The sequence below is a fragment of the Hemiscyllium ocellatum genome, chromosome 7, assembly GCF_020745735.1.
Source record: "Hemiscyllium ocellatum isolate sHemOce1 chromosome 7, sHemOce1.pat.X.cur, whole genome shotgun sequence".
Lineage (NCBI taxonomy): Eukaryota > Metazoa > Chordata > Chondrichthyes > Orectolobiformes > Hemiscylliidae > Hemiscyllium > Hemiscyllium ocellatum.
In genome coordinates this window covers 73,935,887-74,080,065 of record NC_083407.1, presented here as the reverse complement: position 1 = coordinate 74,080,065, position 144,179 = coordinate 73,935,887, and the positions used below count along the sequence as shown (strand labels likewise).

Here is a 144,179-nt window from a genome sequence, read left to right as displayed (position 1 = left end):
ATACTTGATTACTCAGAAAGGTATTAGTTTGCTCTTGGTTTAATGTTTACCTCCTGTCATAAACCCTACAGTATAATCAAACAACCTTGCATTACCATTCCAGGGAGTTTGCACTTTTCTGCTGTCTGACATATATTGTGTTAGGTTTTGGTTTCAGTAGGGATGCCTCTCCAGTCAGTTCTTCTATAACGTAATGGTTGTGTTCCTGTGTAACCCTGCGTTATAGAAAAATAGTGCTTTAGAAACAGTGTTTTAAAAGTTCGCACTTATGGAAACAGTTTCCCCAATTGTCAGTTGCATTACAGCAAATTCACATTGATGAACCTGCTTTATAACAGAACAACCTGTAGTTTGAAATCCAAACTCCAGAAGTGATATATCACACGCCTTTCATCGCACTGCTGATAGTAGAAAGGATCTGACAGTTGACATTCAGTCATTGAATTAATGTAATTAATTTCTTGGAACAATAGTAGAAATTGCACTATTCAGAGACAGGAATCACTTCCGCTAGTCATAGAACTGTGTCAGAGACAGGAATTCTATGATTTCCTGTTTGCTCATAAGATGCCACCAAGATGGACCAGTGACAACATTAGTACTGCTTCCTCTCTCGTCTGGGATTGGAACAGTTAATTAATTTTGCTGTTAATTTCCATGCTTCTCTTCTTCACCTTGTCCATCTTGAACTCTCCCTTTCCCTTTCTTGACTCTGCTATCTCCATACCGAGGAGTACACGGCCCAGTAATATATATTATAAACCCCATCAATTCCCACAGTCGCCTTGATTACACTTCCTTACTTCCTGCTTCTTGTAAAGTTTCCACTCCATTTTCCTAGTTCCTCCATCTTTGTCACATTGGTTCTAGTGCTCACCCTTTATAGAGGTGCTTCTGACATGTCTTCACTTTTCCTCAACTGAGGAATCTACACACCCTCACTGTGGGTGGTAGGGTTTCCAGGCAATTTCCCATACTTTAGTCTTCACACTTCCTGCTCCTGCCTAGAACAATGATAGGGTTTTGATAAGTGTTTTAAACTTTTATTTTTGTGTTAAATGCCTGGAATGGAATCTGAATCTTCTGACATAGAGGCAAAAGTGCTACCAGTTGTGCTAATGTTTGTAACTGGTATTCCCACACTGCAGTTCAGTTTAGCGCTAAATTATGGCAGCTTTGCTCAGTGAAATAAAATGATCAAATCTGGAACAGAGCCAGCAAGTCAGGAGCGCTGCATGTTAACTCATGACTTGCTTTGGTTTTGTCATTAAGTTACCTCATTGACATTGGAGAAAGGTTGAGTCTTGAGATAACATACAGCATTCTCAACTGTGCTGGCTTAATTGTGAGTGTGAGCATCTTATAATGTACTATTTGCATGCAACTGGGGTGATTTCCAAAGATAATACTGTTCACAACAGCACAGAGGTATCAAGAATCATGGGGATTCCTGATTTGGAGTTAGGAACCTTTTGACAGTAAGTTCAAAAGTTACCATCAATTTCACATGTCTTAATCTAATATACTAGGATTTTAAGTATGTTTTAATGCAATGATTTATGACAGGCCTTTGTTCTTAAAAAGCTGATTTATCATTACATTAACTATAATGTGAGAGTGGAAATATATCAATTGCCCTGATACAATATTTTAATTGAATAATCAATTCAATGTCTGTTTTCCTGCACTGAAAGGTAAACAGATGGCTGAGCTCTTTCAATACCTTCAGAATTTTTAATGCCCTCTGGAGGCTTTGCTAAATGTTGGTGCAATGAAATCCCATGAGGAAAGTTTGTCTGAGCTCTAAACCACATTAATGAATTCAGCAATTCAGCTCTTTAAGGGCACTGTGAGTTTATTTACATTCACAGTTTTATGTCCACTCGAGAGGTGTGGTTTTTGAATGGTTGTTTGCAGAGTTGGAAATATTGTGAGGTCCAACAATAATTTGATGCCAGCATTCCAATTTTAAAACTCAATTCTGCAGCTTAAGCCTTCTTTTTAACAGAGCCAGCAGAATGTGTTGTCAACAGCATAAAGGGGCCCTTTCCCACAGCGCCGTTTAAAAATTCAATAACTACTTGAGGATTAGTTTTTGTTTCTTCTTTCTGTGAATATGTGCTTGGCATCAAGTTTTGTAAAGTTACTAAACTTAAAAAGGAGTGGTGTAGTGTAAGCTGAAGGACTTTGTGTCTCTGATATTACATGTAGCAGCATGTACTCCTCTTGAATTTCATGAGAAAGAAAATAAGAAAATATGACACAGAATAGGAAAATCTGCTCTAAGAGGGAGGAGAAATTAGAATTAAGTTTGATTGTCACATGTACTCAATTTCAGGGGTACATCTATACAGTGAAAATCATACAAAATCACCATTTCTGGCACCTTAGATACATAGATGCTTGGGTACAAAAGTTTAGGCATAAATTAGAAAAATAAAGAAATAAAGTTAAGAGTTCAGTGTCAATGTCCTTCTAAAGCAGAATTGGTGAAAGTCATTCAACAAGAGGTGGTATTTATTCAATGTGTTCAGAGAGTAGTTTGGTAACACGAATATCAATGAGGAGCAGAGTGTCAGAACTTTATGCTTCTTTGTGTTTTGACTGAAATTTGTCACCTGCTGCAACTATAAGTGCAGGATGATATTGGTAATATCTATGAAGTGAGTTATGTACTGGCTGTGTTACGACTAGACCTGGATGAGGTTCCCCAATTCATCTTTGTTTCCAGATGGGATATTCCATGGTTCCCTAGCTTAGATTGTATTATGATTCTAAAAATTGTTAGGACCAGTCCTCAGCCAGGTTACACTTCCAGCTACTGTGACGATGCAGCTCCTTTTAACAAGGTTAGGTTGCCCTATTTTTTCAGAGAGATCATAAAGATAGAAATTCCATTTTGTCTGTGTTAATCTATTTGAAGAAGCTTTTACGTTTACAAAAAAAAACTCTTGTACAATGAAAGGGAAGTGGCCAGTTTTCCCAGCTCAGCTTTTCTCTGGTTTGGTTTTTTTTAAGGCTGTTGGTCAGTTATTAGTAGGGAATCCAAAACAAACATCACCGTAGAAGAAGGTGTTCCATGCTGAATCCCTCTGTCATCTCTCTTTCCTGTAAGACCCCGAGTATGAATTTACCTTGTTTTGCCAAAGCGTGTTTATGGGGATTGTTGCAGGAATTTGAACAGCATCCTTATGTTGGGATAGTCTGTTAGGTTTTCAGATAGGTTAAGTTATTCTGCATTCTGTTCTCTTTTGTTTGTGTTCCATATGGTACTCTGGAAATAAATTCTGTTTTGTTTGAAACCGAGGGCTTTTGACTAGCTGCATCACTCCTGAAATATCCATTCTAAACTTGCTCAAAACAAATAGAAAAGTTAGGGTCTAGGTTCCCTTCTTGAAATGTCTGAGGGGGTCTGGCCTGGTCCATAACAATAGGGTACCCCAAATAATTGAGTTTCTGGGTAAAAAGTTGGGGGTGGGGGGGTGGTGAACTGGCTCCCCTTCTTTACTCACCAATCCTCTTGATTGATGGCAACAAGTTTAATATAAACAGGATCTTTTCCCTTATGGATGCCTTTCTCTCAGATCAAAACAACTTCTTTTTCAAAAGAACCAATTTAACAAGACTTTCTTGAGCTAATGAGAAGAGTGAGTCTTTACACATTCTGGGACCAGAGTCCCGGCAAATTACGTAAGTAGGGCTGTGGACAGAGATTTATAATAAATGTGGGGTGGGGGGAATGTCCAAGTATGGAAAATTATGAAAAACATTAATAGGCAGGGAGTATTCAGCAAAGGGTATTAACATTTCCAGAGCAATAATAGGACAGAGAGTTTGGAAAGGCTTAGGAATCTATCTTCAGGCACTGCAGATAAGAGGTCAACTTTAAGAGAGGGGTAGTCAACAGAGAACTGAGGGTGTTGTACCTAAATGCACGCAGTGTACAGAACAAGGTAAATGAGCTACAGCGCAGATTGAAATTGGTACGATTTGAAGGTATTACAAAGACACGGCTGCAAGGAGATCAGGGCTGGGCACTAAACATCCAAATATACAGACCCTATCAAAAAGACAGTCAGATAGGCAGAGAGGGTGGGTTGCCTTGTTATAAGTAATTAAATTACATTGATAGCAAGAAGTAATATGGAGTTGGAAGGTGCAGAATCTGTGTGTGTCGAGTTAAGAAGCCACAAAGCAAGGAAGGCCCTGATGGAATTGGCGTACAGGCCTCCTAGCAGTAGTCAGGATGTGGGGAAGAAAATAAAGCAGGAGATAGAAAAGGCATGTAAGAAAGGCACTATTACAATAATCATGGTGAATTTCAATATGTAGATGGACTGGTTAGTGGATCTCAGGAGAAGGAATTCTTGCAATGTCTACATGATGGTTTCTTGGAGCTGATTGTGATAGAGGGAAAAATTGAGGACTACAGATGCTGGAGATCAGAGTTGAGAGTGTGGTGCTAGAAAAGCACAGCAGGTCAGGCAGCATCCGAGGAGCAAGATAATTGATGTTTCAGGCATAAGCCCTTCATCAGGAATTCCTTATGATAGGGCCCACAAGGGAACAGGCAATTCTAGATTTGGAAATGAGACCACCTTGATTCGGGAGCTGAAAGTGAAGGAATCACTTGGAAGCAGTGACTTCAATATTGTAGAATTCTTTCTGCAGTTTGAGATGGAGAAGCTGGAATTGGATGTAACAGTATTACAAATAAGGGATAGGCTGGCCAGAATTGATTGGAAGGGGAGCATAGCAGGAAAGACTGGAACAACAACGGCAGGAGTTTCTGCGGGTAATTCAGGAGGCACAGCAGAAATCAATCTCAAAGAAGTAACATGATAAGGGGAGGATGAGGCAACTATGGCTGACTAGAGAAGTTGGGGACAACATAAAAGCAAAAGAAAAAGCATACAGTGTGGTGAAAATTTGTGGGAAACCAGTGTAATAGGAAGCATTTAAAATTAGCAGAGGATAACTAAAAAGGCAATAAAGGAGAAGACATGAAATTTGAGAGTAAGCTAGCTAGCAATATAAAAGAAATTTGCAAGGATTTTTTCAGGTGAAATAAGGGTAATCATGGATATTGGACCTTTAGAAAATGAGGCTGGAGAAGTAGTAATGGGGAACAAAGAAATGGTGGAGGAGCTGAATAGGCACTTTGTATTGGTCTTCTTGGTGGAAGAGCTGAAAATGTGTTGCTGGTTAAAGCACAGCAGGTCAGGCAGCATCCAAGGAACAGGAAATTTGATGTTTCAGGCCAGAGCCCTTCATCAGGAATCAACTTCTTGGTGGAAGATGCCAGCAACATCCCAGAACTTCAAGAGAGCCAGGGGAAATCGTGAGTGTTGTAGCTATTACTAAGGCAAAAGTGCTGAGAAAGTAGAAAGGTCTCGAGGTGAATAAATTGCCCAGACCTGATAGACTAGATCCCAGAGTTCTGAAGGAGTTGGCTGAGGAAATTGTAGAGGCATTGGTGGTGATCATTAAAGAATTACTGGAGTTAAGGAGGGTGCCAGAGGACTGGAAAATGGCTAATGTAACATCCCTGTTTGAAAAGACAGGAAACTGTAGGCCAATTAGGGTGACCTTGGTCATTGGCCAGAATGTAGAGCCTATTACGAAGGATAAGATTGCAGAATATTTGGAAGTGCTTCGTAGAATATGCGAAGTCAGCATCTGCTTGAATGCTTTGAGGAGGTAATGAGCAAGTTAGACAAAGGAGAGCCAGTGGACATGATCTATTTGGAATTCCAGAAGGCCTTCAACAAGGAGCTGTACAGGAGGCTGCTAAATAAGATTACAGATCATTGTGTTAGTGGCAAGGTAATGGCATGGATGGAGGATTGGCTGACTGGCAGAAGGCAGAGAGTAGGGAGGTCCAGAGGAGGTTTGTAAGAATGATTCCTGGATGAAGGGCTTGTCAAATGAGGAGTGGTTAAGAACTCTGAATCTATACTTAATGGGGTTTAGAAGGTTGAAGAGGGATCTGATTGAAACTTCAAAGCCTGGACAGAGTGGATGTAGAGAAGATGCTTCTACTAGTAAGGCAGACTGGGATTCGAGGGCCCAGCCTCAATGTGCAGGAATGACAATTTAGTATGAGATGAGGAGGGGGTTTCTTCAGCCAGAGAGTGGTTAATCTGTGGCACTCATTGCTGCTGAGAGCTATGGAGGCCAAGTCATTGTGTGTACTTTAGACAGAGATAGATAGGTTCTTGATTAGTAAAGGGATCAAGTGTTACAAGAGAAGGCCGGAAATTGAAGTGTATCTGCCATGATTGAATGCCAGGTCAGATTCAATAGGCCAAATGGCTTATATTCTGCTCCTACACCTGATGGTCTTTGACCTTATTATCTACTACATGTGAGAATACTAAAGCAACACACATACACACAAATTAAAAATAAGAGTGAGTTTAAAAACATATAAATAAAAGAAAATGTATGCAGATAATCTCTGTAATGTTCATGAAGAATGAATAGTTGAACTTGATCACCATTTCAGTTAGTAATTGAGCTGACACTAGGAGTTGGGATATCTAGTCGGCATGGAGGGATTGGACCGAAGGGTCCGTTTCCGTGCTGTACGTCTCCAAGACTGTATGAGTTGAACAGACAGTTTCATAATCCTTAATTTTGCAGATTCTCTGGTTCTGAAAGTTTTTCAACCAAGATTGAATTCCAATATTCAGGGGGTGTATGAGAGACAGAGAGCTCTTTGTTGAGCTTTTTCTTTCTGTCTAGTTTGCAGCAGATAGGGAAATTCTTCCTTCATCAGCAACACAGTCGTGGCTAGGGGATGGTTCTTCGAGTGTAACCTTCATAGGATGCTAATTCCTGAATCCAGGCTGGTCCACATCAGAACATTCAGTTCCATTAGTACACTCCAGTAGAGTTGAAATGGACTTTGTAACCCCTGTCCTTGTGTAATCTTCAGAACAAAAAAAAACAGCTGGAGCTGGGACATGATCTGCCAACTCTTGTATTCAATATCTCATCCAATGAAGGAAAGCATGCTAAAAGCCTTCTTGACCACTCTGTTGACCAGTGTTGCCACCTTCAGGGTACAATGGACCTGAACACCCAGATCTCTTTGTACATCAATTTTGCCCAGGGCTTTTCCATTTACCACTTCACCTGACAAAGGGATAGTGCTCTGAAAGCTTATGATTTTAAATAAACCTATTGGACTATAACCTCGTGTTATATGAGTCTGACCTTGTCCACACTAGTCCAGCACTGGCACTTCCACATCTGTAGGTTTGACATTCCTTGGGTTTCTCTGTCCAGACACTATTTCATATCTGCAGCTATTGGATCAGCACTGTTTTGAAAAAAAAACACATTTTGGGATTACAATATCCGCAGTGCTTTGGAATTCTGATCTGTCACTTTTAACAGCTGGAAAAGGGAACACATATAACATTGTCAAAGTTATCATGCATTAGATAGAGAAGATTACTAGTATCTATATTCCATGAAAGATAAATACATTTATTGCTCTCTTTCAAAAGAGAAGCTGGTGGGTTAAGCTTTGTGAGGAATATAGGCTATAGGGTACCAAATTACTGCGTGCATATTCATGTACAGGTACAGATTGTTTGAGGTGTACTATAATACAAATGTATTACACTCTCATAAAGTTCAGATAAGAACCATATGCAATAAATCATGTAGGTCAATGCCTGGTATCCTGGCAACATCCGTAAGATTCCATTCTGCAGTCACGCTGTGACAACTGCATCTGAGCCAAACGACAAATCAGAGATTGGCTACTAAGCAACAAGGCTTATTCTTTAACGTGTATCTGAAAACGAAGAAGACCTGAAAATCAAAGGTATTCACAGTGTTCTTATTGTTCAGAGTGCAGTGAAGGTGTATCAAATTGATTCCTGAGGTTGGCAGGACTGACAGATGAGGAGAGATTGGGTCAGTTAGGATTGTATTCACTACTGTTCAGAAGAATTAAGGAGGACCTCACAGAAACCTATATAACTCCAAAAGGTCTAGACAAGCTAGATGCAGGGAGCATGTTCCCAATGGTGTGGGGAGTCTAGAACCAGGGGTCATAGTTTAAGCAGAAGGGATAAACCTTTTAGGACTAAGATGATTTGGAATTTTTTCACCCAGAGAGTGGTGAGCCTGTGGAATTCATTACCGCAAAAAGTGGTTGAAGCCAAAACATTACGTGCTTTATAGAAGGACGTAACTGTAGTTCCTGTGGCTAAAGGGATATGATGCCAGGAAAATGGCAGCAGTGGCGGTGGTGAGGATGGGTTTACGGTATTGAACTCTATGATCAATCAAGGATCGTATTGCTGGTGGAGCAGTCTCAAAGGGCTGAATGGCCTTCTCCTCCTGCTCCTCCTATTTCCAATGGTTTCTATGTTTCTATGAAAACAGACCCGATCAGACCTGTCGAAATGCTGAGGTCAGGCCCTTTAGAAAAAAAATTTGTTATGGGTGGCATGGTGGCTCAGTGGTTAGCACTGCTGCCTCACAGCGCCAGAGACAGGGGTTCAATTCCCGCCTCGGACAACTGTCTGTATGGAGTTTGCACATTCTCCCTGTGTCTGTGTGGGTTTCCTCCGAGTGCTCTGGTTTCCTCCCACAGTCCAAAAATGTGCAGGTCAGGTGAATTGATGCTAAATCACCTGTAGTGTTAGGTGAAGGGGTAAATATAGGGGAATGGGTCTGGGTGGGTTGCTCTTCGGAGTGTTGGTGTGGACTTGTTGGGCTGAAGGGCTTGTTTCCACACTGTAAGTAATCTAATCTTCATGGATATAAAAGTGAAGTTTATTTACTAAAGGGCCCAAACTCACAATATCTTCGAGTCTTTTTGGGCTCTTTTGAGGGAAACTTTTTTTCGCTTTTACATCCCATTAAGGTCAAACAAAGTACATTTTCCAGAGGACCCAGACATACCCAAACAGACCTAATAACATATGTGAAGACCAAAAATATTCTTTATCCAAAAGACGCTTCGACCTGAGGTTTTCCAATAGAAAAAATTCATGACCTGTCTCAACAAAGTGCCAAGATTTCTGGTGGTCTGCTGCATCCTCCACAATCTCTCAATCATGAGGACTCTCGCCTTGCCAACAACAATGTTCGAACCAGCTGAGGAGCAGGATGTTTGTTTGCATAGCTACCATGACAAAATAAAAGCCATTACAAAATAAACATTTCAGAAACGTTGATGAAGCAAATCATGTCATACATCATGCAAACATTATCTTTGTGTATTTCCTTTGTGCTTACATTCTCCAGATTTCTGCCTGTCCTGTTTGCCCTGCAGTGTACCAGCCTAGTGGTTGCAGTGTGTCTATTATGGGCTGATGGCTTTCTGGACAGGAGCTTGCAGCTGGCTTTGGAGGATGAACTCTTGCAGTGCTGGGCTTAAAAGGGCCCGGCATCAGGCTGCGTAGTCTTGGCCTGTGTATCAGCAGGTTGGCTTGGTTTGCTGACAGGTAGAAGCAAAGTCACAGACTGAAAAGCAGGGATGGATGCTGTCTTTCTGAGAGATAACTGCAGGTTTCTCTGCTGGGGTGCCACTGCAACTCACCTGGGGCAGCTGCAGAGCAATCCTCATTGTGGCGCTGGTCTAAGACCTTTGAAGGCTGGTACTTGCAGCCTAGATGGGAGCAGTGCCAACATACATGGCAAAAGGCAGCACAAGGCCGAGAACAGTCATAAAGTTCATTGCAGGAAGCTGACCTTGCCCATCAAGTTTAGAACATACACACTAGAAAGCCCTCTGTAAAATTCTTCCATGCTCTTTACTTTGAATGCATGCTTTTTGGCAAGTCATGGTGCAGCAAGCATATCACTTTACATATTGATCAACATTCCTCTGCAGATTATCCCACTGAAATGTAAAAGAGCTATCCTTTTCCAAACTGCCTTTGCTGCAGGCCACTTACAGCAGTCATCTCATCAAATGCAGAACCCACCTCGAATGTTTTCTCTCACCGAGTCCATATCTGGTAACAGTGAGTGTGAAAGCCAGTGTTTCTTCCTATTCCCCTGTCTCTGCCAAGTTGCAGTTCTTGAGTCCCTGAAAAAAAAAGGTATCTGATGAACTTATGGTGACGAGATGGAGAAGGCAAGAGGATCATGCTTCCACCGTCAGTAAATCAGGAACGACTGTGGGTCTAGTGAAGACGGATTAGGTATCAAAATATTGTTAGCTTTGATGGTTTCAGTTGCACCACTTGTCATGACCTCAGTGATGACCGTTCCAATGCTGTTGACCACTGTCTCCTCCATTAGGGTGAGCACATGTCTGGCCAACTGCTTTTGATTATTCACCTCCTTCTCCTGATGGACAAGAAGGGGAGAGTGTGTTGATGATTGCGGTACAATCTGTATTAGTCATTTGGCAGTCATGGTTGAATCACTGGCAGGAAATGTGTGGACGCTGGAAGATGTGGATGTGAGCCTTGCAATGCATTTAAATCTTCACTGAAACTTCCATCTGTGTTCCTGAAAATATTAAATTAAATAAAATTAGCAAATTCAATTTTTCCATTTATCACCAAAGTAGAAATTAATATTTAGGTTTTGAAGGACCGTTCTCACCAAAAAAACATTAACCATCATACCCTGTAAATTGAAATGGTTTGCTTTATGAATTCCTGTAGTGCTGAATTAAACTTTTTGGATTGAAGAAAAATAAACAATAAAATGCAAACAAAAGATTTTAATCCTTCTACTAAACTCCTGCTTTCTGCTTCTCTTGCTTCCTGACCTTTGTAGTCAACACCAATCCTTTTATTGCCATTCCTCTCACTCCCTCATAGCCTGCTCCCTGACCCTACTCCACACCGGCCCTGTTCCTATTCCCCATCTTTGAAACATCTTTGTGACTGAGCCCTATGTTGGGGAGTGATGGAAGACAAGAATAGTAGCTCATAACTGCAGGAGTTAATCGACAAGCTGCAGAATCTGTGGGTGGGAGGATCGGCAACAAGCGGGAAGGTCGGTGGCCGGGAAAATCAGGGAACAGGAAGGCAGGACAGAGGGAGCAGGAGGGTCAAGGAAAGAGAAAGCTGTTTTGGCAGAGAGGGTCACAGAGTGAGAGACTTGGTGTGAGAGAGAGGGTCAGTGAGCTGGAAGGTCAGTGAGTGGGAGAGTTAGTGTGAGTGGGAGGATCAGTGAGCTGAAGGATCAGGGAGTGGGAGAGTTAGTGTGAAAGAGAGGATCAGTGAGCTGGAGGGTCAGGGAGTGGCAGAGTTAGTGTGAAAGAGAGGATCAGTGAGCTGGAAGGTCAGGGAGTAGGATGGTTAGTGAGAGAAAGAGGGTCAGTGAGCTGGAGGGTCAGGGAGTGGGAGGGTTACAGCTGAAAATGTGTTGCTGGTTAAAGCACAGCAGGTTAGGCAGCATCTCAGGAACAGGGAATTCAACGTTTCGAGCATAAGCCCTTCATCAGGAATGAGAGAGAGTAGCCAAGCAGGCTAAGATAAAAGGTAGGGAGGAGGGACTGGGGGAGGGGCGATGGAGGTGGGATAGGTGGAAGGAGGTCAAGGTGAGGGTGATAGGCCAGAGTGGGGTGGGGGCGGAGAGGTCAGTAAGGAGATTGCAGGTTAGGAGGGCGGTGCTGAGTTGAGGGAACCGACTGAGACAAGGTGGGGGGAGGGGAAATGAGGAAACTGGAGAAATCTGAATTCATACCTTGTGGTTGGAGGGTTCCCAGGCAGAAGATGAGGCGCTCCTCCTCCAGCCGTCGTGTTGTTATGTTCTGCCGGTGGAGGAGTCCAAGGACCTGCATGTCCTTGGTGGAGTGGGAGGGAGAGTTAAAGTGTTGAGCCACGGGGTGGTTGGGTTGGTTGGTCCGGGCAGCCCAGAGGTGTTCTCTGAAGCGTTCCGCAAGTAAGCGGCCTGTCTCCCCAATATAGAGGAGGCCACATCGGGTGCAGCGGATGCAATAGATGATGTGTGTGGAGGTACAGGTGAACTTGTGGCGGATATGCAAGGATCTCTTGGGGCCTTGGAGGGAAGTGAGTGTGGAGGTGTGGGCGCAAGTTTTACATTTCCTGCGGTTGCAGGGGAAGGTGCCGGGGTTGGAGGTTGGGTTGGTGGAGGGTGTGGATCTGACGAGGGAGTGACGAAGGGAGTGGTCCTTGCGGAACGCTGATAGGGGAGGGGAGGGAAATATATCCTTGGTGGTGGGGTCCGTTTGGAGGTGGCGGAAATGATGGCGGATGATACGTTGTATGCGGAGGTTGGTGGGGTGGTAGGTGAGAACCAGTGGGGTTTTGTCTTGGTGGCGGTTGGAGGAGCGGGGCTCAAGGGCGGAGGAGCGGGAAGTGGAGGAGATGTGGTGGAGGGCATCGTCGATCACGTCTGGGGGGAATCTGCGGTCCTTGAAGAAGGAGGCCATCTGGGCTGTGCGGTGTTGGAACTGGTCCTCCTGGGAGCAGATGCGGCGGAGACGAAGGAATTGGGAATATGGGATGGAGTTTTTGCAGGGGGCAGGGTGGGAGGAGGTGTAGTCCAGTGGGAGGGTTGGTGTGAGTGAGAGGGTCAGTGAGCTGGAGGATCAGGGAATAGGAGGGTTAGTGTGAAAGAGGGTCAGTGAGCTGGAGGGTCAGGGAATGGGAGGGTAGTGTGAGAGAGGGTCAGTGAACTGAAGGGTCAGGGAGTGGGAGAGTAAGTGTGAGAGAGAGGGTCAATGAGCTGGAGGGTCAGGGATTGGGAGGGTTAGTGTGAGAGAGAGGGTCAGTGAGCTGGAGGGTCAGGGAGCTGAAGGGTCAGGGAGTGGGAGAGTAAGTGTGAGAGAGAGGGTCAATGAGCTGGAGGGTCAGGGATTGGGAGGGTTAGTGTGAGAGAGAGGGTCAGTGAGCAGGTGGGTCAGGGAGTGGGAGGGTTAGCGTGAGAGAGAGGGTCAGTGAGCTGGAGGGTCAGGGAGTGGGAGGGTTAGCGTGAGAGAGAGGGTCAGTGAGCTGGAGGGTCAGGGAGCTGAAGGGTCAGGGAATAGGAGGGTTAGTGTGAGTGAGAGGGTCAGTGAGCTGGAGGGTCAGGGAGTGGGAGAGTTGGTGTGAGAGAAAGGGTCAGTGAGCTGGAGGGTAAGGGAGTGGGAGGGTTAGTGTGAGTGAGAGGGTCAGTGAGCTGGAGGGTCAGGGAGTGGGAGAGTTGGTGTGAGAGAGAGGATCAGTGAGCAGGTGGGTCAGGGAGTGGGAGGGTTAGTGTGAGAGAGAGGGTCAGCGAGCTGAAGGGTCAGGCAATAGGAGGGTTAGTGTGAGAGTGAGGGTCAGTGAGCTGGAGGGTGAGGGAGTGGGAGAGTTGGTGTGAGAGAAAGGGTCAGTGAGCTGAAGGGTCAGGGAATAAGAGGCTTAGTGTGAGAGAGAGGGTCAGTGAACTGGAGGGTCAGGGAGTGGGAGAGTTAGTGTGTGAGAGACGGTCAGTGAGCTGGAGGGTCAAGGAGTGGGAGAGTTAGTGTGAGAGAGAGTCAGTGAGCTGGAGGGTCAGGGAGTGGGAGGGTTAGTGTGAGAGAGAGGATCAGTGAGCTGGAGGGTCAAGGAGTGGGAGAGTTAGTGTGAGAGAGAGTCAGTGAGCTGGAGGGTCAGGGAGTGGGAGGGTTAGTGTGAGAGAGAGGATCAGTGAGCTGGAGGGTAAGGGAGTGGGAGAGTTAGTGTGAGTGAGAAGGTCAGTGAGCAGGTGGGTCAGGGAGTGGGAGGGTTAGTGTGAGTGAGAGGATCAGTGAGCAGGTGGGTCAGGGAGTGGGAGGGTTAGTGTGAGAGAGGGTCAGTGAGCTGGAGGGTCAGGGAGTGTGAGAGTTAGTGTGAGAGAGAGAGTCAGGGAGCTGGAGGGTCAGGGAGTGGGAGAGTTAGTGTGAGAGAGAGGATCAGTGAGCTGGAGGGTCAGGGAGTGGGCGGGTTAGTGTGAGAGAGAGGATCAGTGAGCTGGAGGGTCAGGGAGTGGGCGGGTTAGTGTGAGAGAGAGGATCAGTGAGCAGGTGGGTCAGGGAGTGGGAGAGGTAGTGTGAGAGAAAGGGTCAGTGAGCTGAAGGGTCAGGGAATAGGAGGGTTAGTGTGAGTGAGAGGATCAGTGAGCTGGAGGGTCAAGGAGTGGGAGAGTTAGTGTGAGAGAGGGTCAGTGAGCTGGAGGGTCAGGGAGTGTGAGAGTTAGTGTGAGAGAGAGAGTCAGGGAGCTGGAGGGTCAGGGAATAGGAGGGTTAGTGTGAGAGAGAGGATCAGTGAGCTGGAGGGTCAGGGAGTGGGCGGGTTAGTGTGAGAGAGAGGATCAGTGAGCAGGTGGGTCAGGGAGTGGGAGAGGTAGTGTGAGAGAAAGGGTCAGTGAGCTGAAGGGTCAGGGAATAGGAGGGTTAGTGTGAGTGAGAGGATCAGTGGGCTGGAGGGTCAGGGAATAGGAGGGTTAGTGTGAGTGAGAGGATCAGTGAGCAGGTGGGTCAGGGAGTGGGAGAGGTAGTGTGAGAGAAAGGGTCAGTGAGCTGAAGGGTCAGGGAATAGGAGGGTTAGTGTGAGTGAGAGGGTCAGTGGGCTGGAGGGTCAGGGAGTGGGAGGGTTAGTGTGAGAGAGCAGGTCGGGGAGCAGGAGGTCAGGGAGCAGAATGCCCACAAACCAACGGATTAGTGAGACGGAGGTCAGAGAGTGGCAGGACCAGGGGTGTGGTAAAGGTCGTGAGCTAAAAGGTTGATATGAGGGAGGTCAGGGTTTAGGAGTATTGGCTTCAGAATGATTTCAATCATGTCATGCAACCTTACATGAAACCTGGTATAAAATAATTTCTAAACAAAACTCTCAATGGCTAAACATGAAAACGGCCTCATTAACTGCCTAATGTGAAAGCGGAATGATTTAAAACAGCGAAACAGAAAACAGGTGTTTGTTGTCATGATAATTTTGTGTGGGTTGGGTGAAACTATAAATATTAAGTCTGACTCCTGGTTAACGGAAAGTATTGATTGGTAAATGGTGCACTGTGAATGAATGTCTGATACATGAAGTAATGTGCAAGGCTAAAAGTGTCGTTGGAGAGAAGCAACATTAGAAAGTACACTCACTCTGACCTTGACCACTTGAATGAGGTATGCGGCCATTGAAGTTTTGCAGCACTGCATTCTTAACATTGATTACCACAACTATTCAGTTCTACTATCTTGACAGATTTTGTTGAGTCCTCATCCCACCATCAAGGCAACTTGTGCTTTGTCAAAGGACTTCAGAGATTGCACTATAATTAATTCTTCTCCCTGCTCAAACTCTCTCTTTTACAACAGTTCCAGCACCTGGTCCAGCCCGCCGACTCCTTTAAAGGATGTAGGCTGGATTTCAGTGATGCTAGCTTTGTACAAACTCTTGGCCTTTACTCAGACCTGCAGCTGCTCAATACTGTGTTTAACTCTGGCAATCATTGAAATTAACAGATAACGCAAGATGGGTGTCAGTTACTTATGTACCATAAGGTATAGGAGCCATTAAAATTAGGCCATTCAGCCCATTGAATCTGTTCTTCCATTCGATCATGTCTGATGTGTTTCTCGTCCCCATTCTCCTGTCTGCTCCATGTAACCCTTGATCCTTTTACTAATAAAGAACCTATCTATCTCCATCCTAATATACTCAATGACTTGGCTTCCACAGTTCTCTACAGCAATGAATTCCACAGATTCACAATGTCCTGGCTGAAGACATTCCTCCTCATCAGGTGTATTCCACAACCACCTGATGAAAGAGCGGCACTCCAAAAGCTAGTGCTTCCAAATAAATCTATTGGACTATAACCCGGTGTTGTGTGATTTTTAACTTTGTTCACCTCAGTCCAACACCGGCATCTCCAAATCATGATCTCCTCATCTCCATTCTGAAGGGTCATCCTTTCACCCTGAGACTATGCCCTTGGGTACCGATCTCTCCTACTAGTGGAAACATCATCTCCATGTGCATTCCATCCAGTCCTGTCAGTGTTCTTTAAGTTTCAATCAGATCCCCCCTCATCCTTCTAAACTTAATCAAGTTCAGAGCCAAAGTCCTCAATCACTCCTCATTTAACAAGCCTGGGATCATTCTTGTAAATTTCCTATGGACCGTCTCCAATGCAAGCACATCTTACCTTAGATATGGGGCCCAAAAATGCTCATAGTATTCCAAATGTGATTTGACCAGAGTCAGCAGTACATGTCTGCTCTTGTATTCTAGCCCTCCCAAAATGAAGCCCAACCATTTTGGGGACTGTTGAATTTTGTTCCCACGATCAGAAACAAGATTCCACAAATAGTCGGTAACAGGTAGTGAATGTCTTCACACCCAAACACACCACGTAGGTGGTAATCCAGCGTAATTAGAAATTTGCAACTCAAAGAACCCTATTTTAGAAAGCACTTTACCTTACCCTCCAGATTTCCCTCAGGACCTCACACCTAATTAATGACTTTTAAAGCAAAACCATCTAATGCTTTGCAGCAAATACAATGGTAAATCTGCTCACAGCAAGATCCTACTAACAGTATGAGAGATGAGTGACTAGTTAATCTGATTTTGATGGCAGGGGTGGGGGTTGGTGCTGAGGAATGGCTGAGGTAAGATGTAACACTGGAAAAGCTTTCCATACTTAAAGAAGGATTACAGAACTTTTGATAGGTCATCAAAAGAAACAGAAAGATTTGTAGTGATTGATGCAAAAGATGGCACCCTGAACAATATGGTTCTCTTTTTACACGAAGTGGGTTTTGTGTGAATTTCTAACTCAGTGAACGTAGAACAGTATACCACAGGAATGGCCCTTTGGCCCACGTTGTTGTGCCGTACATGACACCAAATTAAAGTAATCCTGTCTGCCAGCCCTTGGGTCCATATCTCTCCATTCCTTGCTTATCTAGATGCCCCTTAAATGCCCCTACCTTAGCTACCCCCACCACCACACCTGGCAGCATGTTCCAGTCTCCTACCACTCTCTGCCCCTCACATCTCCTTTGAACGTTCTCCCTCTCAACTTAAATGCATGCCCCTACTATTAAGCACTTCAAACCTGGGAAAAAAAAGATTCTGACCATCAACCCTTTCAGTGCAGTGGTACAGACTAAGATCAGTTAACATTGTAATCCTAGGTACAGAAGGTCATACCAACTAAATATAAATCCTGAGCATAGGAATAAAGATAATAGTTTGCATTTTCTTCACCACAGTAAATTTTGATTAAAAATACAGATGAACACGACTTTTTCATTGAAAAAATTATGTCAACATTTAAAATATATTTTCTTCTCTTACCTTCTCATACCTTGTCTGCTACAGAAGGTAAGACACTGTAGGTTCTCACTGGTCTAACATATAGCCTGCCTTAGCTAATGTTTGTTAAGTCTGGCTTTAGGCAATAAGTTATTTGGAGGAATTATCCTGATGTTGGTCTTGCTTTAGCCTGACATCCACGAATTCACATTTTTCAGTGAGAGTGCAGTTGGCAACAAGAGGAGAAATTGCCAGCTTCTCTTCTTAGCCCAGAGTCATTAAGGCAAATTGTGTCACCCAACCACTGCCCCAACTAAAATAATACTCCCTGAGAAACACCACTAATAGGGTATTGAAATGTTCATGCATTCAGAACACTTAATACTAACAGATTACTCAGCTATGTGAATCATACCCATGCAAACATATTGCAAAAGAACATTTGCCAGTAAACTTGGATTTGGACTATATTAATTCTTGTTTACTTTTACAATTGGGTCACAATCACGCATTTGTGCTATGTTATGTCTAGAATTTTTTTTGTAATATAATGAGAAGATATTTGTTACATTGGAATTTTTGTTTGGAGAAAGGCTTCTACTTGAGCCAGTATTTGTCATGAGATAAACAGTGTTTGAAGACAGTATTGTGACACTTGACTTCCTTTAAACGCCAGTTACATTTGCAGTGTCGTTATATCTAAACAAACCACAGACCTAATCCTTAACACTGAAAGGGTTCAGACTCTCTACCATCTGCAACCAATTAATTTCCATCCCAGGAGCCATTTTGCAACATGATAACTACAATTAGACACAGTACATCATTTGTTAAGCATTTTATAAATACTGTATCAATAATGATTAAGTTTGTGTATTTTAAACAGTATCTGTTTACTGTTACCTGCATATTTTTAGTGTGACTGCTGACTCTTCAGTCCATGATTTATTTTTAAAATAATTCCTCTCATCTTTAATAAAGTAAAATGCTCATCTTCCCTAATGGCACAAATGAAAATAGTTAAATGTGAAATAGTTAATATATTGCAGATTTTCAGAGCCTGAATTTATTTTTTAGATAAAACAAAGAATGACAGAGCTTACTGCAAAACTAATCAGTGTCTCAGTGTCCAGTGCAGTACCTGATACCTGAGTTATATATCCCAAATATATCCCAAAAATCCCAATTGGTCAATCAAATTAAACAGCATGTTCTTTAGTTGTTCATGCCAAGCAAAGTACCAACTGTGCTCAACCAGTCTATGCTTGAAAAACCCAAAGCAACATATCTACTGTTTAATGAGATTTTGCAATGGGCAATACTTGCTGAACAATCTTGAGTGTTTTAATAGGTGGACTAACACCAATTTAAGAAAACCAGTTAAGCTCTTAACATAAATCATTTACATTTACTAGAAGTCATATTGTTATGCAGGGACCTTTTTTGAAAACGAAAGAAACAAGTTCAAGCCTTGTGCCGATTTTGAATAGCCTGGGAATCTACAGTTCCACGTTGCTTTCTCCATGGCTAATCAAGGACAGTTTTTCATCCAATCAGCATCTTTTTCACTTCTAGTACAAATCCTTCCATTTATTAGAAATTCAGCATTCTCGCATTTGTCTTGCTGAGTGTGAGGCAAAATGCTTCAATAATATTCAGGTTCTATGCTGCTAAGTGACTGTCTGAATACTCTAGAGGCTAGACACCATCCAAGATCAAAGTAATCCATTTGATCAGCATCCCATCTATCAAATTAGACATTCACTTCTTTCAGGTTCAGCAGTATGTACTAAATACAGGAAGTACTGCAAAAACCCATCGGGTGACCTTTGATAACACTTTCCAAAACCAGATCTTTGCTACATGGAAGGACAAAGATGACAGATCCATGAAAACACCACTACCTGCAAGTTTCCTTCCAACATCTACATCATCCTGACTTCAAACTATATTGCCAATGCTTTGCTGTCACTGGGTCAAACTTTAAAAGTCTCTTCCTAACAGTACTGTGGGTATCTGTACCTTAGAGAGATGTGTTGGTTCATGCAGGTGGTTCACCACCACGTTTTCAAGGATGCTTAAGGATGAGCAACAAAAGTTGACCTTAGCACCAAGGCTATGTCGCAGGAAAGGATATAAAAGGAAGTGAGCATGTGATGTAACGGCCTCCAAGGGTGGACCCTTCAGCCTGAAGAGAATGAATTTTCATGGAATTATTGTAAGAATGGAACTACTCAAACCTGTATTTGCTTGTGGTTGTGGTTTCACATTCAGAACAAAATGAGTCCCAGCGAACTCAGTCCTGCTGAATGAGTCACACTCAGATGAAATGAATCAAAATCAGATTGTCACTAATGTCCATGCCATCCTAATGACACTTCTAGACTTGAGGTATTTCTGGAAAAGTGCAGCAGGTCAGGCAGCATCCAAGGTGCAGGAGAATCGACGTTTCGGGCATGAGCCCTTCTTCAGGCCTGAAGAAGGGCTCATGCCCAAAATGTCGATTCTCCTGCTCCTTGGATGCTGCCTGACCTGCTGTGCTTTTCCAGCAACACCTATTCAGCTCTGATCTCCAGCATCTGCAGTGCTCACTTTCTCTTTGAGGTATTTCTGGCAACCTCACTACACAGTGCAAACCCCAGTCTTGTTCAGTATTGTCTTTTTCCTCCTCTGAAGAAGAGCTGTGTTATTCCAGGGCTTCACCCACTTCACCCACTTGGAGGGCCGTCTTATGAGAACACAGCAGACCACTACAACAAAAAATAAGCTTTCAAGCATATATTATGGAGTGCCACTTGATAAGTTAAGACATTGTAACCATATTTTCTTATGAGCAGAAGACTTTGCTTAAGACATGTCTGCAGCTCCATTGCAGTGTCACGCAAAAGTATTGTTAACGGTCCTATTCAAGGGGTGTCCCTTATTGATGGGAATCTCAGTAGTGCCACTAAGGGAAACAATATCCTCAATTGCTTGATGCATTGTAAATCAAAGTATGATACCAAGCCATAACAGGAGAATTAGGTCAGATGAATGCACAAATTGTGAATACACAAGAAACCTGTACTCTAGGAATTCACGTTTCTCAGAGGGTTGTAGGACTAATGGAGATTACCGAGATAAGGAAAGACCGTTTTTGTATTTGCAAGTTATGGTGACAGTTTTAAAATCACAATTTTGCCAGTTAAAGTCAGTCAGCTGAGTGATGGTAGGGGGAATAGAACCTGGTGGGAGTTCTTTTTAAATCATTGATAGGATGTAGGCATTGTTGGCTTGGTCATCATTTATCAGCCAGCCTTAATCCAGTTAAAAGTCGATCACATTATTGTGCGTCTAGAGTTACCCGGTGGGTGGTCCAGGCAAGGATGGCAGATCTTCTTCTCTAATGAGCATTACTGAACCAAATGGGTTTTAATGACAATTGACAAAGTTGTCATTAGGCTAGTAGATTATTCCAGATTTTTATTGAATTCAAATTTCACCCTGGGTTTGAAATCATGCCTTTGGAACATTAGCCTGAGGTTCTGGATTGTTTGCTCACTGATATTGCCACCATGCCATTGTCTCCCAACACAGGCAGTACAGCTTTGGATGACTTCAATTTACAGAGTGCGGAATATAAGAAACTAGTCAGAAATATGTTGGAATATTCTGATAGACACATATAGGCATCAATGATGGTTTCAGTTGGCTTCTACTCTGCTTTTTCTGCATTTGCTCCTGTGGATGTCGATCCTCATCACTTACACGTCCCCACCTTTGTGTAACTCTATTTGCTGTCCTGCGATTGCCTTTCCTGGGATCAGCTGCCCTAATAATGCTCCCTAGAAGTACCCTCACCCCGCCACCATTTAGATGATCCCTACTGGTACACTTCTCCTCAAATTGGCCCAGTGCTCCTTGATAGTTTACTCTCAGAGCATTTCCACACCACAGGCTTTAAAGGAGAAATACCTGCTAGGGATATTCCACCATTTCATGAGCCCGTTTTGTTGACTGTCAGTCTTCTCCAGCACTACCACCTCCAAATTGCAGACATAGCTGAGATACAGAAAGATGCAGATGTTTTCCTTCAAAAACTGCACATTAATGAATTTGAGGTGAACTATCTGGAAATGACTTGTCAATTTTATGTCATTGAAAATTTCTATTAATTTAAACTCTATTCATGTGATAATAACATATTGATTGAAAGACTTACGTTTCATTGATGTGGTCACAGGCTGATAGTCACTTTGAGTATTTCAGCTAGGAACAGGGCTGTAGCAACTACTTTGCTAATCCTAAAAAGCCCCTCAGTAAGGTTTTTGTCCCAAGCTGTGGGCGAAAGCAGACACTAGAGAATTTGTATGGAAGACTCTAAGCTATTTTCCATGCAGCCTTTGCATAGATATTCAAGAAATAAAATGATTACAAAAATACTCACATGATATAACACTTAATAATGGAATAATAGAAACTGTTTGTAAGTAGGCCAGACCTATTTGTTTCAGTAACCATTTGATTTTGGTTGTAATCTTGCTGAAAGGGTTAAAAGAACCATTATTTATAATGAATGATTACTCACCACATGCAACCAAAGATTATTTATATATGGGAAACTATCCAAGACCAACTTACTTTTCATTTTGATTACAATCAACAAACTATGCAAACTTTCTAAATCTTCCCAAGGCATTTCTTCTCAATTATAAGCAGCCAAAATAAACTGATAACTAAGGGATTTTTGAAGGCTTCCCAATTAGTTACTTCTCAATTGCAACAAGTTCAAGATCTTGCACTTCTTTTAATACTCAAAACTTTGATCCTGACCTTCCAGTGTCCAGGTTGTCTGAGACCAGACATAGTACCCAAGGTATATTTTAGTACCATTTGGAAGACCTGATGGACTGATTCTACAGGAATTATCTGAGAAGTCTGAACTTCTGACATCTGATTAACTTACCTGTACATACCCAGGCTATGTTAGACAGATGAAACTCATGTCTAACTCCTACGTAGCAACAGAATTCATGCCCTCTGACACCTCACAATCCTCCAACATTCCTCCCTACTCTCTGATTTCCCCAGATTCCCAGCTTATCCTGACACTGCATCATGACCTTACCCAGCTTCACCACTGGACTTTCCTCAAACATCATAACCCACTCTAGCCTCTTACCCACTTCTCTTATCCACTCATAGCCTTCCCTGCTATGAAGATACCCTGCACTGCGTTATCTCAAATATAACTATTCATTGATCCATATCCCTTAGTGCACTCCCTCTTCCAGAGACCATTTTAACATATTTTCGCAAGCAACCAATGTGGATTTTAACAATAATAGAAATATTTAAAAGTTAAGGAAGAATATTGAAACATACACTGAAATTCTTACAGGTGTCCAGGAAACTCTGCCTCTTCTTTCTGGACTTGGGTTCAATTTGGAGCTCAATTGGCTGTATAAAGCAAACAGAGTGTGCAGTGTCAGTGTCATGCCAACTTTATCATTTCCAACTCTGCATGAGGTCTAAGCTGTTGCTGCTTTTCTCCTTTTAATTACATAACTTCCGAATTTACATGCTTAGGAATTGAAACTTTACCTAACATCTCCCCCAAGTCCTTTGCCAATACAATATGCCTTTGTACTGTCTCCCTCCAAAAGCTCTGTTTTACAGAACAGTTTCTGTGATGGTTTCACTAAACATTATGTTCTGATGCAGAGTTCTGTTTGAAGCTGTTGAGGATCTCCATTCAAGTCAGAGAATCATAGAGTCACTGAGGTCTATAGCTCAGTAAGAGGCCCTTCATCCCATTCAGCCTGTGCTGGACAAAAACAATCACTAAACTTTTCTAATCACATTTCTTAACACTTGACCATAGCCTTGAATTTATTTCTTTACTTAGATTCCTCTTTCCATTTATATTCTCCTTTCTCCATTCTCCCATTCATGGGATTGAAAGTTTGTATTCTTCAGAGTTAATTTTTTTCTTTCTCTTCCTTGCTAGTGTATTGAAGTATTTAATAGGGATATAAAAGCTTCAAGTTCTTCAATGAAGTCTGTGTCTTCCTGTCATGGATAATCAACAGGTCTCCTGAAAAGGAGGTTAACATTTTCAGTGAATGTATTCAACAATGGTGCCATATTAAATTAACATAAATCTGAATTGTTTGATCTCATGCGGCATCTTAGTGATTTGTATTATAACAAATAGTATTTGGCCATTTTCAATCTCAAAATATAACCTGAGAACAAAGATTGCTTCCCATGTGAGTGTAATAGCCTCTTCTATGACTATACATCTCTATTCCATTTCTGTTACTGGTGGTGATGTATAATAGTCTCATCGTCTAATGCTATCTTTATGAATGTGGAACTGCAGTAATCTAAGTCTGATTGATTGTGTATCGGTTGCCACAATGTTTGGTTGTTCAAGATCATCCAGAGCTAAATACGTACAAGATATCTTCTAAAAGAGCATTGTTGATGATGATAGCAACACCATGCCTTCTCTTGTTTTAAGAGTTACTTTAAATATTCTATAATCTGAGCTACGTGTGGCAGGAACCTTGCCCACTTGGTTGACCATTTTGCTGAGTTTCTGTAATTCTGTCACATTCCTGGGTAGTGCAAAGTCTTTTAGGGCTTTTATTTTTGGTGTGTCTACCATGAATGCTGCTGCTTGCACAATGTGTCCTAAAAGCTGTTTTGTAGACAGAGACATATACTTGTCATTTAGTGTTAATCCTACCTCTTATAAAGTATTAAGCATTTTGGATTCTCTCATTGTGCTGTTTTTGCTGAACCATGAATCAAGATGTTGTCCATGTAGTGCATTCCATTCCTTCCAACATATTTGACATTGTCCTCTGGAATACTTCCGGTGCAGACATGATCCCCAAGGATAGGCAGTTAAAGCAGGAATTACAAATAGCAGAATGAAGGTTGTTAAAAGCTTCAACTCTTCGTTTATTCATAAGTGCTAAAATCCACTGATATATCCAGTCTGTGAATGTGGTATTCTTCACAAGTTTTACCAAGCTTTTATCACTGATGTCATGGGATGTTTTTCATGTTTGACAGTTTTGTTCAACTGCATAAGATAAATTATGATGGAAAGTTTTGGTTTTGGAACAGGTAGCATATCAAAACATTCACCTACGTCATGGGTCCATTTACTAGCAAAATAAACTGTTGCTGAAGCATTCTCTCCATTTCATTCTCACTTTTTTCCGAAGTGGGTGTGAGACTTCTCAAAGCGTAACCAGACAAATGGATTTCACATCTGTTTTGAGTGTGATGTGTTATGCAGTTTCCAGTTTGCCCAAACCTTTGAGTAATTCCAGGAATTTATTTCTGAATTAATTGTTTGTTCCTTTTCAATGAGTTTGTCCCTATGTAATTTAATATCAGAACCATATAGGGCTTTGTTTCATCATGAGCATACTTGGCTTTGGATAATACATGGTGTTTCAAAACTTCATCTGTCTTTGTAGCTTTGTGGTTAGCTGGCCTTTAATCCTCAGTTTGATACTTCCTGGACCTTGTAGACGAATTGACAAAAGTTATTTGTTTGAGACATTCTGCTTGATCAGAAATTATTGAGACTGTTGTTCCTCTGTCTGGTTTAAAATTGATAAGGTTTTCATTGACTGCTTTGTAATATTCCAGTATTTGCTTTCTAATTCTTTGATTTCCCCAAGGAAGGTGACTTCACATTCTGATTCTTTGATCTCTTGTATGGCTCTCTTCTTTGGATGCCTCTCCCTCTGTTTGAGGATAAAACATCAAGACCAACATACCAATCTGTAATGACCAATTCTCCTGCAGGAATTGGCAGTCTGCCATTCTGGTATACACTCTTTGCAACTGTTGACCTTGTTCCCACCATAGTAGGAACATGACAAGATGGTGCTTTGAAATCTTTCTCCACACTTGCCTGTCACAACACACTTTCAGATTTATACCCAATACTTTGAAAGGACTTAAACCATTCCTTCCAAGAGCTTTCTCTCTGTTTTAATGACGGCTTGATCCTGTTTTCATTTCTCAGCCACCAAGCCAGCTAACATATTCCTCCATGGACTGTAAGAAATCTGAAAGTGTTTAGTCTAAAACTTTGACTGTTATATTCAATCTCTGATCAAATTGTCCATCAGTTTTACATAATCAAAATTGTCTGCCAAATGGCAAAAGGTTGTTAATAAGATGTAAATGCATTCTCCTGCCCTTTGTTTCCAATTTTGTTTACCCCATTGCCAACATGCTAATCTCTGCTGTTCATCTTTTGGGTTTTCCCCTGTGTTGTGGGATCATTGGGTGGTTGTCATAAGTTTTCACCTGTGGCACCAACTCTACTGCTGGATGGGTCTTCAGGTCTCTTCACCATTGTCACTATCAGCAACAATAATTTATCTGTCTCAGATTTAAATCTAACAACTGACCAAACATCTACTGCCATTTGTGGAAGAGGGTTCCAAACATTTACTCCCCTTTGTGTGAAGAAGTGTTTCCTAACATCTTTGCTGAATTGTCTGATCATAATTTTTAAACTATACCCCCTAGTTCCCCAACCAATGGAAATAGTTTACCTTTACCTACTGTGTCTTTTTCAGTTAATATCTTGCAGACTTCAATCAGGTCACCTATCAACCTTCTAACTTCATGGGAAAACACATCTAATTTGTATCATCTCTCCTCATAAATTGGCCCCTGAAGTTCAGACATCCTTCTTGTAACTCTCCATCTCCCTTCTGAAGGTGCTGAGATCTGCTTGCAGTACTCCAAGTGGGATCTGTCTAGAGTTTTGTATAACTTCTGCAATGTTACACTGCAATCCTCTGGATATAAAGGCCAGTATTCAATTATCCTCCTAGTTATTATCTGCACCTAGTCGTGACATTTTAAAGATCAATGCCCTTGAACCCCCAAGTCAGTCCAGAGCACCCGGAGGAAACCCACGCAGACATGGGGAGCATGTGCAAACTCCACACAGAGAGTCACCTGAGGCAGGAATTGAGCCTGGGTCTTTGGCACTGTGAGGCAGCAGTGCTAACCACTGTGCCACTGTGCCGTCCATATTGTAATGGAGCAGACCAAACTCCCTCAGCACCTGTCAAGGAGATAGCCTAGACTCTAACCTTTTATTCTTTTAAAGGGCTAGTGCCAGTGAGTTCTAGATGCAATTTGATTGGTCAAATTACAGGGACTGAAGCAAAAATACTTTATTCATGCACTATGGTCAAAATACAGATGAAGTAAATGAAAAGAATTGGCTTAACTTTAACTGCATTGGAGTCCTCAACAAAATAATAAACTATTTACTATCTGTTCCAGTATAGTAACATTCCATAAACACACCCATGGCAAAGGCAAAATCAGTAAAATAGATTGTCATATGTGCAATCTAGCAGCAGGAAGAAAACCCCAGCTTTTAGCTGTAGTAAAAAGAAATAAGAGCTTCCATAACCAGCTTCAAGACCCCAGCAACTGTTACTGAAAGCTAAACTAAAAATCCTGCTTCTTTGCAAGCTTCACCCCACCCATTCAGGCTGCTTCTATTGTTCAAACTTAAAAATACCCAAGGCATCACAAGCTGTTTACTTTATTGGCTTTGAGCAAATTGCTCTGTACCTCTGTCTCAACCTCTCTTCATGAGAAAAAAGGACAAAATATACCTCTTAAAGCCATAGTTTTGTCACAATATGTGGGACTTCATCAAAAGCCCGTTGTTATTGAGTGGAGTTTCAAATGATGTTTTGAGGTGCACTACTGCAAGGTAGTGAGTTAGTTAAAATCATTGTTTTTTTCAGTAGTTGTTTGTTTACACCTTGCTAACTGTACACATTACAACTCAACCAGATGTCTAAGATATTGTTGCTTTTCTTGAGAGTCATATAATCATTGACATAGTTTTCAATGTACATGTTCAGGAGTTAGCCCATAAATCTAAATATCAGAATCTGTGCATTCTGGTTTGTGCAAAATATTCATGGATGGTATTGGAATTCAACAATCTTAAACCAGCGATGTTTTCCCTCAATTTTTGTGTGTTCATTCAGAGATTACTAAGCAACTAAGTGATTTCATGTAGAAATGTCAGCCATGAGATAATTAATGATAGAGGATACTATTTCTGAAAACCACATTTTTTATTGTGATTCCGAACTGAAAATAACACAATTAACACAACCTTTGAGGCAATTGGGAATATAGTAACTTGCTCCTGTAAAAGAGGTTGTGATTTCTACACAAATATTCTCTGTTTCTCCCTCTCAGGATTCCTGTGCTGAAAATGTGCAGAAGGATCCTTCATCAAAGATTGGCTAGAAAAGTTGGAGGAAGGAATATGGGTAAAGTCCTGTCTGAAAAGGATCGCAAACAAGGGTGTTGACCCTAATCACAAGATTTTCACCTATGTAATTCTTAAACTCAAAAAAATTCTGATCAACTGCAGATTGATAATGATCCTAAATATGCATGGATATTAGACAAAGTCACACTGTAATAATGAACTGGCCAAACATCCCTGAATGTCAAAATGGAGAACATTCATTTGAGATGATACTAAACACATTAAAAGCCCTCACTGGGGTATCCAGAGATGAGATCAAGGTAAAGGGAGAGCATAAACCTCCAATCAACCAGCTACCCAATCCTTCAACCACCACTTGCCCAACATGTGACCGAGTCTACATACTGCACATGCGACTCATCTGAGACCCTATTGAACCAGAGTTAAAATAGGTCATTCTCAATCCTGAAGGATTACAGAAGAAGAATGCTATATTAATATCGATGAATACTTTAATATATTCATGTGAAAGTCTATTGTCTTTAGTGAATCCATTAATTCATCTAAATTAAGTTGTTTAATATCTTTATTAAATTAAAAGATAAAGGAATGTCCTAGTTACTAATACAGTCTTGCACATTATGCTTTCAATTCAATACTCAGTAAACTGTTTTCAAAATCAAGAATCTCTGTCATATGATTGGCAGACTGTAAATGCAGCAGCTTCCATTTAGTATCTTGTACATAGTGGCTCAGTGGCTAGCACTGCTGCCTCACAGCAGCAAGTACCTGGGTTCAATTCCAGCCGCAGGCGACTGTGTGGAGTTTGCACATCCTCCCTGTGTCTGCGTGGGTTTCCTCCAGGTGCTCAGGTTTCCTCTCACAATCAAAAAATGTGCAGGTTATGTGTATTGGCCATGCTGAATTTGCCCATAGTGTTAGGTGCATGAGTCAGGGGTAAATATGGGGAATGGGTCTGGGTGGCTTACTGTTTCGAGGGTTGGTGTGGACTTGTTGGGTTGAAGGGCCTGTTTCCACACTGCAGGGAATCTAATCTAAAGTTTGTTTTCATAATCTGGGCATATCAGTTACTGAAAAGTTGCAGCAAACAATGCACACAATACACTGGCCTTCATTGCAAGATGGTTTGAGTGCAAGAGCAAGAATATTTTATGATAGTTTTACAGGGTCTTGCTAAGACCACATTCGGAATATTAAGTGCAGTTTTGGTCTACTTGTTTGTTTAGATATACAGTACCTGTCACAGAGGGAGTGCAGTCATGGTTCAACAGACTTAATCCAACAGAGGGCAGCAGCAACATCATTGAGGAGCATTCTGGGAGAAATCAGCTCCGTCGCCACAACTGAACAGTGGATCATGGAAGAACCCAGTGTCAAGAAGCAGTAAGGGAGAAAGAGAGATTGACAGAGGCTGTTAGAAAACCTGGTGAATGTCAGTATGCTTCGGTGGACCGGGTCCGAAGGGACTCGCTGTACAAAGATCTGGGCAACGGGGGGAAAAAATGCACCCAATACCACCCTCACCCTGATGGCCACCTGTGTGTGTGGCTGCATCATGCTGTGCGTGGATCTCCGGTACGCAAACACCAAGTGTCACTACGTACTGAGGTTCTACCTGTCCCCGATGTTGCGAAGGATGGGCCTGGCCTTGCTGCTGCGGAACTCTCCGAGTAGTTGGACCGTTCCGTATCACCTGTCCTTCGTGGAGAAGTTTATGAAGAAAAACGCCTTTGACCACAAGTCCATCAGGAAGTGGTCAGCACGTAGTGTCCTCGAGACCCTTCGGGAAAAGGAGAGGGCGGATCCTATTGAGTGGTTCCCTGAGCAGACTGTCAAAGTCATTTGGCAGAATGCCTCATCGCCAGAACCTTCCAACAAGCACCAAGACATGGCTTGGCTGGTGGTGAGAAGGGCTCTGCCTGTGAGATCCTTTATGCACGCCCGAACTCTCAGCCACACCGCATGCTGCCCTCGAAGCGGCTGCGGGGGGGAAGAGACTGTCACACACCCTCTTCTGGAATGTGCCTATGCAGAGCAAGTCTGGAGAAGAATACAGTGGTGTTTGTCGAGGTTCGTCCCGAGCAGCGCCATGACGCGGGACTCCATGTTCTACGGCCTGTTCCCCGGGATGCACACCAAGACGAACATCAACTGTGCCTGGAGGATCATCAACTCGGTGAAGGACGCTCTCTGGGCGGTCCGAAACCTGTTGATCTTCCAGCTGAAGGAGTTGACCCCGACTGAGTGTTGCAGACTGGCACATTTCAAGGTCCAGGACTATGTGTTGAGGGACGCGCTGAAGCTTGGGGCAGCTGCCGCCAAGGCGCGTTGGGGAAGGACCACCGTGTAACATCTGCCTGCCGAAAGAAGAACAGGGGGCCCATGCAGTCGTTTGGGCTCTGCTGACACCTCAGCTAAATATATGGGCATATGAGTGAGAAATGCACAGACCTGTATATAACAATGATAATTTCTGATCTGTGTATGTAAATGTTGACATATGTATGGCATGACCAATGTACAGACCATCAAATTATTTTATGATTATTTTACAAATAAAGTATATTTTTGAAATATAAAAAAAATATCAGTATGCTTCGGGCAGGTACCATGAGTGAATCCATGATGAAAGGCATCATCACCCTCATCTAAAGCGGAAGGGGGAGAGGGAGGAACTCAAAAATTGGAGCCCAATCTCACTGTTGAATGCGGATTACAAAATTCTGTCAAAGGTAATCAACAACCATGTCAGGTCTGCTCTGGGGTCGGTGATTCACCCTGACCAAACCTGTGCTGTGCCGGGCAGGAAGATCGCTGAGAGTCTCGCACTCCTCAGGGATACGATTGCCTACGTGCAGGACAGAGGGTTGGACACCTGCCTGATCAGCCTGGACCAGGAGAAAGCCTTTGACAGGATATCACACATGTATATGAGAGATGTTCTCTCCAAAATGGGCTTTGGGGAAGGAATCTGCAAGGATCAGACTGCTCTACACCAACATTGTCAGTGCAGTCTCAATCAATGGGTGGGAATCAGATAGCTTCCCAGTCAGATCTGGAGTCAGGTAGGGCTGCCCTCTCTCTCCTGCCTTGTTTGTGTGCTGCATAGAGCCATTTGCCGAGTCCATCAGGAAGGATGTGAGCCTGAGAGGAGTGACTATTCCTGGGAGCGGGGGCCTGCAGGTTACGGCCTCCCTGTACATGGATGACGTCACCATTTTCTGCTCGGATCCGCTGTCCGTGCGCAGACTCATGTGCATATGTGACCAGTTCGAATGGGCCTCGGGAGCCAAGGTAAACCGAGGCAAGAGTGAGGCCATGCTCTTCGGGAACTGGGCCGACCAATCCTCGATCCCCTTCGCCGTCAGGACCGACCACATGAAGGTGCTGGATATTTGGTTCTGGGGTCGGGGGCATGTGCCAAGTCTTGGGAGGAGCGTATCAGCAAAGTGAGTGAAACTGGGCAGATGGAAGCTACGGTCGCTCTCCATCGCGGGAAAAACCTGGTCATCAGGTGTGAGGCTTTGTCATTGCTGTTATATGTGGCACAGGTCTGGCCTATTCCCAGAACCTGTGCTGCTGCAGTCACCCGGGCCATCTTCCAATTTATATGGAGGTCAAAGATGGACCGGGTCCGAAGGGACTCACTGTACAAAGATCTGGGCAATGGGGGAAAAAATACACCCAGTGCCACCCTCACCCTGATGGCCACCTTTGTGTGTGGCTGCATAAAGCTATGCATGGGTCCCTGGTATGGAAACACCAAGTGTCACTACGTACTGAGCTTCTACCTGTCCCCGGTGTTGCGAAGAATGGGCCTGGCCTCGCTGCCGCGGAACTCTCCGAGTAGTTGGACCATTCCATATCACCTGTCCTTCGTGGAGAAGTTTATGAAGAAAAACACCTTTGACCACAAGTCCATCAGGAAGTGGTCAGCACATGGTGTCCTTGAGACCCTTCAGGAAAAGGAGAGGGCGGATCCTATCAAACAGTTCCCTGAGCAGACTGTCAAAATCATTTGGCAGAATGCCTCATCGCCAGAACTTTCCAACAAGCACCAAGACATGGCTTGGCTGGTGGTGAGAAGGGCTCTGCCTGTGAGATCCTTTATGCACGCCCGGACACTCAGCCGCACCACATGCTGCCCTCGAAGCGGCTGCGGGTGAGACGAGACTATCACACACCTCCTTCTGGAATGTGCCTATGCAGAGGAAGTCTGGAGAAGACTGCAGTGGTGTTTGTCGAGGTTCGTCCCGAGCAGCGCTGTGACGCGGGACTCTGTGCTCTACGGCCTGTTCCCCGGGACGCACACCGAGATGAACATCAACTGCGCCTGGAGGATCATCAACTTGGTGAAGGATGCTCTCTGGGTTGTCCGAAACCTGTTGATCTTCCAGCTGAAGGAGTTGACCCCGATTGAGTGTTGCAGACTGGCACATATATATGGACATATGATTGATAAGCGTACAGACGTGTATATAAAAATGATAAATTCTGATCTCTGTATGTAAATGTTTACGTATGTATGGTATGACCAACTGTACAGACCATCAAATTATTTTATGAATAAAGTATATTTTTGAATTAAAAAAAACCCTAGAAGGTACGTGGTCTGCTTGTAAAGATAGCATTGTAATGTAAGTGATCAGTTAATTAGAAATGATCAATGAATTAATTTGAGAAGGGCTGCTGTGTGGTAGCAGTGATGCTGGTTGGTATAAATGCAGGCTCTAGTGGATATTGGGCTTCAGTGAGATTTCTGGGATGGTTGGATTTTGATATTATAAGAGATTGGGTAACCAGGTCTGTTTTCCTTGAAATTTAGAAGAGTGAAAAGCGATCTCTTTGAAACATATAAAGTTCTGACAGGGCTGGACGGACTGGGTGCAGGGATGATGCTTCTCCTGTCGGGAGGTTCCAGAACAAGGAGTGATAGTCTCAGGAATATAAGGGATGTCATTTTAGGACTTGGGTGAGGAGAACTTTCTTCACTCAAAGGGTGTTGAATCTATGGAATTCTCTATCTCAGTAGAATATAGTTAAAAATTACACAATACCAAATTATAGTCCAACAGGTTTATTTGGAAGTACTAACTTTCATCAGCATTGCTCCTTCATCAGTAGGATATGAAGGTCAACTCACTGAATATAGTTTTCAAAAAGAGGTAGAATTCTAGATACTAAAGGCATAAAGGAGCATGGGGAGAGTGCACAAATATGGTATTGGGTTAGAGGATCAGTCATGACCATGTTGAATGGTGGATCAGGCTCAGTGGGCTGACGGAGTCTTTGGAATTCATCACTATAGTAATGACAGGAAGCAGAGCAGATCAGGCAACATCCGAGGAGCAGGAAAAATCAATGTTTCGGGCAAAAGTCCTTCATCAGAAATGAAGGATTTTTGCCCAAAACGTCGATTTTCCTGCTCCTCGGATGCTGCCTGACCTGCTGTCCTTTTCCAGCACCACTCTAATCTTGATTTTAATAATTACAAACACGGCTGATCATCCAATTCAATAGCCTGTTGCCCTTTCTCGACCCATATCTTTTGATCCCTTTAGCCCCAAGTGCTATATCCAAAACCTCCTCAAAATCAGACAATGTTTTGGCATCAACTGCTTTCTGTCATTCAGCAGAAATGGGTACTGCAGATGCTGGAGATTAAGGGCAACAGGCTATTGAGTTGGATGATCAGCTGTGTTTGTAATTATTAAGCAACTGTTAACCAAGCCTACCTCGGGAGGCTGCGGCCTTCATTTTAATTGCAGTGAGGGCAAAGAGAATGAGGACCAGAGGGCTGCCGGGAAGCTAAGCAGACCGTTTAAAAAACTGACGTGTTTGGGCAGCAGCTGAACCCAAGATGCTACACGTGACTCTGTGGTGTGTTGATAAGGCAAGGATTTTCTCTTTTTTTATTTCATCATGTTATTGGGAAAATCTTTTCTTTCCTTTCTCGTAACTTTAGTCTCAACTTAGGCAAAGCTTGAGATTAAAACTAGCAGGAGATGTCAGACCCATGTTATGCTCCTCTTGCTCAATATGGGAACTCAGGAACGCGGCTGATGTCCCTGGCTCCTTCATGTGCAAGGATGCGTCCAGCTGCAGCTCTTGTTAGACCGGATGACAGTTCTGCAGCTGCGGATAGACTCACTGTGGAGCATCTGAGATGCTGAGGGGGGTCATAGACAGCACGTTTAGTGAATTGTTTACACCGCAGGTTAGGATTGCTGAGGGAGACAGTGAATGGGTGTCCAAAAGGCAGAGAATGAGCAGAAAGGCAGTGCAGGTCTCCCCTGCGGTCATCTCCCTCCAAAACAGGTATACCATTTTGGATACTGTGGGGGGAGATGGCTCACCAGGAGAAGGCAGCAGTAGCCAGGTTCATGGCAATGTGGTTGGTCCTGTTGTTCAGAAGGACAGAAAGAAGAATAGAAGGGCTATAGTCATAGGGGATTCAATTGTAAGGGAAGTAAATAAGAGAGTCTGTGGTTGTAAACGAGACACCCAAATGATATGTTGCCTCCCAGGTGCACGGGTCAGGGATGCAGAAAATTCTCAAAAGGGAGGGTGAACAGCCAGTTGTCATGGTGCATGAAGGCACCAATGATATAGGTTCAAAAAACGGGATGAGGTCCTACAAGAAGAATTTAGGGAGTTCGGAGCCAAGTTAAAAAGTAGGATCTCAAAGGTAGTAATTCAGGATTGCTAACAGTGCCACGTGCTAGTCAAAGGAGGAATGAAAGAATAGGCAGGATGAATGTATGGCTTGAGAGAAGGTGCAGGAGGGAGAGGTTCAGATGTTTGGGACATTGGGACGTGTTCTTAGGGAGGTGGGCCTATTACAAATTGGATGGTTTACACCAGACTGAAACAACTGCCCTTGGGGGCATTTTGCTAATGCTGTTGGGGAGGGTTTAAAATTATGTGGCAGGAGGATGGGAATCAAATGAGGAGGTTAGTGGATAGAAAGGAGGTAGGAATTAAAGCCTGTAAAGAACTAGATAATGAAGTCAGCGTGATCATGATCAGATGGGCCAATTGGCTGAGAAGTGGCAGATGGAGTTTAATTCAGATAAATGTGAGGTGCTGCATTTTGGAAAGGCTAATCAGGGCAGGACAGATACACTTAATGGAATAGTCCTGGGGAGTGTTGCTGAACAAAGTGACCTTGAAGTGCAGGTTCATAGCTCCTTGAAAGTACAGTGGCAGGTAGACAGGATAGTGAAGAAGGTTTTGGTATGCTTTCCTTTATTGGTCAGAGTATTGAGTATAGGAGTTGGGAGGTCATGTTAAGGCTGCACAGGACATTGGTTAGGCCACTGTTGGAATATTGCGTGCAATTCTGGTCTTCTTCCTATCGGAAAGATGTTGTGAAACTTGAAAGGATTCAGAAATTACAAGGGTGTTGCTAGGGTTGGAGGATTTGAGCTATAGGAAGAGGTTGAATAGGCTAGGGCTGTTTTCCCTAGAGCACTGGAGGCTGAGGGGTGACCTTCTAGAAGTTTATAAAATCATGAGGGGCATGGATAGGATAAATAGACAAAATCTTTTCCCTGAGGTGGGGGAGTTCAGAACTAGAGGGCATAGGTTTAGGGTGAGAGGGGAAAGATATAAAAGAGACCTAAGAGACAATGTTTTCACTTGGAGGGTGGTATGTATATGGAATGAGTTGCCAGAGGAAGTGATGGAGGCTGGTACAATTGCAACATTTAAGAGGCATTTGAATGGGTATATGAATAGGAAGTGTTTGGAGGGATATGGGCCAGGTGCTGGCAGATGAGAATAGATTGGGTTAGGATATCTGGTTGGCATGGACAAGTTGGACCAAATGTTCTGTTTCTGTGCTGTACACTTCTATGACTCTATGATTCGGTGAAGAGTAGGTAGGGAGCAGAGGATGAATGCAGAGGGACTGATGGTCTGAGGTGCATTTGTTTTAATGCAAGAAATATTGCAGGTAAGGCAGATGAATATAGAGCTTGAATAAGTACCTGGGGGTATGATGTTATTGCTATTGCTGAGACTTGGTAGAGGAAAGAGCATGATTGTCAACTATATATCCCAGTACATTGATGCTTCAGGCAGGATAGAGTGGGAGGTAAAAGAGGTGGAAGAGCTGGTCAGAGAGGATATCACATTTGTGCTGAAGGAGGGCACTATGGAAGACTTGAGCAAGTGAGGCAATATGGGCAGAGTTCAGAAATAGGAAGGGTGCGGTAACAATGTTGGGACTGTACTGCAGGCCTCTCTACAGCAAACATGAGATAGAGGTACAAGTATATAGGGAGCTATAGTATATAGAGGTACAAGTATATAGGGAGCTCATAGAAAGATGTAGGAGCCACAGGGTGGTGGTAATAGGAGATTTTAATTTTCCCAACAGTGACTGGGATTCACTTAGTGTAAGAGATGTGGATGGAGCAGAATTTGCAAGGAGCACCCAGGAGGGTTTTCAGGAGCAGTATATAAATAGTCCAACTCAGGAATGACCCATTCTGGACCTGGTTTTGGAAAATGAGCCCGGCCAGTTGGTTGAAGCTTCAGTAGGGGATTACTTTGGGAATAGTGATCACAATTCCATTAGTTTTAGAATCCTCATGGACAAAGACAAGAGTGGTCCTAAAGGAAGAGTGCTAAATTGGGGAAAGGATTCCTGAAGAAGGGCTTATGCCCGAAACGTCGAATCTCCTGTTCCTTGGATGCTGCCTGACCTGCTGCGCTTTTCCAGCAACACATTTTCAGCTAAATTGGGGAAAGGCCAACTATACCAAAATTCAGCAGATGCTGGGAATGTAGATTGGGAGCAGCTGGTGGAAGGGAAATCCACATTCAATATGTGGGAGGCTTTTAAAGAGAGTTCAGGAGAGATATGTTCCTGTGAAAATGAGGGATAGAAATGGCAAAGTTAAGGAACCATGGATGACAGGTAAAATTTTGAGACTAACTAAAATGAAAAAGGATATGTACATAAGGTCTAGGCGACTGAGGACAGACGAAGCATTGGAAGAATATCGGGGAAGTACGACCAACCTGAAATGAGGAATGAAGAGGGTTAAAAGGGGTCATGAGATATCCTTAGCTAGCAGGGTTAAGGAAAACCCCAAAGCCTTGTATTCATATATATGGAGCAAGAGGGTAACTAGAGAAAAGATTCAAAGTCAAAGGAGGAAAGTTATCTGTGGAGTCAGAGAAAATGGGTGAGATTCTTAATGAGTACTTTGCATCAGTAGTCACTGAGGAGAGGAACATGATGGATGTTGAGGTTAGGGATAGACCTTTGATTACTCTGGGTCAAGTCAGCAGAAGGAGGGAAGAATTGTTGGGTATTCTAAAAGACACTAAGGTGGACAAGTTACCAGGTCTACTCCAGGTTGCATAGGGAAGCGAGAGAGGAAATAGCTGGGACTTAACAGATATCTTTTCAACATCCTTGAACATGGGGGAGATCCCAGAGAACAGCATAATTGCTAATATCCCCTTTATTTAAGAAGGGTAGCAGAAACAATTCAACTAATTACAGACCTGTGAGCCTGATGTCAGTGGTAGTGAAGCTACTGGAGAAGATACTGAAGGATAGGATATATATCCATTTGGAAGAATATTGGCTTATCAGTGATAAGCAGCATGGTTTTGTGCAGGGAAGGTCATGTCTTACAAACCTAATAGAATTCTTTGAGGAGGTGACAAAGTTGATTGATGAGGGAGGGAATGTAGATGTCATATACATGGTCTATAGTAAAGCATTCGATAAGGTTCCCATGGTAGGCTGATGAAGAAAGTGAAATCGCATGGGGTCCAGGGTGTTCTTGATAGATGGATAGAGGACTAGTTGGGCAATAGGAGACAGAGAGTAGTAGTGGAAGGAAGCTTCTCAAAATGGAGACCTGCGACCAGTGCGATTCCACAGGGATCCGTGCTGGGACCACTGTTGTTTGTGATATACATAAATGATTTGGAGGAAGGTGCAGGTTGCCTCATTAGCAAGTTTGCAGATGACACTAAGATTGATGGAGTAGCAGATAGTGAAGTAGATTGTCAGAAAGTACAGCAGAATATAGATAGATTGGAGAGTTGGGCAGAGCAATGGCAGATGGAGTTCAATCCGGACAAATGTGAGCTGATATTTTTTGGAAGATCCAATTCAAGAGCAAACTATACTGTAATTTTCTCCAGGACTTTTTCATTTAATGTACAGAGACATCTGGGTGTTCAGGTCCATTGTTCCCTGAAGGTGGCAATGCAGGTCAGTAGAGTGGTCAAGAAGGCATACAGCATGCTTTACTTCATCGGATGGGGTATTGAGTACAAGTGTTGGCAGATCACGTTTCAGTTGTATAAGACTTTGGTTCGGCCACATTTGGAATACTGTGTACAATTCTGGTCACCACATTATCAAAAAGATGTGGATGCTTTGGAGAGGGCACAGAGGAGTTTCACCAGGATGTTGCCTGGTATGGAGAATGCTAGTTATGAGGACAGGTTGAGTACATTTGGATTATTTTCATTGGAAAGATGGAAGTTGAGGGGGGACCTGATTGAGGCCTACAAAATCATGAGAGGTTTAGACAGAATGGATAGTAAGAAACTTTCCCAGAGTGGGGGACTCAATTACTTGGGGTCACGAGTTCAAAGTGAGAGGGGAAAAGTTTAGGGGAGATATGCATGGAAAGTTCTTCACACAGACCGTGGTGGGTGCCTGGAATGCATTGCCAACAGAGGTGGTAGGGTCAGGAAAGGCAGCATCATTTAAGATGTATCTGGGCAGATACATGAATGAGCAGGGAGCAAAAGGATACAGATCCTTAGAAAATAGGCGGCAGGTTTAGATAGAGGATCTGGATCGGCACAGGCTTGGAGGGCCGAAGGGCCTGTTCCTGTGTTGTAATGTTCTTTGTTCTTTGTTTATTAGCACAGCAGATGTGAGAGATGAAATCGCCTACTCCTGCTCTTATTTTCTATGTTTCTACAAGGGGTGATCTTATAGAAGGTTATAAAATCACGAGGGGCGTGGATAGCGTAAATAGGCAAAGTTTTTTCGGGTGGGGGCTTCCAGACCTAGAGGGCAGGGTGAGAGGGTTTAGGGTGAGAGGGGAGAAGTTTAAAAGGGACCTAAGGGGCAATGTTTTCATACAGAGAATGGTGCAAGCTACCAAAGGAAGTGGTAGAGGCTAATACAATTACAGAATTTAAAAGGCATCTGGATCGGTATATGATTAGGAAGTGTTTAGAGGGATATTAGAATACTTACAGTGTGGAAACAGGCTCTTCGGCCCAACAAATCCACACCGACCTGCCGAAGAGCAACCCACCCAGACCCATTCCCCTACATTTATCCCTTCACCTTACACTACAGGCAATTTAGCATGGCCAATTCACCTAACCTGGACTGTGAGAGGAAACCGGAGCATCCGCACACAGAGACGGGGAGAATGTGCAAACTCCACACAGACAATTGTCCAAGGCAGGAATTGAACCCCTGTCTCTGGTGCTGTGAGGCAGCAGTGCTAACCACTGTGCCGCCATATGGAGGATGCTAGCTATGAGGACAGGTTGAGTACATTAGGATTATTTTCATTGAAAAGACGGAACTTGAGTGGCCAAGTGCTGGCAAATGGGACCAGATTAGATTAGGCTATCTGGTTGGCATGGACGAGTTGGACTGAAGGGTTTGTTTCCGTGCCGTACATCTCTATAATCTATTATTCTTAAGTTACCTAGGACATTAGTGAGAGGATTATGAGAAATCACATACCAACCTGTTTAATGCATACTTACACTAATAATTGCACTTCAATTCACTACTTAACATAATTAAAGCATATACTTAACAGTGTAACAGAGGGCATAGTCAATGGGAAAGGGATACAAATAAAATCTAACATTCAGCATGGAATTAAATGAGAAAGTGTTTATATAGTTTGACATTTCCTCCTCTTATAAACACTTTTTTTATTGACATGAAGCAGGGCAAGCAATCAGGCACATTATATTGATATATTTTGAACTGTAGACACTGTAGATTGGAGTGGAGAGCAAATTACCAGGGTGATGGGGGCTCTGGAAGGCTTCATAACAGCTGTAGGCATCTGTGGCAGTCAGCTCAGGAGTGGTTTAAAATGTTGACGAATGGTGTTAAGGAACAGAATTGACAGCAATGGGAGGTGACAAAGGAGATGTGACAAACTAAGTATATGAACAAACTCATTGCCAGAAATACAATGAATATATAAATACTTAAGTGCCAATCAAATCCTGAGTCCAGCAAATATTTTAATGCAACAGTCAGATTTTGTGCCGTTTTACTGAACAAAATTGCCCAGTGTTTCAGCAGGAGACCAAGCTCACCCAGAGACCTGCAAAGATCTTAATGTCAAAATTATCAGGACCTAGTGAATCATCAGACAGTAGAAAAACACAAGTATGTTTTGTGCCACTCCAGCAATATGCGTCCAACATCATGAATTTCAATATATGTCCAACAGCCAAACGTTCAGATCACTCCGGTATACAATGCCCAATGGGATTTGGATGGAGAGGAAGATTATTTTTTTGTGGAGGGATTATTATGGAACCAAAAGCACAACTTCTGATCCAGAATAGGGTCCTTACAATGATGACATTGCTAAGCTAGCTCAGGGTAAATTTGGTCAAACTATGCTTGTAAAATTACTTCATTTCATGAAATGTAATAACTGGCTTAATTTAAATGACCAGTATTTTTTTTCCACATTCCATAATGATGATTAAACATGCTATATTTGGCATGTAAATTGATTCTGATTTTCAGGAGAATTTTGAAGCTTAAAAAAATGACCTTCATAGAATCTCTACAGTGTGGAAACAGACTATTCGGCCCATTAAGTCCTCACTGACCCTTTCAAGGGCATCCCACTCAAACACCCCTAGCTTGTCCCTGTAACCCTGCATTTCCCATGGCTAACTCACTTAACTTGCACAACCCTGGTCACTATGGACAACTTAACCTGGCCAATCTAACCTGCACAGCTTTCGCGTGTGGAGGAAACCTGAAGGAAACCCAAGCAGACTGTGAGAATGTATACAAACTCCACACAGTCAGCCAAGGGTGGACTTGAACCTAGGTCCCTGGCACTGTGAGGCAGCAAGGTTGCCCTTACTTGCTCTAATATATGATAGTATAAATAAGTTAACAGTGATAACATAATAGCAACAATAGTAAATTGCGATAAAAGTCCAGGCCCAGATTGCTTTCATCTTAGGAAGAAAACGAGAACATGCAGTTGTCCTAATGTCATCATCACCATTTTTACCCCAACATCCTGAAAAACACGACCTCAGGAAATCTTACTGAAACATTGATAATTGTTAAATGATACTGCTTTTCACTTTTGATCTACATAATCTCTCAAGTCAATACTAAATTATTCTTCCAAAGTTACATTGAATTAAAGGTACACTATTATATCTGACAAATTTAACTACATCCTTATGTAATGCAAGTCATTAAAAAAGGTTTTACTACTGGTAGCCCGTAGGAGGTCTTGCAATTATATTCCAGAAATAGCTTTATATTTCCAGCTTTATTACAAGGTGAGCATGTTATTGTCTTATATTATTTTAGATTATTGCCATTCTCCTTTATTAGTTTGATGCCTTTCTCTTTATTCCCTCAGAATAATAGGTTTCTATCCTCAGATTTCTATTCTTCCAGTTTCCTTGTTGATTCCCATTTGATTATTCCTGCATGTATTTATCTGTGTGAGATTGCATAGCTATCGTCAAGCTGCAGCTTTTTAGATCTTTCATATTTTGAGCTAATCCAGATAAGTCTTTAATCAGTTCCTGAACACTATTTTGAAATTCTTCCATAGCCAGGATTTTTTCATCTTCTCAAAATTTTTCTTTAATTTCAATGATTTTAACTGTTGATCCCATAACAATTATTTTCCCCATGCAAATTCTCCAGTGTCTGATTAGGTTTCTTTCTTATACTCCTAAATTTTAATTGATGAACTCCAGGCAAAAGACCATAAACAATGAGTATTGCTGTCAACAACTTCATACTATGCAGAGTATTCTTCTGAAATACTGGTGCACACATTCATAGTTGTATCTACCAGGACCCTCTGCAACACTAACTATTTTGCTATTGAGGGAATCCAGTAAAGGTTCACCAGACTGATTCCTAGGATGGCAGACCTGACATACGAGGAACAATTGGATTTACTGGGCTTGGACTGACTGGAATTTAGAAGAATGGAGGGGGAATCTCATAGAAACATATAAAATCCTGACGGGACAGAACAGCTTAGATGTGGGAAGAATGTTCCCAAAGCTGGGAGTTTTTCTTGCAAACGTTTTGTCCCCTTTCTAGGTGACATCTTCAGTGCTTGGGAGCCTCTTGTGAACCACAACAACGAGCACCCGAGCTACAAATCTTCTCACAAACTTTGAATGTTCCCAAAGTTGAGGATGTCCAGAACAAGGCATCACAGTCTATGAATAAGGAATAAGCCGTTCAGGACTGAGATGAGGAAGAATTTCTTCACTCCAAGAGTTGTGAACCTGTGGAATTCTGTCTCAAAAGAAGCTGTTGGGGCCAGTTCATTAGATACATTCTAGAGGGAGTTGGATGTGGTCCTTGTGGCTAAAGGGATCAAAGGATATGGAGAGAAAGCAGGAATGGGATACTGAGATTGTATGATCAGCCGTGATCATTTTGAATGGCGGTGTAGGCTCAAAGGGCCTACTGCTGCACTAATTTTCTATGTTTCTATGTAACACTGTTTAATCATTTCAAATTCAAAGCTATCTTTTCAATGAGGTGAAATATCTTTCGATTCCAACTTTTGTAAAAGTTGGCACTAGATGCAGATTTCTAGTTAAATCAAAATCCTCAGTAAAATTGAATCACCATCTGAACTGTTGTTTCCTTTGTCTTGCATATTCTAAGCTTTTCTCTTTTGGAATACTGCATGCAGTTCTGGTCTCCCTGCTACAGGAAGGATGTTGTGAAATTTGAAAGGGATCAGAAAAGATTTACGAAGATGTTACCAGGATTAGAGGGTTTGAGCAACAGGGAGAGGTTGAATAGACTGGGATTATTTTCCCTGGAGCATTGTAGGCTGAGGCGTGACCTTATAGAGGTTTATAAAATCATGAGGGGCATGGATAGGGTGAGTAGCCAAGGTCTTCTCTCCTCGGTGGGTAAGTGAAAAACCATAGGTTCAAGGTGAGAGGTACCTAAGGGGCAGCATTTTCACTTAGAAGGTGATCTGTGTATGGAATGAGCTGTGAGAAGAAGTAGTGGACAGGTACAATTACAAGATCTGAAAGGCACCTGAATGGGCATATGAATAGGAATGATGTAGAGGGATATAGGCCAACTGCTGGCAAATGAGATTAGATTTATCTGGGATATCTGGTTGGCATGGATGAGTTGGACTGAAGAATTTGTTTCTGTGCTGTGCATCTCTATGACTGTGATTCTGTCTAAGTCGTGGTGTCTCAGATCTCCATCTCCTTGAAGTTTAAGCTTTTGAATTCCATTTCTTTTACTTTTTCATTCTCCCTTCTTTCTAATTCAAGTGTTAATTCCAGTTCTCTTCTCTTTCTTTCCCCTTCCCATTTCAATTGTTTTTCCATTTTGCCTCTTCTCATTTCTCTGAATTTCTTTTTCTCTTAATTCAAGTCATTTCTTTTCGAACTGAATCTTAGCCAAGTCTAGCAGGAGGGCATTAACTTCAGCTTTTCCTACTTTTAATTGTTAAAGATGTACAATCATTTTAGGCACCTCTTTCTTACATGAATATATTTTTACCTTTTCTTTCTATTGCTCTAACTCCCTTAATGCTTCTTTCTTCAAAGATTTGATGCAGTTTGTTTTCTACTCCCAGAAAATTCTTAGCAATTGTCAAAGCTATTTTGAAAGTCACCCTGTGTAATATATTTCACAACAACACTCCTGGGCTTTTTACTATCCAGTGTCTCCACATACTAATGTCTTTAAGGATTCACAGAACCTTTTTAAATTCAAACCAGATTCCAGAGAGAAACCTGGCTTGATAGATCATAAGTTTTATTTTTACTTTTGTTTACCATGGTGGTCAGCTATTGAAGATATTCACAGGAGTTTACCAAAGTGCTTCTAATGGAAGACCATCAAGGATATGCACAAAAATGAAGACACATGTACTGAATTATATAAATTCATTACAAATATCAGCAAGAATGATTCAACACTTCTACAACATAAACAAATTTAGAGATACTGGCACTTCGGTGAAGTGTCATCCTTTTCGGTATGTTCAGCTGTTCACCTGGCATGGTTACAATTGGTTTCTTTTTGGTAACGTTCCCTATTCACTCAATGCTAGTCATTTAATTAAACTTATATTGTCCTTAGCTTAATGTTTTAAATAATTTTCTGACCTTCGACAATTCCAAGGTAAGAATTAAAATAGTATTGCGTAAATCTGTCCAAATTATTTAAAATCTGTGTTTTGTGTACAGCACATGAAGATGAATAAATAATGGTAAATAATTGTCACAATAAAGGGGACTGTAAGGTGTCTGGACATAACCCACAGTCCCATCCAAATTACATTAATTCTTATGGGAAATAAATCTCCATTTTTTTGTTTTATTGCTATTCCTCAGATTTTTTTGAAACACATCTCCTGTAGTTCGTGAGGATCCCTTATAACATATCTTCATCATGCTAGCAATGACCTTCCAAAATTCTCTCAACCCATTTCTTTGATTGGAAAATTGCTCATCATTCGACATTTCAAAAAGATAAGTGAAAGATACCAAGCAATTTGTGATTAAGATCCAATTGAGTGAAAACCTTGAAAGTAGCTGAAAAACAGCCAGCATTTATAACAGAAATGTCATGTCTAATGAACAGAATTGAATTTTTCGAAGATCTTACTAAAATAATAGACAGAGGAATGCCTGTAAATGTTATTTAAATGGTTTGTGAAAGGTATTTGATAACGTTCCTCATAGAATTGAAAATAATTGATTGACTTGATTAGAAAATTAGCTGGACAGGAGACAGAAAATAAAGGTTAGAGGCAGATAATCTCCTTGGTGACATGTTTCTTGTGACATCCTGCAAGATTCTGTACCATAGTCCTAACTATTTAACTATTTATTGGCAACTTAGATTATAGAATGGTGAGCTGCATATCCTATATCACACAGAATAGTGACATTGCAAACAGTGTAGAGGGATGTAAGTATGGTAAATTGATATTAACAGGCTAAGTAATGAGAAAATCTACAGAATCATAGAATCCCTACAGTGTGGAAACAGGCCATTTGGCGCAAAAAGTCCACATCAACCCTCCAAAGAGTATATCATCCAGACCCAATCCCCTATTTTATTACTCTACATTTTCCCTGACTAATGCACCTAGCTTACACATCCCTGAACACTATGGGCAATTCAGCATGGCCAATTCACCTCGCCTGCACATCTTTGAATTGTGTGAAGAAACCGGAGGAAACCCATGCAGACACAGGGAAACTCCACACAGACAGTCAACCGAGGCTGGAATTGAACCTGGGCCCCTGGTGCTGCGAGGCAGCAGTGCTAGCTACTGAGCCACTGGGCCACTAAATGTCAAGTTTATTTCAATAGCTACAATGTGAGGTATTTTACTGTGGATAGAAAAAGGATAAAACACCTACTTTCCAAAACTAAAACAGACTTGGGTTCTATGTACAGAAGGTAATTAAAGTATCATGAATAGGTATGAAGAATAATTGAAAAAGCTATGGAATGCTCTTCTGTATACTATTATGGCATTTGCCTTTTGATGTGAATATGGGTGTTAAATCACAATACATCACCCACGTTTATCATATGTTAATTCTGGGTGTTAGGATATCTGATCGGTATGGATGAGTTGGACCGAAGGGTCTGTTTCCGTGCTGTTCACTTCTAAGACTCTAAGTTGTATGTGGATTGTATATTGTATTTCTGCCCTATTTGTTTCGAAAAGTATACTGTTTGTCAAATGTACACCAGACCGCAAACTTCATGTTGTAATCTGGTGGGGACCAGTAACGTTTGATTTTTGAAGTGCTGTAGTGAAAAGGTGTGAATAAAGCAACAAATTCCATAAATGTAATAAACAGCAGACTTTCCTATACAATTAGAACAGTAATACAATATACAAAATACATACAACCTATTTCTAACATCCAGAATTAACACGTGGTATATTGTGATTTAACACCTACACGCACATCAAAAAGCAAATATAGTCTGGCTACGCCACATGGATCTCTGAGGCATAACCCCAGGCATTAATAACAAAGTGAGCCATCAAAACTTAGTAACCTTCACAAGCGACTGCAACTCTTTACTTTTACCATTCTGGTCTTAAATAAAGAAACACTTGCAATAAGCTCTACTTTGTTGCTGGGCAGAATTCAACTCTGCCATTTAACTACTTTTGGAAGTCTCTCTGAACCTGAATGTTACAATGTTACTAATTGCACAGAACTCAAGGCCTTTAGCAAAGAGGATTACAACAAAGGAGTTAGAAATCTTCATACAATAATCCAAATCCTGAGTTGGACCGTATTTGGAGTACTGGTCACTATACCTTTGGAAAAATATATTGCTTTTGGGGGGAGTTGAGCATAGACTTACCAGAATATTACATTTTAGTGGAATGTTAGCACTTTGAGATGAACTGAGATCATAAAAGTTGCTACATAAATGACAGCTTTTATTAATCTTTCAAAGTGCAGCCACAATCTGTAGTTAAAACAGGAACTAACAATGGAGTGAAGCAGCATTGGGAGCACTAACAAAACATCTTATTTTGATTTGCTTTAGTGTAATTCCAGTGTTTCACAACTAAGTTGGCATTACTTTGCTTTAATAACATGAAAATTCTATGTCATTTACATTACAGATGCTATAATCAGGCATTCGGTCCAGTTAGCCTACGTTTGTGTTTATGCTTCACATGAACCTCCTTGCATACTACTTTGTTTAACCCTATTTTTATCACCTTCTATTCTTTACTCTCAAGCATGTATCTAGCTTTACCTTAAATAAAGTTATGCTATTCACTTCAATGGTACAGTGAGGGAGCAAGTTCTATAGTCTAACCTATATTCCCTACAGTGTGGAAACAGGCCCTTCGGCCCAACAAGTCCTCACCGACCCTCTGAAGAGTAACCCACCCAGACCCATTTCCCTCTGACTAATGTACCTAACACGATGGGCAATTTAGCATGGCCAAATCACCTAACTTGCACATCTTTCGATTGTGGGGGAAACCGGAGCACCCGGAAGAAACCCGCACAGACATGAGGAAAATGTGCAAAGTCCACACAGGCAGTCGCCCAAGGTTGGAATCAAACCTGGGTCCCTGGTGCTGTGAGACAGCAGTGCTAACCACTGAGCCACCGTGCCTCCATATGTAAAATGTATCTTCCAAATTGCTTCAATGGATTTATTATTGACTAATTTTCATATTCCCTAGGTTTGGACACACTTGCTAGTAGGACATCTCTATTTTTGTTTAAATCTTCCTTCATTTTAACAGTGAGTCACTCCTTTTCCTTTCTTTCTGGGGAAAGAATCCTAAGCCTCTTCAATTTTTCCAGATATTTATTATCCTTTCAGTTCTGGCATTATTCTTGTAAATATTACTGCAGTGTATATCCTTTTGTTCATATGGGACTAGAACTTGAACAGTATTTTAATTTAATTTAACCCGAACTTTCAATTTGAGTTTGGCCTGGATTCTCATAATGCTACTCATCATCTCCTCTGTCTGTAACTTATTAACTTTGGTGTCTGCAACCTCTTGAGCTTTCTTTGTTCAAATTTCTGACAGCCATCCCTATTGAATTTCTTCAACAGTCTTAAAAGGATCTACTTTTTAAGTTTGTGCTGTTTCACGCATTATAATTAAATACAAAAATAAACCTACTGTACCACTACTAAAAAGGTAAAGTAAAAATGACTTTGGCCAAGTCTTAACACTGTAAACAACTGGATTTAGTAATTATGAGGCAAAAAATGAACACAGATTCATTATAGAATCTGGCTTTAGTTCCAAATCACAAACATTTGAGTCATTTATGTAAGTAGAAAAAAAAGCCTTGAAGGCACAACTGTACTAAACAATAACCACAAAAAACGGATAATATCCACTTCTACAACTGTCCAGGAGCTATCTATTCAAAACATGCTTCCTCATTAATAATAGAACTTAAGCTTATTTACTTTATATTATCCAATTTCGTCTATATCAATGCTTCTAAAATCTGATGATCTGTTTGTTTAGTCCTATTTCCATTCTCCGGCTGTTCACAAATTGATTGTCATGTTTACCTGTAATGGAATAACTCACTGTCTCCATCATCAATATAGTGGCAGCAAAATGCACCACCTGCAAGATGTACTACAGCAGCTCCCCAACACTTTTTCAACAACACCTTCCAAACTCACCATCTAAAACGACAACATGTACATGGAAATACCTCCACGTGCAAGTTCTCTCCAAGCCACAGAACACATAGAACATGGAACATTACACTTTCTTAACAAACCTATCAACCTGGGTGGCAACTTTCAAGGATCTATGTACATGGACACCAAGATCTCTTTGCTCATCCACACTACCAAGAATCTTACCATGAGCCCAGTACTCTGTATTCCTGTTACTCCTTCCAAAGTGAATCACCTCCCACTTCTCCACATTAAACTCCATTTGCCACCACTCAGTCCAGCTCTGCAGTTTATCTATGCCCCTCTGTAACCTGCAACATCCTTCTGTACTGTCCAAAACTCCACCGACCTTGGTGTCATCCCCAAATTTACTAACCCATCATTTTACGCCCTCGTCTGGGTCATTTATAAAAATTACAAACAGCGGTGGTCCCAAAGGAGATCCTTGTGGTACACCACTAGTAACTGAACTCCAGGATGAACTTTTTCCATCAACCACCACCCTCTGTATTCTTTTAGCTAGCCAATTTCTGATCCAAACCACCAAATCACCCTCAATCCCATGCCTCCACATTTTGTGCAATAGCCTACCATGGGGCATCTAATCAAATGCCTGACTGAAATCCATTTATACCACATCAACCACTTTACCCTCATCCGCCTTTTTGGTCACCTTCTCAAAGAACTCAATAAGGTTTGTGAGGCATGACCTATCCTTTACAAAACCATGTTGACTATCCCCAATCAAATTATTCCTTTCTAGATGATTTTAAATCCTATCACTTACAATCGTTTCCATCACTTTACCCACAACTGAAGTAAGGCTCACTGGTCTATAATTCCCAGGGTTGTCTCTACTCCCCTTCTTGAACAAGGGAACAGCGTTTGCTATCCTCCAGTCTTCTGGCACTGTTCCTGTAAACAACGACAACATGAAGATCAAAGCCAAAGGCTCTGTAATCTCCTCCTTAGCTTTCCAGAGAATCCGAGGATAATTCCCATTGGCCCAAGGAATTTATCAATTTTCACACTTTCCAGAATTGCTAACATCTCCTTCTTATGAAAATCAATCCTGTCTACCCTATTAGCCTGTATCTCAGTATTCTCCTCAACGACATTGACTTTTTACAGTGTGAATACAGATAAAAAATATTCATTTAATGCCTCTCCTATCTCCTCTGATTCCACTCACAGCTTCCCACTACTGCCTTTGACTGGTCCTAATCTTACCCTAGGCTTTATTTTATTCCTGATTTACCTGTTTGGGGTTTGCCTTGATCCTACCTGCCAAAGAAATTTCATGTCCCCTCCTGACTCTTCTTAGCTCTCTCTTTAGATCTTTTTTGGCAAAATTGTAACTCTCAAACCCCCTAACTGAGCCTTCACCTCTCATCCCAACATAAGCCTCCTTCTTCCTCTTCATAAGAGATTCAACTTCTTTAATAAACCATGGCTCCCTCTATTGAGAACTTCCTCCCTGCCTGAGAGGTACATACTTATCAAGGACATATAGTAGCTGTTTCTTGAACAAACTCGACATTTCAATTGTGCCCATCCCCTGCAGTTTCCTTCTCCATCCTAAATCTTGCCTAATCGCATCATAATTGTCTTTCCCCCAGCAATGACTCTTGCCCTGCACTATATACTTATTCTTTCCATCGCTAAGGTAAACATGACCGAATTGTGATCACTAATACCAAACTGATCACCTACCTCCAAATCTAACACCTGGCCAGATTCATTACCCAGTACTGAATACAAAGCGGCCTTGCTTCTTGTTGGCCTTTCTCCATACTGTGTCAGGAAACCCTCCTGTGCACATTGGACAAAAACTAACCCATCTAAAGTACTCACTATAGCCTTCCAAGTCAATATTTGGAAGGTTAAAGTCCCCCATAACAACTACTCTGTTACTCATCCTTGTATCCAGAATCATCTTTGCTATCCTTGCCTGTACATCTCTGGAAGGCCTACAGAAAACTTCCAACAGGCCAACCTCTCCTTTTCTGTTTCTAACCTCAGCCCATACTATCTCAGTAGACGGGTCCTCATCAAAGGTCCTTTCTGCCACCATAATACTGTCCTTGACTAACAATGCCACACCTCCCCTTCTTTTACCACCTTCCCTGTTCCTACTGAAACGTCTCAACCCAGAACCTGCAACCACTATTCCTGTCCCTGCTCTATCCATGACTCTGAAATGGCCACAACATCGAAGTCCCAGGTACCAACCCACGTTGCAGGTTCACCCATTTTATTCCAGATGCTCCTGGCATTGAAGTAGACACACCTCAAACCACCTTTCTGCTTGCCGGTGCACTGTTGTGACTTTGAAACCTTACTTATGACCCACTACTCTCAACCTCTTGTACGCTGGAGCTACAATTCAGGTCCCCATCCCCCCTGCTGAATTAGTTTAAACCTTCCCAAAGAGCATTAGCAAGTATCTGTGCCAGGATATTATACCTCTCTGGTTCAGGTATAGACCATGGTGTTTGTAGAAATCCCACCTGTTCCAGAATGAGCCCTAGTTATCCAGGTATCTGAATCCCTCCCTCCTACACCATCCCTGTAGTCACGTGTTCAACTACTCTCTCCCTACTCCTCACCTCGTGAGCACGTGGCATGGGCAACAAACCAGAGATAACAACTCTATTTGTTCTAGCTCTCTGAATTTCTGCCTTACATCCCCATCCCTTTTCCTACCTATGTCGTTGCTGCCTATGTGGACCATGACTTGGGGCTGCTCTCCCTATGCACCAGCCTGACTTGGAAATAAATCACTGTTCCTTCATTGCTTCTGTAACAAAATCCTGGATTTCCCTTTCTCAGAGTACTGTGGATCTACATGCATGCATTGCTTATACTACAGTAGTGCAAGAAGGTGGCTACCACCATCTTCTCAAGGGTAATTAGGAACTGATTACAGGTGTCCTTGTCAACAACATTCATATCTTCTAAAAGAATAAATAAAACCACTTGCTAAAATGCAATAGTAGTTTAGTGACTGTGATGCACTCTGGAATGTTCTGGGGATGTGAGTGGTATTCTAAAAGTACAAATTTCTTTATCATTATTTTATAAATGTCATCCGGTTAGTCTTAATTAGTTATTACTGACTTAAGAAAATACTCACTTCCTTTAACTCTTTGTAATATGTAACAAGGGTTCCTTACAACATTTTTAAATCTCATTTTTCCTGCTGAAAAGTATTTTTCTGTAAATATTTAATATTGAAATTCCAAAGTGTTCTAAAGTACATAAAAGTACTGTCAGAGGTAGAAAACTACATAAACACTTTGCACTAGTGAATAGCCCACTGTTATAATGAACTAAGGCTCTCTTTAATTTGATGGAGGTAAAAGAAGTCCTGAAATACCCAAAACAGCCGTTGACATTTATATGAATTCACAAGACAACTGTGGTGTCAGTGCAATAAAAACACAAAGTCCTACAGAAACTCAACAGGTCTGGCAGCATCTGTGGAGAGAGGAATAAAGGTAATGTCCACTCAGAAGCATTTGGAAGGTGGCTCTGCTTCTTTCCGCACAGTCGTTGCCAGATCTGCTGAGTTTGTGCAACATTTTCCAATATTATTTCAGAAGGTCCAGTATTCTGCAATACTTTTCTGCTGCTTTAGTGTCAACATAAAGTGCCTTTGTTTTCCATCAGTGGATGAACTACAGCGTAAATGCAATTGGAATTCAAAATTAGTCTGTCATTTAGATTAGGTAGTTGTGCTATCTTGACAAATAGGCATGCTTTGATTGGATTACATAAACTAAACTATCAAATAAATAACAATTAGAGTCATAGAGTCATAGAGATATAGAGCATGGAAACAGACCTCTCGGTCCAAGTTGTCAATGCTGACCAGATATTCTCACCTAATCTAGTCCCATTTGCCAGCATTTGGGCCATATCCCTCTAAACCCTTCCTATTTATATACCCATCCAGATGCCTTTTAAACGCTGTTACTGTACTAGCCTCCATCACTTCCTCTAGCAGCTCATTCCATATATGCACCATCCTCTGCTTGAGAAGTTGCCCCTTAGGTCCCTTTTATATGTTTTCCTTCTCATCCTAAACTTATGCTTTCTAGTTCTGGACTCCCCCATCCACTATCCATGTCCCTCATGATTTTATAAACCTCTATGAGGTCACTCCTCAGCCTCCAATGTTTCATGGAAAATAGCCCCAGCCTATTCAGCCTCTCCCTATAGCTCAAATCCTCCAACCCTGGCAACATCCTTGTAAATCTTTTCTGAACCCTTTCAAGTTTCACAACATCCTTCCAACAGGAAGGAGACCAGAATTGCATGCAGTATTCCACAAGTGGCCTAACCAATATCCCGCACTGCCACACCATGACCTCCCAACTCCTATATTCAATGCTCTGACTATTAAAGGAAAGCATACCAAATGGCTTCTTCATTATCTACCTGCGTCTCCACATTCAAGGACCTGTGAACCTGCATTCCATGCTCTATTTGTTCAGCAACACTCCCTAGAACCTTACCATTAAGTGCACAAGTCCTGCTCTGATCTGCTTTGCCAAAATGCAGCACCTTGCATTTATCTAAATTATTCTCCATCTACCACTACTCAACCCATTGGCCTATCTGATCAAGGTTGCATTGCTTTCTAAGGTATTCTTCTTCGCTGTCCACTACAAACATCCTAACTATACCCTAGGTTCACATCTAAATCATTTATATAAATGACAGAAAGCAGTGGACACAGCACCAATCCTTATGGGACACCCATCACCGCCACCCTCTGTCTTCTACCCTTGAGCCAGTTCTGTATCCAAATGGCTAGTTCTCCCTGTATTCCATTAGATCTAACCTCGCTATACAATATCCAATGAGGAATCTTGTCGAACGCCTTACTGAAGTCCATATAGGTCATGTCCACAGCTCTGCCTTCATCAATCCTCTTTGTAACTTTTTCAAAAAACTCAATCAAGTTCGTGAGACATGATTTTCCCATGCACAAAGCCAAACTGTTTAACCCTAATCAGTTCTTGCCTGTCCAAATATATGTGAATCCTGTCGCTCAGGACTCCCTCCAACAACTTGCCCACCACCGATGTGAGGCTCACTGGTCAATAATTCCCTGTCTTCTCCTTAACCTCCTTTCTTAAGTAGTGGCACCACGTTGCCAACCTCCAACCTTCCGGTGCTTCACCTGTGATTATGAAGATACAAATATCTCAGCAAGGGCTCAGCAATCACTTTTCTAGCTTCCCACAGAGTGCTAGGATACACCTGATGAGGTCCTGGGGATTTATCCATTGTTATGCGTTTCAAGATATCCAGCACTTCCTTCTCTGTAATATGGACAGTTTTCAAGATGTCACCATCTATTTCCCCACATTCTATATCTTCCATGTCCTTTTCCACAGTAAATACTGAAACAAAATACTCATTTAGTATCTCCCCCATCTCCTGTGGCTCCACACATGGTCCACCTTGCTGATCTTTGGGGGACCCTATTCTCTTCCTAGTTACCCTTTTGTCCTTAATGTATTTGTAAAAATTGGATTCTCCCTAACCCTATTTGCCAAAGCTATCTCATGTCCCCTTTTTGCCCTCCTGATTTCCCTCTGAAGTATACTCCTAATGCTTTATACTCTTCTAAGGATTCACTCGATCTATCCTGTCTATACCTGACATATGCTTCCTTCTTTTTTCTTAAACAAACCCTCAATTTCTCCAGTCATCCAGCATTCCCTACAACTACCAGCCTTTCCTTTCATCCTGACGGGAATATACTGTCTCTGGATTCTCGTTATCTCATTTCTGAAGGCTTCCCATTTTCCAACCGTCCCTTTATATCTGCCCCCAATCAGCTTTTGAAAGTATTTGCCTTATACATCAAAATTACCCTACCCCCATTTTAGAACTTCAACTGTTAGATCCGGTCTATCCTTTTCCTTCACTGTTTTAAAATTAATAGAATTATGGTCGATGGCCCCAAAGTGCTCTCCCACCGACACCTCAATCACCTGCCCTGCCTTATTTCCCAAGAGTAGGTCATGTTTTACATCTTCTTTCGTAGGTACATCCACATACTGAATCAGAAAAGTTTCTTGTACACACTGAGCAAATTCCTCTCCATTTAAACCCTTAACACTATGGCTATCCCATTCTATATTTGGAAAGTTAAAATCCCCTAACATAACCACCTTATTATCCTAACGGATAATTGAAATCTCTTTAAAAATTTGTTTCTCAAGTTAGGGGGTCTATCATACAATCCCAATAAGGTGATCATCCCTTACTTATTTCCCTGAATGTATTTCCAGAATATCTTCCCTTAGTACAGCAGTAATGCTATCACTTCTCAAAAATGCCACTCCCTCTCCTGTCTTCGCCCCTCAATTTCCTGGAACATTAAGCTGCCAGTCTTGTCCATCCCTGAGCCACGTTTCTGTAATTGCTATGATATCCCAGTCCCATGTTCCTAACCATGCCCTGAGTTTATCTGCCGTCATTGTTAGGCCTCTTGCATTGAAGTTAATGCAGTTCAATGTTCTCTGCCTTGTTCCTGCTGGCCCTGACTGTTTGATTTGCTCCCTTTCGCAACTGGACCAGTCTCAGATTGATGTCTATCCTCATTATCTCCCTGGGTCCCACCCCCCGCCTTACGAGTTTAAATCCTCCCGAGCACCTCTAGCAAATCTCCCTGCCAATATATTAGTCCCCTTCCAAATTGGGTGCAATCTGTCCTTCATGTATAGGTCACTTCTACCCCAAAAGAGATTCCAATGATCCAAAAATGTGAATCTTTCTCCCCTGCACCATCTCATCAGCCACACATTCACCTGCTCTATCTTCCAATTCCTCTACTCACTAGCTCGTAGCACCAGGAGTAATCCAGCTATTACTATCATTGAGGAGCTTCTTCTTACATTCCTGCCTAACTTTCTATATCCTCTATTCAGAATCTCATCCTTTTCCCTTTCTATGTCATTGATTCCAACATGTACAATGACCTCCTGCTGGTCCTCACCCCTTTGAGAACATTCTGCACCCTCTGTGAGATATCCTTGATCCTAACACCTGGGAGGCAGCACATCACTCTGATTTTTCGCTGCTAGCTGCAGAAAAGTCTGTCGATGCCTCTGACAAGAGAGTCCCTTATCACAATCAATCACTTGGATCCCAAAGTACCCTTCATTACATGAGAGTCATTCTTGATACTAGAAATTTAGTTGTTTGTGCTACATTCCCCTGAGAATCCATCAGCCCCTATATTTTCCAAAACAGCATACTTGTTTCAAATGGGATAGCCACAGGAGACTCCTGCATTACCTGCCTATCCCTCTTTCATTTCCTGGAGTTAAACCATCTACCTGACTATAATCTGTGGCTTTCCTTGCTTCCTATAACTGCCATCCATTACACCCCCAGCTCTTGTAAATTCTTCATTGCCTCTAATTGTCGTCCTAACTGATCCATGTGATCTGATAGAATTCTCAACCAAAGACACTTCTTGCTGACATAATTATCAGTAACATGGAAACTCTCCCTAAACGCCCACATCCGACAGGAAGAACATATTACTCTACTTAAAGGCCATCTTTGCTCCTTCACAATCTACAGACCCAGAAAATAGTACCATCTTTTTGCTCTAAAAAAAGTACTCCAGGCTAACTTAGTACTTATGGTTTATATTTTTAAAATTTAATTGAGTCAGATTTCAATAAAACATATAATCAAGAAAGAACCCTCTCTATTCATTACTGCAGACTTACAGCAAGGTTACATGTTAAAAACTATGTACTTATCTGTTCCTGTGCTGTGTGCTCTCCCACACAGGTTCCTCCAAAGTTAGCTGTGAATTTTGCCCTTTGTTAATTTTTTCTGGACGCACTCCAATGTCCAGAGATACATGAAGTCAAACAGCAAAGGCAGTAATGGTGCAGATTCACTGCTTCCTCAGTTAGCAGTGTAGGTTTCTTTCTCTCTCTCTCCCGCACTGACCGTGTGGTTGCTGCCTTTTGTCTGTCTTTCTTTCTTTTAAAAGTGCCATTGTTTTGACATATTTTCCCCAAAGTTCTAAAACAATGCAACAGCATATAAAACAGCAATTGCTGCGCCTCGAATTCAAGGAAATCTCCTCCAACACCTAAGATATATCAAAAAAAGGAGTAGCTCTTGGAGCCACAATTTTTTTTTCCCGTCTTCCACTTGCATTACCCAGAATCCTTTGGCGCTCCAATGTCTGGGAGAAAGTGAGGACTGCAGATGCTGGAGTATCAGAGTCGAGAATGTGTTGCTGGAAAAACACAGCAGATCACACAGCATCTGAGGAGCAGGAGAATCGATGTTTCAGGCATAACAGCCTCATTCCTGAAGAAGGGCTTATGCCCGAAATGTCAATTCTCCTGCTCCTCAGATGCTGCCTGACCTGTTGTGTTTTTCCATCCACACACTCTCAACTCCAATATCTGGTCAAACCATGACTAACAGGTGGTCAAGATAAGGAGGGCTTCCAGTGTTCTAAAAATACATGAAATCACACTGTTGTGACATAATTTCAAGCAGGTATATGCTGATGAGCAAATAACCAGAATGGAGAACTTGTGAACAATAGCTATTAGTCTAGTTTGCAGCATTGATTGTGAGGGGGAGTGTAGCTATGCTTTCCTGTTACAATAGTTATTGAACCTCTATAGTGATTCTGTCTGCTGAGCAATCCTATAACATATCCTCAAAATAAACAGAAGTCACATCTACTTCATCAGTTCTTCTGAGAGATTAACTAATTGATTTAAGCAAACATAGAACCACAACAGACACTATCCTTAATTTCTGAGTTGAGGGAGCAGTTGGCTTGGGGACAGAGCAGGGTAGCTGCAGGTCATGTTGAAATGATGTGGGTGATATGGGGTAGAACAGATGAGAGAGCTGCTGCATAGTCAGCTATCCATAACTAGGGACTTGAAGCGTGAGTGATTGAGGATCCATCTAATAACTAGCCAGGGATTACATCAGGTTTTAATTTTCTAGATTTTCCTGGCCAAGCTTTCAAGTAGGTAAGTTAGAACCCTCCAATGTCTCCAATTCTAATTCATTTCAACGTGTTCCCTACGCACATCATTTACTGTACATCTGGTCCCCAATTATCTGCAAACAAAATAATCTGGCCCGATCTGCCTAAGGCGTAAATAAGAAAGCAGAATCAATATGATTTTATAAGATCGACTTTAATTTGTTCTGAGTATCAGAAATATCTCCTCTAAAAAAACAAAGCTGCACTTTGGATAGTCTGGGTGTGACGGGACTGCCATCTGCTGGAGCACTGTGCTCTTGCTCAGCCTATTTAAATATCAGGGTATTGTTTTTGTGGAATTTTGCTTTTTTTGTGCATAAGAGTGCAGAAAAGAAATTGTAACTTGAATAACTGCTTTAGACATTTTTCAAGCTAGTTGAGAGGAGTAAAACTTGGTTGAGTTTGATTGTAGTGAGCTATCAACAGGTTCCCTCGCTAATATGAGCTCTGGTAATACTGATCCAACATGTCACCTATATATTTGCATAACAGAATTTCAGGCAAAGACATGGGAAAGCAAACATTCTGTGCTCTTCTTTATTTTTGGCTTTAGCTTTATTGCAGTCCTTGCATTCTTATGATAACAGCACCAATATAAAATTAAGAAAACTAACTACTAATCTACGCCACAAATTACCAAAACACAGAATAGGATATAAGAAAGAGGACTCTATATATGAAATAAAAAGACCACAGTCTCGTACATTACTAACAACAACAAAGAAAAAAGATAAATAAATATGCATTCAAAATGAAATTATATCAAGTCATAATAAAACCTGTATTTATACGGGATTCTTCCTCCCAGGGGCCCCCGAACTCACAAACATCATCCTCATAGCTAAACAAAGATCCTAAACACAATGGCTGATACATTTGCATTGGTATAGTTCAAAAAGAGCCGCCATGTTCTATAAAATAATTCCGTTTTTTGGTGCACACCATATTCGTAAGGAAGTCCGGGGGAATATATTCCATAACTATCCTATGCCAATTTGAAAGTCCTGAGGGACTTTCCGATACCCAACTTGCTAAATTGTTTTTCCTCGCACAAAAGGAAAGATAGTAAATAGTTTCTTCCCGTATATTTCTAGAGATGAAAAATTGGGAAAGCCCAGGAGAAGAGATACTGGATCTAACCCAATCTCCATTCCCCAAATCTTTGCCAAGGCATTCGCCACACTGTCCCAATATCTACAAATTTTATGGTATGTCCACAAACAATGAGTGAGAATACCAATTTCTATTTTACCTTTTGGGCACATTGGGAATGCTCCTGCCTTGAACTTTGCAAGCCACTCTGGTGCCATATGAACCCTATGAAGTATCTTCAATTGAATAGCCTGAGTTCTATTATAGATAAGGATCTTCCTGGCATTTTCCCAGGTCTCCTCCCACATCTCTAATGAGATTTCCATCCCTAATTTTTGATTCCAGGTTTTATATAACCATTCTATGTCCTTAGATACCTTTTTACCTAGCGAGTGGTAGACAGTACTGACTGAGGGTGCATCTATCGGCCGAAGAATTCTCCTTTCCATATCTGATTTGTATGGATTAGTATGAAGTCTCATACTTGAAAATATCGAAAAAGGTCCTTGCTAGGCAACCCGATCTTCTGACGCAACTGTTCGAAGGATATCATGACCTCCCCATTGAACAGATCTCCCAAACAGGAGTTGCCTCTGGACTCTCTGATTTTAAATCCAGTGCCAGTCAAGCCGGGCTAAAATCCCTACATTCCCACTATAGGAGTGGAGGGCAGGTTTTTTGTAATTTACTCTCATCCTGTCGTATCATCCTCCAAGCTTTGATTGTATTTAATACAAATGGGTTTTTACGATGATCCGTAGTAACTCTCATCTTATCCATAAATAATAAATTGATGAGGGGGCATTTTGCTTGGAAAGCATCAATATCCAACCAAATTGATTGTGGGTCACAAGAGACCCAATCAGCCACATATGACAACAGAGAACTCAGTTGATATCTCCTGAAATCTGGAAAATCCAGACCTCCCCTTATTTGTGGGAGTTGCAACTTATCTAATTTAATAAGAGGCCATCTATGACTCCAAATAAAAGGAGCCAAGCCAACCAGAGAGCTTACGCAGCACAACATCAAAGGAAGCATTCTCACAGGGTAGAATAGGTGAGGTAGAACATTCATATTGACCAAAGCTATTTTTCCTAGCCAAGATATCGGGAGATTTTCCCAGTGTTGGAGGTCCTGCCTTATTTTCTCTAATAAATGTGACTAATTAGCTTTGTATAGCTGACCATATACCGGGATAATAAAAATACCTAAATAGAGAACATCTCCCAGTGATCACCAAAATGGAAAGTGGAATCCATTCGGAAAATTGGATATGCTGGTAAGACCTCCTAGTGGCATGGCCTCTTGATTTCATAAAGTTAATTTTGTAACCTGAGAACATACCAAACAAGTTAACTACATGAATTAAGCAGGGTACAGATATCAATAGGACATTTAAGATGGACTTCGTCCGCATGGAGAGTGATTTTGTGCTTACCCGATCCTACCTCCGGGGCCATTATATTAGGGTCAGTTCGGATAGCTTCTGCCAGCGGTTCAATCACTAGCGTAAATAGTAGTGGTGAGAGAGGGCATCCTTGATGACAACCTCTGCCAACACTGAAGCTATCTGATTTTATGCTGTTGGTAATCACCACTGCTTTAGGGTTGTTATATAATACTGCGACCTCTCCAATGCCAAACCGTACCATAATATAAAAGAGATAGGGCCATTTTACCCAATCGAATGCCTTCTCTGCAACTAGGGAGACAACTAATCCTGGTATCACTCCTTGCAGGCAGACTTGTACTATGTTTAACACTCTTCTAATGTTATTAGTAGACCTGCAACCCTTGATAAACCCAATCTGATCCTCTTTTATAATAAATGGTAAAACCCTCTCCAGTCTTAATGCCAACCTTTTTGAGATAATTTTAAAAGTTAACATTCAGTAAGGATATCGGTCTGCACAAAGTACAGTCATCCAGGGCTTTTCCTTTCTTAAGGATGAGAGATATCTGCTTCTCTCAGAGACAGCAGACTACCCTGACTATATGAATAATTATACATATCTATAAGTGGTCCAGCCAATTCGTCTATCAATTCTTTATAGAACTCAGCCTGAAATCCATCTGGTCCGGGCGCTTTATGCTCTGGAGTTGCCTCACCGCCTCCTGGACTTCCTGGCTGTTGGGGTGCTTTCAAAAGAAACACCTGCTCCAAGGTTAAGCCCAGGAGGACCAGATTTTTTTAAAGACTCCATCTTCCTCACTCTATCCTCACAGCCCTCCGACTTATACAGCCAGAAGTAGAACTTTCTAAAGGCTGCATTAATCTTTTGAAAATCACAAGTCAGGGTACCAGCACCCACTCTAATAGATGTAATGGATTGGGGAGCCTTTTTCTTTCTGGCAAGGTATGGTAGATACCAGCCCAGTTTATCACCGTGCACAAATAATCTCTGCTTCACAAATAGTATCTCCCTCTTTGCTGTTTGAGTAAGTGCGGTAATCAATGTAACCCTGAGGGCTGTAATTTCGTATTGGACGGTCTATCAACATACGCTGACTCAGCTGCCTTCAGGTGAGCCTCGAACAGACACTGTTGTTCTCCCTTTTTTTCTTTTGTGGGTCGCAGAAAATGAGATAATCAAGCCATGCACATGTGTCTTAGCAGTCTCCCACATCACCGATGGGTTACCAGCCATACCGGAGTTGATATCCCAGAAGTTTTTAAATTCCTGCGAGAAATATTCTATGAACTTACTGTCCTTCAATAAGAAAGGCTCCATACGCCAATGTCAGGAACCCATCTTGTCATCACTAGTCTAGACCTGCACATACACTGCTGCATGCCTTGCATTCTTTTAATATCTATGCATGCTATACTTAAAAGCTTTGGTGCTGTCCAGGTATAAAAGTTTAAATAGCACAGTAACCTGTATACTGCAGTAGCAGGTTAGCAATGTAATATCCAGTTAATTCAAGCCCAGCATCCTCCCTCAAACACAACTATAATGACCAGATTTTGGAGGGGGGGGGGGAAACTACACCATGAATGCATATGGAAGGGGCAATGGGTAAGATCTTTTACATTTGTCTTTCAAAAGGTTCCCAGATCCAGACTATTGTGAACTATTGAGGGGTTATGAACCATGACTCATGGAGAAGTTGGACTGACTCTACTGCAATTGTTGGGGCTACGAGATTAAAGGAACTGGTTAGTCAGGAGTGTCAGTAGGGCTCATTACTTAGACGTATATCCTGTTTTGGTGAAAATTGACAATTCCTGGAATTTATATGAGTGTATGGGAATTTAAAAATAGCTTCACAGTTAGCCTGCTTATAGATCATTGTTATTAACTCTGCTGCTACTTGGGTTAAAATCTTCAAATAAAAGTGGTGCTGTGGACGCTCGCTATCTGAAGGAAAAACAGAAATTTTGAAGAAAAATCATATTGAACTCAACAGATGCTGCCAGACCTGATCATTTTTAGGGTCAAAATCTTGCTTTCCTTTCTACTTTTCAGCTAGATCGTATTTGGATCTCCGTACAGGTGTCAGAAATGCCTGAGGAAAGTTATAGGAGTAAAGAAACTACGAAACAGCAGCAACTGCAAAGGTATTAGATTATTTCACTTCAAATGAGCAATCTTCCTCTTAATATATACTTACTAATATCAGCATTATTTGGTGGCAACAGATAGCTAGCTCTAGCCTGTATTAAGGACTTAGTAAAAGTAGCAGAGAAAGATCAGCTTTGATGATGCATGGATTAAAAAAATTCATAAATGAAGCCAGATGACTTGGACACTGTCACACAGAAAGCTCTTTGTTGTGCTAAAAGTCAGGCATAACCACACTGCAACATTAGAAACCTGGAGCAATAGCTCAAGTCCTTATAGTTAACAAGTGTCAAGGAAATGCACGATATAATGGATTGAGAGGCTAATTGATTCTGTTAAGACGTTTTCTGTCTAGACCTCTATAACTTTAGGAATTTGTATATGCAAAATACCCTCAAAGCCTAGCAGACAGCCATGTGTGGTTTTGATAGTTAAGTATTAATTAGGCAACATGGTGATATAGTGTTTGATAAAGTTTATTTTTACTGATGTCCTTGCTAGGTATAAACTATCATACAAACCATGCCAGAACTTTGCAAAAAAAACTTAATTCTAAACAAGATGGACGACCAAGCTTGTATAAAGAAAATAGGTTTTCAGATACCAAGCAATAAAAAGGTTTTTGTTTCCAAAAATGAAATATTCCTTTAGTACACATTCCATTCAATAGAGTAAAGCCAGCACTGTTTTTAAAAAAAAATCTTTGTGACTGTTCTTCCTAATGAATCTAATTATCAGCAATTTGGTGATGGTCAGGTAATTATGTGAAGTAGAACACAGAATAAAGAAAGAATAACTTGTATGAACCATATTCCTATTTTATTATGCTGTAACTATAGAAAACTACAGTAAATGCAACAATTACTAAAAAATGTAATTGTTCCAATATTATCCTTTCCGAACCTTGCATGTGTGAATGGATAAAGGGTCTATACATCCCAGAATATGAGAGTAGAATTTTCTCTGGAGTTACCATTTGGTTGCTTGTTTAGTTATTTCTTTTAAGTGCACTCTGCATCACAACAACATTAAAATCCAAAAAGTTAAAATTTACTTTTAACATTATTCTGAAGTGATTTACGGCATGTGTGAAATGTTCAGTTAGGAAACAAGTATGTTCAACTAAACAAAACCAAAACATGAGACAAGATGTATTGGATACAAAACGTAACTTGCAAAGTAGTTAAAAGTTCATTCTGGTTAGTGTTTGTCCAATATAAAATGCCAGTCATTGTCCCCTGTAGTAAAGCTGCAATATATCAAAATAAACACCCAGATTTGTTTTTTGAATGGATTTAACAGTTAACAAAATGCTTCAAATGTCCAAAAGACACCATCTTAATTCCAAATGTACCATAATCTTAAAATCTACATTTTTCATGGCAAATATCAAGTACCATATAAACCAAGAGCAAGCACTTCATTGCTAGGAGATTTTTCTACACAGCAAGAGTGTTCAATTGACTAATAGTTATCCTCTTTCATTACACAGATCTTAAAACCATGTCAGAAGTTTAATTGCTGAAGTATTTTACAATTAAAATTCATATTATAAAACATAATGAACTGCCTGAATTTTAAACACTGAGTCATATTAAATAGAATATATATGATGTCCAAGCAATAGATTTCAACTAAAATCCTAGAATTTATTGAAAGTAGCCACAGCTACAAATGCATTGGTTGCTCAATTTGTAGAGGAATGTTCACTAACTTTGCTCAGTTCTTAAAACAAAATAATTCCACAAACATTAAATAAGGAAACTATATATGGAATACAATCCAACAAAACCAACAACATATCTGGAAAATGAATACAAATTTAATTGGGTTCACCAGTTTCAGCAAAATCATGCACTGATGTGCAATACTCCCAACTACTTTATTTAAACATTCTACACACAAAAAATCAAATATCTGTTACTATCAAAACAAAACAATCCTTTCCACATAATATCATCAGTGCATAATAATATCAGTGATTTCTTCAACTTGCTACAGATAGCAAAACATATTACAGCAGAGATGGCTGGTAGTGAGAAGTTTCAACTTCTCAATTCATTTGTCATATTAAAATGAATGGAGTGATGCTTCTGGGAGTGGAAATATTAGATGTTCAAAACAAAGTTTTAGAAATATTTTGGGATAGTTGGACAAGGGATGTCAAAAATATTACTATATAAATTTCAACATGATAAAATGTGCCAAAATATGTAGTGAGAAAGGAACTTTGATCAGTTTGTCAACAAGGAACTTGTTTAGGTGCAACATTATACAGTTGTTCATCTTGTTTTAAGACAGGTGAATAACTTTGTCCACAGAATGAGTTTTATCTCATACTCCACAATCAAATTAAATGTTATGTTAAAATCTTATTTGCTTTGTATATTTCAGATTTCTGTTGCTGCAGATTTCCAGTTGACATTGAGGATCAATCTAGAGGTCACAATTTTATAATTCATCCTGAAATGGGAAAGCAGAATTGTAAAATGCAAGGAAAACATTAGCTAAAAACAAAAAAGAATTAATACATCAAATGCAAACAACAAATGGAGTGCTTATTCATTAACATTTACTAACTTTATCTTAAAATTGAAGCGGAAAGGTTTCTTGCATTCTAAACTAAAGAGAGCCAGTCAGCTTCAGAAATTGACAAATACAATGAAACAGGTTTTCACTCAGAACTAGTAGCAGCTGAGCTGAAAAAACATACCAAAATTAATATTTAAATTTTAGAAAATGGACAATTCAGAATCATAGTCATGTTGAACTCAGTTTTACTCTTGATAGCATTCAAAAATCTGGAAGAATTAAATCAGAATGACTACATTAGTGATTTATCAATCTTGGAATCCAAAAGACAAAAAAAAGGGACAAATCAAAACAGCTATTATTGGAACAGCAGTATCACAAATTTAATCACTTGCAAGCGACACATTTATAGTGCTAGAATAAACATCTGGAATTCATTACAGCAATGCAGGAGCACAATTGCCACAAAGCCAACAGCAATTTGAGAAGGCGCCACCATTACTTTCTCAAGATAACCAGGCATGGCCAAGAGGAGTGTCCTTGCCAATTTTTCACATTAATGGAGAGTAAATAATTTGTAAAAACAATTGACATGAATTTGTAAATGGAATAGAGTTATTGTCTGGTCATAAACCTTTCAGCAACATTGCTCCATTCAGCAGATAAGAGATTAAATTCCTATTGCAAAATTTACATTGCACCAACCCAATGTAAACAGATACTTTTATTATCGGTTGAAAACAGTGAATTATTCTCAATCAGAAGCAAGTTAAACATTTAATTTTCAGTGGCTTTTACTTCTTGAAAATTAGAAACTTACAGTAACTTAAGTACAGAGATAACCAATTATCAAAGTAGGTACTCCTGGAATAGAAGTGTAACCACCTCCTTTACATTAAGACTTCAAGACTTCATCTCTGGTGCTCTTAAATGGAAATAATTATTCATAATATGGTCTATTGACAAATCAGACAATGTTCCCTTGACAAATCAGTGACAATGAGCTGTGCAACACTTAAAAAGAAAGTTTTTAAGCTTTTTAAATAAATGTTAAAAGGCGCTATAAAAATGCAAGTGTTTATTCATTATCTTTATCAAATGAATTATTCTCACCCAAAGATGTAATGATGCTCCTTGCGAAGGAGCAGAGAATATGAAACTTCAGCGGTTGTCATTCTTGGATTACCCATGCTGGGATACATATATTCATATATATCCCTATATATGATTTTGTTGTTTTTTAATCAATGCAGGATGATAAATTTTCAACACTTTCAAACTGCCCTTTCAATTCTGATTTAATTCTTCCAGATGTTTGAATGCTATCAAGAGCAAAACTGATGAGCAAGATACTGGGGTTCTAAAGCAAAAGGGATTGAAACTCTTCATAAATCATTGTCTTCTTGAGGGGAAAATGAGGCAGTAATTAGAGAAATGCAGGAAATAGTATTAAATTGGATAATTAATCTTATGTTTCAAGAATTTATTTTAACATTTATAACTTTAAGCAAACAATAGGTAGCAGCGGGAATGCAGCACTTTTCCACAATGCATGCTTACAGTTCAATTTGATTTTTACATCATGTAAGAACATAGGAACTGGGAGCAGGAGTAGACAATTCAGCCCACCAAGCCTGCTCTGCCATTTAATACGATCATGCCTGATCTCATGTCTGCCTCAAACTCACTTTCTTTTCTGCCCCCCCTTAACTCATTAATAATATTCACAGTCCTAGTATCTACAGGGTCAGAATTCCACAGATTCACATCCCTTTGAGAAGTGTAATTTCTCCCCACTTTGTTTTAAATCTGCCACTGCTTAGCCTAAAACTACAACCTCTTGTTCTAGATTGCTCCACAAGGGGAAATATTCACTCTAAGTCTACTTTATCAATCCCCTTTAGCATTTTACATCCTTTACTAGTTCTCTTTTCATTCAAACTCTAGCAACAATAGGCCTAAACTGCTCAATCACTCCATTATACATGCTGGATGACAAAACATAAAAATGTGTCTCCTGTCTTGAACAATTCAAGTCATTTCATTGGTCAAGATGAAATTTCAAAATCTTGATCTTGAAAATCTCCCTTGCTTTTGGTTTTCCACCTGTCTTAGGAGATAAAATAGATTGGAAAATATTTGTGGAAGTTTAGATATTACATGACTTGTCGGAATAAATCAGTGATTTAAATTCCTTAAACGTATTCCACATTTTCTGTCATGTACCATAAGTACACACATTTTTAAAAATAAAATTCATTTGTGGGATATGGGTGTCACTGGCTGGACAACATTTTTATTGTCTGTCACTAGTTGCTCTTGAGAAAGTGGTGGTGAGCTGTCTTCTGAACCGCCGCAGTCCACGTGCTGTGGGTTGACCCACAATGCCATTAGGAGGAAATTCTAGGATTTTGACACAGTGACAGTAAAAGAACAGCAATGTATTTCCATTTCAGGATGGTGTGTGACTTGGAGGAGAACTTGCAGGTAATGGTGTTCGCATGCATAAGCTGTCCTTGACCTTCTAAATGGAAGTGGTCGAGGCTTTGGAAGATGTTGTCTAAGAATCTTTGGTAAATTTCTGCAGTGCATCTTGTCAATAGTATACACTGCTGTTACTGAGCATCGATGGCAGAGGGAATGGATATTTGTGGATATGGTGCCAATCAAGCATACTGCTTTGTCTTGGATGGTGTCAAGCTTCTTGAGTGTTGTTGGAGCTCACCCATCAACGCAAGTGGGGAATCTTCCACCATATTGCCGACTTGTGCCTTGCAGATGGTGGACAGGCTTGGGGAATCAGAAGCCAAGTTACTTACCACAATATTCCTAGCCTCTGACCAGTTCTTGTAGCCAGTGTGTTTATGTGGCGAGTCCAGTTGAGTTTCTAGTCAATGGTAACCCAAGGATGTTTGTAATGAGGGATTCAGTGAATGTCAAGGGTTGGAGGTTACATTATTTCTTATTGAGATGGTCATTGTCTGGCAGTTTGTGTGGTGCGAATGTTACTTGCCACTTGTCAATCCAATCCTGGATATTGTCCAAATCTTGTTACGTTTGAACATGGATTGCGAACATCCCCACTCTGACCTTCTGATGTACATTTACACGTGTTTGGAACAAGCTGCAGTGGCCTGCACATTTTAATCTTCTATATATAACAGGGATTCAATTAAAATTGGCTTTTATTGCAAATATGAATGTGGATAAGTGATCAAAGACAGCTTTTTAAAAAAAAATTGATTACTGCTCCAAAATTTGACGTGGGTTATATTACTTAAAAGGTAACAGAGGGAAATTCTTGTAAATTCATGAAGTTTTTCACTAATCAAACAAAGAATTCTATGTTGTTTGGTGGTTACAAATTGATCTGAACTTTTTAGAAAAAAATGCAAACAATACATTAGCTACCTTTTTAGCTGAAAATGCATCTTTTAACTTTGGTTGAAGCTCCTCCAATCGCTTCCTCAGCAACTGGGATATTGTTTTTGCTTCTCTACTGTTTATATATTCTCCTGCAACATTTTTCTGAAAGTCAAAAACATCAAATAGTTTGCAAAATCAAATAATAAATATTAAGAGAAAAATAAGAGTTGAACAAATGATATTGCCATGCTTGCAAACATGCAAGGACAGAAGAGGAAAATGCATGATTCACTATTATGCAAATGCTCACAGTCACTGAGCCATGAAGATGAAGCACTCACGGATGCTATGTATTTGCCTACATGGGTGAACTGGATGGGAATTATGTTATTAAAAACAATTAGGACCAGATGCTGTCTGTCTGACTCTCTTAAAGCACTGTTAGACTCCCTTTAAAAAGTTATTTATTTGGTGTATAATGCTCTTGGAGGTGAAAGGCAGTAGGGAAAAATAAAGGTCAATCTCATACTTACTGATTCATCTAGCTGGGAATGTTGACAAGCGCAGGTATTGAGAAATAAAGAAAAAATAAAAACTGCTTTCCGATTAATGAGCTGGTTGTTAGAAAAATAACTTACACAGTAATAACAGATATGCAAAACAATTAACAGCCCACTAGATTCAGGACTAAGGTGTCAGTTGCGAATTTTCAGAACTTACTGGCAAATTTATGCTGTTTGTTTTGCATGCAAAGTATGTTACCCGCGCCCTCCCCATTAATTTTTTAAACAATTAAACAATTTACTCAAACTTTCACAGAAAGTTAAAGGTTTTAAAAAAAAGTTCTTGGAATGCAAGTATCACTAACAAGGCCAGAATTTATTTTTCATCCCTGAAAGTTCTCGTGGCGGTGGTGATCGTCATTTTGAACTGTTGCAGTCTGTGGTGTAGGTAGGTTTCCTGCTGAAGGATTTTGACCCAATGACAGTGAAGGAATAATGTTATAGTCCAGCATGTGACTTGGAAGCAAGCAATGTTTCCACATGTATACTAACTTCTTTTCTTCAAAGTGATGGGGCCAAGGGTTTGGAAAATGTTGTTGAAGGAAGCTTAATGCGTTGCTGCATAGAACCTTCATATGGTGCATATTGCTCCCTCTGCATGCTCGCCATGTGGAGGGTGAGTGTTCAAAGTGATGGATGAAGTGCCAATAAATGATAAATTGTTAGTCCCAGTCTGGTTGTTCTCTCACCCAGTTATCTTGCTGGAAGTGCAAACTGATACAGTGCAAAATAAGTTTTGAATAGAGGATACAGAGTAATGTCTATCTATCAGTGTGCAATGTATGATGGCTGGTTCCAACAAAGACATACCACAATTGTTTACCTTCTTTTCTCCTTGGAATGGATAGAATTTAACTGTAGGGTAAGCTCTGATACCAGCTGTTTGACAAGTGTGCGGGTTACTCTGACAGTCCACCTTCCCTGCTTTAATTTCACCTTCAATTGACTGTTATTAAAAAAAAAAGTTGACAAATGTATTGAATGTGCAAATAATACACATACTAGAAATGAAATATGAACATAAAAAGCTGGAAGTTTCAGCAGAAAAGGCAGCTTTCATGGCAAAGGAAACAGTTACTTTGGTGACAAAGGTCTTTATCCTGATAGTAACAAAGCTGGCTTTGTAATTAGGCATGAGACAAAAACAAAAGTTTTGCACAAATTTCAAAGGAAACCTGGCACTCTATATCCTCGAAAACACTTACTTGTACCTTCGTGTTGCATTGTCAAAGTATCACAGGCATTCAATATATGAAGATGTGTTAACAGATAATTTAAAACATCAGTAAACTGCGCAGTCAGGAAGGAGAGATCCCACCTGGAATGAGACAGCCTGAGTGAGTAATACAGTTTGGGAAATTTGGAGCTGCGTGGGAATTCAGTACAGAAGGCAAAGAAGTAGTTTTTTTTGGCTCAAAATTTGTAAGTGTTGTTTTAAAACAAGAAAAACTGAAGCCCAGGATCAGGGGCTCAGTGTCAAAACAGGGATATTGCAAGTGCTTTGGTTGGTAATAGCTGCTAATTTGACTTCCCAATATAGATTACTTTCAGACTGAAGGTTAATAGGAGAAATATTTACAGTTACCAATTAAAAGACCAGTAGAAAATTTTCAAAACACATTAAGGACTAATAAGGTCATTTGATATTCTAGGATTGGCTGATTGGCAGAAGGCAGAATGTGGGGATAAAGGAATCTTTTTCAGGGTAGTAGCCAGTGACTAATAGAGTTCCGCTGGGGTCCATGTTGGGATCACCACATTAATGATCTGGACAAAGGAACTGAAGACATTGTTGCTTAGTTTGCAGATAACAAAAACAGATGAACGATCAGGTAGTGTTGAGGAAGCAGGGAGGCTGCAGGAACACTTGGACAGACTAGGACAGTGGGTGGGAAATGGCAGATGGAATACAATATCAGGAAGTGAGACAGGTTATGCATTTTGTCTACAATACAGGTGTAGACTATTTTCAAAATGGGGAAAGGCTTTGGAAATCTGAAGCACAAAGGGAGCTTGGGAGTTAGATTAAGTTGACAGTTGGTATTATGTTATGGCCTTGTTCTTTGTACTTTTTTTGTTTTGATGGTTTTTTTTTCTTTATATATAAATGTTCTATAAAAGATTTTAAAAAAGCTTTTCAATAAAAATATTTATTTAAAAAAAAGATAAACGCTATGTTAGCATTCATTTCAAGAGGGCGAGAACACAAGAGCAGGGATGTACAGCCTTAGTAGTATGAGGCTTTGGTCTGACTGCATTTGAAATATTGTGAGCAGTTTTAGGCCCCTATCTAAGAATGGCTGTGCTGGCATTGGAGATGTCCAGTGTAAGCTTCCAAGAATGATCCCAGGGATGAAGGGCTTGTCATGTTAGGAGCGGTTGAGCACTCTGGATCTGTATTCAATGGAGTTTAGAAGGATGAGGGAGGATCTCATTGAAAATTACCTAACTCAAAGGATGTGAAGAAGATGCTTCCACTAATACATGGGGCTAAGTCACAAGGGTCCAGCTTGAGAATGAAGGCATGACCCTTCAGAACTGAGATGAGGAGGAATTTCTTCAGCCAGTTGGTGGTGACTCTGTGGAACTCATGGCCTCCATACCCTTCTAGTGGCAAAGTCACTGACTATATTTAAGACAGAGATAGATAGGGTCTTGATAATAAGGGAATCAAATGTGATCAGGAGAAGTCAGGAGTATGGGCTTCAGAAATACGTTAGCCACGATCAAATGGTGGAGCAGACTCAAGAGACTCAATGGCTTAATTCTGCTTCTATATATCTTATACTATCAATTATATAAATACAAGAGTATATGTATATAAAAAGAATCACACCAACTATAAGGCATAGATATGATGAAGACTCTCACTGGTAATGAAAGTTGAATAATTATAAATTTTAGAAGAGAGAGATTAATATCCAGCAGCAGCCAACATTGCCCTGGTCACTAATTTATATTTTTGTACTGTTCACAACGTTTTCTGAACAAGAGGCATGAAGTCAATTAACGAAAAATGCACAGAATCCAGTGAAGAAATTAATGATGCATGCAACACACACTACCTAATTATAAGAAAAAGCACCACTACAGAACAACACTTATTTTCATTTAAAATTCCATTTAAAATGCAAAATTTGTGATCCATTTTTTTCATCCTTTACCTACATTATTGGAGTGAACTGCAAGAATTAAATGCATGAATAAAACATTCTTAAATTGCTTTTATAATTCTTTTTGTGACTTTGCATACTTTGAGGACAATAACCTTAGTTTGTACGTTTGGACTAAAATGACAGATTCTGCAATAAATGAAGGAGCACTTTCTGTTAGAAATCAGCTCTCATTTCTAATGGCAGAATTAAAAATTCTGATCTTCTGTGATCTATAATGCGGCTGTTTGCAACATTTGTTGCAATTAATGAAAAACAAGGTGGCTATAAATTTAATTTTCTTTTATTCAGTCATGCATTGGGGGTATCACTGGCTAGGTCTGCATTGGTTTCCTATCTCTAATTGCCGTGAGGGCAATCAAGAGCCAACCACACTACTGAGAGTCTGGAGTCATACATATGCTAGACCAGGTAATGAAGGTAGTTTCCTTCCCTCAAGGACATTAGAGGACCAGATAGATTTTTCGGTCAATTGACAATGAATTCATGGTCATCATTCGAGTCAATTTCTGATTTTTAAAAAAAAAATTGAATTCAAATTTCACCATGATGTGGCAGGAATCAAACCCCGACGGCCCCAGGACATTATTGGGGTTTCTGGATTAACAATCTATTGATAATGTCACTCAGCCATCACCTCCCTTTTATCCAATTGTAAATTCAGGCTAAATACACAATGCAATACAATTTTCAGTTGCCAAACAGGCTGTGTGTGCATTCCTATTTTTGATGGTTCTGTGTTTCTGCTAAAATATGCATTTTAAAAATGTCTTTCATTTGTCACTTTCAAAATGGATGTGATGTGAATTTGTAAACAGTTTAATTTCATTTAATAATTTTAAACAATTCAATACATTCCGAAAACTAATAAATACCTCCTGTCAAGTATAAAGTGTCTGTTGTCTGTGCATCAGATTTTTGGACAACTGCAGAATTTCATTAAAAAGGATAGCGTAGAAAGACCAAAAGCTTCACCAGTATTAATAGTGCTTATTTCCCCAGAGTTAAATACTTTTGTCAAAACTTTTGTAAATGTCTATTATATGATTCTTACCTTAGCAAGAAGCTCAAATTCAGGAGCAAAGTTCTGGCAAGGGCCACACCATGGTGCATAGAAATCAATTACCCAATGGTCCTTTCCTTTTAATACTTGTCGTGTAAACTCTTCCGGTGTTAATTCTACAGAGGTTTGCGGAAGAAATCTGAGCAAACAAAAACAAGTTAAAGATGCTAGTCAATTAAAATACTGTAAGAGTTAAACAAAGGAATGGCACTCAATTTCATGAGAAATCAGTGAGCCATTCCATTCAGGCCCTTGTGCTTGTTCTTCCATTTGATCAGATCACAGTTGATCTGTACTTTAATTCTGTTCTTCTACCTTTGATGGATACTCTTAACCGCCTCAAAACAAAAAAAAAATCAATTGATCCCAGTCTCCAATCCATTCATAGATTTTTGCAGTAAAGTTCCAGATTAATTACACTTTGAGAGAATAAAGTGCTTCCTTAGCTCACTCCCAAATGTTCAATTTCTCTCTGGAAAGAAGGAGGAAGAGAGGAGACGTGATCGAGGTATACACAATAACGAGTGGTATAGTTACAGTCAATAGCCAGAGACATTTCCCCAGGGCAGGATTGACTGGTACAAGGAGGCTTGGTTGGAAGATTTTAGGAGGAAGGTATAAAGGAGACGTCAGAGGTAGGTTTTTTATATAGAGAGTTGTGAATATATGGAATGCGTTGCCAACTATGGCGGTGGAAGCAGTGTCATTGGGGACATTTAAGCGACTACTGGGCATGCACATGAATAGCAGTGAGTTGAGGGGTGCATAGGTTAAGTTACTATATTTTACGTTAAAGATTAAACCTCAGCACAACATCGTGGGCCAGAGGGTCTGTTCTGTGCTGTACCTTTCTATGTTCTATGTCCTAAAGTTGTGCTTCTTCTACCAGAATCCCCAAAGAACACAGTTTCTCCACACCCTTCTCTCTTGAATATAAATCTTTTAAAAATTTGATAGGATCATCGCAACCTTTTCAAACTCCATATCTCAACCTTTAAAACTCAAGAAAATGCAAACATTTCAAACAGTGAAATTCAAATTCAGATAACTTAGTTGTCAGCCATTCCCACCAGCAGAATAGCAAATCCTATTATAGCTCCAAACAGCTAACTCTGGGTTAGCTGAAATTATGCACATGTCAAATGATTGTGCCAACCAGAGGTGCAACGAGGCTATGCTGATTGTGAAATCATGGGAAAACATGGTGAAGGCTGCAAATTAGCCTCGCCCAAAAGGAGCATGCACCAAGAGACATGTTTAATGTGGGTGAAACTGGACTGTTTTACTGTCTTTTACCAGATCACTCTGTTTAAACATAAAATGTGTAATGGTGGAAACAGAAGCAAGAAATATCTCACTGGTACGGTCAGTGCCAACAGAGGCATCAAAAAGCAGCTGCTTAAGTAACGAATCCAACCAGGGAAGGAGTGAAACTGGACCTGGTTTTGGGGAATGAGCCCAGCCAGATGAGTAAAGTTTCAGTGGGGGTGCATTTTGGGAGTAGTGACCGTAATTCCATAAGTTTTAAGATACTCAGGGATAGGGATAATAGGCAAAGGTGAACAACAACAATATTAGACAGGGATTGGAGAATTCTGAGAGGAGGCGCCTGCTTGAGGGTACATCCATATTGGACATATGGGTGTATCCCAAATGGCAATTGCAATAGCGCACATTCTTGCGAGAATGAAGGATAGGTACGGCAAGTTTTGTGCACCTTGGATGACCAACGATGTTATGACCTTGGTCAAGAAGATAAAGGAAGTATATGTAAGGTCTGGGAGGATGGGAACTGATGAAACTCTTGAAGTATACAAGGAAAGTAGAAAGGAATTTAAATAAGGAATTAAAAGGGAGCTGGCAAGATGGATATCGAACTGGCTTCATCAAAGGAGACAGATGATAGCAGTGGAAGGACACCTTTTAGAAAGGAGGATTTTGACTCATGAGTCTAATTAGTAAGTTTGTGGATGACACAAAGATTGGTGGATTGTGAGGACTTTCAGAGGATATAGCAGGATATAGATCAGTTGGAGGCATAGGTAGAAAAATGGCAGATGGAGTTCAATTAGGCCAACTGTGATGTGATACATTTTGGAAGGTCAAGTACAGGTGGAAATTATACAGTGAACGGCAGAACCCTTCGGAGTATAGATATTTAGAGGGATCTGGGTATGCAGTTTAGGCTGCATTTCAGGTAGATAAGGTAGTAAAAAAAGGCTTATGGCATGTTTGCCTTCATTGGAAAGGGCACTGAGTATAAGGATAGACAAGTTATGCTTCTGCTTTATAAAACGTTTTATATGTCACACTTGGAAAATTGCGTACCGTTCTGGACACCACACTACCAGAAGGATGTGGATGCTTTGGAGAAGTTGTCCAGGATGTTGCTAGTATGGGGATTTTAGTATCAAGGTTGGATTGACTGGATTTGTTTTCACAGGAATACAGGAGATTAAAGGGTGACCTGATAGAAGTTTATAAGATTTTGAACAGCATGGAGAAGTGGAAAGTATGAGGCTTTCCCCATCCCTCCCCAGAGTGGAGGGGTCAATTACTAGGAGAGATAGGTTGGCAGGGAGGAAATGCAGTTTCAAAGACTTGTGTGAGGAAAAGTTGTCACACAAACAGTGGCAAGTGCCTGGAACGTGCTGCCACAAAACAGACACAATAGCAGCATTCAAGAAGCACCTGGAAAAATGAATAGGAAGTGAACAGAGGGATATGTATCATATAGGAAGGACAAAATATGTCATTGCAGGCTTGGAGGGCCAAAGGGCCTGTTTCTATGCTGCATTGCTCTTTGTTCTGAATGCAAAGTCCAAGAAGCCACGCTGCTTTGTGAATTTCAAGCCACTAACCACACAGTGAGGCTAAAAGCAGCTGGATGACCTCTAGCATTTGAGGCCTTGATCTGGAAAGAGGTCAAAACTTTCCTCTTCAACTGATGCTTAATCACTCGAATGATCCTAAAGAGTCCAGTGAATGACCACCCACTCACCTGCCTGTTTCCTTAGCTAAAGCCTCGAAGGCAAGAGAAATGCGCCATGTAGTGTGAAACAGTTAAGTGTTTGAATGCTTTAACTCTTTGCAAAGTTTACATTACAGCTTCTCACATTCACCCAAAACATGGAAACTTACCCCAATGCCCATGACCTAAGTGACTCTGCATTTCTGGACCAACCAGAATACCTACTGTGGGAAGAAATAGGAAAATATTACAAATTGTAACTTCAACAAAAAAAGATAGAAACAAAATAGTGTACATTTATATGATTTTATATTGCTTTTATTATTCAGATACCAGAAATTGTTTTGCTATTCGGTGCAGAAGACTTTGTCTGACATTGTTGCCCTTATTTTTTAAAAAAAACTTTAAACTTCGTCTTCCCAGATTTAGTCTTTGCCAGGATTACATGAGTTTTCCCAATAAGATTAACTCTTAGCTTTAGCAGAACCTACTCAGTTCCTAAGATTCTCTAAAGTTTGACTGAAAGAGATCTGCCCTAACAACTAAATCCCTCCATTTCTTATTGTGCGTGTCTTGGAGATCACATACCTATTTTAAATCTCCTCCCACCCTAAATTTATCCTTGGACCTTTCTGAAACCTCCTCAGAGATCCTAAATTTTCTCCAGAATCAGACACTGGACATGTTCCTTTCTGACTATGACTTCTCAAAACATGGCTCCCTCTCCCCCTAACGCCTGTTACTCTCTCAGTTCTCAATCAAACTCAGTTCTACTTTAGCAGAACCTACTAAGTAGGTTCTGCTAAAGCTAAGAGTTGATCTTATTGGGAAAACTCATGATATGAGTAATCCTGGCAAAGACTAAATTTGGGAAGAGTAATTTCAAAGCTTTTTCTTAAAGTAAGGGCAAGTAAGTTAGGAGTGTTCCTAAAGTTAGCTAACACTTGATAACCATTGGTATATTGGATCATACATCTGAAACAGATTGATTTAACAACAAATTTATCATATGACATTGCAATGAATAGATTCCATCAAGAGTTATTTCAAGTGTACTTCCATTTGCAACTGAGCTATATTTGTTGCCATATCATAAACAGTTTTGTATGCAATTTGGCGACTGTCCCTAAAACTGGGCAACATAGCATCCCTTTCCAAACTCTACATGCTCTAATCTAGTGTCCTTTTTTATGTCTCAATTCCTATCCCCCATTGCGCAGATCATGTTCTTCAGTCCTCATTGTTGCTTGGTTAGTAGCGTTCACCATCATTATCTGGTCATCAATCTAAACACTCATTCTCTGCATCCCTTAGGATACCTTCTCTATCCCCATTGTTCCACATAGGCAAATTTCCTAAATTTCTTCCCAAATTCACCCACCAAATCTTCCATCTTTTCAATTTTGTGTTCTATAAAACAATTCACCAGTCATAATCCCTTATAAAATGTCTGACAACATGCAAATCTCATGTGCTTAGCTAGTTTCAGCGCAAGCCATTCAGATTTCTTTTAACCTAACCTAAGCTTGATGCCTGACTTTGTGTCCCACCATATTCCCCAAATAAACTGTCGTAGTCTCACAGTGGCTTTCTTCCCTCATTCTCTAACTTATTTTCTTAATTTTATACATTTTGTTCCACTAGCCATTCTATTTATCTTTCACAGTTCAATTGTCTCTTTTGGGCCTTCCAGAGATTCCCAGCTATCACTCTCAGCAACATTTCCTCGAACGTCGAGGATCTCTGAGGAGGTTTCAAAAAGACCCAAGGAGTGATCTGGGGTGGGAGGAGATTTCCTTTCTGTTCAGTGCTTTGCACTGAATTACTCAAACACCCTTTTTTTCTCATTTGCTAACTTTTCTGATTTGTTCACCTCTCAATTTCACCAACCATATTTACAGTGGCCCAAATGGTCCTTTCAAAACAATAGACACAGTCATAAATGGCGTCTGTTGCTGACTAGATACTTTACAAGCACATCTCTATCTCAATTCTCTGACATGTTCTTGATCTGATTTCCTTAGCCCCTAATTCACCAGCAGCACTGAATTCACACCTCAATTGTCTTGCCACCACTTCCACAGTCATAGATTCTCTTACTTATGTTTTATTCAGTTTTGCTGAGCCACTATTCACCTCATACACCTAACTGCAAACCATTATATAGTGTGCAAAAGATCCTGTTGCTTTTTAATGTTCATTTGACTATGATAGTTGTTGCTGTACCACTCCAAGTTTTTTAAGCCCATTTTTGATCAAAGCCATTTAATTCTCCAAAATTCTCATGGAAAGCACAAATCATTACATTTTCTTTTCTCAGTTTCCACAGTTCCCAAATACAACTCAGACTCAGAGTCATAGAGATGTACAGCACGGAAACAGACCCTTCAGTCCAACCCGTCCATGTTGACCAGATATCCCAACTCAATCTAATCCCACCTGCCAGCCCCTGGTCCATATCCCTCCAAATCCTTCCTATTCATATACCCATCCAAAAGCCTTTTAAAAGTTGCAATTGTACATGCCTCCACCATTTCCTCTGGCAGTCATTCCATACACGTACCACCCTCTGCATGAAAACATTGCCCCTTAGGTCTCTTTTAGATCTCTCTCTCTCGCCCTAAACCTATGCCTTCTAGTTCTGGACCCCCCGACCCCAGGGGAAAGACGTTGTCTATTTAACCTATCCATGCACCTCATCATTATGTAAACCTCTATGAGGTCACCCCTCAGCCTCCGATGCTCCAGGGAAAACAGCCTCAGCCTGTTCAGCTCAAATCCTCCAACCTTGGCAACATCCTTGTAAATCTTTTCTGAATCCTTTCAAGTTTCACAGCATCTTTCCAATAGGAAGGAGACCAGAATTGCATGCAATATTCCAACAGTGGCCTAACCAATGTCCTGTACAGCTGCAACATGACCTCCCAACTCCTGTACTCAATACTCTGACCAATAAAAGAAAGCATGCCAAATGCCTTCTTCACTATCCTATCTACCTGTGACTCCACTTTCAAGGAACTATGAAGCTGCACTCCAAGGTCTCTTTGTTCAGCAACACTCTCTAGGACCTTACCATTAAGTGTATAAGACCTGCTAAGATTTGTTTTCCCAACATGCAGCACCTCACATTTATCTGAATTAACCTCCATCTGCCACTTCTCGGCCCATTGGCCCATCTGATCAAGATCCTGTTGTCATCTGAGGTAACCTTCTTCGCTGTCCACTATACCTCCAATTTTGGTGTCATCTGCAAACTTACTAACTGTACCTTTTATGCTGGCATCCGAATCATTTAGGTAAGTGGCAAGAAGTAGAGGACCCAGTACTAATCCTTGTAGCACTTTACTGGTCACAGGTCTCCAGTCTGAAAAACAACCCTCCACCACCACCCTCTATCTTCTACCTTTGAACCAGTTCTGTATCCAAATGGCTAGTTCTCCCTTTATTCCGTGACATCTAACCTTGCCAGTGTCCTATGGGGAACCTTGTCGAATGCCTTACTGAAGTCCATTTGGATCACATCTACTGCTCTGCCCTCATCAATCCTCTTTGTTACTTCTTCAAAAAATTCAATCAAGTTTGTGAGACATGATTTCCCACACACAAAGCCATGTTGACTATCCCTAGTCAATCATTGCCTTTCCAAATACACGTACATCCTGTCCTTCAGGATTCATTCCAACAACTTGCCCACCACAGACGTCAGACTCACCGGTCTATAGTTCCCTGGTTTGTCCTTACTACCCTTCTTAAAGAGTGGCACCGCATTAGCCAACCTCCAGTGTTCCAGCACCTCACCTGTGACTATTGATGATACAAATATCTTAGCAAGATGCCCAGCAATCACTTTTCTAGCTTCCCACAGAGTTCTAGGGTACACCTGATCAGGAACTGGGGACTTATTCACCTTTATGCGTTTCAAGACATCCAGCACTTCCTCCTCTGTAATATGGTCATTTTGCAAGGTGTCACCATCTATATCTTCCATAATCTTTCCACAATAAATACTGATGCAAAATACTCGTTTAGTATCTTCCCCATTTTCTGCGGCTCCACACAAAGGCCGTCTTGCTGATGTTTGAAGGGCCCTATTCTCTCCCTAGTTATCCTTTTGTCCTTAAAGTATTTGTAAAAACCCTTTGGATTCTCCTTAACTCTATTTGCCAAAGCTATTCCATGTCCCCTTTTTCTCCCCCTCCTGATTTCCCTCTTAAGTATACTCAAAACACAAGAAACTCTCGAACATTTATGACTGTATCATAGTTGCTGTTTTTTTTTTGGACTCCCTTCAACTCACAAGACCTTAAAAGCCTCTCAGCTCTCCATCTAAATGTGCCATCCCTCACCCGCTATGTGCAGTTTCTCCCCCTCAGCTCATGTATTCCAAAGCAACAGAGCTAACACTTACTCCCATGATCTCATCCCAAATCTTGACTACCCAATTTCATCTCATCCTTTCTGATATCCACTCCTCTATTGGCCAAGCACCATCAAGCCAGTGGCATTGCTCTCACTCCTTAAGAAGCCCATTCTAAAATGGTCTTTAACTCCTGTTTGAGTTCAAATCTTTAATATTCTCTCCACACCTCTGAAACAGTCATCCTTATAATTGCACTATCTGCTCTGATTGTCTTTATACAAGTCTCACCAACCTGGTGGCTACCCAACTGCAATATACAGATCACACAGTACATTTAATTTTAAATGTACATAATGGGGGGGGGGGGGGAGAGAGCTTTCTCAGGAAAGGGAAAATGAGCATTGGTGCTGTCTCTGGGAGAACTGAAGAAATAGTTTTAAAAGAACGAACAAAAGCAGAAGTTTAGATTAGATTACTTAGTGTGGAAACAGGCCCTTCGGCCCAACAAAGCCCACACCAACCCTCTGAACAGCAACCCACCCAGACCCATTCCCCTACATTTACCCTTTCACCTAACACTATGGGCAATTTAGCATGGCCAATTCACCTGACCTGCACATCTTTGGACTGTAGGAGGAAACCAGAGCACCCGGAGGAAACCCATGCTGACACAGGGAGAACGTGCAAACTCCACACAGACAGTTGCCGGAGGCATGGATTGAACCCAGGTCTCTAGCACTGAGGCAGCAGTGCTAACCACTGTGCTACCGTGCTGAAAAAGCTCAGCAAGTCTGACAGCATCTGTGAAGAAAAATCAAAGTTAATGTTTTAGGTTCGGTTTCCCCTGGAAAAGTTTTGGGCTCACATGACTGAAAGCAAGCTAGTTACTGGAGGGACAGAGGGAATGGGAGAAGGAAGCCATAATTGGAGAGTTCTCAGGGAATTATGGGTCTACAACTGGTGACAGAAAACAGGAGCGTGCAATGCCATAGACAGATTTGCAAAGAAGGATGAGAATATTACAAAGAACTTTAACTAATTGTAAGTAGGCGATGCATGGCAATTAGCTTGGGTTTGACAAAATATCTACCTTGTAATTTAGGATACAGAGTTTTGCTTGTACTTACTTTTATCCAGGGATGAAGATAGGAGGCAGGACAAGAAAATAAATAGTGTTATAATTATAAGGGAAGGTGCAACCATTTTACACTTTTGAGAGAACAGGTAGCAGTTTCTGAGTTTACAGTTTGTAGACACAGTCTTCCAAAGTCACATAGGTGTGGAAGATACTGGGTTGGAAACAGTTACACTGTAAAGTTTTCATTTATTTCTAAGATGAAATGAAGGTGTAGAAAAAAAAATAGCAAATCAACATTTCTACCCAAAGGCAAGGTCAACTGGACACTCATTGCCATGGAGGAAGGCAAAGAAGACCATGTTTGTGATCAGATTATAAGTTTCCTGACAAATTAATGAAAATTATAGTCAGGCACAAGTTCTATGTGGTTAGCAGAGAGAATGGAGCTTCATGAGCTACTACACTGGTTCAGAAGCGAGATAGTCTCTAGCCGAGGATACACATTCTGCTATTACCAAAGGTTTCCGAGAGATTCATCTTGGTAACAGCAGCAGAGGGGGGGGGCATCAGATTGACGATACAGTTGGTTCTGATGTAACGCGATTGTTCTGTTCTCATTATCAGAAAATTATGTACCATTTAGACTAATGGGGCTGGAATCACATTGTAGCCAATACAGGGCAAGGAAAGTTCACATTCGACAAATAACGGTCTAAATTCTTCAATTGTGTTAAAGTCAATTTGCATCGAAGCAACACATGTTTTAGCAGAACCGACTGTACTGCTAGTGGAGGATTTAAGGAGTTCATGAAAACAGCAGAACATGTTTGGAAATAGTCACTTGAGTACTCAGTCAAGTGAGAAATCAGGATCCATTATATACTGGCAACAACTGCAAACTTTGTTGTAATAACTGCAACTCCACAGAGAATGCAATTTTTGATAAAAATAAAAAAGGGAATGTTCATCTTTGGGGTTTAAAGTTGTTGACAAAAAAAACTTAATCAATAGAGCATTTAGCCCTTTGTTGCATTGAACATTTTAAACTTGATGTCATATTTTCAGCCATCAAATGGAAATTTGAATATCTTCTTAAAAGTCAAGGTCTCGATGCGAATCTAAACAATTTAAATTATCGGTTCTAAAGACAGAAAAACTATGTACAATGGTTTCAGCAGGATGCTGGCTATGACAGGAGATTGTGATGAATAATGCCATGAAAGTGGTAGCAAGCAGATTCATGATGCACAGGAATTGGAATCAGAATTTCTGCTCAGAGTCAAAAAGAAAGAAGTTGTGATTCGTCCAAGGTTGAATTTTTGAGGACCAGTCTGACAGCAGAGAGGCAGTGAAAGAGTTCAGAAAGGTGGTGGTAAGCACCATGACTGTAGAACACCGAACATAGAACAATACAGCGCAGAACGTGCCCTTCAGCCCTCAATGTTGCGCCGATCTGTGAACTAATCTAAGCCCATACTTCTATACTATGCCATCATCATCCATGTGCTTATCCAAGGATTGTTTAAATCTCCCTAATGTAGCCGAGTTATCTACATTGGCAGGCAGGGCAATGCCCTTACCACTCTCTAACATCTGTCTTAAATGTATCAGCCCTCAATTTGGAACTGTGCCCCCTCGTACAAGCTGATGTTATCATCCTAGGAAAAAGACTCTCACCGTCTACCCTATCTAATGCTCTGATCATCTTGTACGTCTCTATCAAATCCCCTCTTTGTCTTCTTCTCTCCAATGTGCACAGACTCCTATCTCTCAGCCTTTCCTCATAAGACCCTCCCTTCAGGCCAGGCAACATGCTGGTAAATCTCCTCTGCACCTTTTCCATTGCTTCCACATCCTTCCTGTAATGGAGCGATTAGAACTGTAGACAATATTCCACGTGCGGCCGCATTAGCATTTTATATAGTTGCAGCATAACATTATGGCTCTGGAACTCAATCCCTCTACCAATAAAACCTAACACACCGTGCCTTCTTAACAGCACTATCAACCTAGGTGGCAACTTTCAGGGATCTATGTACATGGACTCCAAGATCCCTCTGTACATCCATTCTACCAAGAATCTTTCCACTGACCCAGTATTCTGCCTTCCTGTTCTTCTTCCCAAAGTGAATCACCCCATATTTATCTGCATTGAATTCTATTTGCCACCTCTCAGCCCAATAATGCAGTTTATCCAAGTCCCCCTGCAACATCCTTCCACACTGTCACTACTCCACCGCATCTGCAAACTTACTAACTTACTTAGTGTCATCTGCAAACTTACTAACTCATCCACCTATGCCTGTGTCTAATTCATTTATAAAAATGACAAACAGCAGTTGTCCCAAAACAGATCCTTGTGGCACACCACTAGTAACTGGACTCCAAGCTGAATATTTCCCATCAAGCCAGTTCCTAATCCAAACTGCTAAATCACCCTCAATCCCATGCATCTGCATTCTCTCCAACAACCTACCACGTGGAACCTTATTAAAAGGCGTTACGGAAGTCCATGTGCACCATGTCAACTGCCCAATCCTCATCCACATGCTTGGTAAATTTCTCGAAAAACTCCCGAGGTTTGTGAGACATGACCTGCCCTTGATGAAACCAGGTAGACTATCTGCAATCAAATTGTTGCTTGCTAGATAATTATAAACCTCTCTCTTATAATCCTTTCCAAAACTTTACCTACAACAGACGTAAGGCTCACTGGTCTATAATTACCTGGGTCATCTCTACTGCCCTTCTTGAACAATACACAACATTTGCAATCCTCCAGTCCTCTAGTTCTAAAACTGTAGACAAGGTCAACTCAAAGATCAAAGCCAAAGACTCCAATACTTCCCCCCTAGCTTCCCAAAGATCCCTCACATAAATCCCATCTGGCCCAGGGGACTTGTCTACTTTCACTCCTTCTAGAATGGATAACACCGCTTCCTTACTAACCTTGATCCTTTCTAGTCTAATATCTCGTATCTCATTCTTCTTCTCTACAATATTCTCCTTTACCTGAGTGAAAACTAATGAGAAATATTCGTTTAGCACCTCTCCAATTCTCCACAGGGTCCATACACAACTTCCCACTTCAGATTTGACTGGTCCCATTCCTATCCTAGTCATCCTTTTATTCCTCACATACCGATAGAAAGCTTTAGGGTTCTCCCTTATTCTACATGCTAAAACTGCTCATGTCACCTCCTTGCTCTTAATCCTTCCTAGCTACTCTGCAACTCTCCATCGCCTCATCTGAACCATCTTATTTCATCATCACATACGCCTCCTTCTTCTACTTAACAAGAGATGCAATTTCTGCTGTAAACTGCGGTTCCCTTACCTTATCACTTTCGCCCTGTCCGACAGGGACAAGCAATCAAGGACACGCAATATCTGTTTCTTAAACCAGCTCCATATTTCTAGATTCTTAGATTCCTTACAGTGTGGAAAGGGGGCCTTCAGCCCAACTAGTCCACACTGATCCTCCGAAGAGTAACCCACCCAGACCCATTTCCCTCTGGCTAATGTACCTAACACCATGGGCAATTTCCCATGGCCTGCACATCTTTGGACTGTGGGAAGAAACCAGAGTATCTGGAGGAAACCCATGCAGACACAGGGAGAATGCGCAAATTCCACACAGACAGTCTGCCAGAGGCTGGAATCGAACCTGGGACCCTGGTGCTGTGAGGCAGCAGTGCTAACCACTGAGCCACTGTGCCACCCTTTCGTTTGTTCCCATCCCTTGCATTTTGCTACCCCATTCTATGCATCCCAAGTCTTGGCTAATCACATTATAATTGCCCTTGCCTCATCGATAACTCTTGCCCTGTGGCATGTACCTATCCCTTTCCATTGCTAAACTAAAAGTAATTGAATTATGGTCACTCTCTCAAAAGTGCTCACCTACCACTAAATCGAACACCTGGCCTGGTTCATTATCAAGCACCAGATCCAGTGTGGCCTCACCTCATTGGCTTTTCGACATACTGTGTCAGGAAATCCTCCTGGACACACTGTACAAAAACTGATCTATCCGAAGTACTAGTGTTATAGCATTTCCAGTCAATGTTGAGGAAAGTCCCCCATAATCACCGTCCTGTTCCTTTCACTCTTACCCACATCCCTGGATTTCTGCAGGGGCCTATAAAAACAACTCTCAGCAGTGTGACCTCTCCTCTCCAGTTCCTAACCTCAGCCCATACCACCTCAGTGGACAAGTCCTCGTCAAAAGTTCTTTCAGCCACAGTTACACCTGTCCTTGACTAACAAGTACACCTCCCCCTCTTTTACCACCTTTCCTGTTCTTAAATGAAAGATCAAAACCATGGAACCTGCAACATCCATTCTTGACCATGCTCTACCCATGTTGGATATTTCTGGCATTGAAGTAGACACACTTCAAACCAACCTGTTGTCTGCCAGCACATTCCTGTGACTGAAATCCAGTCCATGCCCTCCCTACTCTCATCCTCCTGTGCACTGGAACGACACCTCAGGTTCCCATCCTCCTGCTAAACTAGTTTAAACCCAAACAAATAGCACTAGCAAATTTCCCACCCAGGATATTAATACCCCTCTGGTTCAAGTGAGACCGACCTGTTTGTAGAGGTCTCACCTTCCCCAGAATGAGCTCCTATTATCCATGTACCTGAAACCCTCCCTCCTGCACCATTCCTGCAGCCACCTGTTCAGCTGGTACTTCATCCTATTCCTTACCTCGCTATCACGTGGCACGGGTAACAAATCAGAGATAACAACTGTTTGTTCTAGCTCTCAACTTCCACTCTAGCTCCCTGAAATCCTGCCTTACATCCCTATCCCTCTTTCTACCTATGTCATTAGTACCTACGTGGACCACAACTTGGGGCTGGTTACCCTCGCCCTTCAGGGTTCCAAAGACACGATCAGAGGCAACACACCAACTGTGAGTCTTGTTCGTTCCCAACAAACCTTCTATCTGACCCTTTAACTACTGAGTCCCCAATGATCAACACTGTCCTCCTTTCCCTCCTTCCCTTCTGTGCAACAGGGACAGACCCTGTGCCAGAGCAAGTTAGCACCATGCCTTGAAGCGTGAGCTAGCACTGATTTTGCTGGATTCCACTGGTGATGGAGAACAGAACTCACTGCAGGAAATAGTCTGGATGCAACTGGACAGGCAGAGGTGAAACAAAGCAAAAGATAGTCCACTCATTTAGGCAATGGAGAAGGGTTAGAAGAGAATAATGTGGTAAACCATGTCAAAAGTTGCAGAGGGGTCAAGAAAAATGATGTAATTAGTACACTGCTGTCATACAGGATGTAGTTTTTAATTGCCTCTGATATCTGTACTCAGATAAGCAATAATTTCCTCTGGCTAGAAAGTTCAGAAAATCAAAGTTTTGTACTTTAGCTTGTTTCAGCAATTGCTATCAGCTGGTCTGTCAACCATCTCAAGCTAAGCCGAATATGGTGTCTTGTCCAAAGGAGTGTTCAGCTTCCTTCCCCAAACTTGCTACATTATTGAATCGCTTTTTTAAAAATGTACATGTAACTTTAAAAGTATTCCCTGACCCTTGTTAAAATTCTTTAATTTACAGACAGAAACCTAGTTTATACCTTAATTATGCCAGGGCTTGATTTTCCCAATATTTCTTTCGTTAGTCTCCCACAGGAACCCCCTAATATTTTCAATTTATCTCAAGTGCTTTTCTCTTCATTTTCGTGGGGTTCTATACTCTCACCATTTTACATTCTTTAAGCTCCAATGGTTCCAATCTACTGGAAAGCTCAATGCAATTCTGACTGGCTAATTTCTCCCCTAATACCTAGTAGGACAAGTTTTGAAAAATGTTTATAGGCCACAATAGTAGTTTCTCTGCTTTAATTGCAGAAGAACAAGAAAGTGTTGTAACAATGCACCATCTCTATTACAGTCGATTCTGACATAACACAATAGATCTATTCCCGCAAGTTCTCGTAAGAAAATCGCGTAATAGCAGAGCCATTTAAACTCGTGGGACCAGAATCACGTATAGTTAAGGCAAGTTTGCATTCTTCAAATGATAGTCTAGATTCTTCAATCCCAATTCATGCTGAGAAAAGGTTGGTTACCGCAGAACCGACTGCACTAACAGCAACAAATTTTGTGGCTCCTGCGTGTGAAGACGAACTTTATGCTGAATTATGGTAATTACGAATTGTGGACTTGCACGCACCAAAGTATAAATTCAGATAATCTGAATCTAATGCATAAAAACTTTTACAACTATGACCACATGTTTACTCCATTGGTCCAAACTGGATTTAATTAAACTGTCCAGAAGTGAAAGGCAATGTGATAAATTACTTTACTCATTATGTGATCATTATTTCCCCAGGGTAGCGGAGTCCAAAACTAAAGTGTATAGGTTGATAAGTAGATGAATAACAGATATATTAACACATGGATCAAATCTGAGAGTCAAAAATTAGGGAAAACTCGAAATAAGGAAGGATTACAGATTGCAATTCTTATGTAAACCATTACTTAAAAATGAGTACCTCTGTAAAAAGGAAATTAACTATGAATAAGTAGTTTCAAAAATACATGATTATTGAAATTTTTATTGTACATACTAGTAATTGTGCATGTTTTTAGCATTCAGTGGATACAGTCGGATCTCTGGATAGGCCTGCACATCTTCCTTCTGACACATGGAATAGTACTTCTGACAGTCCATGCTGCCTACGTTGACTGTTCCATTCAGCCTCTACAAAGAGAATCTGCATTAGTATTTGAGATGTTTGGGAAAACTTAACTCCAACAAAATCACCTTCACGTGTGAACTTGGGATGGTCAAATTTATCAAAAATATCAAGTATTTACCAAAATACACTATTAACAATTAGAATTGATTTTTTTCTATGTCCCCCACAAGATTTTTTTTCACTGAAACTCATCCAGCATCTACTGTGGACAGATTGTAGGGGCCATTTCTTTGAAATTGACATAAAAAGCGATAAATTTCTGAAAGATTTCTCATTGGTGGGGTGGCACTAATCTCAGGCTAATAGAAATGGATGCAAATCCCACAGTTTCAGCTGGTGGAATTTAAATTTAATGAACAAATCTTGTTGGCTCAGGCCATCTTTATCATGATTTTTGTAAAAGAAAACATTTGGATTACTAATCTCCCATCCCTACCTTGTCAGGCCTACATGTGACTGCACAGCAATGTGATTCCCTCTTAACTGCGTTGGAAATAGCCCAGCATGCCAATCAGTTCAAAAGGTGGTTTGAGACAGGCAACTGTTGGCCTTGCCAGTGGCACCTATGCCCATGAAAGAATAAAAATTTAACACAGTTCATGATGAAAAATTCTAATTGAAAGAATCCTTTCAAAAGTACTTAAAATACCATCAGGTGTAAGAAGAATCACTTTTTAGTTACCACATGAAAAACAGATAATAACCCTTTCAAAAGGAACTGTCATAGAGTCATAAAATTATACATGGAAACAGACACATCCATTTCAACTTGGCTGCACCAACCAGACATCCTAAAAGATCCAGTCCCATTTGCCAGCATTTGGCTCATATTCCTCTAAACGCTTCCTATTCATATACCCATCCATATGCCTTTTAAATGCTGTAATTGTACTAGCCGTCCCATATATGCGCCACCCTCTGCATGAAAAACTTGCTCCTCAGATCTCTTATAAATCTTTCCCCTCTCACCGTAAACCGATACCCACGAGCTTTGGACTCCGCTATCCTGAGGAAAAGACTTACCTCATCTATGCCCCTTATGATTTTATACACCTCTACAAGGCCACCCCTATCTCCAATGTTCCAGGAAAAATAGCAACAGCTTATTCAGCCTCTTCCTGCACCTCAAACCTTCCAATCCTGGAAACATCCTTGTAAATCTTTTCTGAACCCTTTCAAGTTTCACAACATCTTTCTCTTAGCAGGGAAACAAGAATTGGCAATATTCTAAAAGTGACCTCAACATTGTCCTAAACAGCTGCAACATGACATCCCAAATCTTCAATGCATGATCAATAAAGCCAAACATGCCAGGCACCTTTTTCACCATCCTATTTACCGGTGACTCCACTTTCAAGGAAATATGCACCTTCATCCTAAGTCCCATTATTTGGCAACATTCACCAGGGCCCTACCATTAACTGTATAAGTCCCGCCCTAGTTTGCCTTATCAAAATGCAACACTGCACATTTATCTAATCTTATAGAGTTAAGGAGAATCCAAAGAGATTCTACAAATACATTTAGGGCAAAGGAGTAACTAGAGAGAGAAAAGGGCCCTTTAAAGATTAACGATACGGTCTGTGTATGGAACCATAGGACATGGGTGAGACACTAAACAAATATGTCACACCAGTAGTTACTGTAACTAAGGACATGGAAGCTAGGGAACTTGGGAAATCAAGAGTGATGTCTTGAAAAGCTTCTGTAATTTGGAAGAAGTAGTGCTAGAGATCTTAAAACACATTTAAACAATAGATAAATCCCTAGAACTAGATCAGGTGTTTCTCAGACCTTTGTAGGAATCTAGGGAAAAGATTGCTCTGCCTCCTTGTTGAGATATTTGTGTCATTGATAGCCAGAGCTGAGGTCGCAGATTACTGCAGGGTGGCTAACATAGTGCCATTATCTAAAGAAAGATGATCAGGAAAAGCCAGAGAACTATAGAGTGATGAACCTGTCAAAATTTCTACATGCCCTCTATTGAGTTAAATGTTTATGTAGCTTTTGAAACTTGGCTACACATGTATAAAAACTCCAGCTACCAGAACAAGTCCTTCCAAACTAACACAATGGAGACTACCAAAACTGCAAATGTAGTCAGCTATGTTTCTCATTCCAACCTACACCAGATTGCCTTTTAGTCGTGTAATTTGGAAGCAGTTATCTTTTTATCTCTAAATGAAAGCGGACATATTCCCACAACTTAAAAAAATAATTTTTGGAACATTGATAAGCATAATGCTCAACTTATGTTCTTCAGAAAAAGATGGTAATCAATAATTGCACTAAAAAAAAATCAAATTAACACTAACAGCACATAAACATTGAAAATGAAATAAAATTTTATTTTCATATTTCAAAATATATGTTAATGAAAGAATTCTAGGAGAAGATGATTGGTTTTGTTTTGGTTGTCCATTTGGGACCCCCATGATTCAAGATACCTTCAAGATGCTGTGAACCACATACAGTAATAGAAAGAGCCTTAACTCCACCCATATTGAACTGCCCACACCAACAGGCAAGAATGGGAATGCTCACATCCATATCTTAAACTGGAAATTCGGCAGGAAGAGGAATGGGTGCTGGTCTCCTGAAATCAGGTCTCGTTCTTCATTTTTAAAAGGGCCTCTGAGTTGACCTAAACCGGCTGTAGTTTTTCTTGACTAAAGGAGTAGTCAATGTGGTCCAGATAAACATGTCCAGGTTAAATTTAGATTTCATCATGAAACTACATTCTACCACAATTCCAATATAAGCACACAATAATGTTTAAATCAGTTTTCAATTGATTAAATAATTTTATAATATGTTTCAATTCAGTTTATAATATTTATTAGGTAATAAACAAATGCATGTAATAATCATTTTGTTGTTTTCTAATGAAATCACCAGACTGAAAAATGTTAACTCTGCTTTCTTCCCACAAATGCTGCCAGACCTATAGTGTTTCTTCAGCAATTTTTGTTTTTGTCGAAGTGAAAACTTTCACCAGTATTCCTCAGTTGAACCGAAAATCAGATCATAACATTATGAAGTAATCTTTCTGGCAGTTGCTAAAAGAAAATATTTTTATTACCCTGGCCATTCTCTTCCATTCTGGCATTAAAGCTTGGCATGGGCCACACCATGGAGCATAAAAATCGACCATCCAAATTTCATCTTTGGCTCTCCTTCTAACTAATCCTTCAAAATTCTCTGGTGTCAGTGCAATTACTGAGGGATTTATGAGATCCTAATAAAAAATAAATAAAATAATCAATTAAATCAATGGCAAAATTAAAATAATTATTAAAGCAAATCACCGTTGTATAAAAAATGTTTTACCTGAATAAACTCCAGAAGTTCATCAGCTGTATGATGGCCTTCATATTCATGAACATTTGATTGGTTGAATATTAGTGTTGTTGGATAAGCTTGGATACCATGCTTGAACAATAATAGGAGAATTAATAATCTTCAACATAATACTGGTCATCAAGCCAAATCTCCCCTCCGTACCTGCTCCCCTAAAACAGCTGTCGCTCTTCCACATTGTCCCAGCAGCATCGTCAAGGTCATCTTGTCCATAAGACCCATCTCATTCTCATTATACTGGTGGATCACTGGTTTTCAGGGCAGTGTGATGTCAACAGCATGGGTTCAATTCCCATCACTGGTTCGAGGTTACCATGAAGGACTCTCCTTCTCAACCTCTTCCCTCGCCTGAGATCTGGTGGCTGTCAGGTTAAATCACCACCAGTTGGTTCTCTCTAATAACAGAGCAGCCCCTGTGGTCTGGTAAGACTATGGTGATAATAACAACAGCTGAATATATAAGTTCTTTACCTGACTCTAATGGTTTTACTTTTTTTAAAACTTCCAGCATTCTCTATCTAATGAGAATACTCACCCCATTCCCTCTTGCTTTAAAGAATTTCATCATCTCTCACCTGCCTTTCTTCTCCAAAAAAACTAAAATATGTTATCCCATGATCTACGCCCAGCATTCCTGCAGCAACATTTATGAATTTCTTCAATTGACTTTAAGGTTTTCCTACTGCAGAGAGGCTAATCTAATCAAAAATGACATTCTCTGACAATCTTGTGGATTATCTCTCCTCATCCTCCTTGAACTCATCACCCCCTTTCAATCCTTACCCCAACATTACTCAGTTCAGTGAAGTTGCCCTCACTGGTTTTAAAATCAGAGCAAAACCAACTTTAGCAATGATATTCCCTCCTGCACAGTTATATTAGATTCCATCAAAAATCTGACCTTTTCTCCCTTGTTAATTTGGCAACATTACTCACAGACATAGGGTCAGCTTCAGTATTTTAAAGTCATTCAAATGTATAATTCTGAAGCATTTATCAAACTTATTATTAAACAATACTATGAATAAAGTTCATACTCACGGTGCTGCATAAACTCTCATGGATTGTACAATCTAATGTTCCAAACTTAAGCTGACCAACTAATTGTTTCGAAGCTTTACGCAGCTCAGGCAAAAGGGCACGACAGGGAGGACACCACTGAAAATGATGAAAACCTGCATTTTAGTTTTCAGGCACAGATAACATTAATATGCAACAATGAGAAATATCTTATTTCACTGCATAATTTATTAGAATCTCTTACATACAGAAGAAACCCATTAAGATTAATTAAGATATTTGTGATTTGTCAATGTACCGCTCGTGAATCTTTAATGAATTTCCTTAGCAAAATCATGATAGGCAAATGCAAAAGTTTCTCATGTAAACAACTGACAGACAAGATATTGTATTGGTTTTGGAATGAACTTAGTCAAAGTAAAATTGATGGAAACTCTGATAGCCTAAATACATTTTTAATGGGATACTCATTGCATGTTAGACTGATTATGGGTACATGGGCACTGATTATGCCTCATGGAGACAACTTTCCAGTTCGGGAGATAGGAAATCTACAAAATGCTCCCAATACATTTGCTGGAGGCAGGATCTTAGTGGCTAATGGCAATGAATCTGGCAGCATTGGTCATGTAGTCAAGGCAAATACTGCTGTAACTAGTAAGATTTTCTTGAATAGACCACAATTCTGACAAAAATCATGAGGATCCCATCCTATGATTCGACCATAACAATTGGATCATTATCATTGCACTTCCATCTGGTGCTGCCCTCTCTTGGTCCATTCAGATCTGCAATCTACAGCTTTCAGAGTGGAGGCTGCTCACTCTCCTGCTCAGTTGGCATACTAACCATCTTTCCCAAACCTAACAACGAATCCACCATTCTTAACTGAACTACAAATACAATGATGACCTATTAGTTGGGCATCTCTGATAAAATTATTTGTGTTCAGTTGGACTGGGCTCAAATTCAGGTCTATGGGACAACAGGGCAGTCATTTCATCCATTAATTTCCCTCAAAATCTGGTATTGAACTATAATGCATAAGCATACCTATCCCGATAAATGGACACATTCAGAAGGTTTGATCAATATCACTTTCTAATGCATTGACCCCTGGCAATTGGTTAGTTAAGTATTCACTGTTAGTATGCAGCAAAAGAAGATTAAACACCAGTCTAGCTATGAAATACAGGACTGCCAGAGGAGGCCTTGTCAACCTGTTTGAAGTTGCCACTTGTAACATCCACAAGCCATTTATTCGTTCTCAATTTCCCATCTGCTATGCTTTTGCCTACATTATTCAGAGGCTGGGAAAATTCAAATAAAGCGTTAAAACACCAGTAAAAGATACCATTGTGCAAAAAGAGCCTTATTATGCTACAGCCTTAATATTTAAACTGTATGGTGTATTCACCTTACACTTGAGAGTGTAGTGCTGGAAAAGCACAGCAGGTCAGGCAACATCTGAGGAGCAGGAGAATCGACATTTTAGACAAAAGCCCCTCATCAGGAATTTCCTGATGAAGAACTTAGGCCCAAAACAACGATTCTCCTGCTCTTTGAATGCTGCTTGACCTGCCAGGCTTTTCCAGCACGACACTCTCGACTCTGATCTCCAGCATCTGCAGTCCTCACATTCCCCTAGTTTGGTTCACCTTATACTGCTAGCACACCCACCCAACCCTCATGTTGCTAAGTTCTAATTTGGAGTGGTACATCAGTTTACAGGCATGACATTGTTAGCATTAGTACAAAGCTACAAATTATGATAAAATCAGTCAAAAATCAGACTGCTGTTATGAGCTCTTTTAATTAATATAAATTGAAAATTGGATTGCACCATAATGCTACAAGCATTGGTGAAAGCATATGTTAGTCCAGCATTTTAAAATAATTTTACTTCCCATATTTTTAAACAGGTTTCATGAAAGAACTTACTGGTGCAAAGAAATCCACAAGCCACGGTTCCCTGTTGTTCCTTGGAAAATTCTTCGGACTAAGTGTGATAACAGGTGCATTGATGCTCTCTCTTGCAAAGGACACGACGTCATAGAGAACGTTCTTACCTTTAAGTTTAAAATACATCATGAAACTGGAATGGAATATAAACTTTAATACAATTTCACATTGCATATTCAATAAAGGGGAGAGAGGACATTCTAGGTAAAGGATTCATTTCTAGGAGATCTATATGAACAGAAAGTGTACAAATTTATTTACACCGCATCAGGGTATTAAAAATCTGCAACCAATGACAAATCGCAAGTTTAGTTAATGTTATTCTGCAGACTTTTTGATGGAATTGGTTGACAGATAATTGTTGGACAGCATAACTAGAAAGCTCTAAACTGTCTTCAAAATGTGGCAAAGATTCTTTGGCATCTACTTTTGACATCCTTATTAAACAACAGATAGGGTCTTTGCTAAATTTCTAACCTGAAAGACAGAACGACCGGCAACATGGTACTGGCGTGTTAGTCTGTATTATATTCTGAGGCCTTCGATTGGAGCTTCATTTCACAACTTTTAGATATAGAGGTAGATGCAGTAACATTATACCAAATTGACACAATGCAGATCAACAAACAGCACATTTGGTAACCTCTTCCTGTTGCCAGTCAAAACTTACTGAGGGAACTGTCTTCTACAAGTAATGTACCCAGACAAAAAAAAAAGAACAGCCAAGATGTCGAAAACATTTTGTTTTCATAATTCCAGGGTAACTCAAGATAAGAGCTCTTACCGTGATGTATCTCAAAGGCTTTAGTTCCACTGCCTTTGAATATTACAACAGAAGGTTGGCGAATATAGAGGCTCTTGCAGATTCGTGGTCCTTCATTGCAGTCAAACATTCCAACCTGGAAAAATATTAGCATTTATGTAAAAGAACTTTATCTTTGACAATTTTAGGAATCTTATTGAACTTGGCTGGTGTCATTTGAACAAAATCATATAAATATCCATCTTACAGTCAATTTAAAAATGAACAGAATTAAAAGGTTATTATGTTATCGATTTTCACGCAAGGAGGCGGATTAAAGTTCCGCTGTGGCAACATCAACTCCATATGCATGCAGCCAACAACACTAACTTTCCTCTCCTGCTGTTTTCTTGAAGGTGTCAACTCTTTGCTGTGAAAAGGTTCAGCAGTTGATTGTCATCTGATACTGCACTCTGTGTCATAACTGTTGCTTGCTCTTTGTCTGCAGGCATACCTGACAAGTTTAATCTTATTCTTAACTAACATACAGCAAACTCTTCTATAACACAATGGTTGCGTCCCTGTGCAACCCCACATTATTAAAAAAGCATGCTCTACAAACAGCGCTTAAAAGTGTTGGTGATGTAATCATGTTACAGCCAACATAAGTTTTAAAAGTTCGCACTTTAGAAATATTGTCCCTAAATTGTCAATTGTGATATGGCAAATTTGTGTTATCAAGAACTGTGTTATAGCAGAACAACCTGTACTTCCATTAGGTCACTAGATATAATCGTAGAAACAATACCTCACATTCTATTCATACACAGTGAAGTACCAATATCCTAGAGGACTTTTGAATCACAGAAAAGTCATCATTCAACATTAAAGTATCTGAAACGACATTCAAACTCTGAGAAAGCTAAAATTGTTGTTGACAAAGTAAACTTGATAGAGTAAGTGGAAAAACAGATATCGTTAAGGAATCAGAGATTCTACCATCATTGTCAACCATTGTGGCTGACATCTTGGAACAGTTTGACAAGCAAGCATTCACTTCAGCAAGAAGAGGATCAGTATGGCTACCTATCCAAACATTGGAGAAGTTTTGCTAACATGGTTAAAGTCAGCTCAAGCAAGAAGGCTGGGATGAAAGGTGTTCACTTCTAGAGACTGGTGACTGAGCAATTCAAAACAAGGCAAGGCACAACTTTATCTTCTGCAGAGTGAGGATACAATGCCTATAACAGCTATGAAAAATGACAGGTGCCATTTTTGTAGTCAATTATGGTCAAAGGGGATAGTCAGGAAACTAAAAACCATGACTCATGCCAGATGACGTCTCAGGTTGTCAAGGTCAATGAAGCAGGATAATTGTTCTAAAGGCCATGTTCATGATGAAGAAAGTGTGAATATTCCAAATTGTTCCACAATGTTGAGTTCAAATAGGCTACAACTGCACAATATGCAATACAGGTACACATGGGAGGACTGGGTGAGACCCACCAGCCAAATGACAAGGCTCTTTTTACATGCCTGCGACAGGCCCGCATGGAAATTCCAGAGGCAATCATGAAAACCTATGCTGAGGTAGAGGACAATGGTCAACAGAACTGACAGACAAGTCATAAATGTATTCTTCAACTGAGTTCAACGGATTTTCACTCACACTCTAGCTGAAGTTACAAAAGGTATTGAGATGCTCTAAGATTTCATATGGCAGCATGAAAACATTTTAAATTACATTGACAACATATCAGACTGTATCACACTTATCAGAAGATAAATCTTTTCCTGCTGAATGTGCTAAGTTTTTCCAGAACCAAGTCCCAACATGTTTAACTTATTTTACTGTACAAGGTCTTACCACTGTAATGTGTGAATAAATTTAAAAAGAGAGAGCATTTTTATTTTTTGATAGAGCATATTCGTAGGCAAGTCAACAGGGAGCTGATGCTTCGTGGTTCTAGCTAAATTATTACTCCAGAGAGTACTATTTTGGGGACACGTGTGTGAATCAGTGGATTTCAAATTCAATAAAAATCTGAACTGGAGAGTTTAATGATGTCCGTGAAACCGTATTGATTATCAAAACAGAACCGCCTGGTTCACTCACGTCCCTCAGGGAAGGAAATTGCTGACGTTACCTGGTCTGACCTTCATGTGACTCCAGACCCACATAAATGTGGTTCATTCTCTACTGCCTGCTGGATAGGGATGAATAATAAATACTAGGCACATCTCATGAATGTATTTAAAAACAAAATCAGGTTATATACACTTCTTTGGTAATCATGAAACTCAATTAACAGAGCTTTGTAGGCCTCCTACAATTTAAATTATCTTATCATATATACTTTTCTTCTTTTCATTCATGAAGATGGACAGTTGGCAACTTTTTGAATTGCATGCAATGTCATAACCAAGCATGCTCCTAGATTCTGCCCATGTAAGGGTCATGTAAAGAGATTACTAGAAGACAAGATAGTTTTCTCATCGCTAACTCAGGAATGCTGAAGCCAATTATAATACTCCAGCTGCCATGTCAACTGCAATCAAGAAACTCACTGCAGAGCAGGAACTAAACATGCAACCTTACTAATTTATACAGCTTAGCTACAAACTAACTTACAGCATCACCAGACAGAAGCAGCATGATCATACATTAAATAATTTCACACACTTAAGCAATTATACCTGGATATTGTCACTTTTTAGAAGAACTTTAGCTTTTTTGAATTCATAATCACCAGGCTCTACTGCGTCACCAAACTTAAAGAAAACCAGCCAACGATGGTGCGTTAACTTGTTCTAGGAAAGAAGTGGTTGAAGTTATTTTTATTGCTTTTTTTTGCTACAAGTACATTTTTGTTCCAATGTTATTCTAATTTTTATCTGGCCATACCTGGAATGAATCTTCAGTGAGCTTTTCGAGATCTGGTAAATATTGCATAACCTCAACATAAATTTCTCTAGTATCCAGGCTATTTAGGAACTGCAGAGAGAAAAGAAACAAAACAGGCAGAGGATTTCTTGAAAACCGTTTAAACACAAGATGCAAGATAGAAACATAATTCTTTATTAATGTAATTTGCCAAACGTCTCTGCAAATGTGAGGCATAGCAAGGTGGAACTATTGGCATTATAGTTATCTAACCAAGTTAACTGACTCCCACTGCCTCTACGTTACAGTTGCCAACGTTATTCTTCAAAATACATACATCTAGGTTATCAAACTCTGATGAAGCTACATGCTGAGCACATGTGTGAAAATGATGAAATTAATCTGCAAAAGGCAAATAGCATAATGTCAGGTATTTCTGCAGCATATGCATCCCTCTATCATTTATCAGTTTTCATTTAAAATTATCCAAACATATCGCAGGAGAGTACAACATTAGGAAGATCTCTTGGCACAGAGCGAGCAAGAGAGCATGACAGAAAGTAGAGAGCACGAAAGAGAAAACAATAGAGAATAAGCAAAGCAATTAGTCTAACAGCAGGATTTAGGTGCCTGATGTAAATAGAGGTATTCAAGTTAGGAAGTTTCAGAAATGGGCAGCCGAATGTTGCTCAACCAGCTACTGCCATCTTAAAAAATGCTCAAATTGCAATAAAGTGTCAGAATTTTGATGGTTTCACAGGTTAGATAAGAGAAAGCAGGACAACTCAGCAGAACCTATATCATCTTAGAAGAATATGACTCCTTTTCATTCCATCTCTGTCTTTACAGATGTAAAAAGTAAAAAAAAAAGAACTTAAGGTGCACAATAAATTCTCTGTCCTTGTAACCTATAGCCCCATCACTAACTCCATTTCCTCTTTGAAGTTCTCGAACATGTTGGAAATCAATTTCCATCTTTCCTACAAATCTATATTTGAACACTTCCAATCAGGTAGGAAACTTGCCTCAGCTTGAAACTGCCCTAATTAAGCCATAAGCAACATCCCTGCTATCTATGCATTATCCTTCTTTATTCTTCTTAAGCAGTCAGCAGCCTTTTGACAGTTGACCACTTTGCCAACACCTTTTCTTCACTTTGCAGATGAATGGATGGAATTACCCACACCTGTTCATCCAAACTTATCCAGTCTTAGGTAGCAAATATCCTGCAATACTTTCATTGCTCACTCCCACATTCCTACATCTAGGATTCCTCGAGGATGCATTCCCGACTCCTTCTTGTATTTGTGTCTACCAACAGTATTCTGTAGCAGGATGACATCCCAAGTTCTACACGTATATAGGATCACTGAATTTAAGGCACAGTTAGATAGATTTTTGATGGACGAAGGTGTTAAGGGTTGAAGTGGTGAATAGGAAAGTGGGGTCCAGGCCACAATCAGAGGTACCACGGTCTTATCGAATGGCGATGGAGATATAAAGGGATGAATGGCCTAATTCTGCACCCACATTTCTAGCCCAGCTCCACATAACTATAATCTTTCTCTATCCCTCACTCCCTGCATTATTAGTCAGCTTGTTCACATCGCAATTTCAAATTAGTAAAACTATTCTTGTACTCTGCAATGTTCTCAGTTTCTCTCGTGCGATTGATATTTCTGCCCAGCCCACATTCTCTAGTTGAATCTAGAGGGCCAATGTCTCCTAATTGCATTCTAGTAGGAAGATAGCAATCACATTATACGATTTCAGCTTTTAAAAATGCAAAATCAAATCTTAACAAATATATGTATACACAAATACATACCAAGATCCCACCTTTCTGTTTTATAGTCGAACCAGGTGGAAAATAAATTGTTGTACTGGAGGTTCTCTCTAAATCTGTACAAAGTTGAACCTGAGTTGTGCAATCCATCCAGCCAACTTGAACAAGACCTTCCTAAGAACGAACCAAAGTCATGATGAAAATTATTTTTTTAAAATCAAATTCAAAGAACTCACATTTTAAAGCTTAATTTATTTCCAACACGCTAGAGCTTCCAGCTCCCATTTTTAAGAAGAAATGCTAAGACTTTATATTACACCTACAAGGAAACTGAACAAGCACACATGCTAAGACAGCTGTTTGCTAATAATGGTTGCCATTAAGTATAGAAGGTTTCCAATGCTTGCACCAGCTATTCTACCAACTGCTTCTAGATTTTAAAATATTTACATAAAAAAGAAGATCAGCAATGTAAAATCTTGTTGCATATTCATGAAGTGGAGCTGTAAGTTACAAATCATGGAGAATTAAATTATAATACCCCTCAGTGCAATCATAAAATACATTGACAGTTGAGGTAACATTTCCACCAAAAACAGAATTTAACAAATATACATGAAAAAAAATGTCCATTTCTTTCTAAATATGTTTTATTAAATATCTCACCTCCACTTCTGACTTGTTAATTGCCACTGGCCATGCTTGGACAATTACTAAGATGTGAATTAGTACCTCGCAGTATGCTTCATATGCTGGTGTCAAAAGACCAGGGCTAACAGGTTTTGAACCATTGAGTGCAATATAAGATTTTTTTTTCACTTAATTCTCATACACTTAGACTTAAGTGAGAACTGTCAATTTTCTTTAGCAAAAAAAATGCTGAGACACAATGTCAATTTATCACCGTCCCTGATGGGGACAGTTAAGTCAACAAGGACCTTAACGCACATACTGTCACAGATATCTGAAATCATTAATATAGTCTAAGAGCATGATTAATTCAGTGAGTCAATCATGGATCGACAGTCAATGGGAAAGCAAAACAATAGTACAGAACCTACAAATAGATTATTTTATCTTAGACAACAGCACATCAAGCTTTCATTTCACAAATACTAGACTTACCAGCATTCCGGCTAACTTGAGCTGTGTCTGTGAAGATAAGCAATCTGCAAAACAAAAGCACTGTATGGAAAATTCCTATGTTGCTCTATCAACTTGTCACAAAGAAACTTTATGCAGATATCAGCAATAAAAGAGTTGTGATTCCTCCGTACGTGCGTAGGTTCTCCATGAATAATAAAATTTACGAGTGTGGAGCGCTTTGAAAATATTGGTTAAAAATCACAAATAGCAAATTTGCTCACAGATTTTGAATTTTATTGCTACTTATTCTTGATGCAGATGGCAAATTCACGAGTCATGATCTCACAAATGCAAAAAATTTACTGTTTCAAATTTAATATTTTATGCCCTGTAATCACATATCACTGGAAGCTTTCGCTGAGAATCAGCTGTTCAAACCATTCAATTGCATTCTTACATCCATTATTCTTAATCAGGGGCCTCTTTACTTGTCTGTCACCAAACCAATTTGTTATAGCTGCCCTTCCCAATTCTTCAATTGTTCAGTACCAGATTTGGCTTCCCTTATTCATTTGTGAATCTAATTAATTAGACTGAAATTCACTATCATCAGGCTGGTGCTCAATGGTTTACATCAAGATTTGATTTAACTGAGCAGTTTAGCTCACTTAATTGCCAGAAGTAAATATTTGAGAGACTTGAAGGGAGTCCAAAAAAATGAAAACTTGAATGTAAAAAAAAGGAACTGAAAATTTCTAACTTTATTATTCAGGATTAACAACGATCAGATTTGAAATGAGCTTATTCTCTAACCAGAAATATCAAGCATAAACCAACTTAGTTATTACCTCCTGTTCCAGCACAGAAAGTGACCAACCATCCAACTCCAGAAGAGAATGCTGTATTGAATGCACTTGCAAAATTGCCTAGCAACAAATAAAAATTAGTAATGTCCATGCAACATATAATCTTCCTGCAGAATTACATTATATTGTTAATTTAGTGACATTCTGTAACTGCAGTGATCCAGTAGAGTAATCTGTTGGGCTACACATAATACTTACAGCGCTTTTCAAAATTTAGTTTCATTGTCCCTGACTATTTTCTTAACCAATATTATCCTCACTCCTTTCTTAGTAAGATAATGCTCAGTAACGTTTGACACTCTAATATGTTGTCCAATCTGTTACTATACTTATTATGGAACTTAGTATTAAGTTAAACTACTACTTCCATCCGAAAAGCATAGATTTAGGTCTCATTCTGGAATGTGCCGGTCTTATTTCTAGACCAGTAAAACTTTGCAGCTTTTATTCGGAAAACCTCAGATTCAATTCAGTTTCTAGCCTCTGAAGTACTAACCTGAGCAATTAGCAGAGGTGCACACAATAGGTTTCAACTTCTCTCAATTGATTAGGATGAAAACAAATTCTACATGTAAACATTTTTGATAGCTTACCACCTTTAGTGTGTGTAATCTTAAGAGCACAGTAGTTACCTGACCATAATTCTGTCACCTGAGTTGTGACATACTTCATAGCAAATTGGACAAGATCTTTCTTTGATCGATCTCCAACATATTTCACTGCACCCTAGAAAAACAAAAATATTTTATTAATTAGATAATTCAAAGTCTAAATTGACATAAGCACGCCCATACAGTTATTGAGCTCCAAATACAGATAAAGTGCAGTGCATAATCAATACTGCAGAATATGTATCAATTTTTTTCAGAACAATTATACTTCACAAGATCAGCAGGTTTCACGATTTATATTAAAACTGGACAAGAACAGCTGTTTCACATACACCCTGTCAGAATACAATCATTTGTGGAAGAACAAGTCTAGATTCTTATTTGAAGCCTACCCCTCCTCGTTTAAAGATGTAAAGACTGGGGTAGCTGGTGATTCCTTTGGAACGACACAACATCCGGTTATCCCCACAGTTGACTGCTCCAATGCGGATTACTCCATCCATCTCACTGGCAAATTCCCGCCACTGGAAAGAAAAATAATTAAGTTGTTAAGTGTTTATTCTTAGTGAACAGACTACCTTCAGGCAATGATTCAAAGAATTAGATTTAGCAGGTGAAAGTCAATTAGCAATAAACATACCGTAGGAGCTAGATCATGGCAGTGCGAGCAACGAGGGAAGTAGAAGTTTACAAACCACAATTCTCCAGAGGTAACAGCAGCATCTATTAACAAAAACAGAACACATGTCTGGAAATGATCACAGGAAACCTGTGAACAATGATATCTGTCAAATTTCATGTACCGCAACTTCCCACTAGAAAAGCTGAAGGATGATTATTCATTCTGGCCTGGACAGTTTTTTAGATGTCCTACATCCCTGGAGCATTTTTTGTTGGTTGGTGGGTTTTTTTCGGGGTCAGGGTGGAGTGATGAAAAAGAAGAAAGCACTTTTCATCTTTTTACCTGGCTAAAAAGAGTACAAGGTCACTTCTGCTCTTTTTTTTTTAAAAAAAACACAGCACAAAGTAATGTCATTAAAAGGAAACTTTTGTGTTTGTGAGAATTAGAGTCCACAATTAATAACATTTCCACTGCAACTCATAATTCATTTATAGAAACATTGGAAGAAAACTCTTGTTTAATTTGTAAGAACAATAGTGTGATTCTTGTTTCTAAGAGAATAACTTAGTAGGCAAGTGATCTTTATCTGAGACTTTTAACGGGTATTTACAGTGTAATCCTAAAACATACAGGGTGGGAAAATTAAAACAAATGAGAAAAGGAATTTTTGTATAAGATCCAAAAACAACTTAGGAAACCTGGAAGAGGTCAGTTGGCATCTGTGAAGAGAAAAATTACATTAGAGTTTGGAAATAACAAGTGGGGAGTTTTAATATTCTTTTGTATGCTCTCTTCACAGGTACTTTTTTCACTGATCAGTTGCTGTGTTTTCAGCCATTTTTCAAATTTTGTGCCAGATCAGTATTTGTAGCTTTATTTTGCTTCCACTGTGAAGATAATGCATGGACCTTGCTCTCTAAACTCATTTTGTTCAAGTGCAGTAACAATTTTAAAAGTTAAGCACAGATTGTGCTCATCCAATTTTTAAACAATTGTTCATACCACCTGCATAGTAGTATAAAAAGTTCACAAAAATGACAGTGCCAAATGTTACAATTTAAATAAATGCTGGAACTATGATGTGAATTTGAATTGGTACAGCTCAAAACTACCCCCCCCCCCTCCAAAAAACAACTTACCAAAGTCTCCTTTATCCAAGGTAATAATTTCAACATCATCATCATAAATGCCTGAGTAGGAAAAATAAATTAATGATTTAAACTAAAATACATTAAATCAATTCTATTTTTATTTCTGTATTTATATCAAAGAACATTTAATTTGAAAACTGGTAAATTTCACTATACTATGAATACTAAACACTCAGTGCCAATGTGCAAGTCAGGGAGATAAAGTGTTTCACTGTTTGTTGCAAGAGTAAAATAGCCACATGAAGAAAATGTTGTTAAAAATGTAACTTGCAAACATTATTTGGTTAAAAAATAGAAACTTCTATTTCTGTACTTATATGATCATAATTAATGCTCATGTTGCAATTAAGATTCTAAATGACTAAATGTGCAATAATGCTACAACTGCTGCATCACCGAGAAGCAACTGCATTTTGCAGTAACATTACTGTCAGTATAACTACAGTTTGAACCCATCTTCAAGATCCAAATTGACACTACAGCAAAGCAAAGCAATATTCTCTGGTAAAGGGGTTTCTGTCCAGTCACTTGGGCTTTGGGCCTGAAGGCTACTTCATATATAAATACATAATACTGCTGAAAGCAAGCCTACTTTTGCTGTTATGATAAAACTCTGGGCAAGCACACCACAGTAGTTAAATTCCTTTTGTTATAGTTAACATAAAGGAATTAGAAATTTAGAGTTTCACATGACAAACAGCTGGATTTAATGAAATACTGTATTCGATACTCATCCCAGTTAAAAGGCTGAGGCGTGAAGCCCACCCACGAGCGTGATGCCTACCTCCTTATGAATTAAGTCCTGGCTGAGGCAGGAATTTTGCTCCTCAGTAGTAGGAGGTTCCATTTTAGAAAGCTACAGAGGTTGTCAGCTCTCCAATATCAGCAACGCACCAAGATGGCAATCACTGCTTTTAGTGCAGAAGGGCTCACAAGGAAGTACGAAGTACTAGAATAATAGGTGAGTCTAGGCAGGGTCAAGTTGGCAAGCCCCAACAAGAGAGATGGGGAGCCAGGTTGGAAATGTTTAGGGCTGAGAGAAGAATATAGACAAATGATTACACCTTGGAATGTCCCCCGACTGTCCCAGAGATTTATTATGAAGAACCACCCAGGCCTGCCAACACCCCAGCTACAAAAGCTGGTAAGCTGAGGTCAGGTGAGTGGGCCACTTCATGGCACCCTATTGCTGGTGAAATTGCAGCAAGTGTAGGGTAGGCACAGCACCCACTGAATTTAGCAAGCTCCCACCTTAAAATCCATTGGCTGGGAAAGGTAAGTTAGACCTATAAAAATTTTTGGTATACGCATGGGTCATTAGGCCCAATGGGTTTATGCTGGTGATTATGCTACACCCATTTGTTCCCTCAGCCAACTCCATCTAACCATACTGGCATATCCTTTCACTTGTTTGCCATCACATACTTGTCTGGCTTCCCTATAAATGCATCTGTTAATTAACCCAAAAACTTCACATAGTAACCATTTGCATATTCTAAGCAATGGCGGGTAAAGAGGATTCTTTTGAATTCCTTCCAGATCACAAACAAATCATCATGATACAAAAGCAAAATATTATGAATTCTGGAAATCTGAAGCAGAGACCAAAACTGCTAGAAGATCTCAGCAGTTTAGGAAGTATTGTAAAACATGACCAAAGTTAATATTTCAGGTTGATGTTCTTTCAGAGAAGTCATGATGCAACAGGTTTTCAGCAAGTGAGTGAGCGAGAAGAGGAGAGAACTAAAGAAAAGGCTTATGATCGAGTGGATCGAGGGGCAGGAGAAATTTAACATTTGAAACAGTTTACGGGCAAGGCAAAAGGAGATGGCAGAAGCTTTGATGAGCCCTCATGTCAAATACCCAAACGCAAAAATATTTTCTCCAGGATTACCCGACCAAATCTGTTCAGAATTTTATATGAAGTAACAGTTGAAGGCTTACATTTTCACTTCTGTGAAAATCAAGACTTCTCACATGTTCAGTTTCTTCAGACAGCTCAAAACGTCTCTATTTTGGTACAATTATTGGAAACCAATTTTGCACCTCCCATAATGCCCCAATATATATTTTCATAGTACACTGACCATAACTGTATACAGGTTCATAATGTTGTAATTTTCAAGATAACATAACTGCCAAGCAATGACCACATCTAACAGGAGAGAGAATCCACCCATTGCCCATTGACATTCGATGGTAGCACATTATTAAATCTCCACTCTCAGTTACTGATCAGAAGTTGAACTGGACTAGCCACATAAATACTGTGGCTACAAAAGCAGGTCAGAATATAGGAATTCTATCGTGACTAACTTACCTCCTGTACCCTCAAAGCTTACCCACCATCTACAAGGCAAAAGTCGAGTGTGGGGTGGAATATTCCTCACTTGCCTTCATGAGTGCAGCTCCAGCAACACTCAAGAGCCTGACATCATCCAGTGAGAAATGACCACTAGATTAACACCACCTCCACAAACATGCCCTTCAGCACCAATGCTCAATCACAGCAGAGTACTATCTAAAAATGTACTGCAGAGAATCACCAAGGCTTCTTAAGCAGCACTTTCCAAACCCATGACCACTACCATTGAAAAGGACAAGGGCAGCAGATACATGGAAAACCATCATCTGCAAGTTCTCTCCAAGCCACTCACCATCCTGACTTGGAAATACATTATGCTCCTTTCGTATCACTAGGTCCCGAAACACACACTCTAATGGCATTGTGAGGCTACATACAACAAATGGCCTGCAGAGGTTAAAAAAGGCAATTTACTATCAACATCTCAAGGGCAAACAGGAGTGGGAAGTACATGCTAACCCAGTGGCTGCGATATCGCCTGAATTAAAAAATGATATTAAAAAAAGTCACTGCATTCTTATTCAAAAGTATCAGGATCAAATCCAAGGGAAAACAGTGTGCCAGCTTCTTCTGCGATTTCTGTATTTTTCTTAAAAAGTTTCCAAATTTTTTTTAAAGTAAAAATAAAAGATCTGAGTGTTTTAAAGTGTTTGTTGCAGAGTGGCATCAATAGAGTGCGATGAACAGAGAGCAGCTCTATTACCCAGAGCTCAAGCATATAGGACCAACGTTCAGATGTACTCATGTTCAACAATGACTTAAATTAAATAGTGATTCTAGCCAGCAAATAAAGTTCAAACTTACTAGATTTGTGTGACAGGAAACACATTTAGACAGCATTGACTGTGAAGGCAGAGAAAGCCAAAAATCATATACTCTTACCAAAGTCATAACGATAGAAGTTCCAACTTTCATACTGTCCACCCTGGTGATCCTCAAGGCCTTTCTCACCATATTTATCATACTTTTTTCGAAGATCCTCATCTTTTAAAACTTCATATGCTCTATTTATTTTCAAAAAGTTGTCATGTGCTTCTGGATTATTCTGATAAAACAAGAAGGTGTCAGATATTCAAATTGGTCAATCATGTTGGTTAATTTTGAGAAACGTGTTAAGAATTTTGTTGTTCAATAGGTTTGTTGTGGAGAGTTTAAACATTTAATAGCAAAAGACTAGCTATTCTAGATTCATGCATTGAAATACTCTTATTTTAATCAATCATCATATTTGATGAAATAACTGGTTAACTTCCTCTAGTGAGGAACACAAAGTAAAAACAAATCAATATTTTTGACATCCTCCAGCAAATATGAAGAGAGGGAATGAGTATTCATAAAATATAAATAATTGGCCTTCCCATACATCTCCCACATTACAGTGTATAGGGGACAAGGACTGACAGTCCAGCTGCCCTTAGACAGACAAAGGTTCTTAAGTGGTCAATTAATATGGTCTCGTATGTCAGTTTTCACTGTTCAGGTGTGTGTGTTTGTGTGTGTGTGTGTGTGTGTGCGCGTGTGTGTGTGCGTGTCTACTCATTGGAGGCTAAACTATCAAATCTGGATCCCATTCCTTTTCCAACTCAGCCCATGTACAAACCCAACTTCGAGCAAGGGTTTTCAAGGTAATTAGTAATTTCTCAGGGACTGCCTGTGACCCCACAAATGGGTCATTTCTGAATCCTGAAACAGTTGGGCCAACAGACCTGCTGAGCAAATCACATTGGCTACAAACTGCCTCGGGACAGCTTCTTCCTGAACAGGAAGTATAACAAGCAAGATTGCCTCCATTGTAATATGATTATAGAGCAACCAGTTTTCTGGTGGAGAATCTGACCAAAAAAAAAATTCTCTTTACTGTGAATATGACTTGTAAAATCCTGCCCATTAAATGTGTATAATATTGGGATAATTTCTTTAGTCAATATGTATTTCCAATATAATTTTTTTTATAGGAAGGATGTTGTGAAACTTTAAAAGAGTTCAAAAAAGATTTACAATTATGTTGCCGGGTTCAAGCTATAATGAGGGGCTGAATAGAATGGGGCTATTTTCACTAGAGGGTCGGAGGCTGAGTAGTGATCTTATAGAAGTTTATAGGGTCATGAGGGGCATAGATAGGATGAATAGACAAGGTAGTCTTTTTCCCAGGATCGCAGAGTCCAAAACTCAAGGGCATTGGTTTACAATGAGAGGGGAAAAATTTAAAAAGGGATCTTAGGGGCAACTTTTTCATGCAAAGGGTGGTGTGTGTATGGAATGAACTGACACAGGAACTGGTGGAGGCTGGCACAATTACAACATTTAAAAGACATCTGGATGGGGACATGAAGAGGTAAAGTTCATGGGCCAAATGTTGGCAAATGGGACTAGAGTAATTAAGAATAACTAGTCAGCCTGGACGCATTGGACTGAAGGGTCTGCTTCTGTGCTGCACTTCTCTAGGTTTCTAGTCACTTTTAAATAAAAGAGGGAAGTATCTGTCAAGAGAATGGTTTTAATGACTGTAGTTGTGAGGGTGCACACCCAGCAACAGATATGGATTAGACAATCCTAGTTTATGGTAGCATCCTTGCAGAGTCCACTAGCTTTTTTAAAAAAACCAATGCATCATTAGGCTTTGCAGGAAGCTATAGTTAGCAACTCTTGATAAGAGATTGAAAATTAAGTTAATGATGATAGATTTTCCCTATTTAAATTACAATTTCTCCCAGAACTGTGGCATCAGCACCTGTCATTAACTTCACTGCTACATTGATAATTCCATTCAATCTGCCAATTTATTTAAATTGAACCTGGCCATATAAAACCTGTACATCCAGTCTGACCAGTTTTGAATTTCACATCATTCAAAGGTTCAATGTCTTCCAAGTTTTTTTAAGCCTCTATTAGCTGTAATTCAGCTGTTCCCAGGTACTCCACTGCACCAAATTCCAGTCACCCCATTGCTGCCAATAAAGGCTTGGGTGTTTCCTACTGAATTTAACATCATTTAAATCTCGTCTACAGCTGCACCCCCTCGTAAATTTGCAACTTCGTGCAGTTTGAAGCACCCTTCAAGCTTCAACTTACCATGCATTTATGTTTTGTCCATGCCCCTCCTTTCATCTCACCATTAATACTGAAGTTTTCAATAGTCTCAGCCCTACTTATATGAATTTCATTGTGAACTCTTTCAGTTGCTCTCCAGGTTTTTAAAAGATTACTTAAAGCCTACCTTTTCAACTATTCTAACCCCACCTTAAAGAATTCCACTTCTTACTCTACCATTTGTAAAGCACCATGAACCAACTAAAAAGTCTTGATATAAATAAATACATTTGCTTTCTGGGCTATGATGTCCTTTAGAGTAAGTGCAAAAAGTTTCTTATATCATTGCAATGTGTTCCTATTGTCAGACAGCCATATGCAGTAGCCTCAGCACTTCCTGAAGAGAGCAAGGAGGATTGTAGATTAAACAAGATTTGAAGACAAACATTTCAAAGTTTAATGTGAGTTTCAGAATACATGTTCCAAATAGGTTGTACAGCAAACCCAATAAGCATCAGCTGATACTTGCACTCAAACAATTCATGTAACAGTTGTTAGTCCAATGTACTGTATCATGTGCAAATATAATTTCAATAATTTTCATTTTTAATTCCTGGATATATTTGTTAGACAGGAGGAAAAAAAAGAAAATATGAAGTGCTTTTTCCTTTCAGTGTCTCCTCTTTGAGAGTGCACGGTGAATGTATCCTACTGCCTAATTCAGTGCTCACTCGAGGTGTTAACGGAGAAGGAAAAGTAGTGAGCTGACTGGCGAACAATCTCAGCTGCTTCAACGATTCAGTTGGTTCTTTGGCTCCTCCAGCAAGGTCATACCATGGTCCAGCAATTGCTAGCTTGACATCTGATGCTGTGTTGGCTAGCTAGGTCTAGATTCTGGCCTAAAGAGGAATTAGACAGTGAGATGGTGTGGATGTGTGTCCCTTGAGAGATTGGTCCCTCAGTGTCCACTCTTAATGTGCCCTGCTGCTGAGCATTCCTACAGTAGGTTTTGTAAACTATGCGGATATGGATGGAATGCTGTAAAGACATGTCTGAATCTCTACAAATTCCACCAAGAATGGGAGACAACAGACTCATTGATAATGGAGCCCAAAGTCTCTATAAAAGCACCTATTGTGTGGACGTAGCTGCAGGTAAAATCCAGTCCTGTGAAGTTATAACACCCCTACGCAAATACATTGAATGGATTCTTTTAATAGCTGATAAGCTCAATGCAAAGTGTCTCTTGAAATGCAAGTGCTCAAAGATGGATGTACTAGTTTCTAAACTCAGCATGTTGTTTAGCTCTGTTGCTGCTTTTACTCTCACTCAAAAGTTTACATTCATCAGAACAAATACTTGCGCTAAATGCTGCAAGCTAACATGCATACAGAGATATTTGCTTGCAGATGGTGGCACTTCATTGACAACTTTAGAAATACAGTAGATATAAATGCCACAAGGATATCAACATAATCCTTTCAATAAAATGTGGCCAAACAGTCAATACAGGTAGCCCCAGCTATCCAAAAGGACAGTGTTCCCAGGAAACCTTTCGTAAGCTGAAACTGGCATAAAGTGAAGGTGCATGATGTATATGGGAAAAAGTATTGCCATTTTTTGTCTAAGTGAAAATCCTCTTCGGATTCGCAAAAAAATAGGTACTAATTATAGGTCTTTTGTGAAAGTGAAATTGCAAAGCAAACGTTCGAAAAGTACGAGATACCTGTATTTTGCTACAATTGCTAATGACTAAACGTATTTCAGTTCGAAAGATTAGGAGCTAGATTTCCCTCCGGGTTGGTGAATATCTGGCTTGCTGTACAGAGGCTGTCTCCAGTACTTAAACGGAACTCTGCAATAGGAACCTGGGATTCCAGTTCAAATCCTTTTACTAACTAACTTCATTTGGACTTTTATAGTAGGTAACTTGTTTTTTGCCACGGTGGCCCTGTCGGACCTCTCAAAACTAGAACTGGAGCCATCTCTATCTGCTTCCAACCCATGTACCCACAATCATTCCATTGGGTTGAAATCCAGATCTAAGAAAAGAATCAGATATAGCAATGATGGTAATATGCAAATGTAGAATAAACAATGCATATACCTCTGAAGTTAACTAATTTCAATAATGCTCAAACTGCTTTTTAATGGTCCCACTTTATCTTAAAAGTTGAATTGGTACATCAGCATGCATTTATTGGTAGAAATACTTTAAAATCTTTTTAAAAAAGTGTTTCATATCAATGGATGGTTTCTCTGGGAAATATGAGCCAAATGCTGGCAAATGGGTCTAGATTAATTTAGGATATCTGCTTGGCATGGATGAGTTGGACCGAAGGGTCTGTTCCCATGCTGCACATCTCTAGGACTCTATGATTACTGGCCAGAAAATCACCTGTGGGTGCTTCTCTCCTTGCTCCTGCACGTTATGTTTGGCATCTCCAAGGGTTTATACAAACTAGAAAGACCAAAATTATTACTTTGAAGCCCTAGCACATGAAGCTGAATCAGACTATTCAAAACATTGATGTCACATTTGGCGAGGATGAGTTTCCAATCACATAGCCACAAATGGTTACCTATTTTCACCTCTAAGATCACCCTCCTCCACTCCTTCCTCAACCTGGGTCTCACTACCCCTTGATAACTGTTCCAATATGGTCCTGACCAGCTGCCTATTTGTCAACCTCAAACTTTAGATCATTGAAATATCTACCTGTGGTATTATTAACTCAAAACAAAAAAGATCTTCCTCATACTTGAGCAGTGTAGTTGCTGTCTTACAGTGACACTTATAGTATGGCAATGCCTCAACTTTAAAATCTTCAACCTTGTCTTCTTAACTTCATTTAGCTAAAACCCTTTGAAAATCTCTGAACTTCAATTTATGCATCCTCTCTAGTTTAGAACAATCTATCACTGGTAGCCATATTTTCAGCTGCTTAGGTGCTAAACTCAGATTCTTCTCCACCTCTTTAGCTTCCTTTAAGTCAAGCTTAACATCTTATTTTGTCATATAATTCAATAATCTACTAGGTGTTAAATTTTGCTTGATAACAATCTTACGTAACACATGGTGGATGTTTTATGCTTTTATCGGTATTACACAAATGCAGTTTCAAAGAGGAGCCATATTGGACATGAAACATTAACTTTGAAAGTATCTGTGGTTAGAGAAAACAAAACATGCTGGAGTATCTCTATAGCTATAAAAGTTATTGTTGAATGTGTTTTCTTGCTGATGTTGTCAGTAAAGCTAAACATTGTCAAATTACCATCATGGTTAGAATTTTACTTTCTCCCACTGTTGGTTGGGGGATACATGCCATAAAATTCTGTGTGCCCCCTCTGTTATCAACTTCCTTCAAATATTTTCCCTTTCCCACCATGCACTGAATTACACAAATTCCCTTAACGTGTTCTGATCTGTGTTGAGGTGCTTTTATCTGAACAAATATCTATTCCCAAGCTGCAATCTTCTGAGAAAGGTGCTCCTCTAGCCCAGAGATGACAATGGTCACTCATTGCACTTCTCTCAGCATTACCTCCCTGGTCCCTTAACTGCATCAACCCCTGCTTCAATATAATCTAATTCAATATGATCTTATTCTTTGAATGTCCAGTTTTGAAACTAGCATATTTTCTGGCAACTTGCATGAGCAGTGCAAAATAAATTATGCATTTCAGATTTGGAAAACTCTTCCAAAGTCTTTGGATGCTTCGAACATAATGGAGTAGTCACATACATTACTAATGCTCAAACTTCACCTTGCAGTTGGCTTGTAATCACTTTTTAAATTCCGTCACTATAGGCTCAGCTGACTGAGCAATTTAGTACAAAGGATTACAACTTCTGGCAAAGTGCAAGTGCATAGAGGAAGAGGACTTCTCTGTTCATCTAGCATGATAGATTCAATATTTGCGTGCATGGTATAAACTATTTCAAAATCACCGAGAAGTGTGAAAGCAATTCTGAATATCCACAATCCTGGATGGTCCCTTCAGGCACATACAAATTTTGAATTAAAAAAATTATTTGCTCATTTATGAGTGAGAGTGGGCAATGTCCCTGATACTTAGAATATATTAGCTATTAAAGTCTTTGCCCTAAACTGATTTTTTTTTCCATAAACTTGTCTTTTTTTGTTACCTCTCTCCACCTGCAAAAAGGCTTTTAAGGTATTGTTGTACTGAACTACAGAAAAGCTGCAAAGGAATAAAATCAGAAGAGATGACCCAGCATCAACCTAGGTAAAGCACCATACCCTGCCCAAATCAGCCCATCAGTAACATGTACTAAAATTGCTTTACCCTGCAGACAAGCCCCACAGAAAAGCTTGATATGGCTATACTGATTAAATCATACCTTCTAGATAATGTGGAGAAGATGAGGACTGCAGATACTGGAGAGTCAGAGTCAAAAAGCACAGCAGGTCAGGCAGCATCTGAGGAGCAGGAAAGTTGACATTTTGAGGATAAGCCCATCTTGATGAAGGGCTTATGCCTAAAACATCGATTCTCTTGCTCCTTGAATGCTGTCTGACCTGCTGTGCTTTTCCAACACCACACTTTTCAACTCTTCTAGATAATGTCCCAGATAGCTCCATCACCACCTCTGGGCATATCAACTCCAGTAGAACATCCACCAGGGTGGCAGCACATTGTTATTCAGTCAAGAAGGAGCTGTCTTGAGAAACCTCAATATTGTCTCATAACAGGAGGGCAAACAGCAGGAAATTTTTCTTGCTCCTAATTACTACCTAATATCCTCCCTCAGCCGATGAATCAGTGTTCCTCAGTGTTGAACATGAGATGGATAGTGGATGGAAGGTGAAGAGTGGCTTGAGAACATTAGAGACCAAGGTGTGCATGTAGAGAAGGATATACAAGTCAGACCCAGCCTATGCAATTGGGTGAGGAAACATAAAAAAGGTGAAAAGCCTACTTGACCTTGCTCTCACCAAATGCATGTTTAGAACAGTATTATTGGAGGACTGACCACTGGACAATATATGTGGAGACAAAGGTCCATCTTCCCAAGAAAGATGCTGTATATCACTTTCTATCATTGTTGTAAAATAGGATAGAGTCATAATAGATTGTAAATAAAGTCTTTCCAGTCTGTTCTGTGTTAGGGCTGTTTAAAGTAAAAAGAGAATTGTGTAGAGGTCATGTGACCTGCTTTAAATTCTGCTTGACAACAAGCCTGGGTGACCTGCTTGCTATGGGGTTAGTGAGGCCCATTTTATATATTGTGAAGGCGGTCTAAGATGACATGGCATCTGTGATGGCCCTGGATTGATTGTTAATCTCTCAAGGCACCGACAGGTATTGGAATGTTAGGTTTTGTAAATGGCTGCGTATTATTATTTCATTTCAAGATAAAATGGAATGGAGGGGCTACTTAACGGTTAATTAGCACTTCTATCTGGACACAAGGCCTGTGGGATTCACAGTGCTATAGAGATGGGCTTTGACAGTGGAAGAATTCATAGCAACTAACACAGCAATGAGTTTCAAAGATTTTTGGGAAAAAAATTCCTAAATCTCTTAGGCAAGTTAATCTCCAAGAATCTGGGAGAGCGGGCACGACAGAGAAAGGTGCACAACCAACCTGCATAGTTACCAAACAGAATGCTGGTGGGAGCTTACACTCAGGTTAAAGAGACCAGGTTTGAGAGGACAAACAAGGCTGGAGGATTCAACTAGAACAAAGAACAAAGAAAATTACAGCACAGGAACAAGCCCTTTGAACCTCCAAGCCTGCGTCGATCCAGATGCTCTATCTGGACATGTCACCTATTTTCTAAGGGTCTCTATCCCTCTGCTCCCTGCCCACTCATGTATCTATCTAGATGAATCTTAAATGATGCTATTGTGCTCACCTCTAACTACCTCTGCTGGTAATGTGTTCCAGGAACTCACCACCCACTGCATAAAGAACTTTCTATGTGGATCTCCCTTAAACTTTTCCCCTCTCACTTTGAACTCATGACCACTAGTAATTGAGTCCCCCTCTCTGGATTTAGCCAGAAGGAAAAGATTTCCAGAGTACACCTCATTGTGCAGGTCAGTTAGAGAATTAGAAGTTTTCTGCTTGTCAAATAAAAAATAAAGCAAGCTGAGAACAGCTTCTGGCTAGTTTCTGGGGAATGAAGTGTCCATTTAAGGGACTGAGTAAAGTATAATTGCAGGGAGATTTTTTTTTGTCATGTTTTAAATTAAATCGGGAATCATTCCTGTTGTCGACAGTGCAGCTTGCATACCACAAAGTGTTTAGATAAAGTTACTTTTGTCTTGTTTATTACAGACGTCTTAAAACATGAAATTTTGTTGCACAAATCTGCTCAGTTGATTGCTGGAATTGAAATAATTTTTAAAAAGGCACAAATCTCCTGGGATCATAAGCTGTAGCAGTGAAAACAAGGTAAAGAGGTACAGTAGGCCAATCAGCAACAGCAGAGTTAAAAGACAAATGTAAATCAATAAATAATGGTTAATGAAAAGGTATAAACAAAAGGTTTGGGTGATTTTAAATCTTCAAAAATTGCACAAACCAAATTGACACAAGTAGTCCTGAAGATGAGTGCACAGTGTCATTTGGGGTAGTTGTTTAGAACAACTTGCGCTGAAACTAATCAGGACATAAACTACTTTAGCCTGGAAATGTGTAATTAGATAGGATTAATTAACAGTCAAGAGTGTCGTGCTGGACAAGCAGAGCAGATCAGACAGCATCTGAGGAGCAGGAGACTCAACATTTCGGGCATAAGTCCTTCACCAGGTGTGAGGCTTGTGGGCCCGGGGGTTAAGAGATAAATGGGAGGGGAAGGTAACTGAGAATGCAATAGGCAGATGAAGGTGGGGCAGAAGGTGATAAGTCGACAGAGGATGGAGCAGATAGATGGGAAAGACAATGGACATGTCAAGAGGGTAGTGCCGAGTAGAGGCTTGGGACTGGGATAAGGTGGGGGGAGGGGAAATGAGGAAACTGGTGATATCCACATTAATCCCATGTGGTTGCAGGGTCCCAAGGTGGAAGATGAGGCATTCTTCCTTCCGGCATTGGGTGGTTAGGGTTTGGTGATGGAGGAGGCTCAGGGCATGGTCTCCTCTACATTGGGGAGACAGAGCGCCAACTTGCAGATAGTTTCAGAGAACATTTCTGGGACACCTGCACCAACAAAGCCCATCGCCCCTTGGCTGAACACTTCAACACCTCCTTTCCACTCTATTAAGGACATGCAGGTCCTGGACCTCCTCCATCACCAAACGCTAACCATCCATTCCTGGAGGAAGAACACCTCATCGTCCATCTTGGGACCCTGCAGTCCCATGGGATTAATGTGAATTTCACCAGTTTCCTCATTTCCCGTTCCCCAGTCCCAAGCCTCCAACCCGGCACCACCCTCTTGACCTGTCCATCATCTTTCCCATCTATCTGCTCCACCCTCCTCTCTGACCTATCACCTTCTCCCCCACCTTCATCTACCAATCGCATTCTCAATTACCTTCCCCCAGCCACACTCCCCTCCCATTTATCTTTCAGCCCCTGTCCCAAAAGCCTCATTCAACATGAAGGACTTATGTGAGAAATGTCAACTCTCCTGCTCCTCGGATGCTACCTGACTTGCTTTGGACTCTGATCTCCAGCATCTGCAGTCCTCACCTTAGAACATAAAGCATAGAACATTACAGCGCAGTACAGGCCCTTCGGCCCTAGGTGTTGCGCTGCCCTGTCATACTAATCTAAAGTCCATCCCACCTATACTACTCCATGTACGTCCATATGTCTGTCCAGTGACAACTTAAATGCAATTAAACTTGGCGAACCTACTACCATTGCGGGCAAAGCATACACTTCCTACTCTGAGTAAAGAAACTACCTCTGACATCTGTCTCATACCTATCTCCCCTCACTTTAAAATTGTGTCCCCTCGTGTTTGCCGTGCCCATACTTGGAAAAAAGCTCTCCCTGTCCACCCTATCTAACGCTCTGATTATCTTGTATGTCTCTATTAAGTCAACTCTCAACCTTCTTCTCTCTAACGAGAACAGCCTCAATGCCCTCAGCCTTTCCTCGTAAGACATTCCATACCAGGCAACATCCTAGTAAATCTCCTCTGCACCCTTTCCAAAGCTTCCACATCCTTCTTATAATGCGGTGACCAGAACTGTAGACAATACTCCAAGTGTGGCCGTACCAGGGCTTTGTACAGCTGCAGCATAACTTCCTGGTTCTGGAACTCAATCCCTCTATTAATAAAGGCCAAAACACTGTATGCCTTCTTAACTACCCCGTCAACCTGGGTGGCAACATTCAGGGATCTGTGTACCTGTACACAGAGATCTCTCTGCTCATCTACACTCCCAAGAATCTTACCATTAGCTTAGTACTTTGCATTCCAATTACTCCATCCAAAGTGTATCACCTCACACTTGTCCACATTAAACTCCATTTGCCACCTCTCAACCCAGCTCTGCATCCTATCTATGTCTCTCTGCAACCTACTACATCCTTAGTCACTATCCATAACTCCATCAACCTTAGTGTCATCCGCAAATTTACTAACCCATCCTTCTAAGCCCTCATCCAGGTCATTTATAAAAATGACGAACAGCAGTGGACCCAACACCGACCCTCACGGTATGCCGCTAGTAACTGGACACCAATTTGAACATATTCCATCAACTACAACTCTGTTCTCTTTTAGCAAGCCAATCACTGATCCAAACTCTATGTCTTCCACATTCCCATTCCCCTGCATTTTGTATAATAGCCTACTGTGGGGAACCTTATCGAACGCCTTGCTGAAATCCATATACACATCAACCTGTTTACTCTCATCTACCTGTTTGGTCACTTTGTCAAAAAACTCAATAAGATTCATTAGGCATGACCTACCCTTCACAAAACCGTGCTGACTGTCCCGGATCAGATTATTCTTTTCTAGATGGTTATAAATCCTCTCTCTTATAACCTTTTCCAACACTTCAACAACTGAAGTGAGACTCACTGGTCTGTAATTACCAGGGTTGTCTCTACTACCCTTTTTGAACAAGGGAACCACATTTGCTATCCTCCAGTCCTCAGGCACTATTCCTGTAGACAATGATGATTTGAAGATCAACGCCAAAGGCTAGGCAATCTCTTCCCTTGCTTCCCAGAGGATCCTAGGATAGATCCCATCTGGCCTGGGGGATTTGTCTATTTTAGCACTCGGCAGTATTTCAAATACCTCTTCCTTGTGAGCCTCAATCTCTTCTAGTTTAGATCAAGTATCTCTGTATCTTCCTCGCCAACATTTTCATTTTCTATAGTGAACATGGTCGAAAAATATTTATTTAGTGCTTTCCCTATCTCCTCTGACTTCACACACAACTTCCCACTGTTATCCTTGATTGGCCCAATTTAACTCTCGTCATTCTTTTATTCCTGACATACCCATGGAAAGCCTTAGGGTTTACCCTGATCCTATCTGCCAACAACTTCTCATGTCCCCTCCTGGCTCTTCTGAGCTCTCTTTTTAGGTCTTTCCTGACTTCCTTGTAACCCTCAAGCGCCCGGAGTTTTCACATTTTGTCCTAACATAAGCCTTCTTCTTTGTCTTGACCAGGGATTCCACTTCCTTAGTAAACAACGGCTCACTCGTTCTATATCTCCCTCCCTGCGTGACAGGTACATACTTATCTAGGACACACAGGAGCTTTTCCTTGAATAAGCTCCACATTTTTAATGTGCTCATCCCCTGCAGATTCTTTCCCCCATTCTATGCTTCCTAAATATTTCCTAATTGCATCTTAATTTCCTTTCCCCCAGCTGTAACTCTTGCTCGGTGGAGTACACCTATCCCTTTCCATCACTAAAGTAAACCTGACAGAATTGTGATCGCTGTCTCCAAAGTGCTCACCTACTTCCAAATCTAACACCTGGACAGACACGTTACCCAGTGCTAAATCTGAAGTGGCTTCGCCCCTTGTAGGCCTGTCTACATTCTGTGTCAGGAAGTCCTCCTGCACACACTGGACAAAAACTGACCCATCTACAGTACGCATACTGTAGTGATCCCAGTCAATATTTGGATAGTTGAAGTCCCCCATGACAACTACCTTGCCTCTCTCACTCCTATCGATAATCATCTTTGCTATCCTTTCCTCTACATCTCTGGGACTATTGGAGGCCTATAGAAAAACCCCAGCATGGTGACTTCTCCTTTCCTGTTTCTAACCTCAGCCCATACTACCTCAGTTAACGAGTCCCCAAACATCCTTTCTACAACTGTAATATTATCCCTGATCAACAATGCCACACCTCCCCCTCTTTTACCATCTTCTCTGTTCTTACCTTCTATGATTAATTACCAATCTTACACTGAAGGGTCTGTTAGGCAAGAATGATTACAGCATGGTAGAATTTCATATTCAACTTGAGAATAACAAAGTTCAAACCTGAAATAAACTATCTTGATGAAAAGCAATTACAATGAATCAAGCATACTAGGCAAGGAAAAGAGAGTTAGAGGTAAGGCAGCAGAAAAGTAGCAGTAGATATTTAAGAAAATATTTCATAATTTGCAACAAAGATACATTGCATTGAGAAAGAGAGACTTGCAAGAAGAGATGGAAATCCTGAGATAAATAAGGAAGGATTGTATCAAATTTGAAAGAAATGGTAAACAAAAAACTTAATATTAGTGGTTGGTCAGAAGATTTTGTCATTTCTAAAATGTTCCCAAAGAAAAGTGAAATTTTAAATACAGAAAGCTAGCAATTAACATAAAAACAGGCAGCAGGAGCTTCTACAATATATAAAAATAAAGGGCATCTAAATGGAGTTTTGGTTGCTTACAGCACGAGACTAAGTAATTAATAACGAGAAATAAAGGAACAACAGAGGTACTGAACAAGTATTTTGCATTTGTTTTCACAACAGAAGAAGCAAAAGGTAGGGAGAATTAAAACAAATTTTCATCACAAGAAAAAAAGTACAAGGGGAAATTAATGGCACAGAAGGTTGGCAAGTCCTCTGGCCCTGCATATAGGATCTTCAAAGTAGTGATTGTAGAGATAATGGGTGCATTGATTGTAACTTCCCACACTACATAACATCCACCCCTTCCAGAGAATTACTCAATACTCTTCCATATGAAACACCATATGGAGGAAGCACTGAATGTGGCAAGACAACAGAACATTTCTGTGAGGGTCCATCAGCAAGAGAATGGCACAGTAGCACCACTTACTGACCAAGCTAGCGTAGTCCTAAAGGAAATAAGTTCTGCAGTGAGGGGACTAACAAACAAACCTATTTGACCCTGTCCATACTGATCTACCTGAGGCAGATCCATCCATTCATGCAAGTGTAGGCAGAAATAAATACCCTATAGTTTTTGTGACCAGCAAAGCCTCTTCTACACAGAGGAAAGTTGACAACAGGAGACTACAAGTCTACAAAGATTAATTTAATGTGCAAAAAATTGACAGATAGAGTTTAATGTGGCTCAATTTGACAAGAAAATAGTATATTATTTAGACTGGAGAAAGACTGCAAAACAGCTCAAAGGTAAAAGACAGAGGATGGTGGTGGAGGGTTGTTTTTCAGACTGGAGACCTGTGACCAGTGGAGTGCCACAAGGATCGGTGCTGGGTCCTCTACCTTTTGTCATTTACATAAATGATTTGGATGTGAGCATAAGAGGTACAGTTAGTAATTTTGCAGATGACACCAAAAGACAGGAAGAGGGTTACCTCAGATTACAACAGGATCTTGACCAGATGGGTCAATGGGCTGAGAAGTGGCAGATGGAGTTTAATTCAGATAAATGTGAGGTGCTGCATTTTGGGAAAACAAATCTTAGCAGGAATTATACACTTAATGGTAAGGTCCTAGGGAGTGTTGCTGAACAAAGAGACCTTGGAGTACAGGTTCATACGTCCTTGAAAGTGGAGTCGCAGGTAGGTAGGATAATGAAGGCAGCGTTTGGTACGCTTTCCTTTATTGGTCAGAGTACTGAGTACAGAGTTGAGAGGTCATGTTGCAGCTGTACAGGACATTGGTTAGGCCACTGTTGGAATATTGCATGCAATTCTGGTCTCCTTCCTATCGGAAAGATGAAATGGGTTCAGAAAAGATTTACAAGGATGTTGCCAGGGTTGGAGGATCCGAGCTACAGGAAGAGGCTGAACAGGCTGGAGTTGTTTTCCCTGGAGTGTCGGAGTCTGAGCAGTGACCTTATAGAGGTTTACAGAATCATGAGGGGCATGGATAGGATAAATAGCCAAAGTCTTTTCCCTGGGGTCGGGGAGGCCAGAACTAGAGGGCATACGTTTAGGGTGAGAGGGGAAAGATATAAAAGAGACCTAAGGGGCAACGTTTTCATACAGAGGGTGGTACGTGTATGGAATGAGCTGTCAGAGGATGTGGTGGAGGCTGGTACAATTGCAACCACCACATTTGGATGAGTATATGAATAGGAAGGGTTTGGAGGGATATGGGCCGGGTGCTGGCAGGTGGGACTAGATTGGGTTGGGATATCTAGGTTGGCATGGACGGGTTGGACCGAAGAGTCTGTTTCCATGCTGTACATCTCTATGACTTGGTGGTGCAGAGAGATCTCTCTCACAGTAAGTTAAATTACAGACTTAGTGGCTGTGGATAATTCAACAACAGAAAGAGACAGGTCCACAAATATTCCAAACCTCAACTAATGATAAGCCTAGCACATCAATGCAAAAGACAAGGTTGAAGCATTTACAACCATCTTCAGTTCAAAGTGACAAATAGATGATCTACCATGGCCTTTTCCTGAAATGCCAGCAGAGATGTCAGTCTTCAGACATTCACTTCACTCCAAATTATGTCAAGAAACAGCTGAAGGCACTGGACACTGAAAAGTCTTTGGGTCCTGACAACATTCTAGCAATTGGTTTGAAGATCTGCACTGCAGAATTAATTGGATATCCTAGCCAAGTTGGTCCAGTACAGCTACAGCACTGGCATTTACTGAACATAGAAAATCTCTCAAGTGTACCCTGTCCATAAAACGTGGAACAAATCCAACTCAGCAATTCATCAGTCTGCTCTCATTAGCAATGTAATGGAAGGGTTGTTGCCAGCAATATCAAGTAACAATTACTCAGTAATAATCTTACTGCCCTGTTTAGGTTTCACCAGGGTGACTCAGCTCCTGAACTTGTTAGACATGGAGCAAACATGAACGAAAGGGCTGTACACCAGGGATTTGAGGAGGGGTGGGGGGGTGATGAAGCGAAGCAAAACAAAAACAACTGCCCTTGACATTAAAGGCAGCATCTGGGCGAGCATAAAGAAATAGAATTGTGGTACTGGAGGCCAATAATCTCAGTCCTAGACAGATACTGTAGGAGTTCCTCAAGGTAGCATCCTTGGCCCAACCATTTTAACTGCTTCATTTATGAACTCCTTTCCACCATCAGGTTAGAAGTGGGATGGTTCACTGATGAGTGCATAATGTTCAGCATCTTTTGAGTCCTCTGGTACTGAAGCAGTCCATTTGTAGCAAGTCCTGGATAATCCTCAGGTTTGGGCTGATATGGGGTATGAGTATTAATTTGCCTCTGAACAGCAGTTGCAAGCAGCATTGCCAAGAAGCAATTACCCAGTCTTCTCTTCTTTATATTCAATGGTATTACCATTGCTGAGATCTCTGCAATCAACAGTCTGTTAGTTACCAATGATTAGAAAATAAATTGGACCAGCCATATAAATAATTCAGTTACAAGGCTAAGTCAAAAGCTGCAGATTCGCTGTCGGAGAAAATTACTGCAGGTGCAGGAAAACAGTAAATGCCTGAGATCACAACGGGTCAGGAAGCATCCATGGAAAGAGAGCGAACTGATGATTTGAGTTTAGAGGACTCTTCGTTGGAGCCTCTAATGAACAGTCACCTAGACTCAAAACATGAGCTTGCTGCCTGACCCACTGTGATCTCCAGCTGTTGTTGTTTTAGCTACACATTCCCTTCCAAGTAACTAATCTCTCTATAGCAAAAAGACCATTCATCATCCACAAGGAACCAATCTGAAGCGCGATGGAGTACTCTTCACTTGCCTGGAGGAGTTCAGTGCAGCAACATTGAAGATGCTCTGCAGCATCTTCAATGTTGCAAAGCACTGCACTTGATTGGTACTCTGTCAATCCGCGAATCACAACGACAGAAGTATATATACTATCTACAAGATGCACTGCAACAATTCACCACCGCCTCTTTGAGAGCACTTTTCAAACCTCTACCACCTAGAAATTCAAGGAAAGCAAATGCACTGGAGAACTACGGCTTGCAAGTTCCCCTTTAAACCACACACCAGTTTAACTTGGAACGATATTGTCATTCCTTCGCTTTCACAGAGTCAAAATCCTGGAACTTTCTTCCTATCATTACCTTGGGTCTACTATGGGTGCACATGAATTGCAGCAGTGCATGAAGGCAGCTCACCACCAAGAGCAATTAAGAATGAGAAGCAAATGTTATTCAATACAATGATTCTTTCAAAAGATGACAAAAAAAACTGTAGAGCAAGTCATATCAGTGTCCTCTGCAAGGTCTGATACTTTTTCACTTCATGTGTCTACAACAGCAAAACATACGCCTAAGGGACAAATATGTAGTGAAATCTGGAAGCAATAGGGTAATAACTTGCTAAGGCATGTAAATGCTCACAAGAAAGACAGATTCACAATTATCTTCCACAATACAAAGCTGTGATCCACTGCATGCACAGTTGATAAATAAAATTTTGACAAGAGATCTTTCACTTCAGGTTTCACACCAAAATTACTTTGGTGGGACACAAGTCAGGTACTAAGCATGACAAAAGTTTCCATTCGTCAGTTATTGTTGATTTTCACCAAGTTCAATAAGAAAATTTAACACAAATGACCAGACATTTATATTTAGATGAATGGTGCCGAACACCTATATAACACTCTGCTAATTTAAATAACAAAATCAAAATTTTATTAAAAGAGGATCGTAACATTTCGGACACTTGTACACCAAGTTTTTTTATATAGGTATTGCAACAAGAGTTGCATTTTCTTTGCCATACGAGGATTCATAATTTGCATATAATCTTAACCTTTTAAATGCACATAATCATTGGAAAACCCAATTTTGGACCAAAGAAATGCATAGTATTTTCAGTGAAAAAATATGATTAACTTACACCATCCAAATTCAAAATGCATAGAAAATGAAATTGGCCTTAGACAAGTAAACTACCATCCTCCAATTTCTGAAAACTGTGCCGACAGAATGCATTTAACATGGACCAAAATAATTTCCTTACAGTTGAGCACTAAATTTATTAAACAGCATTATAATTTAGAATCTGCTATACAGAGACTAATTCTTGGGAACTTGTACTGCAAACTGTATTTTGAATTCATGTAAAGATTGTCCTGGAGGTCCTTCTTTACTACAAGTTTTAATAAATACAGTATATCTGAAATACTACAAATCGAAAACATGAATCAAAATTATCCTACTTACCGGATTTTTGTCAGGATGCATTGAGAGTGCAAGTTTCTTAAAAGCTTGCCTTATCTGACGATTAGTTGCACTTTTTGACAATCCAAGCAATTTATAATAGTCCTCATCAGTGTAAACTATAACTGATAAGCATGTTATAACAAAAATACATAAAATAATTTTGTTTGAGGACTGTTTACGCTTCTCTAAAGCGAGAAAATCAAAGCATAAATACTCCATTTTGCAGAAGAGAATTTCAATCAACTTTGAATGTGCCCAGTGTGTGCGTACAATTAAGTTGCTGGCATGGTTCTTGATCTTTGTTTACAACATCTTTATTCTTGAGGCAAATTCAATAATTGGTTGTCATGTTGTCTTCCAAATCATAATCTGTAATCAAAAATAAAACTTCAGCTTTTACTACATTCATCCCTTTTCGTGAGGGAAAAAAGTAGAAGCAAATCCACTTTGATCTTATGCAATAAGTTAGCTATATATTGCCATACTTATTCATAATAGCTTCAAACCCATACATGACAGTAGAACACTTAATCAGATGTAGGAAACAATTCCCCATTTATCTCAGCATAATCAGTGCTCAACTTTCTCTCCTCAGATACTGCCAGACCTGCTCTTTCTCCAGCAATTTGTCTTTCTTTCAGATCTCGAACATTCACGTTTTACTTTTGTCAAAAATAAGATTTCAAGTATCTGCAGTTCTTTGTTTCATTTCAGTATCATAGTCAGATGTTGCTTTCACATTCAAAAAAATAACTGGCCTGATTAATTGCTGGGGGAGGATTCATAGAGATGTACAGCACGGAAACAGACCCTTTGGTCCAACTTGTCCATGCCGACCAGATATCCCAACCCAATCCAGTTCCACCTGCCCATTTACCTCCAAACCCTTCCTATTCATATACCCATTCAGATGCCTTTTAAATGTTGCAATTGTACCAGCTTCCACCACTTCCTCTGGCAGCTCATTCCATACACATTCTACCCTCTCAAAAAGTTGCCGCTTAGGTCCCTTTTATATCATTCCCATCTCACCTTAAGCCTATGCCCTCCAGTTCTGGACTCTCCCACCCCAGGGAAAAGACTTTGTCTATTTATCCTATTCATGCCCCTCATGATTTTATAAACCTTGACAGTAAGCTTTTAGTTATCTTAACTAGTATCAACATCTTGTCCTCATTTTCCACCCCACCAGCCTACATGTACTCTGCCGTTTCTGTCACTTCCAAAGCACATCTTTCCCTCCATTAGCAATCCGAAAGGACTGCTCTCTTCACAAAATGGTTCACTCCTCAATTGCACCTTGTCTCTGTTTCACAACAACTTCCAATTGCAGGACGTGTAACACATGGCCTATTGTTTCCTCCTCTTCTCTCACTATTCAAGGTCCTAAACATTCCTATTAAATGAAGCAGCAATCTTCCCGTAATTCTTTCAATTAAGTACACTGAACTTGCTACTTATAATGTGGTGTTTTCTACATGGAGAAAACCAATGCAGTTTGGGTGAGCGCTTTACAGAAGAGCTGTATTCATTCAGCAAGAATGACTCCATGCTGGTAGATGTTTGACATTAATTCACTACTTCGCTCTCATACTCACATTTCAGTCCTTAACCTGTTGCACGTGTTGTAGGAAAATTGAAGAGACAGCTTCCTTTTCTTTGAAAAAGGATGAGCCAGTCTAAATCTTGCTTACATGTTCTTATTTTTGAAAAGAGGATTATTATTCTGCCATTCACACCGAAAGGAAAAACGTTTTGTTACTTTACTACAACAATTAGCACTGTCTTTTCCTTTTGTTAGGAAACATTCTTGTCATTTCATTTCTCCTACCTTCTGCTCTGTCCCAGACTTTCGCTTTTGTTCTCCCTTCCTTTCCGTTGACAACAGTGGAGAAAGTGAGGTCTGCAGATGCTGGAGATCAGAGCCGAAAATGTGTTGCTGGAAAAGCGCAGCAGGTCAGGCAGCATCCAAGGAATAGGAAATTCGACGTTTCGGGGATAAGTCCTGATGAAGGGCTTATGCCTGAAACGTCGAATTTCCTGTTCCTTGGATGCTGCCTGACCTGCTGCACTTTTCCAGCAACACATTTTCAGTGTTGACAACAGTGCACAACCAAGGTTTCTACTTTCCTTCAGAACACTCATTTCGGACTTGAAACTTTAACTCTGGGCTTTATCTCCAGATGTTGCCAATACTATTTCCAGCACTTACTGCTTGTATTTCAGATCTCCAACATTCACAACGTTTTACTTTTCTCAAAAATAAGCATTTTAGCCAGACCCATAATTGAGTGGAAGAGGAAAAACCTAACCAAATCATGTGGACAACACATGCAGATTTCTTTACATTTGTGTGATCAAATTTTATGAATGACCACATAACACGGGCGGCACGGTGGCACAGTGGTTAGCACTGCTGTCTCACAGCACCGGAGACCGGGTTCAAATCCCGACTCAGGGGACTGACTGTGTGGAGTTTGCACGTTCTCCCTGTGTCTGCGTGGGTTTCCTCCGGGTGCTCCGGTTTCCTCCCACAGTCCAAAGATGTGCGGGTCAGGTGAATTGGCCATGCAGGGCCATCTGTTTCCGTGACAAAGAACATATCACCAACATACTTTCCTTTGCACATTTGTGTTGTTAATAGCTATTGAATTTCCTCTAATGTGTTGTTGAAATAACATTGTTCTATTTCAGGTTATTCTTCTTTCAGGTTTTTCCAAAAGATCTTCTGATACAGACTGAGCAGGATATGTCCAGCTCTGCTTCTAGAATCTAGAATCTAGAATTGTGGGCAGCACGGTGGCACAGTGATTAGCACTGCTGCCTCACAGTGCCCGAGACCCAGGTTCAATTCCGGACTCAGGCGACTGACTGTGTGGAGTTTGCACGTTCTCCCCGTGTCTACGTGGGTTTCCTCCGGGTGCTCCGGTTTCCTCCCACAGTCCAAAGATGTGCGGGTCAGGTGAATTGGCCATGCTAAATTGCCCGTAGTGTTAGGTAAGGGGTAAATGTAGGGGTAGGGGTATGGGTGGGTTGCGCTTTGGCGGGTTGGTGTGGACTTGTTGGGCCGAAGGGCCTGTTTCCACACTGTAAGTAATCTAATAAATTATTTCACTTATTATTTTTGAAAACAATTAAATAAAAGGCAGAATATATACCCATAAAATGCCTTTCTTCTTTCGAAGTGTGGGCAAATCGAACAACCAATTCTCACACAGAACAAAAACCTATAAATAGCAATTAGATAACTGACCAGATGGTGTGCTTTGGTGTCACTCGCCAGCGAATAACGGTTGATTAGAAGATGGAGACAACTCGCATACTCTTCTTCAAGGTATCTCAAGGTCTTTTAGAGCACCTAAACAAGCAAATTGGACCTTGGTTTAATCTTTTATCCTACAAGTTAAACATCTAACTCTATAGCATTCTCTCAACATCATACTGAACCTTCAAACAAGATCAAGATCATGTGCTTAAATCACGGAATGTAGCTTGAACCTACACAACAGTATGAGTTTACATTGCTTTTAAGATTGCCAGATAACATAATACCCTTCAATGGCAAATCAGTTCTGCTCATATCCTACCATGTATGGTACTGGATATTCAGGAAAAGTACTACTAAAGATGTAGATGCTAGAAATTTGAAATAAAAACTAAAAAGTATGGAAAATGAAGGTTATCAGTTTATTTGTGGAGAGGAAAAACGAAACATTTCAGGGTAGTCTGAAGGTGACAGCTTTCATACGTTCATCATTTGTCATAAAACCCTAGTTCATTTTTTCCACACACCATTGATGGAAGTGCAGTACGAGTTGCTTGTCTGCAGTCGACATGCGTGCTTCAAATTTGCCAAATTGTGTCAACCAAAGCAGAATGCTTTATCATTGTTTATTAAAGTGTAATAGTTAGCAGGGCACATTTTCAAATCATAATATATGCATTAAATTTAAAAGAATCACTTGAGCTTGATTCGATCATTTCAAATTTAAGATTTACTCAGAGAAATTACTTTTGAGGATCCTAAGATATAGTACTATTAGGAGAACTAAACTGAAGAAGTGAACTGAGCATCTGACAAGCAATTTAGCATAATATTAAAGCATATTGCTAAATTAGTTTTCTGAATTTTGGACAGATGCTCAATAAATCATGTGGCACCACTGGATAGTACAATTTCTGGTTGACAACTGGAATCAAATTTCTTCAGAAATTTCCTCAGATCTGTGATTAAATGCTAATCTGCAATGTCCATTTAATGTGCCTTTATACAGTGCTTAATGATGAATTGGTATGGACATGTTTCTGGTTATATGTTCGAAGAGTTTTACCCAATTGTAAATACCATTAGATAAACTGCCACGTTGTTAGATTAAGTTTCAAAACACCTGTTTGCCGAGTTGACCATAGCAACATCCATGACACACCCAGCTAAACGATCGAGTACAATATTATTTACACTCAAGGTTCATTCTGAACTAAGTTATGTAAACTGAATAGAAAATGAGAATATGCTATTTTTAAGAGGTAATTCCATCAACATTAGCTTTGACCACTTTTCTGGATGCTCGAAGGTCAAGTACCATGCGTGTACCATAAAGAATTCACTTGTCATTTGAGGGTGTTATGCTATCAGGCACCATCAGACTGTTTAGTTTTCAGTTGCCTGCAAGTATGTTCCCTAAGCTTTGCAGAGAAACTGAAGCATTGACTTTAGTACAACAAGCCTGCCATGATCATGGGGTTCAGGAGTTAAAACATTAGATAGGATCAGAATATGTAAATGCAGTGTCAGTTTTTAAAAACAATTCTGCTTTAAAGTCTACCATTTAACATACTATTTGATCTCTTCTCAAATATTAATTCACAAATCTAACTGTCAGTATGGGTTTCTTCCTCTGGGTTTAGTTCCAGTGCAAACTGCAAGGTAGTTCAACTAATAAAGTTTGTATCTAATTCGTCCACTTACAGTTACTACACAAGTACAGTCTATTTTACATGGTATTCCTGTTGCGACATCTGTGGTTCCCAGAAGTTTCAAATAATCACATTTCCGGATACAAAATTCTGGATCATCCTTCAAATATATTTCACAGATCACACCATGTGCTGCAGTCGAATACACTGTTGCTTAGCACCTGACCATAGTGCTGGAGTGATGTCACACACTGGCTGTAAATATGCATAATATAGTTCCTCAATAATACTCCCCTTTAAAAAGATAATGCCTCCATATATCAAAAAGGACTGTTAGACATACTTTAAAACATTAAAGAGATACCATTCTTGATTGCAGGTGAATGCTCTCTCAGTATGCCAGTATGGGTGGTACTTTGTGGTGGCTATTATTTCCTCTGTGTATTCCTGTACTTCAGGCAAATGTTACATGTAGATAACACTCTATTGATGTTTTCGTAGATGCCTATCCCCTTCAGAACTTACACAAGGCTTCTCCAATTACAAATGACGCACGTATTGGGAGAAGCTTCAATAGGAGATGAATCTTTATACATTTCAGCCTTGTGTTGACAATACAACCTGCTAGCAGAATTTCACTTCCTGGCTGATATGTTCAGAGTTAAATTGTTACTCTGAAGCCTAAAGGAGTAACTTGTGCAGTGTTGTTGGTGTCGATATGGATTTTACATGTAGATCAGTTCCAATGGACAATGATTACTCCCTACTATGTAGTTATGGGAGAAAGTTCATAACATTTCTCACATTCATGCATAATTGCAAAAAGATTTCTTTCTTGGTTGACATATGTAGTTTTGGCTGATATTATCTGACCATTGATTCTTAACCACTTTTGTAGGCTTGCTGTGAATATATCCTGAACCTTACTTATGAAACTCCAATTTAAAATCAAGCCAAAAGAAACTTCAGCTTTTTGTCGTCTCTTGAATCTCCATCCCAAAAGATAGTTAGGATATTTTCAGGACTCAATTTGAATCAATCAGGTGTTTACACCATGCCAAAAAACCAGTATTCTGACACCTTCACAACACATTTATTTACATTTAGCTTAATGCTAACTTTCCTCATTCTCTCTATGGCTTCATGCAGATGGTCATCATGATCTTTTTCATCTACAGCATAGATCTAGTTTACATAATCTCCAACAACTGCATCTTCACTACCTCTTCATTTCATCTACTTTCTACTGCAATACATTGTGGCTCACTTTTGAGGCTAAACAAAGTAATCTGCAGGAAGTTGTACCAACCAAAAGGTATATCAAATGAAATCAAGAGCAAAGATTTCTTGTCAATTCCAAAAGCATTTCAGGTTTCAACTCTAGTGAAAATGTTAGCCCCTACCATTGTTGATGAGATTCTTCTAGTGTTAAAATGGGTTAGTAATTGCTCTCTTGATGTTTAGAACCTAGGCAAAAAGGGAACGGTCCATTTTCATTTCTTTCTCATCATGATGGAATTACACATATCTATAAGTTCTCTTATTCAGGTATCAGTCACTTCCATTTCTCTTTGAAGCTTTACTTTTCTATAGGCGTATTACATGGCAGTGGGTCAAGTGTGTGTGGATGAATCACTTTTCTTCTCTGGATCAACGGCGATGAGCAATGAAAAATCTTAAAACATCCAAGACTTCCATCATAAAACATTCTATATACATTTATAGCAGATCTCATGTTTTTCATCACAGACTTTTCTTCAAATCAGTTTTACTACCTTCAACCATTGGTCATGCCTCATTTATTTCATAGCTTACTGAGATCAGCTGTAGTGTTTTGCAACTGCTCAACCTGAGAATGCAGGGCCATCTGTTTCCGTGACAAAGAACATATCACCAACATACTTTCCTTTGCACACCCTTCTGATTTGTGTTGTTAATAGCTATTGAATTTCCTCTAATGTGTTGTTGAAATAACATTGCTCTATTTCAGGTTATTCTTCTTTCAGGTTTTTCCAAAAGATCTTCTGATACAGACTGAGCAGGATATGTCCAGCTCTGCTTCTAGAATCTAGAATTGTGGGCGGCACGGTGGCACAGTGCTGCCTCACAGTGCCTGAGACCCGGGTTCAATTCCCGACTCAGGCGACTGACTGTGTGGAGTTTTCACGTTCTCCCAGTGTCTGCGTGGGTTTCCTCCAGGTGTTCCGGGTTCCTCCCACAGTCCAAAGATGCGTGGGTCAGGTGAATTGGCCATGCTAAATTGCCCGTAGTGTTAGGTAAGGGGTAAATGTAGGGGTATGGGTGGGTTGCGCTTCGGCAGGTCGGTGTGGACTTGTTGGGCCGAAGATCCTGTTTCCACACTGTAAGTAATCTAATCAAATCAAGTTTCAGCTTCGTAATTGGTGCTTATTTTTCATTTTCTTTCAACTGGAAAGTTTTATGCATTTCTTCTCTTTGAAAAGTTTCATATCCACACACAGTTCATGTAGTTGTATGGTTCTTTAGTCTATTGCATCTTCAAACTCATCATCTTTTTTTCCCGGATATGACTATCCTGGCTTTTTATCCTTTTTTCTTCCTCTGTGAAGAACCTCCCCCATTATATTTAAAAAACCCACACACTACTGCCTACGTGCCATAGTGTTGCTCTGTCACTCTCCAAGCAATTGCTTTGCTATCTTCCTTTGTTTTTTCACATCTTTATCCAGTGATTGTACTTAACACAAACTCTGCATTTTTATCTATAAATAGGACATTGATTTCTGTGAACTTGTATTCTTCTACAGCTTTTGTAAACCTCTTTATTTGATATGTAATATTTTGCTCTTATTTTACTGTGTCAACCAAGCTCCTTTTCCCTGGTGCGAATTGAAGGCGAGCATTTTCGTAGACAGCATCATTTTTTTTATATCTGCGCAGACCACAGAAATTCTTACACAGCACTGACATCCAAAACTGGTTGAACTTTATTCAAAGCTATTTCACAAATCCTGCCATGTGCTACACAGTGACACATGTTACTCAGCATTAGATTGTCATACAGTCATAAGATGGCATTCTGGATACAAGTATGCATAAGATAGATACAAACAAGGTAAAAACACAATAAACCAAATATTTTGGGAATAATCATCTGTGGTTACATGCTTTTTACATTCTAACTGCCAACTGTAGATTTGTAGATCCCATGCTTAACTCACCACATCTGGTGACAGCAGTTTTGACTTCATTGATCATTGATTTTTGAACCACAGCTGAAACAGGTGGCTTTGAAAGCAAATTTGAATAAGCATTTATCAAAATGATTTTTTACTGATGCTAGATTCCATAGTAAATAGTGTACTTGCAGTGCAGAACTGCTTTACAGTAGAGTTGCACAGGGTTAAAAAAGTAAACAAACCAAACTGAACTTTCCAGAACTCCCAGATTTAGGTAAATCATAACCAAACATATACGCTACACATTTTTACAAGCTGATTTTTGTTCTTTATAAATCATTCACAGAAAATTGCTTGACTGATTGTGTGTGTAGCAGCTGTAAATTTATTTTGCTGAATTTGCAAGTTGGTCCTGAAATAAGTACTAATTCCACAGACAAATCACTTAAAATTTAGGTTTCTAAATTAAAAAAAAGATTATTCTTCCTTTGGCTTTCTGAGTCAATTATAACAAAAAAAAACTTAACAGCATGCCCCACCCCCATTCACCTATTGTACTCTTTGCTACCTTCCCCAGCCACACCCCCCCCCCCCCTCCCATTTATCTCTCCACCCTGGAGGCTTCCTGCCTCTATTCCTGATGAAGGGCTGTTGCCCGAAACATAGATTTTCCTGCTCCTCGGATGCTGCCTGACCTCCTGTGCTTTTCCAGCACCACTCCGATCAGAAATTAAGCTCATCCTATAAAATTATATAAATAATGAAGTGTATTGACCTCCTCTTCTGAACTATCTGACATTTCAAACATGAGCAAATAATCAATTGGTGATATGTGGGCTTGGTGTATCAGTCCAGAGAGTATTAATGAAAATGCAGAAAGTCACTTTTAAAAAAAAATGAAGTACCTTGCCTCAAAGGGTTAACTTTTCAGGTACAGATCCTATGTCCAAATGAAGTTGGAAGAAAAAGCAAACTCCTTCATTGGATTCAAGTGACACGTATGGGACGGTTCAAAAAAAACAAAAAAAAATCAATGAATTAATGCTCGTATACAGATTAGCTGGAATCCATAGCAACAACTCTTATTCAGGTAAGCGAAAGAAATGGAATTGATGAGGGAGTTCCTCTGTCACACTTCAGATCCTGACAATGAATTCAGCAACAGGAAACTTTTAACGACCATTTTACTGACCTACTTTTAAAATCAGAACTTCTTATAGTTGTTTCACGCCAATCGAGTTTATTGTAATTTCCTTTTCCCCACCTGGAAAAAGGTATTGCATTGTCACCTGTTGGGCACATCCCCATCAACACTCCTCAGTCTGTACTTTCTAGAATTCTCCATCCCCTTGTTCCCCGTCCATCAATGGGACTGGACTGACTCTCCACTTTTGACAGTTATCTTCCCCCACCAATACACATGCGAGATGCTTGTAGAACCGCACACAGCGGCCAAGCGGCGACCGCCGGAGAGAAGGAGGAAAGCGGCCGCTCCTTGGCTGGCCATTGGCGGTCGCAGGTTCACTCACCAGCCGCTCGGAGTGCTTTCGCCGCGGATCCTGTTTGAGCCTCCACACGTCCGACCCGGACTCCTCTACCCGACGCACTTGTGTCCGGGAGAGCGCGCCGCCTTGCTCGCACGCACCCCTTGAGCAGGCCCCGCCCCGAGCCGGATACATTTCCAGGATACGCAGACAAAGGGCCGAATGACGTCAGGGGCCTCGAGCGTGCCACGTGTAATCCGGCTGTGGAGCTCTGACCAATGGCAGAGCGCCAGGCTTGTTACATTCACACAATGGGCAAAGCCCTGTGGGCGATCTATCGGACTGATGATACATTCATGACAAATAGCGAGTGAAAGAAGTTCAAGGACCGACTTTACCTTGGGCCTTAAATGCAATAAAGATGAACCGTTGTGGGACACTGATAATGTTCTTACCCCTGGGTTAGGAGGCCAGGATTCAAACCCTACCTACCCTGGTGGTGTGCATTAACATCTCTGAACGGAATGATTTTGCATGGAGAGAATGCGCTCATCGATGGCAAATGAACCTGAACGAGAAGTTGCTTGCCGAAAGATGTAGGATAGAAAGTTCACAATGCATCTTCATCTTAGGGCGTCTGTATCAAGTGGCTTTTGTGTATCACTTAAAGTGTATGTAAATCATGCAAACAGAACCTAGGGATTTTTTTCCGTGAAATCTAATCAAATCACAGAATTGCTGCAGTGCAGCAGGACTGCCAAGATTGTTGCATGTGAGACTTTGCTAGGTCCAGTGTTGTGGTATTAGTCTAGGCTCCCAACCGAATCATGGAAAGTATGCAAATCAGAAAGATGCCATTGTTTTTATATTGTCTGCACCGGTCAAAAAATGAGCCATTCAGCCTAATCACGCATACAGCATTTGATCCAAAGCTCTACAGGTTATGGTATTTGAAACACAGTTGGACACACAATTTAAATAAATTCATAGATCATCGAAACATCAAATCCCTATAGTGTGGCAAGAGGCCATTTGGCTCATCAAGTTTGCATTGACCCTCCAAAGAGCAACCCACCAGACTATTTACTATTTACTTGCCTATATACTATGACTAACCTACCGAGCCTATACATCCCTGACAGGATGGACAATTTAGCAAGGCCAATCCACTTACCCTGCACACCTTTGGTCTGCAGGAGGAAATCAGAGGAAACCCACGCAGACACGGGGAATGTGTAAACTCCGCACAGTCGCCCAAGGGTGGAGTTGAACTCAGGTCCCTGTGCTATGAGGCAGCAGTGCTCTACTTCTTTGCCACTTTCAGGCAGCAAGTACAGTACATCCGAGCAGAAAAGTCTTTCCCCAACTCTAATCTTTGAACCTCTGATCACTGACCTCTGCTCCGATAAATAGGTCCTCTCCATATTTTGAGTACAGGCCACTCACAATTTGTTCTTTTTCTTTCATTCATTCATGGAATGTGGGGCATCACTGGCTGTGCAAGCATTTACCACCCATCGCTGTTTGCCCTTGTAGTGGTGGTGGTGAGCTGTCTTCTTGAACCACTGCAATCCATGTGCTGTAGGCATACTCACAATGCCACAAGGGAGGGAGTTCCAGTTTGACCCTGTGACACTTAAATAATAGTGATTTATTTCCAGGTCACGATGATGAATGGCTTGGACAGGAATTTGCAGGAGGTGATGTTCCCATTTATCTATTGTCCTTGGCCTAGATAGAATGGTTGTGGAGTGCTGTCTAAGGTGATTTGGTGAATTCCTGCAGTGCATCTTGTGGATGGTATGCACTGCTGCTACAACATGTTGGTGTTAGAGAAATTGGGTGTTTGCGGATGTGATGCCAATCAAGGTGACTGCTTTGTTATGGATGGTGGCAAGCTTCTCGAGTGTTGTTGGCACTTCATCCTTCCAGGCATGTGGGGAGTATTCCATCACACTCCTTGACTTGTGCCCTTGCAGATGATGGGGACAGGCTTTGAGGAATCAGGAGGTGAGTCACTTGCTCCAAGATTCCTAACCTCTGACCTGCTTTTGTTTAGTCATAATTAAATGTTTTGTGCCATTCAGTTTCTGACCAATGATATCATGCAGGTTGTTGATATAAGGGCTTCAGTGATTGTGATATCATTGAGTGTAAAGGGGTGATGGTTAGATTCTGTCTTGAAGATAGACATTACCTGGCATTTGTGTGATGCAAGTATTGATTGCCATTTTTTAATTCTGGTTGTTACCAGGAATTGTGGCATTTGAGCATGGATTGTTTCAGTATCTGAGGAGTCACACATGGTGGTAAACATTGTACAATCATCAGCGAACATCCTACTTCTGATCTTATGGTAAGGGAAAATGATTGATAAAGCAGCTGTAGATGGTTGCGCCTAGCACGCTACACTGGGGAACTCCTGCAGAGATATTCTGGAGCTGAGATCACCGACCTCCAACACCAAAACCATCTTCCTATGTGTCAGGTATGACTCCAACTAGTGGAGAGTTTGTCCCCTGATACCCGTTGATTCCACAGTCATAGAGTCATATGGTACAGAAACAGACCTTTTGGTCCAAATAGTCCATGCCGACCACATTCCCAAACTAAACCAGTTAGGCCAGACCTGCATTTGACCCACATCCCTCCAAACCTTTCTTATTCATGTACTTATCCTAATGTCTTTTAAATGTTGTAACTATAGTTATATTCACCACATCCTCTGGCAGCTCATTCCATTTACTCATCACTGTTTGTGAAAAAAGTTGCCCCTCATGTCCTTTTTAAATCTTCATCCTCTCACCTTAAAAATATGTCCCCTGGTTTTGAACTCACCCACTTCAGGGAAAAGAGTGTTGCTATTCACTTTATCTATGCCCCGCATGATTTTATAAACCTTTATAAGGCCACCCCTCAACTTCCTGTGCTCCAGTGCAGTAAGTTCCAGCCTATTCATTAAGTCTGATGAAGGGCTTATGCCCAAGATGTCAATTCTTCAGTTCCTTGGATCCTGCTTGACCTGCTGTGCGTTTCCAGCACCACATGCTCAACTCTGATCTCCAGCATCTGTAATCCTCGCTTTTTCCAGCCTGTCCAGCCTACTTTTGTAATTCAAATCCTCCATTCCCAGCAACATACTGGTAAATCTTTTATGAATCCTGTCCAGGATAATAATATCCTTCCTATCTATCCTACCATATGGTAGGCTATTGGAGAAAATGTGGGGGCATGGGATTGAAGGTAATTTCACATTTTGGATTAAAAACTGGCTTTCTGTAAGAAGACAACGAATGGTGGTTGATGAAAAATATTCAGCCTGGAGTCCAGTTAACAGTGGTGTGCTACAAGGATCTGTTTTGGGACCATTGCTGTTTGTTATTTTTACAAATGACTTGGATGCAGGCATAGGTGGATGGATTAGTAAGTTTGCAAATGATACAAAAGTTGGTGGAGTGGTGGACAGTGTGGAAGACTGTTGCAGCTTGCAGGGTGACTTAGATAAACTGCAGAATTGGGCTGACAGGTGGAAAATGGAGTTCAATGTGAAATGATTCACTTTGGGAAGAATAACAGGAAGGCAGAATACTAAGTCAATAGAAAGATTCTTGGTTGTGTGGATATACAGAGGGATCTTGGAGTCCATGTACATAGATCCCTGAAAGTTGCCATTCAGGTTGATAGTGCTGTTAAGAAGGCATACGGTGTGTTAGGTTTTATTGGTTGAGGGATTGAGTTCCAGAACCATAATGTCATGCTGCAACTGTACAAAATGCTCGTGCAGCCTCACTTGGAATATTGTGTACAGTTCTGGTTGCCCCATTACGGGAAGGATGCGGAAGCATTGGAAAAGGTGCAGAGGAGATTTACGAAGGTGTTGCCTGGTCTGGAGTGAAGGTCATATGAGGGAAGGCTGAGGACTTGGATCTGTTCTCATTGGAGAGAAGAAGGCTTAGAGGGGATTTAATAGAGACATACAAAATGATCAGAGGATTAGATAGGGTAGACAGTGAGTCTTTTTCCTTGGATGATGACATCTGCTTGTTCGAAGGGGCATTAGCTGCAAATTGAGGGGACATAGATGTAAGACAGATGTCAGAGGCAGGTTCTTTACTCAGAGATGGTATGAGTGTAGAATGCCCTGCCTGCCAATGTAGTTAACTCAGCCATATTAGGGGCATTTAAACAGTCCTTGGATAAGCATATGGATGATGATGAGATATGTAGGGAGATAGGCTTAGATTAGTTAACGGGTCGGTGCAACATCGAGGGCCGAAGGGCCTATTCTGCGCTGTATTGTTCTATGTTCTATGTTCCTAAAACAGAGTGACCAGAATTGCACACAGTACTCCAAATGAGACCTCATCAACTGTTATATAACGTCAACATGACATCCCAATTCCTATTCTCAAAGGTTTGAGCAATGAAAGCAAGTGTGCTGAACACCTTTTAATCACCATGTTTACCTGTGATGCAAATTTCAAACAATTATGTACCTGAGGTCTCTACCATTAATTGTATAAGTCCTGCCCTTGTTTGTTTTACCAAAATACACCTCATTTTATCCAAATTAAACTCCATCTGCCATTCTTCAGCCCATTGACCCAATTGATCAAGATATCTTTGTAAACTTAGATAATCTACTTCACTGTCAACTATACCACTAATTTTGGTGTCACAACAAACTTACTAACCATGCCTCTTATATCCTCTTCCAAATTGTTCATATAAACGACAAACAAAAATGGACCCAGTACCAACCTCAGTGAACACCACTGGTCACAGGCCTCCAGTCTGAAAAACAATCTTCCACTACCGCCCTCTGTCTCCTACAATAAAGCCAACTTTATATCCAATTGGCAGGCTCACCTTGAATACCATGTGATCTAACTTTACTGATTGGTCTACCATGCGATGCCTTATCAAAGGCTTTATTAAAGTTCCAGTAAACACAGTTCTGTCCTCATCAATCTTTTTGGTTACTTCCTCAAAAAACTCAATCAATCTTGTGAGACACGAGTTCCCTCACACAAAATCAAGCTGAAAATCCCTAATCAACCCCTGCCTCTCCAAATGCAAGTGAATCTTATCTTTTCAAATCATCTCCAACACCTTACTCACCACTGATGTCAGACTCACATGTGTCTATAGTTCTCAGGCTTCTCCATACAGACTTTATAAAATAAAGGCACAACATTAGCACCCCCTCCCCCCAGTCCTCTAGCACAACTATTTTTGCTAGACGCTCCTTGATACCATAATTCTATCGAATGTGGCCTTGATGTCAAGGGCTGTCACTCTCACCTCATCTCTGGAATTCAGCTGTTTTGTCCATGTTTGAATCAAGGCTGTAATGAGGTCTGGAGCTGAGTGGCCCTGGCAGCATCCAAACTGGGCGTCACTGCGTGGGCTACTACTGAGAAGGTACTGCTCGACAGTGTTGTTGATGACACCTTCCATCACTTCACTGATGATTGAGAGGAGACTGATGTGGCTCTAATTGGCTGGGTTGGATTTGTCCTGTTTTTTATATACAGGACATACCTGAGCAATTTTCCACATTGTCAGGTAGACACCAGCATTTTTACTGTACTAGAAGAGCTTGGCTAGGAGAACGACACAAGTCTTCAGTACTATAGCTGGAATTTTGTCAGGGCCCATAGCCTTTGCAATATCTAGTGATTCCAACCATTTCCTGATATCATATGGAGTGAATCAAATTGGTTGAAGACTGGTGTCTGAAATGCTGGGGACCACTGAAGAACGCCAAGATGGATCGTCCACTTGGCACTTCTGACTGAAGATTGTTGTGAATACTTCAGCCTTGTCTTTTGCACTGATGTGTGGGCTCTTCCATCATTGAGAATGGGGATATTTCTGGAGTCTCCTCCTCCAGTGAGTTGTTTAATTATCCACCATCAGTCATGACTGAATGTGGCAGGACTGCACAGCTTAGATCTGATCCATTGTTTGTGGGATCTGTGAGCTCACTCTGTCACTTGCTGCTTATGGTGTTTAGCATGCAAGTGGTCCTGTCTGGGAGTTGCATCAGATTGACACCTCATCTTCAGGCATGTCTGATGCTGCTCTTGGCATGCTCTCCTGCACTCTCAAATTGAATTAGGATTAGGATTGATCCCCTGGCTTGACAGCAATGGCTGAATGGGGGATATGCTGGGCCATGAGGTTACAGCTTTTACTGGAGTACAATTCTGCTGTTGTTAATGGCCCGCAGCACTTCATGGATACCCAGTCTTAAGTTGCTACATATGTTCAAAGTCTGTTTCATTTAGCATTTGCTACACAACATGATGAAAGATATTCTCAATGTAAAGATGCAACTTTGTGTCCCAAAGGACTGTGCTGTGGTCACTCTTAACAATACTGTCATGGGTAGATGAATCTGCAGCCCGCATATTACTAAGGATCAGGTCAAGTATGGTTTTCCCTCTTGTTGGTTACCTCACTACCTTCTGTACCATTCCTAACAATGGTTAAAATTAGACTCTTAATTCTAGACTTTTATTAAATTAAAAATATTACCAGAACAACATGGGTGACTCAAACATTCTCTAGCTCACTGGATTAATAGTTTTGGGATAATACCATTAAGCCATCACCTCACGCAATGGACATGACGTGTTATAGTTTCATGTATTTCTTTATAAAAATAAATATTTAGATAATACCTTATTTTGTTATTATCCAAGTAGCTTTACTTTATTTAATCTAATTGCATATTTTGATTGGAATGTTTTCCATGGAGTGCTTGTAACATATCATAACCCTACTTGCAAATAAATTTAACTTTAAGTCACAAAATGTGTTTTGTTTTTAAGAAAGAGGACATACAACGAAAAAGTGACTGCAATTGTGAATTCTGACCACTGTTGTTCAGTGAAATTCTGCAAAGCCAGTATAGATTTTTCTCAGCCTTGCAGGTGGCCATAGAATGTCACACCTGATGAGTGGCAAGGACACTCCTAAGAGAACAAATTCAAAAGGGGCAAGTAACTGAATTGTAATTTTTAAAAGTTATCTTAAATTGTGGGCATAACAGAAGAAGAGAACAGTCTGACCAAGAGATATGTTTGTGGATCCCCTGTCAATAATACTCAAGATCATTGTTTAAAAGCAGTTTCAGAACTGGCCTGTATGTGCGCTGGTGGACAAAATTGCATGATGTGAGGGTCACCTATCAAAAAAGCTTGCTTCATCTTTCCACTGAGATTAAAAAGGAAGAAAGTATTTCAATTTTGCTGGAAGTCCGAAAATAAGTGCAACTACATAGGGTGGCACTGCTGCTCAATGGTTAGCACTGCTGCCTCACAGCAGCAGGGACCCAGGTTTGATTCCAGCCTTGGGTGACTGTTTGTGTGCATTTCCTTCCATGATCCAACGATGTGCAGGTTAGGAGAATTTGTCCATAGTGTCCAGGAATCTGCAGGCTAGGTGGATTAGCCGTGGGAAATGCAGGGTTATAGGGATAGGATAGGGGAATGTATTTGGGTGGGATGTTCTTCGGAGGGTTGGTGTGGACTCGGTGGGCAATTTCTACACTGTAGGAAACATGAAAAAGGCCTTTCAACTGACCTGGAATGTCAAGCATCTTACCGTCAGCTGTTTTACTATCAACATCAGTACTAATGGTAATTCTGAGAGATAGATAATGGTTGCGAAGGACCACCATCTACTCCTCACGGAACTCAGAGACTTATCTGAATCTCTTATTTAGCTTTGATTATATTTCTATAGTCACCCTTTAATTTTTATTCTATGTGTACATATATTGCATTATTATTTCTTCTTGTGTTTAATTCTGAATAAACTAATTTTTTTGCCAACTTATTTATTTCTTAACTATTTATTTCTTCACTTTACTGACATTTTTATTTCCTGAAAATTTGATCTTAACTATCTGAACCTTGGTACCTTTCTGCTTCAAATGGTGCTGTAATACGCTGACTGTCAACATTTCACTGTACTCTTTTGAGTACGTGACAATAAACGAATTCAATTCAATTCAACTCCAGGAAGCCTGGTTAGGTTAGGTTCTGAAAACATATTTTAATTTGTGGCTGAGAGAAAGGCATCCATAAGGGAAGGGATCCTTTTTAAACCAACATTATGACCAATCGAGGGGATAGGTGAATGAGGGAAAGGACCCAGTTCAAGGCTCCTCACCCTGGAATGGTCACAATTTGAGGTGTCTTGTCTGGATCCAATATTAATTGAAAATGTGCCTGAGAGCTGGTTGTAAAACTAGCTTAGCAACAAAAATATTTCCTGTTTTGTAAGAAGCTGTTGGAGTTTTTCAAAGTTAGGCAGGCAATCCTGTTCCAATAAAACTATATGTTAATTAAAGAAAAATAAATGTATATGCCTCTGGCACATACTACATAAAAACATGCATTTAATTAAATTTACCTATTTCCTTTTGGGTATATGGCACTCCTAATCTAATTCATATAATTATCCCTGTAACTACCACAAAGTGATTTTCTACTTAGGTCATAAATACTTTCTAATCAATCTATAGAAGGATGTTATCACACACTTCTGAATTAGATTGGATTTGAACCTGGGCCTCCTGGTTTAAATGCTATCACTGCTCCACAAGAGCCCTTCTATGTTGTTCATAAAAAAGTTTAGCAGAAGTAATGCACTTGGGACACCACTTGTCTCATTTGACAGAAGAACCTAATTTATCTATGATGCTTGTAAGCTTTTGCTTTTAATCTTCTCTCAACTTAATATTTTGCAGAAGAATACTTTAAAGATGCTAATTGTACAAAAGGCTCAAAATTACATTGGAATGTCTGATGTGATTTGTAGACAGAACAACCTCGATCATCTGAATGAGACGGGTGGGGAGTATTTTATTCAGATAACTGAGAGTTTGGATAACAGTTTGTTCAGATAATGCATAGTGTTTTTATGGGACCTTGAGAGCTTGTTCAGATAATCCGAAATTTGGAAAGTTGGTGTTTGGATAGCTGAGGTTCTGTACATGATGCTCCTTTAAAATAAGAGTGTTTTGTTCACCAGTGGCCTCCAGAGGGAGATAAGCATAGGAGATTTCTTAGTCTGCTTACTCTCATATCTTTTGGTACAGGGATAAGCAAGAAACACAAATGAAGCCAATGTAAAAGCAGCTGAATTACCAAGAAGTTTTGGTATGTTTTTAACTGACAATTCAGTTGTTGCTATTTAGCAGCAGACTAATGGTCAAGCAAGTAAATCAAAATAGGTGCTCGACTCTTTAGTTTGACTCTCTAGTATGTTCACTGAAGATTGGAATACTATCTTGAACTAGATTTGTACAGAACTATACAATGATTATGGGAGCACCAAGGTATGGAATTCAGTGAAAAGGGAAGAACAAAAAACTCCAAATTCTTCTGGAGGCTATTGAAGGGAGACTAACAAACAGTCCCACTATGGGTGCCATTAAACCACCTAGAAATACGACTTATGCTAGCTGGGGAGAGGGTGAACTATTACTAACTGCCGGGATGCTAGGATGGTGATGCAAAACACAGAGTGGCAGAAACGTTTTGCAACACATTGTGGCATGCAATGTTTGATACTGGCAGACCAATGTAGGATGATTCCTTGAGAAGGTGGCCATGTAGCTCTTCAGAATGTATTTAATTAATGCAGCAAATAAATTAAATGAACATTCACCTTCAGAATGAATAAAGCTCCAAAACACCGTGTGTTAATTTTCTGTCTTATTTTGATATTTGCCTGTACGTTTGCAGAACCAAGAACTGAAAGCTTGTGGTTGGGGTACAGTTCTGTAACCAAAAATTACATCACCCTTGCTTTTTTTCCCCATTCACTTTAAACGTATGTTCCCTCATTCTTTCTCCTTTCACAAGCAGGAGCAGTTCCTTCCTGTCTACTGTATCCAGACTACTCATGATTTTGAAAGGCTCTATTGAGTCTTCTCTCTAAGGAGAACATTCTCAACTTGTCCACTCTACTCTCATAACTGAAATCTCTCATTCCTGGAACCATTGTCATAAGTTGCTTCTGTGCTGCCTCTAATATATTCACATGCTTCCTATCGTCTGGCATTCAAAG

The 144,179-nt window shown here is 40.4% G+C and overlaps 1 protein-coding gene across 2 annotated transcripts; it reads right to left on the bottom strand.

Moving 5' to 3' along the window:
• Positions 1-62,237: 62,237 nt before the first annotated feature.
• On the bottom strand, positions 62,238-134,267 carry dnajc10 (DnaJ (Hsp40) homolog, subfamily C, member 10). Of its 2 annotated transcripts, none has more exons than XM_060827344.1 (24): positions 134,136-134,267; positions 127,785-127,889; positions 124,532-124,900; positions 106,851-107,013; positions 103,592-103,642; positions 102,471-102,553; positions 102,223-102,354; positions 101,852-101,945; positions 101,202-101,279; positions 100,393-100,436; positions 99,310-99,441; positions 97,503-97,592; positions 97,295-97,408; positions 94,640-94,754; positions 93,835-93,962; positions 91,915-92,031; positions 90,844-90,945; positions 90,596-90,751; positions 87,382-87,515; positions 75,517-75,570; positions 72,367-72,514; positions 68,963-69,085; positions 67,622-67,738; positions 62,238-64,141 (listed from the first exon to the last, which is right to left on the bottom strand). In XM_060827344.1, exons 3-24 carry the CDS (start codon positions 124,748-124,750, stop codon positions 64,130-64,132), a joined length of 2,406 nt encoding a protein of 801 aa, XP_060683327.1. In that variant the 5' UTR covers positions 124,751-124,900; positions 127,785-127,889; positions 134,136-134,267; the 3' UTR covers positions 62,238-64,129. The 2 variants fall into 2 exon arrangements, with proteins under 2 accessions (XP_060683327.1, XP_060683328.1); XM_060827345.1 differs by lacking the exon at positions 134,136-134,267 and adding an exon at positions 133,512-133,554.
• Positions 134,268-144,179: the final 9,912 nt, after the last annotated feature.

Excerpts from the sequence above, each read along its gene's own strand:
- dnajc10 (XM_060827344.1), bottom strand. The coding sequence starts at position 124,750 with ATGGAGTATTTATGCTTTGATTTTCTCGCTTTAGAGAAGCGTAAACAG. Across the intron at positions 92,032-93,834 it reads TTGTGGATTTCTTTGCACCA|TGGTGTCCTCCCTGTCGTGC; the intron begins GTAAGTTCTTTC and ends CATCATTTTCAG. Across the intron at positions 87,516-90,595 it reads AATGGAAGAGAATGGCCAGG|AGGCTGAATGGAACAGTCAA; the intron begins GTAATAAAAATA and ends TTCTCTTTGTAG.